At 46.0% G+C, this 144,179-nt stretch overlaps 1 protein-coding gene across 1 annotated transcript; it reads right to left on the bottom strand.

The window, feature by feature from the left end:
• Positions 1–13,460: 13,460 nt before the first annotated feature.
• On the bottom strand, positions 13,461–119,394 carry GPC4 (glypican 4). Its single transcript, XM_059157471.1, has 9 exons — positions 118,683–119,394; positions 47,136–47,294; positions 33,457–33,848; positions 22,347–22,512; positions 17,456–17,586; positions 17,168–17,314; positions 16,435–16,571; positions 15,634–15,809; positions 13,461–15,523 (listed from the first exon to the last, which is right to left on the bottom strand). Exons 1-9 carry the CDS (start codon positions 118,840–118,842, stop codon positions 15,321–15,323), a joined length of 1,671 nt encoding a protein of 556 aa, XP_059013454.1. The 5' UTR covers positions 118,843–119,394; the 3' UTR covers positions 13,461–15,320.
• Between the last annotated feature and the right edge of the window lie 24,785 nt (positions 119,395–144,179).

Here is a 144,179-nt window from a genome sequence, read left to right on the forward strand (position 1 = left end):
AGGCTGAGGCGTTGGAGCCAGAAAAGCCTGTGGGCCTCAGACAAACCATTTCAGAGCGTAGGCAAGAGCCCAAACACCACCTGTTTTCAATATGAGTGCCTCCATTACCGAACACGCATTTTTACTTAGGCCTCAAATTAGGTCGAATGCTAAACCGGCCTCCAATTCCCCACCAGCCCAGCCCGCCCCAGAGCAGGGATCCGCCTGTATAATCAGCTTGCCTGGGCCACGGTGGTCTGGCTGGCGTCCACTCACGGTGCCCTCAGCCCTGAGAGCTCACTCCACGAGCCACCCGACAAGTCTGGCCACGTCACCAGACAGGGCCCTGCCTGTTATTAAAACAGTGAACAGGGGCGAGCCGTGCCTTCCCTCAGCAGACAGCCGGAAGTAGAGACTGCATGGAAACCATTTTCCTTTTGGTCAGTCATGAACAGATTCTGGAGACCTTCTTGGCGGCACGATCTCTTGATGTGAAATGGTCCAGCGGCTGGGGTTTTTCGGAGCTAATGAGTGATTTGGGAAACTTGGAAGGAACCTCCCGAGTCCTGACCTTCCTGTCCACCCTTGCCTCAAATCCTTAAATGACAATGTCATGGCCTCAGCCAAATAGTTTGCTCCCAGTTGACATGCAGATGCTCCAGGAGAGAAAGCAGGCCATCAGAGCCCCTGGGGTTTGGGGGGTGGGCGCCTGGGATGAAACTTGCTTTTCCTCACATTTTTTTTCCTCAGAGTCTCAGAATCTGTCGGTGAGAGATCACACAGATGGCATCTCTGATGGGTCTGACCGGGCCAACGGTGCCTGCCAGGGCAGGATGTCACAGAGGACAAGAAGACAGAGCCCAGCATTGGAGGGGGCTGGATAAGACCTCGTGAGGAAGCTTGCCACCAAGCTGACAGGCCTTCCTGAGGCATCCTCCCAGCCGGCGCCAGACTGATGACTTGTCACGAAAGAGCAGAACGTGCACGTCCAAGGAGTGCTGGCTCCTTCCAAGGGCAGGGGTGCCTTGAGAGGTCATTGTCTAGTTCCAACCAGACTGTCACACTCCTGTGACCTGGGGCACTATTCATGTGACCTGCCTCCTGAACCGTTTCTGAGAAAACGGCTGAGGAAAACCCCTCTCCTTTCAGAACTACATCTCATTCCTGAGCAAAATTGTGTGTGTAAAGTTTTATTTATTTTTTATTTGAGAGAGAGAGAGAGCATGAGTAGGGGGAAAGGCAGCTGGAGAGGGGGAAAGAATCTCAAGCAGACCCCCCAACACCCCCCACACACATACACCTCACGCTGAGCTCGGAGCCTGACGAGGGCCTGGATCCCCCGATCCTGAGATCACGACCTGAGCCAAAACTAAGAGTAGGACAAACAATGCACTGAGCCACCCAGTCACCCCTGAGCAAAATTATTGACCTTGAGGTTGAGGGAACATTCCATGAGAACTTGGCTTTCTTGGCACCTGTATTCCGCGCAAACGGATCTGGTTGGTGAGGGAGCCCTTTAGCCAGCGCTCTAGGCATGACCTTTACTAACTTCTGGCTATTAAAAAAAAACTATATCCCTCATCAGTGGCAGGAGATATGCCCCTAAGTGGGGACAACTCCAAGTATACTGCAAGCTGGGAAGGCATTCCCTATGGGGTAGCAGGAGCGCTGGCTAAGGTTCTGAGGCGTCAACCTAAAGAGACACCACTGGAAAAATGAAGGTCCACTTGTTAAAGAAGAAAGGTCAAGTGTAATTTTGGGAAAGTGGGAGCAGTTTTCACAAGGTTGATTCCACAAGCCGCGTCAGGCTCTCGGCCGCTGCTAGAGAAGTGTGAGTCTGCATTAACCAATTAACCCTATTTTGACAAAACCAAAACCAAAGCCAAAGCCAAAGCCAAAGCCTTATCTGCACTTGGGTCGGGTGGGCGCAAAGAAGGGAGGGGGAGGGGAGAGGCCGCTTCGCTCCGAGGATAGCGGCTTCCAGGTTGGAGGAGGAAAGGAACACGGATCAGGAAGGTGGCGAAAAGAGCAGATAGCATTAGAGATGGAAGCAACCTTGAAATTAAAAGTTTCTGCATTTTTGACAATGCAGGCGTACTTAAGGGCACTCTTCCCGGCTGGAAATAGGAAACCGTCTTTCTACAGCATCATACTGACGTTTGAAAACAACTGACCACAATCCAGGACCTGGTGAACCTGACAACTCCCTTTGGTCTGGCCAGCCAGTGGTGATCTATGCAGTCAGAGGAGAACAGGGTCCCCGGGACACAAACGTCCACTTGGCTCTCTCTGGGACCCTGCCCCTAAATGGCAGTCAATGCTGCCAACCAAGCCGCTGATCTGTCTTGGCCCATGTGAACACACCAAATACACCATTGTACTCTCGCTCTGAGGTGACACCAAGGGCAATGACCCCTCCTCCCATGGGGACAACCAGCAGTTCAGCTGGCCTTCTCCGGTCTGAGGAAGGAGCAATGTGAGTCCTCCGTACAATGAATTCTTTTTTAATAAAAGATTTTATCTATTCATTTGAGAGAGTGCATGCACGCGCACACAGGAGTGGAGGGGAGAGGCAGAGGGAGAGGGAGAAGCAGACTCCCCGCTGAGCAGGAATCCTGATGGGGGACTCAATCCCAGGACCTGGAGATCATGACCTAAGCCAAAGGCAGACACTTAACCCTCTGAGCCACCCAGGTGCCCCACAACAACTGCTTTTAAAGCTGATACCACAAGGCATTTCCTTAAAACATTTCCCCCGAAAATGTTAGTTATTAGGTTATGCTATGGTCTAATCTCTTGTTAAAATTTAAACCATTCAAACCAAAACCAGGTTTGAATTATGAAAAATATCTAAAGATCTTAAAGCAGACAAGCCAAAATTTTCCCAGAGTTATTTGATTGTTTATTTTTTAAAGTATCTCTTGGCAACATGTACAAATCTGCAAGGAAATTTTAGTCAGGAACATCTGAAAAGTTCCATTTACGGTGGAAACACTGACAGCAACTTCAAAGACTCTGCCACTTAGTCCCTGAGCAAACAGTACATGTGTGTACATTTTGGAGTCAGAAGAAAACACTTTTTAACATTAAGAGCTGCCTAGAGATAGAATGGTGTGATAGGTAGTGAGATCCCCATCCCTGGAAGTGTTCAAGCAGGGGCCGGACAACCACGTGGCAGGACTATTATAGAGGACGATCAATCATCAAGGATTCAAGATTGACCTGGCCGACCTTTAAGGGACTGGGGGACCTGAGTTGAGTTGATGTATGTCTAAAAGATGATAACTTGATCTCCGTGTAGCTCTGCATACATTCCAGAACCCCTGAATCAACATGAAGTTTCCTATCCTAGCCAAAGCTGCTGCTGGCTAAGGCACTGATGTAATGTTCCGCTTCTCCGACCGGCATGCAGCAAGAGCATCCTATGCTCCAACTAGTGTTACCCTCCAGCAGTGCGCAGGTCTAGCCAAGCCGGTTGTTGGCCTACCCTATAACCTTCCTGCTTGTCAGTCAGCCCCTGATTTGTTCAGTGCCTCTCCTCCCCGCTGAAGCCATGACTTTCGGAGAGGACTGGCCTCAGCCCAGGGCATGAATCTTGGTTAGCCTTTCTACTCAGCAACTTAGGGCAGGTGAGCCAATTCGAGACAACGAGAGCTGAGGAGATGCTTGCAGGAAGAGGGGACCTTCGAGGACAGATTTCTTAGCTCTTCAAAAGAGACCTGAGGAAAAACAAAATAAGTAAGTCTCTTATTGCTACCAGCAGAAAGTGGTGTGCCAAGATGTATTCTTACTTTAACCGTGACAGCCATGTTTTCTGCCAACTCTTAACCATGAGGGAAGCTATCCAACGTGCTAAGGTTGGCAAAGTTGAAATATGGAAAGAATCTGGATCCTTGATAATAACATCAAGAAATAACCATCCCTGGAGATCCTTACATGGCAGCTCCTTGTTATAGGAGATGATAAACCCCTTATTGTTTAACTCATTTTGAGTTGGATTTATCCTTGCTTGTAGCCAAGAACATCTTAGCTAGTACCACAAGCTTTGATAAGATCTTGTCCTCTCAACGGGGTATAGAGATGTGGTGAAGCCAGTCTTCTCATCCATGTGTTCTGGGATTGATCTCCAGGAAGACAGACAAGGCAAGTGCTTGAATCATCCTTGCCCTCTACTACCGCTCTGGAAGCATCCCCATACCTTACTCAAGCTTCCCTTGTGGTGGGAAGTCCTTAATCCCTAATGAAACCAGACCTCCCTCCCCGCTCCCTCCCCGCCCCACCTCCGCACCCCACTTGCCTGGCCTTTTCCAGAGTCTGACGTGTGGTGGACAGAACTTGGGCTCAAAAAAAAAAAAAAAAAAAAAAAGAACTTGGGCTCCCTTGGGGAATATTAAAGCCTACCTATCCTGTCAGTGGGGCAAGACGATTACAGTCTTGGGCATTGGGCAATTTACCTGATTCTTTTCTTCCAGGTGTTTCTTTGGAGTTGCCCCTGACTGACTGCCCACAGGGCTGTGTGCCCTGTATCAAAGGCCAAGCTCAAAAGTGCTTTGCTTGGGGCGCCGGGGTGCCTCAGTCGGTTAAGCATCCACCTTCAGCTCAGGTCCTGATCCTGGGGTCCTGGGACCAAGCCCCACATGGTGCTCCCTGCTCAGTCGGGAGCCTGCATCTCCCTCTCCTTCTTCCCCCTGCCCACTGCTTGTACTCTCTCTTGCTATCCCTCTCATAAATAAACAAACAAATAAATAATCTTAAAAAAAAAAAACTGCTTTGCTTGGGCCAATAATCTTCAAGGCATAGCCTCCAGCCAGCAACAGCACCTGGGAACTTGGTAGGACTGCAAACTCTTGGGCTTCGAAGAAACTCTGGGCATAACCCCGGCCACTTGCATTTTATCCATCCCTCCAGGACTTCCTGATGCGCGCTCAAGTTGGAGAACCGCTGCCCTAGACCTTGGCTGGTACCGTGACCGGAACTGAGGGTGTGGCCATTCCGTGGGGGCTCTACCTTGATTCTTCCCCACTGCAAGGTTCCCCTTTCCCTCTGTAATTAGATCTTCTTCGCTGTGACTGATTGTCTCTCTCCCTCTCTCGTGGCGAGCTCTACCAGAATGGTCACCGAGTCTACTTTGCTTCGTAACAGTATCCCCAGTGCCTAGAACAACGCCTGGCCCATAGCATGTTCTCTGTCAACATTTGTGGACTAGGTCAAGAAGGGTCCCCATGGGCCACATAAGCTACCGGGAGAAGTATTTTGCTCCCTACTGAATTCAGCCAATTCTCACAGTAATATCTAGCCTAGCTGTTCCAACTTTTCACTGTTTTCTCTCTAAGCCAGGTACAAATGGTCCACTGGCTTTCACGTTTGCCCAGCTTGAAGCAATGAAGACACCTTCCAATTCCTCTAGAAGGTGACTTCCACTCAGCAGGCTGTCATGCTAAAGAACCATGGATATTGGCTACTGTTCGCTACATTCCTCCCCCCCCCCCACACCCCCAAAACCTTAGCCCTCAGAACACCAAAGATCTCAGGGCCAGCATAAGAGGAAACGTGCAAAACACCCAGAAGGCCCGAGAGGGCTTTTCGTTGGTAGCAGCCCAACCCTACTCACTCCTGGCCCTTCCGAGACCACCTAGGATTTTTCTGGTTAAAGTATGGATGGAAATTGGATGCTGGGAAACACTTCTGCACAGCTTTCTCCCTCCTCCTTATCAACCCCAGAATCAGGGCAGCTGGTGTAGCTTCACTAGGCAACCAGGAGAGAAGAGCCTGGATTCACAAAGGAGAGGCAAGTCCCCTGGGGACTCAGAGTCTGGCGGGAAGTTGGGGACAGAGGTGGAGTGACGTGGGGCAGGGGTGCCCCCTTGAGCGTCCTGGCTGCCGGCCTCCTAGGAGGGAGGCTCAGGGTGTGGGACCCCTCTCCCCTAGCTGCCCAGGTGGAGAGGAGTGGAAAGGGGTGTGTTTCAGGGACAGAGGACAGTGCCTGGGCCATAGAAAGGGACCGTTTGAAGCCGATCCTGTTTTGAACTCTCAAATCAATAACAAGTTGTTATTAGAGACTCAGAATTTTCTCTTGTGGGGAAGAACGAGGCTTCACACTTCCATCTGCTTATTTTGTAGAAAACCCATAAGGCTTTGATCTAAACGCAGCCTTCCTGCTATCACTTGGCAAGGCGGGTAGACGGGGCAGCCCCCTTCCAAATGCATGTGGTGTGTAGCCCCCAGAGGGAGCGCCGAGAGTGCCGATGGAGCCACGGTCCATCTCCGAGTCCTCAGCAGGAGCTCCTTCCTGCCCAGGCTCCAACCTGTGCCCATGGCCTGAGGTGGGGTTCAGCAGCCCGTCCTCAGAAATACAGTCATCCCTCATGTAGGGACCTGAGTGGTCATGGAGCCTCGTGTGCCCAACCCGGTCATGGAGCTGCTCCCGGCACCCTAGGCCCTCAGAAAGGCACTTTCCTCCTTGGAACTCCATGGTATTTTCCAGCCCCCAAAGCCCCGTCACGTGCATCTTTCTAATGGTTCCTCGTGACCATCCTGTGCCATAGCCAGAGCATGGAGAGACCTCATTTCAGAGAAAAACCCAAAAAAAGAAGTCAAGCAGCTCCTTTGTAGTTTTCCAGCTGTGATCCAGGCCACCCCAGGGGGAACGTGACATAAGCCGTCGAGGACTTGCCCCTTTGACCCCCTCATCAGAGGAGCCCCTCTTTAATCTGGTACATATTTGATCCATTCATCCTGTGGGCTAGCTGTCTGATGCTGAAGGAAGTTTCCCTTCTTCCCTGAAATCCCAAGTCTCTGCAGGATGGTGTCTGGGGAACCAGAGTCCAGAGATGCTTCTCTCTGTTTCTCTCCAGAACCAAGAGGCCAGAGCCGAAGAGAGTGGCCTAAGATGCCTGGCAAGTGTGGGATGCCTGTGGGGTTGGGGCTCTGCGGGTGAGCTGGAAGCGGTGCTTGAAGAAATGGAGATAACACAGCCAAGTGGCTGGCTGCAGTCCAAGGGTGTGATGGGGCGGGAGGCCAGGGGGACCACTTGTAATATGTCTGATTGCATTGTGAGCCTGGACGTCCAGAAAGTACCCACCGTGTGGAACCGGATTGTTTTTACCATAAAGCTCCTAATCGGGATGATCGGGGGGCAGAGCTTATGGGGTGTGAGGGGAGCTGAGCCCCTTCAGGACAGTAGAGTGCTGAGCACTGTCAAGCCCAAGGTCAACGCCATGGGATCCATGCCACAGGTGTCTTAGTTTATCTTTATACACCCTGGGCAGCATGTCAAGACCTAAGCAAGAATTTCCATTAGATGGTGCCCACTTGAATTTTAAATTACCTTGCCTGGCTTTTGAGGACTTCAGACTCTGACCCTATTCTTCTTCTCTGGACCTGCACTAACAAACCTTTACCTCCATTCTTTAAAAAAAAAGATTTTATTTCTTTATCTGAGATAAAGAGGACATGCCCTAGCAGGAGGGAGGGGGAGCGCAGAGGGAGAGGGAGAAGACTTGAGCAGGGAGTTGAGCTGGGCTCAATCCCAGGACCATGACCTGGGCTGAAGGTGGACGCATCATCCACTGAGCCATGCAGTCACCCCTCCATTCTTTATTTTTACTTTTTTTTTTTTTTTTTTTAAGTCATCTCTACACCCATTGTGGGGCTCGAACTCACAACTCTGAGTCAAGAGTCGCATTCTCTACTGACTGAGCCAGACGGGTACCCTTTTACCTTCATTCTTTAGACACCTCATTTTCCCACCCCTTGTCAAGCCACATCTAGCCCACCACCGTCCTCAGACCACCTGTCTGCCCTTGGCCCTTCAATTCCAGAGCAACCTGTAGCATCCAAAGTGTACTAAGAACCAATGATGGACCCTGCGCACAAGGAACTCCCAGGATCATTCCCTCTCCCCGCTTCAAGTCCAGCTAGAGCCCTGCCCCCCCAAAGTCACCTTGTCCCCCACACTGTATGCTGTTCTCCCTTGATCAGCAGGGCAGCCAAGAACTTCTGTATTCACTGGCATGTTTCCTGGGTGACCCTCATGTCCCTGGTGGAATGACGGGCTTCCTGAGAGTGAGGACCCCTCTTAGATCCTCACTTGTCCTCCCACACAGAGACCAAAGCCAGATGTGTCATAAATGACATTACTGCCAAGGGGACACTTATCGTGATGAGCACTGAGTGGTATATAGAGCCACTGAATCTCTCTATCTCATGCCTGAAATTCCTATGACACTGGACATGACCGATACCGGAATTTTAAAAAATGTTTTAATAATTGTACATTTCTAAATAAATGAATAAATCCTATTACTGCCTCAGATCCCATGTGGTTTCGGCAACCCCCACACACACCCAGAGCCAGAGGGACTGCCATTAGTGATCTCTGCTAACCAAGGGCTGGCCTCTTCTGATAATTTCTTCTGTGGAGCGTGTTTCAACAGATTAGGGACCTTCGAATTCTTTGGACATAAATTATAGTTCTCCAAGTTCCTTTTTAGGAACTTGGACAATGTGCGGCACATAAGGGCCCATCCAGCCCTGAACATGTGGGTCAATGGCCCAAGGGGCAGGTTGGAGAAGAGTAACACCATCTCTGATGGCCACCTCAGGGGCTGCCTGCTTCACCCACAACCACCCAGACCCACCTCTGGAATCCAGGGACTTTGTTTGCCATCAGTTCATCACCACCAGCCTTCAGCACCTGTGTTGAACTGATTTCGTAAGTCACTACTCGATTCCCTAGGTACACATAACATGGTTGCAGACGAGTGAGACGTCCCTTGGCTTTCATCCGGAGGCTGAGTCCACGGTCCCTCCTTGGCTTCCAGGTTTCTTTCTGGACCTTGGATCAAGGTTGAGGTCAAACGCTAGAGTGTGAGCACCTCTAGGTCAGCACCTGTCCAGTTGTTTTCAGCACATACTCCCTGATGGGAACGCCAGTACAGGCGTTCAAAGGACAACCAACAAAAGCCTCCAGCTTCCCTCTCTGGGTGGGAAATGGCGAGTCGAATTCTCTTGTCCCTCCAGCACAGGTTTTGGCTTTGGACATGGTCTTTTCTAATATGTGCTGAGACCAGTCCTGAAGAAACACACGTATTGCGACACTGCCTGCGATCTTGGTTCTCTGTGTCCACTTTCTGACTGACACATAACTTTTTTTTTTTTTTTAAGATTTTATTTATTTATTTGACAGAGAGAGAAATCACAAGTAGGCGGAGAGTCAGGCAGAGAGAGAGAGAGAAGCAGGCTCCCCACTGAGCAAAGAGCCCGATGCGGGGCTCGATCCCAGGACACTGAGATCATGACCTGAGCCGAAGGCAGCGGCTTAATCCACTGAGCCACCCAGGCGCCCCTGACTGACACATAACTTTTAAAGTGAAATCCTGTTGAGGGTTCTTTAAGAAACCCAGATTATACTCACCGGGGGCCATTCATCTCAAAGATGTATTTACCCCCTCGCTAAGCTCCAGCTGATTAAGCAGGTATGAATTTACCATATGTAAACCGTTGTATTTTTCTGAACAGATAGTGTTTGCTTAAGTGTTCAGTGAAGGGCCCCTTCCCAACAATGCAGCTGCCGGGGCAGCTGCAGAGCCCTGCCACACAAGGTCACGGGAGGCTTTCCTGCAGAGGATGAACAGGGTCACTTCAGGCCTGTTCTTTCAGAACTAGCATAAAGGCCACGTGGTCCCTATGCACTATCAACGGAGCTCTTCTTGCTTTCACGTTCACCAAGCAAAGAGTCACCATGTGCAATTAGAAAACCTTTTGGACCAGGTTTGTCTCTAAAAATTAAAAAAATAACAAATTTTCAAAATTAAAAAATCAAATAAAGAAGACAAAAGAAAAGGAAGCTTCGTCTCCAGGTAGCACTTGACTCCTTCACCTGGACTCAGGTCAACTGGTTAGCCAGAGTTTGCCATGACCTTTAACTTGGCCTTCTGCACGTCCAGGACAGTGCTTACTACAGCATGCCCAACAGGCCTGTCCCTTCCTGAGGACTGTGACAGCAGAGTAAGGGGAAGAGGGTAATGGAAGAAAAAGTGGTATTTGGGAAAAAAAGAAAAGAAAAGAAAAGAGTCTCTGGTGGCCAGCCAACCTTGGTTTCAAATCTGATTCTCACATTTCTTACCTGTAGGTCACCCTTGGGAAAGTTACGTAATGTCTTTGAGTCCTTATACTCGGGGGCAAAATGGAGCGACTTCTACTGGTGACCATGGACGTGGCCTGGCCTTAGTGGCCTTCACCCGGGTTCATCCTGCTTCACCGTGAATAAACAAGAACTTTTTTTTTTTTTTTTTTACCAGTAAATACATTTAAATAACTTTCTGTTGCTGCGGCTAGAGCTTGTTGCAAATTATTCAGAACTGAAACAAGTTTTTCATTACATTTTAAAAGCGAAATGAGGGCAGGGGCCCTCAAGACCTAGAAAGGCAAGTGCAGCGAACGGGTTGAGCCCAAAGCCACTGTCCAGAAGATTACCCACCAACCGGCATTCTTCCTTTGTGGTCGACCCGGCCCCAACTGCCCTGTGTGGGGAGTCCCCGAGAACAGTGGGTTACATTGAGCTTCGGGTTATCAATCTTGGTACAAAAAAGCAAGGCCCAGCCTGTAGTAAACCGAAGCAATTCTATCTGGAATGCATTTTATATGTGCGTGTGTGTAGTTTGTTCTTGGCAGGAGGCTTACCTTCCTAATTATGTTTCCCTTAGGCTATTATTAAAATTAGTCTGCATTCCCCAAGCACACACCACTGACAGCAGGGGGAAGGCAGCCCTTAAGTGAAAGGGTAAGGTTTGCCTGGGATTAAGTGTTTGAAAAGACACAAACCTGGATATAGCTATGTAGGGGTATGCACGCGCGTGCGCACGTGCGCACACACACACACACACACACACACTCCCAGCTCTGCCTCGTGTAAGAAACACAGTAACACAGTTCCTGCAAAAACTTCCCCAAACACCTGAAAACAATACCTTAAAACCCCTTTGAAAAGCACCGTGGGCATCAAATACGCGTTCTCTTTATTCTTTAACCAGATCGGTCAACTCCCATCAGCTTTTACCTGGCAGGACCGACGCATGAAAACCTTTTTGCTTTTCAACAGCCCTGTGCCTTTGCCCAGGATTCCAGGGAAAGTCAAAAGTAAAATGTGCATCTAACGCCACATGTAGACACTCGTGCTGAGAAGTGGATTCCCCTAGATTTTACTGACTAAAGTGTCTCCAAACACTGATGAATAAAGATTCAATCTAATGTGATGACAGAACTTTGACAATCATTTGCATATTCTAATGGCTCCTTGGCCATCAGACAGCTCCTTTATAGATCTACATATGCATTTCCTTAATATTCTCATCTCCAGCCTGCATGACGAGGCTGTGGCTTCAAGGCCTCTGGGCTTGAGGAAACATTAAGAGAACATTACCCTGGGGGCACCTGGGTGGTATAGTGGGTTAAGCATCTGACTCTCGGTTTCGCCTCACATCATGATCAAGGTCCTGATATCCAGCCTGGCACCAGGCTCCACGCTGGGTGTGGAGTCTGCTTGAAATTCTCTCCCTCTCCCTCTGCCCCTCCCACCATGTGCTCTCACTCTCTAAAATAAACCTTTAAAAAAAACAAAAGGACTACATTATTCTCCCATCCAAGTACTAACCAGGCACAACCCTGCTTAGCTTCCGAAATCAGAGATCAGGCACGTTCAGGGTGGTAGGGCCATAGACTGGACTATGTTTTTCTAAAGGGAGTCCTTCAGTTCAAGGTTTGTTCTTGAAAACAAATCACCTCGATTCCTGGGCCAAAATAAAGAAAAATCCCAAATGGGGTACCACTGAGCAGCCAGGTCTTTAAAATGGGACTCCGCATCTTTAGGAATCCCTCAATAATGTAACTGACCTAGAAAACAGGGGAAAATCTCCATATTTGCTTGTGTATGTTTAAGGAAACTTTGGAAGATATATATAGGCATATACATATACATACATATATGCTTTCTTCCAAATTTTCCATATATATATACATACACACACATCAACTAGTAAGCTCAGAGTGTGGGGTAACTGGACAGGTTGGATGTGGGAACAGGAGGAAAACTTTCCCTCTATATCTTTATGTAGATTTTGGTTTTTAAACCCTGTCATAACATTACCTAATGGAAAGCAAAATTAGACAAGTAAATACTACGTGGATTGGCCTTACTGATGGGCTGGAATTCCTAGATTACCACAGGTTATCTTTCAGGGATTTTGCACTTCTGTAAAGACTTCCAGAAGAAAATAACTAGGAGATTAAAAGTAGAAATTGAACTTGTGCAATAAAGTGTATCCCAGAATGCACAGGTGTATTTTCCCCACTAGGTTTGAAGTTGAAAAAAATAGTTTTCGGCCCTTGTTCCTTTATTTCAGTGAAGAAAGTTGTATTTGGTAGTTGCGCATGTGCACAGGTCCGGTCACTGACTTCCCACACTTTAGCTCTGCAAGTGGGTGCATTCTGCAGACACCAAGGGGCAAGCAGAATTTTGCACATCATCATCCACATCTATTTTTATGTCCGTTCTAGAATCACAAACGACAAAATCTTCACGTAAACTGTTAGGTTTCGAACATGCAGGGACGAAAGTTTTTAACTGCACGTCAATTCTTTGTACTTTTGTCTTTTATCAAATAATAGGTGCTAATTACGGACTGTTTTTGAAATAAAATGTAAATCTGAGAGTCGTTAAAAATGTTTTTTTCTTGAGGTACAGGGTGGTAAAGTGTTGGAAAGAAAAAATAATTTCCAAATGACTTTGTAAAACACAAAGTCACATGCTATTAACAGAGACTTTGGAAAAGGCAGGTCTACCAACAAAGCTTTTATTCTACCTCATACTCTGAACTCTTAAGATTTTAGAATATTCAGCTTGCGTTTATTCTTTCTTACGGGGCAGGGGTGGGACAGGGTGCAAGGGTGAGCCTGCCAGCTGGTTAGGAGCCAAGAGTTATCCAGTCAGATCTGAATGGAAAAATCTATGATTTGTTTATTTCATAGTTCAAGTTCAAAAGCAAGAGACAATTTAAATAATAAAAGGGTAACAGGAAAAAATGCAAAGAAAGAAAACAAATCAGTGAGAGTCCAGAAGAACCTTCAAGAATATTTAATTCGGAAAATGTTATTGGTGTAGAGAAGTTGACTGAAAGCAAACAGCTGGGCAGAGTTCAAGGTTTTAAATTAAAAACAACTCACAAGGTCTACGGGGATAACTCTTTGAGCCACATTTTGGAGACCAGATTCATTTCTACCAAGTCAAAGTAATAGCAGTCTAAGCTAAAAAGGAAATTCCTCACAACTGAGGTAGTTACTAAGTATCAGCACATTTTCCAAGTTCTCACAAGGCAGCTTAGCTATTTACAATTCATTTTTCCTCATACATAAATGGAGCACCTTTTCAATTTTAGGTCTTCCGTGATTTAAAAAAAAAAAAAAAAACACTTATACACACCAGCCAGAATATGCCTATTTTATTAACATCATGCTTTAATAAATAACTGCATACTTCTAATAAAATTAAGCCTCTGTTTACAACAGCCCCCAATATTCCATGTTGACCATTCTTGAAGAATTTGGTGTGAAAAGCTGAATGAAATGTAGACCCTGAGCTATCAAGTAATTATGTTTCAATATAAAAATAGAGAATTAGTCTAACAACCGAAGATTCAACAGGAACACAAACCACCCCTCCGTGGGTGTTAGCTTCTGTGGCGTCAGAGATCTGGCTGCCTAACACAGGAAGAGACTCGCAGGATCTTCCCTCTTTGAAGACTTTCTGGGAACTCCTTTTTCAAGGGAGCTGTTCCATTCTCATGGTTTTATAAGCTGTCATTTGGTAAGGATACAAGGAACGGGGTTGTCTTTGGCCTGGGCCAACAGCTCTGGCCTTTGCCTTTGCCAGATCCCCATGCCACCCCCAGAATCGTGGCTAAGGGTCACCACTAAGCTATTGTCTTCTGGGCTCGCTAGTCCCTCCCGTCCGCCTGCCAACAACGACAACACGTGAAAAAAGCCTGGACCCCCAGACGGCCCCAAGCGGACTTCTTGGCTGACAGGGTAGTAGTACATGGCCGTGACCCACAGCAAGCCCTTTGCCGTTCTGATCAGATGGGCCAGGGGGAGCCAACTCAAGTAGGACACTTTAGAAACCTTGTTTTACAAAAACAGGGATCCAAAACCAGACGCAAATGCACAGACGAGAAGTTTGCTGGAGGAGTGCTGACAGCTGTTTGGGGCGCCCAGACTGTACCCCGGTTCTGGCTGGCCCTCAGAGAGTTCCCTATTCTACACGGTGGGTGAAACAAGGGGGACCAAATGAGTTTCTTGGTCACTTATTTCTGCCTTCGGGATAGGAAATCAAAGCAGGTCAGTGTGGACATGAAGACCAGCACACAGCGGCTTGCTAAGTTGCTTGGATAAGACACAAAAAGACAAAAACCCACCCCCTAAACTACGTGTGAACGTGTGAGAACTCAGACATCTGGAACGCCTTCTATATTCCTAGGGAGAGTGAACTGAAAAGGAATCTTCTTCTAAGTGGGTTCTGCTCTAAGTATAAGCGGGTTCGAGAAACGGACCTGTGATCTTAGTCTATGTAATTCAGTTCAACCAAGACGAGTATGGTCTGCAGTGTCTTCCAGTCCCCGACTATCGGGGAAGTAGAGCCTTCTTGCATTGAAGCCTGAATCCAACCTACCAAGCGGCTCCGAAGCCCCCTTGTGCCTTCACACTCTGTCCTAACGTAATAATAATAATAAAAAAAAAATCATATCCACTCCTCTCCAGAGAAGGCAACCCATCAACAGGGATAAATGGACATTTTACTGCTTGTTGGGCTTTTTCTTTTAATAAGATAACATGATAAATAAACCTGCTTCTGTACAGCTATTTAATATTTCAGAAATACGTACATGTTACATGCCAAGAAAGGACCCTGGTTTTCTTGTAAGAAACAAGGTGAGATCATAATTGAAGGAGGAAAAAAAAACCCCACAAACAAAAAGAAAACAAACAAACAAACAAACAAGAGTGATAAAATCACAAATGCACAACTCACTACAGTTCTGTACCTACACTGTTAGCCACGTTTAACATGATTCTGGGAGAGCAGGAACCGCCTTTATACATACAAGTCCCTTTTCCCCACAAAACTGAATGAAAACACAAAGTCGGCATTTTTTAAACCAGTGGCCACATAGTAAAAACTGTACATCGTTGTCCATTCATTTAAAAAGCAAAGTCACTAGGATGGTATAAAAGTGATAACCGGTGCCTTTTTAACTTTTTGAAGAGAACTTTTTCTCTACGATTCAGAATTATCTCCACTCTCTCTGCATGACCAGGAGCAAGCTGCAGAAGACAGCGAGAAGGTAGGGCTGGGCCCTGGCAAGGCCGCCAGTGCCGCTGGCCTTATCGATGGCGCTCTTCCCGGAGTGGTCGGTTGCGTTGTACTCAAACTCCGAAGGGCACTGCTGATACTCACAACCACTTCCACTTCCCTCTCCACTGCTCTCATCACCTAGTTAAAAAAAAAAAAAAAAAAAAAAAAGGAACATGCATTTCATTCCACTTGTTCTCATCACATGGTAGACGAGAACGAGGTGTAAGTTTCAAACCACAGGTGCTTACTGATATCAAAGAAGTCCACATCGTTCCCATTGTAAGCGTTCTTCATTTTACTGGTCATAACCCGAAGAGCCATGATCTGGCGAAGGATCAGTATGTCTGGTTTGCTGGTGTCCACCTGGACCTCCGGATTACTGCCCTGGTTGGCTAAGCCATTTCCCGTCACCGCGAACAAGTATCTGAAATGGAAAATGACCCCGTTAAGATGATCAGTAAAGCTCAAAGTCGCCGAAGATCAGACAATTCTGCCTTGATTCTAGTATCCCCACTGAGTGCAATTCAGGGGAAAGTTGTCCCATTTCTTGTTTCTCCACTTTGACGGGGACCTTTTGGAAAGCTACTCCTTTTAACAGACGTTGGTGGGTCAGAGTCAAGGGCCGATACAGTGGGGACTTAGGAGAGTTACTGGGTATGGAGGGGTGGCTACATAAGACATCACCCACGAAGAGAATGAGGCCTTTGGCGGAACTGGAGCTTTAAGAGGCCAGGCCGGGGGGCTGAGAATCATAGGCATTAAAACCCTGGAAAGATGATGCTACCAGAACCCTGAGTTGCAGTTCTCGTGCTGGACCAGAGCCACCATCTCAGACCTCTGGCCCAGGACTCTCCGCAAACAGCCGGGTGCCTTCCCAAGGCTTGCAGAGCAAAGCCTGTTCTTACAACATTTAGAAGCCAACCATGCTATTGCTACCCACTGTCACGTACTTCATGATGCCTCCCGCGAGTGACAACTGAGTGGCCCCCGTGCGAAAGGCCTGCGAGGCTACCATGCAGGGAGACCGCCACCCCACTGCCCGCGCTGACCTGCTCTTGCCTCGCCCGTTCCAGCAGTCGTCCTCGTCGCCGTGGCCGGCGGCCATCCTTTCATCGCTGCAAACGTTGCTGGGCAGAGAGGACCAGAACTTCTTGGCCTGTTTCAGCTTCTCCTTGACATCAGTAACCTCATGGGGGAGGGGGAGGGGGAGGGAAAGAGACCTCTGTAAAAACACGCAACAGCCTACACATGTGTCTTTTGATCATCTCTAAAGTAGCTCCAGAGTGCTAGGCAATTCCTTTTCAACTCGAGTCACAAGAGAAAAACGCAGATCAAATTTACACAGGAAGAACAAACCCACTCCAGTGAACTAATGGTTGGAATGCAGGCCCCGAGGGAGCGGCGCAGACCCACTGTCCACTCTCCCTCTTCCTCGCAGCTACCGTCTGAGGCCCGCCAGCCTCCAGGCCCCGCGGGATGAGGAGACTTTCTCAGGGGATGCCTGCTTCTCCCGCTGCGCCAGGGGCTTCTTGAGAACGAGGAGGCGTCCCATCGCTCTGTGCCTCCCTCTAACGGGCACAGTAGATGCGCCGCGTTTCCTAACAACGTACGGATTTTATGAGCCAGAAAATGAGAGGCAGATTTATGGACATCCACATGCAATCTGCTTGGAAAGTTTCACCTGAAAGACCCGCAGTTGACAGACGTCCAACTAAAACTGCATTTGGAGCAAATGCTTTTGGTTGTCATTAAACACGCCCATTCCTGTGCCAAAGTGCTCACCAGTCGGTCTAAACTCGTGCCAGCCGCCGTGGTCGGGCGTTCCTCGGGGTGATACGGTCTGAAGCGAGCGCTGAAAGCCCCCTCGGAGATGGAACGGGAGGTCCGGCCGGCCGGGAGGGGTTTGGGGGGCCCACATCCCTGGAAAACCTGCATCGAAGCAAACATGGTCACATTAGGGAAGGTGCGTCCCAAGCCTGGGGTGGGGTCGGGGGGGGTGAGGGGAGGCTGTGAAGAGGGGTTGGCGGGGAAGGCTCTGCCTCTCCTTGCCAGTTATCCTGCCTTCGTTACCTTCTGAGACACTTGCACACTGTTCTCCTGCATATTCATTATAGCGTCGGAAATCTTCACGTCGATGGGATCCATGACCGATTCGATGTTGAAAGGACCCTCGAGCCTCTCTGCCACCATCAGCATCGCATCTAACAGGACATTTGGGGAAAAACAATACAGCACAAAAAGTAAACCGTGAGTTCGGCTGTGGGTCATCAGTCTGCTTATCTCACCCCGTCTTTGTTTCGGGGGGGGGGGGGGTTAGGGGAGAACGCACGTGTCCTGATCAACTCGGGTTTTTACATCCGTTTCTATGAACACCAAGCTGCATTTAGTCACCGTGTATCACTAGTTCTCTAAAGGGTGAAATGGCCAGGTGGATGCTTTATTCCAGAGAGGAAACCCAATTGGGAACATTCTATTACACTGATTATTCATTCCCTGTGTGTGTCGCTGGCTGTAGCTGTGAGGCTCTGCACTAGCTCCCGCAGACAAACCTGCGGCCGGGGGCACAACAACATGCCACTTCTGCCAGTGACTTCCTGGGATCTTTTCATTTAGGTTCCATTTACAAGACTCAGAAACATAAATCCGTTAAAATCCTGGCATATCATTTGCTTTCTTTCATTTTTTAAATGAAACTCTTTCAGCTCCTTGAGCGCACAGTTGGAAAGTACAAATGACAGTGTTCCGAGAAATTCTAATGACTTTTCAAATAATGAAAATTTGAAAGATCCAATTTTGTATTAAGATAAACTTCCCATTTCAAACACAAGGGCCTCGATTTAAAGCAAAACTTGTGCCTCTTTTCATTTGGGTGAGGTGACAACAGAAGACACAGTCCGCAAAAAGCCCACTGTGAGTCTTCGTGGATGACCCTGCGAGTCACCTTGGCCTTCTGGAGGAGTCTAGAATGTTTTAGTACACGTTGAATCTCTTAAACAAAATATGTGGTACTTGTTTTTCTGCCGTACATGTTCGTGGGGATATTGAGGCTTAGTACTGTTGGCTGATATTTCCTGGTTCGAAACCCAATTCGAGGAAACTGGAAATGAGGAAAAGGGTGCTTCACTCTGGACAAGCACTGAACTTTTCCACTTGTCCGCTCTCCTTTTAACTCTGGTGCTTAAGGCCCGGGAGGGAAGGCTCTTTAGGCCCACGTTATCCACAGTCTTCAGGTAGGCCGAGGATAGCTCCCAGCAAGGAAGGCTAGTTTCCAGAAGCCTCTATGCCCTTCTCAGAGAAGACTGCAGGCCACCATCATCTTCTACCTCAGCTTTCTGGTGTAAAGGACTTTGGGCAGCAGCCTGTTCATGAAACCCAATTTGATCATCAACCTTTCACCTTCCACCTAAAACAGACCCAACACAACAGCCGAAGGCATAGGGGTCATTTCTCTAACAGATTTCCCTGAAATGCACTTTTTTTGAAAAGCAGTCACAAATGAAGTTTCAGACTGCATTGTGGTAAGTACCAATAAAGGAACGCTTCCTACCTCTTAGTAAAGGCTGCCGGCATGAACACAGCATCGTACCAGAGGGGAAATCGCTTCAACGTGTTCATCCTTGTCAAAGCGTCAAGGACTGCCACGTCCAGAAAGCACATTCTTTGTAGAGGAAGTCGCTTGCTCCAAATAAAAATATTATGAATAGACAGATAATCAACATCCAAAATGCAGAGGTTTAAGCAAGGGTGGGGGATCCACTGCATTTTGGAACTACTCATTCCCCTACTGGTGAGGAAAGGCGGATCACTAATGTGTTTGTGAAAGACTGAAAGGAAACATAAACCCGATTCTTCTGGCTGTTTGGCGTCTTTGTCAACTCTGGGAATGGAGGGAAGCCGGGCCTTTGTTGGGGCCGGTGCCATGGCGTCCTGCACAGGGCGGCTGAGGAATGCAGAGAGTGGCCCCTCCACGCCTGGGGGGGGGGGGGAGTCCCGCTTAGCTTTCAGTGCAGCCCTTCCCTACAAGTGGCCAGCCCCGATCAGAAGCCCTGAGGGAGAGCCGAAGATGGTGAGTCCAGGCTAAAGGTCTCTTATTTCCAGGATATCTGACCGGCCCCTGCCTCCTGCCAGCAGCCCTGACACCCCAACATCCCAGCATGGAAGTCCTGCAGGCCACAATGTGCGACACGAGTCAGGCTGGCTAGGCGTCAGGTGAAGGTTAAGGCAAACCACAGTACATGACGGAAAGCAAGGTGCAACGGAGCAGCATTTAAGCTCGTCTGGAAACTGACTTCATCCCGGTGGTGGCGGTAAGGAGTATTGCGTTGACCTTCTGAGCCAGCCTCTTACAAAACCGAGTCTGGGGTGTTCCAACTGTTTGGATCCATCTGGATCAAGGCTGGTAGCAACTCAAGAGAGGGAAAGGAGGACACAGCAGCAAGAAGGCAGAAAACTGAGCCTGTCTCTTCGGGGGCCTGGTCCAGCCACAGGCTTTTGGCGCTCAGGCTATGGGCAGGAGGTCATCCCCACCCGTCCACAGAGAATCCCCTTCACACCAGGCAAACTGAATCCTTTCGCGCTGTGCCGCCAGGACTCACAAACCCCCATCTTCAGGCTCACGACCCACTGGGAAAACAAAAGGCAGTTTCCCGACTTAACCCCAAGATCTGATTTTAAAGAAGTTGGGGAAAAAGCGCCCATCACCATTCGTTAACTGCAGTCGTTTAAAGGGGAAAGAAAAATTCTTTGCGAAGGGGGAAAAAAAAAAAAAAGAACTTAGAGCAGAGGCATGTAAATTGGGACTGAATTCTACAACCACAGAGCAAATTAAACCCTGGTGAAAATTCATAAAAAAGCACTGGGGATTAACAATGTCTGTTACCCCTGGCCTGTGAGATCAGCTTATGGGACAGAAAGAATAAAATACCCATTAAAAATTAAGTTTAGATACAATTATATACCCCATCCCTCCAAGGAGGATCATTTCAAAGAACTGAGGAAAATGGATTCAGAAATCCTATCAATTTCCACTCGGGTTTAATTCTGTTTCTTGAAAGAGAACAAACGTAGTTTTTTTTAAAACTCTCAACAAGAACAACCACCGCAACTCACTCCTCCTTGCTTGAAAACATTAATTAAGCGAGCCACAGTGCACTTTTGATTTGACGTGGATCTGCAAACTCTTTGGGAAAATGAGCATGAGAGAATTTATATTTTAATACAATGAGTTACAGTTTCTGCCAGACACGTTGGAACAAGAGAACAGTGCAAGGAACACGGCCCTCTGCCCCTCACTCGTGACCAGTCTCGTGACCAGTCCGTAGAAAGGTTGGCAAGACTCGGGGGCTGTCGCTCTGCACTGTTTGTATGGCGAATTCTCCTCCTTTTCCTGGAGAACGAGCACATTAGATGCTATAAAGTTAAAAGGCGAACCAATATTTACAAAAATGAATTTAGCAGAAGGGAACTTCAAATGTGGCATCTGGGTTGGGGGGGGGCGGTGAGGGTAGGATTGAAAAATTGAAAATTGAAACATCAACTTCCGATCTGGAAATGCCATGAGCTTTTATTTCCCGGGGTTGGGGGTGGGGGGAGGGAAGGAACAATTTTAAAGCCACAATTTCTCCCATGGCTTCCTTCTGGGCACGATGGGCCATCCATGCAAGAGCTTCTGCTGCCTCTGGCTACCTTTTTTTTTTTTTTTTTTTTTTAAAGATTTTATTTATTTGACAGACAGAGATCACAAGTAGGCAGAGAGGTAGGCAGAGAAAGAAGGAAGCAGGCTCCCTGCCAAGCAGAGAGCCTGATGTGGGGCTCAATCCCAGGACCCTGGGATCATGACCGGAGCCGAAGGCAGAGGCTTTAACCCACTGAGCCACCCAGGCGCCCCCTCTGGCTACCCTTTCACAGGTCTTCTCACTTAGAGCTATTTAGGCTACAATTGTGTTGAAGTGCTTAACAGTCATATGTCTCTCTCTCCGCCCCCCTCACACCCCACCCCGTCAGTGTTCTCAAGAATCTGTTGGAGCCAATTTATTGATGCATTTGCAAACAGAGTTAATATAGTAATTAGCTCTCATGTAGACTAAAAAGTAAGAAGCCTTCTCTCCCGAGTCCAATCCCGTGTCCGAAAGGTGACAACAAATTGCACACACGTTCCCATGACGTGAACAAGGAAGTGAAAAACAGGTGCTTCTAAAGCCACTTATGTTCTGCAATTACTCAAACGTGACTGGGCGCTGGAGGAAGAGCTGAGTCTGTTTCGTGAGCCGTTTAGGTGTGTGTGTGCGTGTGTGTGCACACGCGCGTGTACAGCGCCACTAGCACAGAGGACCAGGAGCCCCCATGCCCATCATGGAGCTTTCAGGACTAAGCTGTGCGTTAAGGGCACATCAACAAACTCGACGGCCAGACCCTGTAAACAATCCTTCAATTGTCCTTTCCCACTGGTGCTGATGAATCCTCTTGGATTACACTGCTGTCTGAGCTGCCTAGAGCGCTCGCGTTACTGTGAAATCCTCTGGAGAAAGAGAACCCCTAGATTCCCTCCCAGTCAGGTTTCACTTGGTTCAAACATCCAACGGGCATTGGGCCACTATATAGAAGGTTCGGTCCCAGGGTGACAGGTGATTTCAACGTTCAGTCAGTAACGACCATACTCTAGCATTTACAGTGACACAAACCTATGATGAGTAACTAAAACAGACCTTTCGGGGAGGAAATGCCAAAAAGTCACATTCTCTTTCTGATACCTTGGTATTTGATAGGTCTGAAATTTTCCATACCAGCACCATCAGTTCAAGGGAACACTTACCTGTAGAATGGTGCAAACTCCAAGTACACGTAGAACCCTGGCATCCCATAAATAAGGCACAGAAGAACTTTCATGGACGATAATTACAATATTCCCCGTGCCTGGAAGCTGAGCTCTCTCTGGCGACACAACTCCCTCCCCCTCACTCACCTATGAAATTGTTCCATTCAAAATCAAGATCGCCTTGGTTGGCCAGGCAGCCTCTCATGATGTTGGAGCAGTAGTTGTAACACGGCTTGACACTCACGAGCCCCTGGCAGTGGGAGCAGTAGGTCATCTTGAGCAAGGCCTGGGTACACTGGGCTGTGGGATTGACCTAGTTTGGGGGAAGACAAATACAGTGGTGAGGCAGCAGTAACAGATGACTTTGAAGGTTTGGCCATGAATTCGACTTAGAATGAGCTGGGATGGATAACACCGAGCAGGCCTGGCCTGTTACTTGTAAGAGGCAGATTAGAGAGAAGGAAAGGGTATGCTGGGAAGAAGGTGGGTGGGGAGAGAGGGAAGAACACCACTTGACCCTTAATAACCCAGGGACACTCACTTCACACCCCGGAGACGCCCATGCTCCCTCCATCCTCACGCTCACTCTCGCTCATTTTATGTGGCTCAATTGTTCTGAAGTCCTCAAGTCCTTGTACACACACGGTTCCAGGATCAGCCAGGAGACACAGGCGGAGAGACGACCTTCTCCTGCCCACTGTGCATGGCCTGCTGTGGCCCCTACCACCAGTGTCTTCCTTGGGCACTTAGCCCACCAGCATCGAGGTGTAGCAGGGTCCCTAGTGTATGATCCCTTCAACACCAGTAGCTGTGCTGAAGGCAAAACTCAAGGTCTTCTGCAGGCAAGAACGTGAATACAGGGCGCCTGGGTGGCTCAGTGGGTTAAGCCTCTGCCTTCAGCTCAGGTCATGATCTCAGGGTCCTGGGATTGAGCCCTGTGTCGGGCTCTCTGCTCAGTGGGGAGCCTGTTTGTCCCCCACCCCCGACTTCCTCTCTGCCTACTTATGATCTCTGTCAAATATATAAAATCTTTTTTTTTTTTTTTTAAAGAACATGAATACACTTAAACTTGGGCTGAGGTGAAGCCCTTCTGAGGCTTGGGAACAGTAAAGCAGAGTGCTCAGGCAAGGCTCAATGGAAGAGAGGAGACTTTGGTTACACTGGGGAGAAAGGGTTGGGTTTAACTGGTTAGCTGAAGGAAGACCACCACCACCAGGGAGAAGGCCAAGTGCCTGGGGCTGGCTGCCCAGGAAGGACTGTGTGCGTGGCCAGAACTGAAAGGCACACGAAGACCAGGCAGAAACAGATACTATTGGGCAGTTCATGAGGAAGGGAAGTCACAAGGGTAAAAGTGATACTGGCCACCCTCCACGGAGAAAAGAGGCTTCTTGTCCCCTTCCGCTTCTCTCCAGGGACACTGAGGCACACAGGAGCGCAGGCCACCTGCCCTGCATCTTCATCAGTGCGTAGGAAGGATGGTGGCCAGCCATCCCGCCCCGCACTGGCAGCTACCCTGGGGGTTCCCACCCTCCTGTTCTTTCCGCCCCACCCTCTGCTTTCCCAGTCGCTATCAAAGGATTAGTGCGTTCCCCTCTTATCAGTACCCACCAAGGTCCTGAGCAAACTTATGATAGCAGATACCAGGCAGGGAACAGATGCTGGGATGAACTTCACCTGCCGTGGAGTGTGACTTGAGACACTGCTTATCAACACTACCCTTCGGAACAGGAACAAGGGATGAGAACTGTCAGGAGGAAACCTGAACACCATTGGCTCCTATCTGATGGACACACACAGCCCGCCTCTTATCCCCACCAGAAGGCCAGCCTGAAGCGGGTGGGGCCGGAGCCTCCAACAGCAAGGCGCTAATTGTGTAGGTCAAAGTCAACACCCCCTCCCAAGAAGGAGGATTTTGCCGCTGCAGTTTGAACCCAGGCCCAAATGAGTCTTTTCATTGTGCTTTAATGGGCAGTGAAATCTTGGCTACCTGATACCCTGGGGTGGGGGGGGTGTGGCCAGTCTGGAGGGCTAGATTTTCTGGATAACCAAAAGTTCACTCTTTTATAGTCACCAATAGTTAGGACTTCAACACCTGCCCATCCTACCCCCTCAGTTTACAGAGGAACACACAAGCCTGGAGGCAGGAGGTGGTTGGAAAAGCCCAGGAGCGCAGAAGTCAGGGTTGGGAGGGGCCTTAGAGGTCACACCGTAGGACTCTCACATTTAAGAGATGAGAAAAGCGAGGCCACACATTTCCCAGACAGATCACGTTTCCCTGCCTTCTTCAGCACAGGCTGTGAAACTCTCATCTTGGGTACACTGGTTTGCCCCTCCATTGCTAAGGTTCAGTTCCACATTGACCATACCGCTAACTGGCTGGATTTCAGAGAGTTGAAGAGTTAGTGGGTAAATGCCTACGAGAGACTGGAGAAGAACCTGTGGCATTTGTTGGATACTCTGCTTCAGCAGAAACCATGCCCTACTACGGAAACATTCACAAAGCTCAAGTGTCAACAACTAGTCACTGAGCACCTATCTCGTGTTGGGGATTATTCTGGAATGTACTTGTGATTAGGTAGCAAGCAGGAATCTCTGTATTAGAGCGGGGAACCTGCTCCCGAAAGCACAAACACATTCCAAAATGGTATGGGCCTGTAGAAAATAAGCAAAAAATCTAAAATCATGGTAGTTTTATTCAACAAATGTGCCCCTCCCCCCTCCCCACCACCAGCTTTCTTTTCGTAACTCTTCATGGTCCGCTTTATTCTTTGTTCCACTCTAAGTCAAATCTGTGTTGCAGCAGGCCCGGTCTGCACAGGTTGGTGTCTGCTCAAGGTTTAAAGCCCCGGACCAAACAAAATGACACAGTAGAGTTTTATTAAAGGAAGATTATGAAACTGGGTTTGGCGGACAGTTTCCACTTCGTTCGCTGGCTAAGTACTGGCTCGTGCTCTGCATGTGACCAGTTGTCTAACTACTAAAAACGATCATGAAGAACTCAGCTATAACATGTTATGGAAATACTAAATGCTGGAACTGAGAAGAGAGATGGGCAAGTTTTAAGAAAACAGCGATGGGCAAGGACATGCACAATACCCAGCTGGAGAAAATCAGACTCAAGTCTTTGGCCTCAGGACCACTACCTACAGCACTATCCATGACTTCACATTATTCAGATTGGGAAACAAGATCCTTGTGTGGGAATGAGGCTCTGGCACAGAGGAGCATCGTGGTTTTTTTTTTTTTTTTAAATTTCATTAGAGAGAAAGAGAGAGCAAGCATAAGTGAGCGGGAGGGGCAGAGGGAAAGAGAGAAGCAGGCTCCCCGCTCAACTGACTGAGCCACCCAGGTACCCCTGAAGAATGATTTTAACACAGTCAGGAAATGGAAAGAAACAGGGGTCCCCTGTGATGTTCACCCCCAAGATGTACCAATAATGTGACCACCCCCCAGGCCTTAGGTCTAGGTCCCCAATCTCATGGACCCAGCCAAGCTCAGGATGGCAAACCCAGGATGCCAAGAACCACTTCTCCTTTTTGGCTCTGGAGTACCCACTGGAGAAACAAAATGGTTGCTTATCTTTGAATCCTCAAGGGCTTCATTCTGGGGCTTTATTTATTTTGAACAGAAACTCAAGTACAGGGGCACCTGGCTGGCTCAGTTCATGAGCCCAGGGTCCTGGGATGGAGCCCTACGTCAGGCTGCCTGCTCAGAGGGAACTCTGCTTCTCCCTCTGCCTCTGTCTCTCCTCCCACTCGTTTGCAAGCTCTCTCTCAAATAAATACAAACCCTTAAAAAATTAGAAATTAAAAAAAAAAAAAAGAAACTCAAGTTCATTCACATGTCACTCCCTCGTAAGCCTCAAAATCAATTGTTGGAGTCCCTAAATAACCTACTAAAGTACATTTATGTGGGGACCCAAGTCCAAGTGGTAGATCCTGCACGTGGGGATTAACACAAGGGGCAACTATACTCCAAGGTTGCCTTTTAATCGTCAGTTATATATTGATGCTCTGTGGCCCAACATGCCGCTTAAAATGTTCAACATAATTATTCCTTTGCGCCACAGCTCTTGACTAACATTTGAGGTTTTCCTTCTGTTTAGAAGCCTCTGTTGAGCCCCAATGCCAGTAGGATTGGGGGGGGGGGGGTTGTGCTTTGCTAAAAGGCACACGTTTCAGACCTCTCTTACAGAGTAGTTATTTCTCTAAATGACATTTAGAAACAAAGGAGGCAAAACTGTACTCCCTTCCCCCTCTGAACCACTAACACAAAGAATGAATCCATGGTCTCAGGAAAAAATGTTTATTTTGCTTCTATGGTTTCACGATCATGAAGAATCTTCATGTCAAAACCAAAGAGAAGGATATTCTACGTCAGAATTGCCTGTCTACTGAGAGCTTTTATTGATGTTATTGATATATAATAGTTAAAACAAACTTACTATGTGCCAGGCTCTCTTCTAAGTACTTTGCATGTATTAACTCATTTAAGTTTGCATGTATTAACTCGTGTATTAACTCATTTAAGCCTCCCGATAATCATATGAGAGGCATATTATCATTTCATTTTACACGAGAAAGCAGGGGTCAAAAGAGATTAAGGGACTCACAGGAGATCTTCAAGGGCAGGGCCAAGATTTGAATGTGGCCATTTTGGTTATAGAGCCCATGCCCTGGGCTTCCTTGATGTGCATCGGAATGGCTTCCTTGAGTAACTGCATTTCAGGAACAATGAAAAGAAACTCGAGGGCAGCACATGGAACGTGGTCCTTCTCCGTAGGGACCCGGACCTAGCACAGGGGAACCACACACAGCGAACGCTCAGCTAGGAGGCTGGATGGTTTTCTGGCAAGAATTTGCGGTTTTCAAATTTAGTGACCAAATGAAATCATTTTTACGTTGGAGGACAAGTTAGGATTCACCCACATGGCGGATGTGCTTGACTAGAGCCCTTGGATGAGATGACATACTGTTTAATGAACAACAAGGACTTACTCAGCCAATGCTCTATCTTCACAATGGGTCGAGATACCACAGGGATGGGGGATATATATATATATATATATATATATATATATATATATACATACATACATATACCACCCACCGGCTCCTGCTCACAGAGAATTCAAAAGCTCCAGTAAACACTGTTGCCCAGAGAGAGAAAAAAAGAGCTCACTTAAACAAAAATGCCAGCAAACAGTACATCTATCTCACCAAAGTTTTAATATTTTGAAAGACTTGGGGGGTTATGCAGTAGAGGTGATTAATTTCTACTAAAAAGTGGGATGTTATGTAAGAAAAGGGGTTTGACATTATTTATGTAAGAATGAGGTGGTCTGACTTGTTTAGTTTGGGGGGACAGTACAGTAGAAACGGGATATCCTCTGGACTCAATACTTCTTCTCTATGTCCCCAAATCAAAATCTATCTAAGTTACTGACCCATAATGACAAGATATTAACAGCCAATCTCCAAGTCTTCTAAAATCCTGCAAGACTGATCAAGGTCTTTCTAAGCATTGAAGTGCCTTGGGATTTTAGGAGGCTGTCTATGTTTCACAGTTTAAAAAAAAGTCAGTAGGAGTGTGGGGGGAGCGGGGGTTAGAATCCTCATTTCCCTTTTGTGAGACACTCGTTCCTGCCCCCCAGTAGACATCTGCACACCATTTTTGCTATAAAAAGACTCTACAGAAAAGTCTCCTTCCCTGCAAAGACTTTTAATAGAGATCGAGACTTTCTACTCAATAACCTGCGTTTTCTAACCACCACATTAAAAACTACCGCAAGCGGCCTGGGAAAGGAAAACTGCTGGAGAAGACCTCTCCGTGCAGCCTGGATTTCATTTTGGTAATTCCGAACGAGCCTTAAGCCACACTGCACAGTGATGGCAGTCAACACACTGCACTCAAGTTAAAAACACATTTCCTTTTAGTTTATTCCAATCCCTTACATACATTTGCTGCAACATTTTTTTGGTCTGCAAAGCCAATCGCCCCAAACAAAAAAGACCTAGATTTTCTCTGTTGCTTGGTAACATAAGCACCCAATCAAAATAAGGGGAAATATTTCCCCAAATTATGGGGGAAAAAAAGATAGGAGACCCAAACATGCTGTGAGATGTGATGAGTTTATTCAACAACTTCCTAGGGTCTTTTTTTTTTTTTAAGATTTTATTTATTTGAGAGAGAGACAGAGTGAGCAAGCGAGCAGGCAGAGGAAGAGGGAGAAGCAGGCTTCCCACTGAACAGGGAGCCCGAAGCAGGGCTCAATCTCAGGACCCTGGGATCCTGACCTGAGCCGAAGGCAGATGCTTAACCAGATGCTTAACTGACTGAGCCACCCTTGTGCCCCAACAACTTCCCAGTTTGAATTCACTGCACACACACAAAGAAAGAAGGATGAGTTGTTCCTAGTGCCCTGATAACAGAATTTTAAAGACATAACAAAATATGTGGAACAAACCAGGGCCCATTCAGGAGTATTTGTCCATGTGCTGTAGATAAAACAGAAGCATCCTTATATTAACCCTTAAAAATTTTTTTTTTAAAAAAGAGAGATTTTGGTCCTGAGAGTACGCTGTCTCAAGCCCTTAACCCTTTCCACGCGGTCCCGCCGAGCCCCACTTCCTCCCGCACTATCAGTTAGAGTCCCACCTTCCTCTTCTGGTTGTTTAAGGTTATGAGTGTAAACAAATACTCAGGGTTGAACAAGTGTCTACACCCAGCTTCTTAAAAGCTTTTTGGATAGAACTTTATTACAATGTACATTTATAATGATGCAGGAAATGGCAAAATAACTTGTGTAGTACTCTTATAGGTGTTGGGGCACTGTGAACAGACGGGATCAAAGGGCGGGTGGTGGGGGGGCATGGAAATTGTTCTCGAGGCAGGACAATCACTTAGACATCACAATGGTAAGGAACTGCTTTCTAATTATAGCCCCTGGAGTTTGGGGTGGGGGAGTAGACATAGTCCCATTATGTCAGTGTTAATTGAAACCATGAGAATGCAACTCTCTTTGGCACAGGAGCTATTCATTTTCATGGTGCATGGAACCACTCGTGCATTCTTCAAAGACCGCAACAGACTTCACCCTTCCAGGCAAAACTGCTGCTAGAGCAGGTAAATAAGCAATGCATCATGAACCATGACAAATAACGAAGGGCTAAGTCATACAGAGACGTATAGTGCCAGGGTGCTCTTGAACCATTTGTTGTTCATTAAAGGGACTTTTCTGCAGTTGCAATGGTAAAGCTCAGTGGAGTAAGCTGCAGTCACCCCATGTTTGGGCCCAAAATATCTGAAGCAAGGCAAGGATACTTGGACTGAGCCATGACTTTCCCTTGCAGTTAAGCTTAGCTTACTGGTGCCAATGGCCTTTAAAAGGCTTAGTGATAATCAAGTCATTGCTCAGCATTTACCTACAACCCTTGTGTGGCAAAAGTAATCTGGAAGAACAGGGCATCCACTTCCAAAGAAAAAGTGGGAACATGTTTTAAGTAGGCGGTAACTAAGCCAAGACCCCAGTGCTTCTCATACTTGACTTTCAGAGACATCTTTGTAGATGAGGCGGGTGAGGTCTTTAATGTTCTCCACTCTGAGTGGTCTTTTCCAAGCCCAAGTAATTCATTCTACTTGACACCAGAAGAAGGAATGTCTAGTTCTTCAGTTGCTCTAGTCCCGCCTGCAGATCACCCTTGGACAGCAACTGCAGACTTTGCTTCCAACATGTACAACTTGAAATAAGGCTTTGATAGTCGGATCATTTACTGTCTTCCCCATACTACGGTATTAAAATCTATTTGGTAGTCATACTCCAGAAATTAACGTTAATAAGTATTTCCTCAAATATCCAAGTGCTCCTTACATAATTCTAGCCAGAAACATTGCATAGATGAGAAATTTTTCAATAATTTGTGTTTTAACTCCTGTAGAAATTGACCTGATGCCTGAGTATCTTATCCTTGTGTCATTTAGATAGCATGACCCAACTTAGTCGGACGGTTTGATTTCAAATCAGTCCTTAAGTCTAGAAGAAGCTCAGTAGGGAAGCAAAACAGTACTAAAAAGTTTCCAGTTACAAATTCAACTTTTCAAGTAGACACAAAAGAGTATTTTTAACTAAACAATTGGCAAGCAATGTTTACTCAAAGTAAATTAAGCCTTATACCTTGTATTCATTGTATTCTCATATAACTACACAAACATCTCTTACGCCGATATTAGAAAATACAATGAACATAGACTACAGATCAATTCTGAAGCAAATTTAGGGTTATATTTAGAAAGGAACTTTTTCAAACAACTTAACAATACTAAGGTGCACAGGAAATCTCTTGCTTAAAAAAAAAAAAAATTCATACCAGAAAAAAACACCAGAAATTGTGACTCTTTTGTTCTGAGTCACATACTCTTTATTGTATAGTTAAGCGGGTTTGAATTTTATATACAAAAGCCAATCTTATGGATTTCCCACCATGAATTCTGAGAACCATGTCAAGAAGAATGGGACACGGGGAAGCCACAACTGCTCCCTTCTCCCTACCCTGGGGGGTGGGGTAGGATGGACAACAGCAAGCCTTCTAAGCCCTTGACTTTCTAAATCTGCAGTGAGGGGACCTGAGTGGCTCAGTGGGTTGAGTGACTGCCTTGGGCTCAGGTCATGATCCTGGAGTCCCGGGACCAAGTCCCACATCAGGCTCCCTGCTCAGCAGGGGGTCTGCTTCTCCCTCTGACCTTCCACCTCTCATGCTCGCTCTCTCATTCTCTCTCTCCCAAATTAATAAAATCCCTAAAAAATAAAATAAAAATAAATAAATCTGCAATGAAGGGTCTCTAAATCACTTCCTTATTTCATCTACTGCCTTCCACCATGAGCTGGAGTTTCTGGAACCTCAGCTCTCTGAAGCGGGACTCCCACCTAGCAAAGTGAAGTGAACCAGACTTCTGTTGGTTTGGTCTCCTCTTCACAAGAACTGAAAGAGGGATGGCTAATGGAAAGCAACCATTTTTTAGATGCTCGCAAAGGACATTCTACTTCATGCCTTTCTCTTTGGCTTAAGTGTCTGCGCGCGTGTGCGCGCTCTCTCTCTCTCATTCAAAGCACACGGCCCTGCCTCCCTGCCTGTTCAGCTGAGGATGAACACAAGGACTTGTTGGTGTGTTAGGTGAGCTACCATGTAAACAACTGTGCCTTGTTTTCAGGGATCTGAGATGAGCATCTGGAGGATTCCTAATGATTGCTGAGGTTGGCCAAAGTTCAGGAATCAGATTATTCCTTTAATTATAACCATCACCCCCCCCCCAACTTGCTCTCACCCACCTAAGGAGAGTATCAGGAAAAAAAGGAGTCAACAAGAACATGTTGGAAAGAACTGGCATTCCCTGAGAGTTCAGGTGCCTGGAGATGAGAGGGAATACACAGACCTGACAGAATAAAGGCGACCAATCAGCTAAGCCTCCTTTCTCACCCAGTCCTGGGATGGAACATCCTAGAAACACCTACTTCTGATGGTACACAATTCTTTAGAATCTCACCTTCACTGGACTAACCTCAAAGTTTCTTCTCTAACTAGGGTAACGCGGAAGCCTGGTCTGCTCAAGGCAGCCCTGATTGCCTCAAACGAGGCGGCACATGCCGTCTGGGTGGGACAGCTAATAAGAACCTCGCGGTTTAGACAGCAAGCATCCTGGTTTGGACCATACATTCCTTGGTCACCCGAACTCTCACGAACTCTCTCATAGGCCATCAGATTGATATTCCAGTTGTCTGACCACTCCCTTCAGGCCTCAAAACAAGGAGCTGCTTATCCTTCTGTCTGCAAGTTTTTGAGCGAACAGATTATAATCTGGCTTTTCCTTTGAGAGCTGAAATGTAACAGCACCAAGATCAGTCTTCCTAAGGTAACGTGCCCCAGATTACTGTTTCTTTGCTGATATCAAGTCATGGAAGGGTAAGAGGAAGAAAGGCCTTCAGGAAGTTTTCAAATTTCATTTTTTTTTTCTGGGGGAGCAGGGACTGAAGGAGCCAGAGAACTTTTTCCTCCCTTGAAATCTTGCTCAAAACTCTGCTTTGAGGGGCACCTGGGTGGGTCGGGCAGTTAACTGTACAATTCTTGGTTTGGGCTCAGGTCATGATCTCAGGGTCGGGAGATGGAGCCCTGTGCCAGGCTCCACACTAGCAGGTAGTCTGCTCTAGATTCTCTCTCCCTCCCCCTGCTTGCTTTCTCTCTCTCTCAAAATAGATAAATAGCATCTTAAAAACAAAACAAAATAAAACAACCCTCTACTTTGAAAAGCGAGAATAGCAAAGCTTCTCTGGTGCGGCCAGGAGGGAAAGGCACATCTCCCTTGCCTCTCCTCTCTGGAAGGAGGCCCCTGAACGACCTCCTTAGCTGGCTTCAGAGAACACTGTTCAGTTCTTTTACTTTACAAATGACGGAAATGTGCCCCACTGCACCTGCCCTTGCCTACCCAGTACGATTTTCATTCTGTCCATAATAACAAAGCTGCAAGTCAAGAGCACGGGGCACCCACTAACTGTCATAAAAAGCTCTGCCTTCTAAAGAGCGCTAAGTACACCTTAAAACAAGGAAACCCATACTAACGCATGTTCAATACGGCTCTAGACTGTAAGGCGGGGGCCCCAAACCCAGTCACTCAAAGCAAACAAACACGGAGCCCGCCTGCTTCTTTCTCTGGAGGGGAAGGAGAACAGGAGCTGAAGAGCATGGCCATGGTAGACCCACTTTGGAAAATTAAGATTCCAAAGTGAACATGCATTCTGCTTCCAATAATCGCTACCAGAGAAAGCACTGGAAAGAATGACATTTATGGGATGGTGTTCATCACAGCACGGTCCCTAACTCCAGGATGTACCTGTATCAGAACAAAGTGTGTGAGGGAAAGGCCAAGAGAAAGAAGAGAGCAGAACAGGAGAAAATGGAAAAATTCCAGCCCATGGAATTCTATTGATTTTCCAACCTCCCAAACTTTCTCCTTTTAAACTTATTTATTTGAGAGAGAGACAAAGAGAGAGCACAAGCAAGACGGACAAAGGAGGGAGAGAACCCCATGCAGACTCCCCACTGTGCTTGGAGCCCGACCCAGGGCTTCAACCTGCGGCCCAGAGAGCATGACCTGAGCCAAAATCAAAAGTCTGACGCCCAATCGAATGCACCCCCTTAGCACCCCCCAAACTTTCTTTTGAAATGAAACAAAAGAAACAAAGGCGTGGGATGCAGAGAGCACTTACCACAGAGACTTTGCTCACTACGTCTCTCGCGACTGCTAAGCCTTGAGCAAAAGTGCGGGCAGCGACAAACGCACGCGTAACCTGCAGCTTCAGTTTCCGAGGGACATCTCCGAAGGGCTTCAGCTGCTCCGTGTACTTGCTCACGCACTCCAGATACTCGTCTGTGAAGTGGTACTGGGAGTTAACCAGGCGGAACATCCGCTCCAGAAGGCGAGCCCAGAAGTCACTTAGCATTTCTTCCAGGTTCACGCTTCCCGCCACGTAGTAGCGCTTCAGCTCCCCAAAGAGATCTTTAAATAGCTCAGAATTTTGCATGTATAAGCGGCCATAGGTCTTCACGAACATGTCATTCAGGGATTTCTCTGCATTTTCCAGTAGTTCTTTGAAGAATTCTAAAGACAAAAGAAAAAAGGGAAGAAAACATTTTCAGTTATTAAGTAACAAAGTGTCTCTCAGGTCAGTTTGAAAGTTGGGGGAAAAAATGTCAAAATGAAATTGGAAAACACACTCATATATAAGGTGGGATTTCTTTTAATGTCAGTGAAAGGAAAGCCAGGTCACAAGCCACAAAGTCATGGACACGTGTTTACACCTAAGAGAGAGGGAAAATAATTATTTTAGACCAGCAACTTCTCAGGAGTCAATATAAAATACACACACATGAATGTAAGTACACACACACACACATCTCTCGTTCAGTCACAAGGTAAATAAAGAGCTGGATAAAAATGGGTACATGAGATCTAAAACACGAGGCCTGCCAGTACTTTCTACAGCAAGAATCAAAACCAAAGCTAACGATGCCTCCTAACTGAAACCTGACACCTGGACAGGTATTTTCAAAACATGTTATTTTACTCGGACCCATTTTTTTTTCCTTTTCTCCTTACATCTACGTGACACGCAAGAACACTGCCTAGTACATGCTGGAGGCCAAGAAACATAATGAAATACCACAAAAGCTAGCGCTGAGGTTTTCTGAAAAGAAGTTCTCAGGTGTTCCCTGTGACATTAGCACAAATTGGGGTATCCAAGTTGAATGTGGGTTCTTAAAGGATTCATATGGGAACATCATGAGATTCTTTGTTGGGGGAAGAGGGGGGGAAAGGGTGGGGAAAAGGGAGAGGAGGGATTCTGTGTATTTACAGGCCAACAGGAAAATAACTGAGAAAAATACGTAAGAATACCTAGTTATTCCACATTTACTTTCTGGCCTGAATGCTGAAAGATTTTAATCTCTTAAGTACAAAGAGCAAATTAGTTTTTCCTGAAGCTTTTGGGAGGCAATTCAAAGAAGGAAAGAGTTGATGGTGTATCTGTAACAATTATTCTTAATGAATCTATGGCTGGTATAAAAATAAACACTTCAAGATATTAAGTTTACAAGCAGAGAATGTAATAAATACTAAAGCGAACTAAAAGGACCACATTAAGAAAGTGCCTCCAAGAGAACATGGAGTAGAAGAAAAAATCTGGTGCCTCCTTTGAAGCCAGAAGAACATTAGCAATCTTCTCGAAATGCAATAGCGTGGCAGAGCCATTACCCATTATCTTCTTACGTCCGGCAGGCAAATGAGAGGCTGAAAACTACTTTCCAGTAGTCTCTCAAAACCTGCACTGAAAACACTGTAAGCCTTTTGGAAGGGGTGTGGGTGTCTCTGCATACTTCCAAGAGCTTCCATACTCGTGCCCCCAGCTCATTACCACATGGTGCCTTGAGCCCGGCTTCCCAAACTATGTGTGTTTTGTCTGTGGGGTATTTCTGTGGGGAGAAGGGCTCTTTCCTTTCCCTTTGGTTGAAGTTTCTCTTGTTTTGTATTTCCTGGGCGCTCTTCAAGGAGGAGAGGAGAAATGGAGTCCCTCTGAAGAGCTAAAAAGGGCGGGCGGGCGGGCGGTGGGGGGGAACCTGAGGAGAAGCATGCAAGTCAACTCGTGTCCTCCATTACAAGCACGGCCTGGTGTTTTTACCCAAGGTCACTCCCTGGAAGAAGACCAGAAAGTACGCAAGGAGCTAGGGGAACCATATGAAAAGCATTACTCAAATCAGGTACCTGAGAGGCCTCTAATTCTCTCCAGAATCCAAACTGATTCTCAAGTGCGGTCCCACGACAGGCCATCAGCAATACCACATCAGCAAGGCCCTTGTTAGAAATGCAAGTTCTTGGGCCCCACCCTAAACCCACCAGATCAGAGACCCCAGGCGTGGAGCCCAGCCATCTGGGATGCCGGTTCCCCTAATGTTAGAGAACCATTGTTCTAGCCAAGGAAGCGGGTCCCATTTTACCCCTCAACAGCTATCAGCACCAGCTCGGGGCGGTGCTAAACATGAAGCATACGGGTTAAGCGTTTTAATTAGAGGAAAACGTCTTTCCAATGACTTGGGTTTTTTCCATGTTTTTCTTGCATTCTTGGGTGTCATTTCTAATTTTGGGGGTTGGGGGGATAAATTTTCTTGTACGGAAGTCTCTCAACTAAGTGTCCAGAAGACAGGTAGCACTTTCCTAGAATTCAAAGCTGGGGGGTGTTGGGGTAAGAAGCAACGTGAAAGTGTCATCTGGTCCACTTCCCATACCTTGCTCGATTCCCTAGCAGCCCTGCCCTAGCTGCTGGTTCATTGGGGACACGATAAAGAAGGAACGCTGAGCCACGTCAGTACGCGCCTGGTAGGCTGCACACGTAGCTTGTACGCGCTGGAAAACTAAAGGCTGGTCACTGAGATCTATCCGCGAGCCTTGTGTCAATCCCCTGCTATTAGTATTTTGCAATCCAGAAGAGAGGATTCTAAAGGCAACCACAGGTCCTTCCCTAATATTGGATTTTTATTATATTGTTCATAAAATAGGCACACATCATTTAGGGTAGAAGTAGGATGTTGGAAATTATTTGCCTTGTGCTTTGATGACTCATGTAATAAGGAACTCTGAATACACACTTGCATGAACTAGGGAATGGCACCCACAGTTGTATAGCTTTTAAGGATGGGGGCAGGGAGGCATTTCAGAGGTGTTTTAATTTAAAACAGCTGTACAGTGTCAAAGTTCATTGTTCAGGCTCCAAAGGGCTCCAGGTCAAAGAAATGCCAAGACACCGAGCATTTGATGGGGGGAAAAAAATAAAAGTCTTAGAGTTCCTCATTGAGATCAAGAACCCATGGGTTAGTTGTTACTCTGTGTAACGTAGCTGCTTTGGAGTGTAAGAGACGTGATCTAATTGAGAGAATGGATTTCAAACCAGCATGCCCTCTGTCCAGTACCACCAGGGAACGTGTTCTGTTTCCCATGATTCAAATTCTGTCTAGGAAGGGTTGTGTGCAAGCACATAGGATTGCGTGTGTGCTGTGCGTGATGTTAATTTAAACAGGAGTTAATTTGGTGCTACATACATGTTCTAATTCTTTTGATTGTTCAGAACATTGATTTCCTTTCTGATCCACTTTAAGACTTTTTAGTATAGCCATATAAATTGCAAATACAAAGATTGTTTGAGTGGGCCATATGCAAAAAGTCTATAAAATTGACCTAACAAGTTAAAATCTGATCCATGAATCCCTCCTAATGGCCACACAATTTGGCAAGTACGTACTGAGTGGCTATTACGGGCTCAAATCGAAGCACACAGTTGTATCATGCATCTTAACCTTCTTGTCCAATCAGACTGTAATCAACATTCCCGAGATGACTTACTTCCTTCACCCAGCTCACCTTTACTACACCGCCAACACTCCACACGTGCTTTTACGTGCAGAGACTTTTAAAGCACCTATAAAATCCTTAATCCTTCATTTCATACAGCGAGTTTTAAAGTATCTCTTTTGCCTACGGAAGTTAACAGAACAAAAGCCAAGGGACCTGAAGGACCCAAACTCCCTTACTTTTACTGACCCTGTTAAATGAGACTATTCGATCTATGCCTTTTGCCCCAGAGACCATGTAAGGATGGCAGACATAATTTAAATTCCAAAATCCATACCCGGTTACGTCCAGTATCACCCAAAGCACAATAATTTGCTGTAAGGAGGAAAAAGGAGAAAAGGGGGTTAGGGGATCTCCTCCTATCAAACTACCAGCTTCCACAGGTTCGTGTATAACTCCACCTTTCCTACTAGGATACTTCCTTCTCAATGAGGAATAGAGCAGAATTAGACATTCGGGTCCTGGCCCCAGTCCCCGGCCATCAGTAGCAAATTCACTAATCACTGTAACATTCATCTTCACCTTTCTCCCCCATTATTCAGAATTTAGGATTAGGGTCTGGTCTTAACTGAACAACTTTCCAGGCCCCAGATACCTAGCAATGACTCCTTCTTAATCATTATGCCTGAAGCCAGTTATAAGACACTTGGTGGCTAATAGAGGACTGGCCAGAGCAGTGTACCCAGGACTCCACAACCATCAGAAGCTTAGATCATCGGGAATTAGATCTCCCTTGTGACAACTGCTTATATTCATGGAAAATGCTTGTATTCACAGAAAATGTCTGTTTCAAGGGATGCTACAGGTATCTGAAAGACGGAGTCAAAGTTGATCAGGGTGTATTTCTCCCTTAGCTTTCAGCTTAAGTGTTTACATTCTAAGGATCAAGCAACTGCTACTCCCAGGACTTATGGGTGAGCACTAAACACAAACACTGTAACATGCTGCATATCGAAACGGGGTGAAACATGGGCGAAGTGTGGGATCCCTCACCTATGAGCTGTGTGGCCTTGAATGGACAGAAGATCTAACGTCACTGATTTTCTTGGGCCTCACCCATAACATAAGGCTGTTACTGCTCACCTCATGAATAGTGGCCAGCACGCCAGAGATCTCAATAAATGCTAATTCTTATAATCAGCGAAGGGTTCTTATTGTCACCTTTAGGGTTTCTTCCTATCTACAGTCACTTTAAAAATCTCTTAAGGCTGGTTTTTATCCTTCTTGGCAGAGTCGAATAGTATGCAGCTCGGGGAACATAAATTAAGCCAAAGCTGCTGGAGGTCAGTTAAGAAGACCCAAGGCCTTATAAAACTGGGAGCAATTTAGGCAAAGGAAATGCTTAATGGCTCCAGCTTCCAGCGCGGTGAAATGTCCCTGACATCTGCAAGGGTGGCAGCGACCACCAAGTGAAAGACACCGAAGGGAGAAACCTCAGCCCGTGGGAGAGGCTTTATATTAAAAGAGAGTATCACAGACATCACACACATATAAACACCGATCAGGGTTAAAGATTAAGCAAAGAATCGGGGAAAGGAAAATTAAGAATGAAGCGGCAGGTCAACCCCCAACCCTCCCCATGCATTTCATCTGCCAGAAGTCCGCTCAGTACAAGGGCTGAGCTATGGGACTGCAAGTATTTTCCAGCTCTCAAATGGATTATTCTGAATGTCAGTAGTATCAGTTTAACATGGGAAAAACTAGAACGAGAGGTCGCCTTTTCCATATAAAAGTTTTCTACGCAATATCCTGTCTTTTAAAACAACGAAGAGGAACATCGCGTTCTTCTCTATCCCCAGCCACTCGTCTTGCATCAAATAAACATTCAAAATTCTTGACAGAGGTCAAAAGGCCCCAGTTCTGCTATTAAACACCATTAGTTACTCCATTATAAACAATCGACTGGCTATTGATTAATGAGCTAGAAAACGTTCTAGAACTAACCCACGACCTTAAGAGACTGGAAGCCCTTTCTACTCAATCCACTTGGCTGCGTGTTATAAATTGCCACCTTGTATTTATATTATTAGGAAACCTCCTTTTCCGTCGAAGGATTAATTTCCCCTTTACTGTAAAGACTGTGCTTCACAGCCCTGGCACGGCGTGCGAACAGTAAGTTACCACCTCGACAAAATTCCTGAGAAAAGCAGGCTCCTTGTAAGTGCTACAAATCATACTTTTCTCCCTGTTAAGAAAACTCGAGTTCTAGTCACCCCTTCATTGGAGATCTCGCATTTAAGCAAGAATGGCTAACGTTAAGCATCTACAAATGAAAGAGAAAAAGGAAATGAAACAAGCATCTTACCCACTGAAATGAAACGCAAAGAAACGCAAACTTCGGTCTCTTGATAATCTTCCCCCACTGCCTTGCTTTTTCGGTAATGTCTGCTGAAGTTTCCCGCAGGCACTTTCCTCTGTCTTGGCATGATCTTACTCCCTCCAAAGTGCCTGCTAGGGTGCGATGTACTAAAAGGACACGTACTTGACTAATGCTCGTCAACTGATCGCACATACACAGACCTAGGATGAAGCGCCACAGCCAACTGCAGTCCTCACGAGGGGCTATGAACGTCCACAACGCTCATTTTCTTGGGTAATCCATTCTGAATGCTAAAGGTCCTTATGGTATCTCCCGTGGCACCCGTCCCACGCTACTGTAGCCGGAGACATGGGGTCATAGCTCTTAAGCCTTCTCCTGGACCCCATGTCATCCGTACCAAGGGTACACCAGCACCAGCTAGCCAGTTCCCTTTGACGCACGTACTCCTTCTCACTCAGGTGCCCAGAGGAGGCGGACTTAAGAAGTTAAGGAAGCCAGGAGGTTGGAGCGGCCAGCCCAGAGGTTCCCTATACTAACCTTTATGTGGATCTATTCTACAAACTCCCACAGAAGCCTCCTCATATGGTCTAGGTGCTCATGACCTACTATCAAGAGAAAACTGGGACACACGGGAACTGTAATCTGTTAGGATTCCAATTTGCATCTACCTGCACAAAAAAGACGAGGCAAAAATGTTGACATAAATATAACAGGTGTTACGGACCTGGGGTAATTTTTTTCAACAGATGTTTCTCAAATTTGTTCACCCAAATTTTTCAGTGACATTTTATAACCAGAAAACTACTGTACCCTCATATATGCACAAAGTGCTTTACTTCCCTCATTCCATTCATTTAACTTAATTGCTGGAGGTTTCCATGCATTTTTTTGTCTACATAGGGTCTATAGTGACCAGTGTGATATGTTAGGGGGCAAAAAACCAAACAAACAAACAAAAACCCCACCCAGATATTTTCTTAAAATGCCACCAAAGCATTTCTTACATTTTTTCATTTAAAAAGATACAATTTTAAGTGTCCCATTCAAATTGCAGCCATTTAAAAAGTCTGGTAAGATACAAAGAAAATATAAACATACTGCCAATAACCCCACTACTAAAGCACAACAATGATGCTTTATTGAATTCTCTTCTTCCTCTGAAGATATGTACTGTTACCGGCTTGAGATCATATTGTATCTGTACCCCGTTCTCGGGTGACACCGTGAGCTTAGCGTTTCCTGTGGGATTAGAGATCCTTCAGAAACTTCACCGGTAACAACTGCATGTGGATGGGCCAGAGCCATCATGGGACATTTAGACAGATTTCCTGTTTGTCATTATTGGAAGTAATGCTGTGATGAACACGCTTGCACAGAAATCTTTCTTTCCTTGAGATAAATACGGAAAAGTAGAATGACTAACTCAAAGGGTATGAATGTTTTCAAGACTTCTGACACACTGACCTCTGAAAAAGGTGTGCAAATGTAACACTCTGAGCCATATTTATTTTGAGAGTTTCGATGGCTTTGCTGATTCTTTCCAGGGGAGGGGTACGGAGCTGGGCCGGGGCAATAAACAAGGAAGGACCAACTGGCTGGAGAATTCCCCCAGTCAATCAGTTGGGAGGCAGTGCTAGATCAAATACGCCCTTTTCTTCGCCTCGCCAGACAGACACAGAGAAGGAGGTGGGCAGAGAGGAACAACAGCATTCTCCACTCCCAGGCTCAAAGTGCAGTGAACCAACAAAGGAGATAAAAGGCTTTCAGCTGACGCTCTTCCATTTTATTTACTTGCCTCCAAACAGATGAGCTGCCTCTTGCTGATGCTGTGACTCCTTAAGAAGTCAAAGCTAACAGCAGAGGCCCACAGCGCTGGGGCTAGGGCTCCCCTCGAGCCTCACTAGCCTTCCCAACCCGGTGAGATAGCCAACGCTAGCGCCACAATTGGTCACACTTCAGATAACAACTCACAGGGCAGAAAACCTTTGACAATACGGAAATGTGAGTGTTGTCTGAGCTCTTGATTTGATTACAGTAAGCTGCCAATGTCTCTTTTTTATTGAGTTTCACAGAGAGATTATCAAAAGAGTTAGCCAAAATGCCTGGCATTTTAGTCCCCTTCACCGGGAAGGAAAAGAAAATAGAATGGTAAAGAAAAGAGGAGTAGTGCCGTCCAACGAAATCAAAGACTCCCGACATTAGGATCTGGAAAGAGCGCAACATTTGCAGGATGGCCAGAAGGCCTAGCATGTGTCTCTGTCTCTCTCTCCAACTCCGAAGATACATGTCCCGTGAAATGCTGTCCACTGCACTACAGAAGAGGTTTAAAAAAGCAACACATTTTTTTTAAACATCTGAATGGATCCAATCTGAGGTGAGGATTAAAGTCACCCCACACCAAAGATACAGATGTCATGAAAAGGGCCATCTGTACCCCAATGTTCATAGCAGCAATGGCCATAGTCGCCAAACTGTGGAAAGAACCAAGATGCCCTTCAACGAACGAATGGATAAAGAAGATGTGGTCCATATACACAATGAAATATTATTGAGTCATCAGAAAGGATGAATACCCAACTTTTGTATCAACATGGACAGGACTGGAAGAGATTATGCTGAGTGAAATAAGTCAAGCAGAGAGAGTCAACTATCATATGGTTTCACTTATTTGTGGAGCATAAGGAATAACACGGAGGACATGGGGAGATGGAGAGAAGGGAGTGGGGCGAAATCGGAGGGGGAGACGAACCATGAGAGACTGTGGACTCTGAGAAACAAACTGAGGGTTTGGAGGGGCGGGAGTTGGGGGGCTGGGTGAGCCCGGTGGTGGGTACTAAGGAGGGCACGTACTGCAGGGAGCACTGGGTGTGATGCATAAATGATGAATTTTGGAACACTGAAAAAACAAAGTCAAAAAAAATTTTTTGATTTTAAAAAATTAAAAGTCACCCCTAGGATGGATGTATGTACTACATTCCTACTACATGTTTATTTTAGAGGATATTTAAGACTTGCCTTTTAATATACATAAAGACCTTCCCCAGGGGTCTTCAGTCAGTCGACATGGAGGGGCAGAGCACAAGAATAAAAGGACGTAGCTGAAGAAATAGTGGTGGTCAGAGGTCAGGAAAATTCCAGAAATTTCAGCTTAGCTAATGGCCATGAAGCTTAGTCGGACACATTTGCCTTTTAAGGTGAGTGGCCAGCTTCCTCCCACTGAGGTCACTGCTTTCATGGGCCTGTGAATGCTAATGCCGTCAGCTCCCTGCGCCTCAGCACTGGTCGCTGGTTTCCCGACCGGCCTAATGAAGGGCTGGCCGCTGTGAACTCTGGGAAATTTCCAGTCAGTGATTAAAACACAGATTTGGCTAAATCTGCAGAGTGCAACGCGTCCTGCCTTTGTGAAGTGATAGAAAACAAGGGGGCTTGAGGGCTTAAGGGAAGGGTGGCCACTTTGATTTACACTTGGCCCATGCAGATAGATGGGACAGACAATTATTTCTTTTATGTGCGTTTTAAGCTAATTCAGAAAATTTCTACTATTATTCGAGTTAACAAGCTTCAGGCTCATGGGAGGGTTTTCAAAGACCTGGGGAAAGTAGTGGAGTTAAGAAATGATAGCAGGAAAATAGAGGGTACCAGACAGGCGGCTAATTAACATCTTGTGAGACCTTTCACTAAAGCAGCTGGTCCAGTCACATGTTTAGAAGATTCACAGAATTTTTAGAACTGAAAGGGTCTTTATAGAGACCATCGAGCTCAACCCCCTCATTTTATGGATGGGAAAACTGAGACCCAGTTAATTGCCGTGGGTCACAGTGGGTTCACAACGGAACCAGGCTGACAATTCAGTGTGCTCTGCTTCCTGAAGTTACTGCATTTCTTCCCTAAAATGAGGAATTAACACTTTTTGCAATGGGCTGGACTCAGATATCTCCATTTCCTTAAGATTTCCTCAGCATACAAACCATTTGATTCGGGAAGTGAAGCAAAAATGTATTTTCATACTTGTTACTTCATTTTTACTATGTGATTCAGAGATATATTTAACGTGGCAGCTCTAATCTTTTTAACCATCTATTTGGGTTGTTTGATTGAACTATGCTTCTTTTAAAAACAACTAGTCTCTCACAAAACGCGACATTTTGGGGTGGGCCTTTATGTTGTGGTCCTAAAACAAGGATTATGCCCCACTTCTATTATTTCTACTCCTTTGCCCGGCAATTCTTTCAAAGCCCCCTGAACTGAGCATCTGATTAGCATATTCATGAGACAACCCATTCAGCTATGTTAATTAGCAGTTCTACTTCAAAAAAAAAAAAGAAAAAAATTTTTTTTTTCCCAGAACCCACCAAGAGGGGGAGCAGCTAGCTCTGCCGCTTCCCTTTCTGGCTCTAGGTCTCTAGCCTAGGATAGTACACTTCTGGTATGGAACTTCCTCAGTTCAAGAGTACATAAAGGAGATTACAGTGTAGAAAAATAAAGAGGTGAGACCTTAAACTCAGATCTACAAGTTTAAAATAGGAGAATCCTGAGAATTCTGGTGGGGAGGGATGCGACCTAAGGAAGCATGCTTCTGTACTTTAGCTGGGTCTGAAAACACATGCATGCACACAGTTTAGAACTTAAAAACAGATTTACAGACTGTATAATCTCTTTAGATGGGCAAACAATAAAAAATTAAACATGTAAAAAAAATTAAAAATGTAGAACAAAAGAAAGCCTTTAGAGATAAGGGAACTGGCTCCAAAACGCCAAGACTGGCACTAGAACTCCGGAGCTCCTTGAGGAAGAATGATAGAAATTTGAGGTCATGGAATGGTTTCTAGTTAAAGAAGGCTGACCTGCTAAAAGCCTATGAACCTTATTTTTGTTGAAAAGTTTCTAACAGGGGCGCCTGGGTGGCTCAGTCGGTTAAGTGTCTGCCTTCAGCTCAGGTCATGATCTCGGGCTCCTGGGATCCACCTGCTTCTCCCTCTCCCTCTGCCCCTGCCCCCACCCACCGCTTGATGTGTGCACTCTCTCTAGTGGTATCTCATCAACAGGACTTGGAATTTTGATGGTAGAGGAAGTTGCCTGGGCTCAGGGTCACCACTTCAAATTTATACCATAGCTTAGAGATGGCAAAAGATGCTCCTTTGAAGTTGCCTGACCTTGTAGGTTCCCATGTGACCCTCTCCTATTTCCTCAAGACTTGTCAGCCTTCTTCGTGCCACCTAGCCACCCCAGCTTGGTTCTCCAGTGGCCATCTTGTTGCTCGGCCCAAACTCCTCATTCACATCAATAACCTCGGGCTTGTCCTTTATAATGGCCTGGACCATTCTTGGACCAAGCACCCTGCCCTTGGATTTCTGAGCATCAAGACAGCCCCTGTACAATTTCACTCAACCTCCTCTTTAGGCATGAAATAGGCAATGCATCCCAGCTCTGTTCTGACCTCCAGGCCAAACACATTTCAACTACTACTCCTTCAAAAGAAATTTACTCTGTGCTCACTACCTTTATTGTCTACGCCATGTTTTAATTTGAAGTCAGAAGAAACAAACTAAGGTTTCACAATCAATTTTCATGACCAGTTTTGAAACTGAGAAAGAAACAGTGTTAACACATTTACTGAATGTGAAACCTGGTAGGGAAAGGCCAGAGAAACTGTTTTTCCATCCGTTTTAAAAAAAACATATGTTAACACTTACTGACAGTGTTTCTCTGAATGGCTTTTTAAAAACTACACACTGGAGTCATAGGAGTAATGCTAGAAAACCATGGGGAGTGGGAAGGGGAAAGAACAGCTTGAACAGCAGGCCCTTGGGTGAGAGAGGTCACAATGTCCATGGGCTCCACAATTGGAGGAGACATGTCTAACAGGAAATGGGGCCACTCGGAGGTGGCAGAACTTGAAAACAGCTTGATCTTCACTCCATCATGCTACCAACGGGCCTGCCATTTGTGAAGAGCAGGACTTTTCCCCATCTAAATGCCCTTATTAAACCCAAGGGGTCATTTTTGTATTTCAGCATCTCAAGTTTTCAGAGATGGCCATCTGATTATCTTTCTAAGTATTCTCCTCAAAGAAAATGCTACAGTTACTGTCTTGAATGAAAAATGCCAGAGTCAAGTAAATTACCAGTCTTTTCAATAATTACACTAACAGTTTAGGGACCAAGAGAGACTCAATAATTACACTAACAGTTTAGGGACCAAGAGAGACAGAGGTGGCCTAATGATGTCTTTTGACAATAACACCCACCTTTGCATGGTGTTAACATGTTGTTAAGTACATTTAATGGTTACAGCACATGTGTGTGTGTCGGGGGGGTATGGACTGATAAACAGGATATATAGATACATAGAACATTTTCACCCATCCAGGAAAAAAAGGACATAAAATCAAGACTGAATACAATTTTGCACGGTAACTGGTGGCAAAATGGCATAGATAAATGACATGCTACATAGAGAAAACTTTAGTCCAACTACGTTACAAATTCAATATGTTCTCCTGGCCTAGCCTGGGAACCTAACACCTATTAAATCGGTTATAAGTTTCAAATAACGAATCTCAAAAGCCAACATTTGAAATACAACCTGTTCTTTAGCTGGGGACTGCCTTATCAGCTATATAAATCTAATTTAGTCCAACTTCTCACCATGGTAACAAGCCCTTTGCAGAAATACTCAAAGACATTTCACATCTCGAAAATTTGCCTTGTACTTCTTCAACACACATAATGTCAAGAAAAGCATGCTTCAAAGGTACTATGTAATTAGAATGGCCTTTAAAACAGGCACAAAGGAAATCATTCCTATTAAAATTAAATCTACTTCATAACAATCTTCAAACTGAGTGAAGAGCACCAGAGAAGAGAATCCTGAGGTGTTTTGGACCCCATACTCCAGAGTTTTTCAAGTCTATCATCTGTAACATTGCTTTAGATATGATTGACGTGCCGCTCATTTGGCTCAGATGGGTGATTTCTTCACTATTAGAAGACAGCGTGTGTATGAGAATTCACATTTGGCACAGGGGACTGAAATGGGTTTGGTCGTGGTTTTACATGGATAGACTAAGCCAAAGTGCCAGCTAAGGGATGAAGCCCAGCTTAACAACAATTATAAATATAGTAGCTACTCCTGGGCCACTGCTGCGTGCCAACTCAAGAGCCGAGTTTTAACCCTATCTATGTTCTATGGGGCTGCTAGGAATTCTAGTTATCTCTGGGAAATCCAGTTTGCAACTTAATTTGAAGTCGAGCATCTGCAGAATCTCTATGCTTATTCTAAGTCTTCTGATGCCCGCCTGCTTTTTATTAGGGAGATTTTTTTTTTTTTAAGTGACTTGCGTCAACAGCACTATTTTGTGTTCACCCAAGAAAATAAATGAAAGCCCTTAAATTAAACTACTTCAATCTCTTTTTTGGCTCCTTGCAACCATATTTCCATAATGCCTACCATACAGATTCTAGTGCATCCAGACGGATCCCAGCAGTGAAGCTGGAAGGCTAACTGGCCCTTAGGATCCAACAAGGAGAAAGTCTTGGGAGTTCCGAAAAAGCAGTCGTGGAAACTGAACTGTCACCTCTGAACCATGACTTGCAGAAAAGGTGTCAAATGGATTCAAGGACAAAGCACATACTGCTGCTTACTTGGGCCAAAGTTCCCGTACCTACCGTCAAACTTCTTGTAACGGGAAGCAAAGACGGCTTGCAACTGATTGCACTGTTCGCTGACCACACTTTTGAAATCATCTTTACTTTGCAGGCTGTATCTCTCCTCCATCTCCTGAGAGCAGCAGGTATAGCCCTGGGGACAGATCTTCAAATGATCACCTGGAAGATAAAATTGTAGGACAATCAATCCCATCATCCTTCATCAAGTCCAAAAGGGAAGAGTTTGGCTTTAGTAAACACACGCCTTTCCCGCAAAAGCCTAGGCATCCTGTGTATCTGAAAAGTTTTACAAAAACTAAATATCGAGACATCTAGCAGGCTCAGTCGGGTAAAGCATGCAACTCCTGTTCTCAGGGTCATGGGTTCAAGCCCCATGTTGGGGGATAAATGAACTATAAGCACCCCATTCCCTTATGGGAAAGCTAAAATAACAAAGCCACCTACAATAGACAAAAGAACATGTGAATCAAGAAGACTGCTACATTACAGGAAAATCGGTGTGGCCAATAAACACTATCATTCAAGATCAACCCATACTTTTTCTTTCTTTTTTTATTAAAGAAATCATTCAAGATTCTATGCTAAATACTGTATGAGTCAAACAAATGACCGTAAGTTTTTCTAGCTTTTGGGAGTTTACATTCCAAGAGAGGGTACCCTAATGAAGAATGATCTATAAAGTACATGTCAGGGGTGCCTGGGTGGCTCAGTGGGTTAAGTATCTGCCTTTGGGCGCCTGGGTGGCTCAGTGGGTTAAAGCCTCTGCCTTCAGCTCAGGTCATGATCCCAGGGTCCTAGGATTGAGCCCCACATGGGGCTCTCTGCTCAGCAGGGAGGCTGCGTTTCTTCCTCTCTCTCTGCCAGCCTCTCTGCCTACTTGTGATCTCTGTCAAATAAATAAATAATATCTTTTTTAAAAAAAAGTGTCTGCCTTTGGTTCAGGCCATGATCCCAGGTCCTGGGATTGAGTCCTACACTGGGCTCCTTGCTCAGCAGGGGAGCCAGCTTCTCACTCTCTCTCCCCCTGTGCTTCCCCCCCTCTAATAAATAAAATAAAAAAATAAAATACAAGACAGCCAAATACATGATGAGCGAACACACCAGTGGTAGTTATACTGTGGGGAAGCAAAGGGGTAAGTAGATCTCAAGGGGTTGTTGGCCAAAAGAAAACAATGGGAGTTCACACTGGGTAATTTCAGGCTATGATAAGTCACAAAGGCTAAGGGCAAATGATCCTTAAATTTCAGATTTTCTCATTCAGCACATCATGTGCAGTTGTCAGACACCATCTGACCTTATAATACCGGGATAAGTGCCCACTCATCCCAGTATAGACTAATGGCTTCCAATAAATGTCATCTTCACGCAGTGATATAGTCCTAGGAGTCAAGAGAAATGCCATAAGATGCATCACTCCGCAGCAGCTCAACCCACAAGGTATCTCCCTCCCTCTAAACTGACTACATTCTGCTTGTGGTTAGGACAGGAAGGTTTGGAGGGCTTTCTCTCTCTCTTTTTTTTTTTTTTAAGATCCCAAAGTTCACCCACACCTTGTTCCTCCTGCCATAGAACACAACTGTGCTTTGCGGAGACCATACTTCTCCCTCATAATGCCCAAGAGATGGGATGCCACTGAAACCTGCACCCCAATAGTTCTTACCCCTCGAGCCACACTGCCATGAACTGGTGTGATCTAATTTTACAGACGTTTACAAGGACTTACTGCCATTGCCAACCACGGTCCATGCAAGACAAAGGGTCTGAAAACAAATCGAGACCTTGGGAACTCAGGAACGGAGTATGCTGAAGATACATGCACCTGTCTCCCATAAGTGGATGCAATAAATAAAGGATTGGAGAATGAAGGGTGACTCAACCACCACCAGCCAAGGAATTGAACTGGCCCATGAGCTGGCCATTGCTGCTTCCTGGCTGACTGTGTTTTGAAGAATAACCTTGACCTAAGATACATACCGCAGTGGCTTTGGAGAGGTGGGGCACTGCAGATGAAACAGACTTAAGCAACTTAATCTGGCTAAACCAGGACTGTCTACAGCACGTATGCAAATAATCACATAATCATACGTGTGCCTGATCATCTTTCCTTCTCGACAATTAAAAAGTAGGGAGAATATTGCTGCAACACAAAAAGGGGGTGGTTATAGTAATCAAGGACTATTTAGGAAAAGGTGGCGGGAAACAATCTTCAAACAACTTCTTCATCCAGAAACTGCTGAAAGTCTCTTTTGGCATTCTTGAAACTCTTGGTCAACAGATCAATCTAACTAAAAAAGGGAAGGGGGCGGGGGGGGGGGTAAGATTGGGTATAAGAGTTTAGGAGTTGTGAAGCTGCAGTGTCTCAGATCTCATTAGCCAAAGAAGCAGGTTGCTATGGCTCAGTTTTCTGCAAACACCTTTGTTACAACCAAAAACAAAACTCCCTCTTCCCTGGCTTAACAAGTTCACAGCAGGCCCTTGGTACCAAGGCACATAATTAACAGAGAGCTATCCAGTCGTCTCCAGGTTTCAGGGTTGAGGATTTCCCCCAACACGGTCTTGACATGTGAAATAACATGAAGGAACCCAACTTGCTATAGTTGGGTTAAATAATCCATCACACTCACACCCCACACAGAAAACTAATTGGAATGCTCAGAGTGAGAGCTTAAGACACCGCAGGGCTATTTAAATGAATTATAGTTAAGGGAGCAGCTACTTCTTAAGTTTGTCACAGGCTAAAATTCATCACATGCTGGTTTTCAAACGCCTGCAAAGATTCCATTGGGATATAAACTGAATTTCCAAGGCAAAACAATTCATGAGTTTGGAAAAAAAAATCTACGTTCACCGAATCTTAATAGGGTTCACACATATAATAAACCAAGGGGCCACTTCATGGATGCTATCAAAGGTTTCTAAACCCAAGGAAAAGTACACCTTCTTCCCACCCCTAATGCATAACACACTCAGCGACACACGGATACACACACACACTCACACAACCTGAAACCAGAAAATTCAGAGCCAGCAGGAAAGAATAATTTTCTATACTTAAGAAGGTGCTAGACATTGATGGGTATAAACTGACCCATAGATATTTTACACTGAGAAGACACCTTTCAAAAATGTCTAATAACAATAAAAGTTACCAGTAACCTGCTATTTCCACAGACACATGTATTCAACAGAGCATCTAAAAGGTCTGGCCTATCTGGGCGACTGGGTGGCTCAGTCGGTTGGGTGGCTGACTCTTGATTTCCAACCACCGGATCTTGGGGCTGGAGGACGGAGTCCCACGTCAGTCTCTGCACTCTGGATGGGGTCTGCTTGTCCCTCTCCCACTCCATGCTTGTGTGCATGTTCTCTCACACAAATAAATAAATAAAATCTTTAAATAAAGAAATAAATAGATAGCCCAGCACAGCCGGGGTACTCGGCCTGTTTCATAGCCATCAGGGGCCCTTAGCAGGACCTTCTGGATTATACCAGAACAAAAGAGAGTCCGCTTTCATTTCAGAGAGAAGGTCTTTCCAGGAAGACTTTGTCTAATGGTAAAAGGCTCAGCTTGTGTAAAGGATGACAACAGGGTAGACACTCGGCTAATGCTGCCTCTGGCAAAGTCGTCTTCCTCTTGGTTTCAAGAAGCCCACTCCAACAGGCCACTTTTGCCCATGTAGGCTGGAACACACCACTGATTCGGTCTGTATTTCTAAAAAGTATTACTTGAAAATGTAATCTGACATCCCTGTCCAAAGCCCTGCCTGAGACAAATGCAGTCTGAGACACACTTGTGAATTAAATCCCTAGACATACGTAGGCTACTGGGGGACTGGTGCCGCAACCCCTTTCGGTTGATGGAAAGTTCAAGGAGGAAGTGATGGGTGGGTCAGTCTTGGTGCACTTGAAAATGGAATCCGAGCTCCACATTCTGGTTAGAACTAAAACCACTCAATTGGTTTTTAAAACATCGAGGTGTCTGGGTGGCACAGTCGGTCAAGTGTCCCACTCTTGGTTTCAGCTCGGGTTGCGATCTCGGCGTCATAGGATCAAGCCCTGCCTGAAGCTCCGTGCTCAATGCAGAGTCTGCTTGGGATCCCCGCTCTTTCTGCCCCTAGCCACCCCAAGCTCCACGTAGTAGCTCACGCTTAAAGAAATAAATAAATCTTTAAAAATAAATTAATAAAGCTTGACTACTTCTGGGGCACCTGGCTGGCTCTGTTGGAAGAGCACTCTCGATCTTGAACTTGAATATTTCTATTTTAAGTGCCCCAAATGGTTTATATTAAAAAGGCACAAGTAGGGGCGCCTGGGTGGCTCAGTTGGTTAAGCAGCTGCCTTCGGCTCAGGTCATGATCCCAGCGTCCTGGGATCGAGTCCCACATCGGGCTCCTTGCTCGGCAGGGAGCCTGCTTCTCCCTCTGCCTCTACCTGCCATTCTGTCTGCCTGTGCTCGCTCTCTCTCCCTCTCTCTCTCTCTCTGATGAATAAATAAAATCTTTAAAAAAAAAAAAAAGGCACAAGTATTATTTTAAAGACATTCTCTTTGTCTGTGACTGCTCCTAAAATGGTGTGTCTGAAGGACAAATGCCTATTCTTTCTAGAGATCATCTTTCTAAAGCTGGTGATCCTTTCTCACGAAACATGGAGCGATGCTTGCTTTGGGCTGAGAGAGTGAGCACAGGGACAAGAGGACCTGATGTGGCACAGGTGGGCAGACAGTATGGGGGTAAGTACTAGGCATGTGCTGTTTTTTTTTTTTTAAGGGCCCTAAGTAATTCTGCTACAGACACAGCCATAAGAATTAGTACCTGAAAGGCTTGAGTAGCAGAGTCACAGAAGAGCTCTGCTCTGAGAATGGCTCAGGTGAACAGCGGGTCATGACCCATAGCTATTCTTGTTTCCTCGGTTTCCCTAGCTCAAACTCCTCCTTCCATGACCCCTGCTGTGTGCAGGCTTCTGTCCATGTATCGCTTCCTGGCTGCTTTCACTCCTTCCCTCTGCCTGGACTGTTCTCCGTCACCCTCCTGTGGAGCTTCGGACAGCCCTGAATATGAACCCAGAGGCTTTTTCCCTTTTCCTTTATTTTTTTTTTTTTTTTGTAAATTTGTTGATTTAGAGTTCCCTGATCTTCATTTAAAAAGCAGGTAAGTTCAATGCTTTATGGTTTTCTAAGGAAGCACCTAAATTAAGTTGCTTTTTGTACATGGCCCTTGATTAGATTTTTCTTTGTGGGTCAGTGGCCTTCTAAAGAAAAAAGGTCCCCTAGCCCTGTCCTCAGAGGCTTGGATGAGAGTCAATGAAGCGTGCTTTTAAAGCTTAACTCTATGTCATTGAAAACCAAAAAATAAATAAATAAATAAAATCCCTTGGAAGAGGCAAACTTTTTTCAATCACACCAGTTCTATGTAATTTCTCTTTAGTCTTGTTATCAATGCCTTGGTTTTCAAAGCTGAACGAAGACAATCACCATCAATTACTACTCGATCCTGTATTGGTTCCTTTTGGAAGCTCTTCAGATCAGTGCTTAAATAGGCAGACCCTGAGGATAAGCAATCTAGTCCATCCTTTACCAAGACTCGGGGGCAAACAATCTGGACACGTGCTTTCTCGCTTTACCTCGCTCACTTCCTCTCACAGAAGGCTGGCTCCGAGGTACAAATGGGGAGCAGCTGACGTCTGTGGATTTTCGGCTGCTTGTACCCACTTCCCTCTAGAAAGTGCTACAAGTGGTGAGCAGTTCTCACCACTTGTAAATAAGCAGCTTTACTATATTTACTACCAATTCGGCTATTTTGCACTATATCTTACAATTACATTCTAGGTCTTTCTCAGAAAATTCATTTAGAAGTCCGACCAGATGCCAAGAACATGTCTCTCCGATTCTCACATATTTGGGGGGAATGGTGATAGGAGGAAGCTTGTAGTCACCACTCAGGCGCTGGCTTCCTGCATCTGTAGGAGATACGGGGAGATTCTAGTCTTCAGGTCCCCCCAGAGCCGTGAATGGAGGGAACCTCTTCAGGACATGGTGGCAGAGAACCCAGGCTCGTCTGCACCAGCATGATTTGTAGGGCATTCTCAGCACCCCAACTGGTTTTCACCAATGAAACAACCAGATGCCATTGGTAAAAGAGACACAAATTGCACCCTAAGGGGAAGGGCTGCCATGGGGAATATCTGAGAAGAACAGACCGGAAAGCACTCCGTCAATTGCAAACGTAAGAAGACTATAATTTGACATTGCTCCTTCTTGCCGAAACGGAGTGTCTGCCTCACTTGGGCTTTGAAGAAAACTTAGCTCTTTACAAGGGGTTTTTAGGAAGTTGAGTTTCAAAAGGTTCCAAATACTTAACGCAATTTGGATCTTTCATTCTGCAAGGCTGGTGGTAATGGTAGTCTTGGGATAAGAAGACTGACGTGGCAAGCCAGGCCCCGGGTTGGAGTCTCAGCTGGACGTGGTTCACTGCAGGCAAGTCCACTGCAAGAAAAGCCGCTCACCCACCAGAGCCTTGCAAAGCCCTTTGTAAACAAGGAAGCATTCCATAAATGTAAAAAGTGCAATGAGGAAACGCAGAAAGAGAGAACATCTATTCTACCCTGATGAGCTACTGAAGTCATCCAGGAAGAGACTTGTACCAGCCGAGGGAAGAAGGGCCCGGAGGGCAGCACCTTCTGTCCTCTGGCTAGTTCAGGAAAGTTTCTTGTTCAAGGGTGGATCTGAGGGGAGTCAAGACAGCCAGATGAGAGGCATTGAACGGTGCGCATAAGTGAGAGAGAACGGATGAAAAAGAAACACAAGACATCTCAAGGGCCACCAAAAGCAAAGCCCTGGGAGCTTAAGGGGACATGATGATGGACTAAGATAAGGTATTCTGGGTGGGTCCCTGGACCAGAAAAAGACACTGGGGGAAAGCCAAGGAAATCACACAAAGACTTGTATGTGAATGTTTACAGCAGTATCAACCTAATGGCGAAATGTCCATCTATGGGGACAAGCAAAACGGTACCTATCTGTATGATGGATCATTCCACCAGGAGGAAGAACAAAGTCTTGGTACATCTGAAAACGCGGCTGGATCTTAAAAACAAACAAAACAAAAACTCAAAACTATGCTAAGTGAGAGAGCCAGCCACCAAAAAGTCCACACATATGATTCCATTTACAGGAAATGTTCAGCATAGGTCAATTCACAGAGACAGAAAGGAGGTTAGTGGGTTGCCTAGAGGAACGGGAAGTAAGGAGAGACTGCAGCTAAAAGGTAGGTGATTTCTTTCTGGATGATGAAAATTTTCTAAAATTGCTTTTGGTGGTGAATCCATAATTCTGCAGGTATATTAAAAGTCCCTATATATATTTGATGGGCAAATCATTTAGGATCTGAATTATATCTCAGTAAAATTAAAAAGAAACTAAGAATACCAGAATATCAGAATTAAATGGGGACTTCAAAGAATAATAATGCAGCCGTGCTGGTTTTTCGATTATGACAATGCACCACACTAAGGTAAGATGCTAGTGATAAGAAAACTGCCTGTGCTAGCCTCCCAGCTTCTGTAAATCTGAAACTATTCTAGAATAAAAAAAAAGTTTATTATTATTTCTTAAAAGCAAACTTCAGTTTCCAAAGGAAAAAGGGGTAAATGTGGGGAGAGGGGGCCTTAATCAGGCTTTTAAAAAATATGAATACTTGGTGTAATTTTATTAGCCAGAGCTACATTAAGCTATGATTTGCTGGGGGTGATTTTCCTAATCCCTCAATTGCTACTTTACTCTTTTTCTAATTTTTATTTGTTCCAAAAGTAAAACAATTCCTTGCCGTCGGTCTCAAGAGTTACCAAAATGGTTTCTGCTCACTTTCAGATCTAAATCCATGAAGCCACAAAGTGAGCCTAAAAGCAGGTTGCTGTGTAACTCCACTGCCTCCAAGCTACCTACGAACCCCAGGAGGAATATACAATGTTCTGCTTCACAGGAACAAAGAAAGAAAATCTCTAAAGGGTTTTAATATTCCCAGGGGGGCGGGGGCAGCATATACATTAATCCACCCGCCCCTTTTGCAAAAAGGAGTGGAAGTACCACATGGGATGTGTGAGGCACATCGAAAGCCTTCAGTCATTTGACCCAAGCCTTCATAAGAAAGCACATAAATTATAGTTATTATGCAGATGTAGCATTTGAGATCACCTACCAATCAGTAGGAGAAATGCAGCTAGTTAGTATTTTGCAAAACCTTGCCAAAATACAGCTCTGGAGGGCTTGCTTAAGACTGCCAATTACTGTGGGGTCCACTAATGCTGCAAGGTGGGCTAAAGAAGGCCAATCAGAAACACATATATTTTGAAAATCAGTTGTATTATATTTTTCCAAGAATACCTTCCTATAAGTATAGTTGGAAGAGTCGGGGTTGCTACTTTCCAACTCCATGCATCACCCAACGAGCATTCAGATCCACTTTCAAGTCCACTCCAGATAGAAATCAGCAGGGTTTTTAGCGCTTTTTAAATGATAAGCAAATTATGAACCAAAGTTTCTATCGGGCCATCTTGGAAGCCCCTTTTAGTAGTAGTAAACCGAAGCTTTGCTAAAGTAATGCAGTCACCCAAGCGAGCGGGCGGCGAGAAATGCAAACTCTGACCTAGGTTACAGTCACGTAAGAGCAGAGAGAGCATCGGCATGGATTTTGCCCATTTACAACCCCTTTGTTCAAGGCCCAGGAATCGCAAAAGAAACAGCACTACTGGGGATTAACCTAAAACTCAAGGACTCGGAGGCTCTGATGCCCACTACCTAAGCAGTCGGTGCTAATGAAGGCTCACAGAACTGTGGTGGGAACGGCTGGGGGGCTGGCTAGGGGCAGGCAGGAAAAGTCGGAGTTCTCTCGCTTTACCACGAACAGAAGACGGCTTTCCAGTCCGGAGTTTCTCTCCAACACCAATTTGTAATCTTCACCGGACTCACAATTTAACAGAATGCTTGGAGGTAAAGGGTTGTGAACGCCTCAGTTACATATTCAGCGACCCACAAAAAAGTAGCCTAGAGACAAAATCCCATTCATTGGCTCGAACACCCTGTTCTCTGACACCCAACAGTGCTTCTGGATCACAATCCCTGGCAGACCGAGGCTTTGGTGGGGTCATCTCTAAGACAGCTTGTCAGGCCAGGCTTGGAGGGCCACAGGGACTTCCAGGGTGTGGGGAATGCTGGCCACCAGCAGTCTCCTGCAGGCAATCACTTAAGACTACAGGCAAAGTGGATGGGGCAAAGTGTCCTTGGAAAAACAGGGAGTGATTTTCCTTATTATTCCTAAATCATCTCTCCGGGAACCCCCCCCCCCACCCGCCACCCAGGAGCCCCGTTCTCAGATAACCTGCCAAAGCCATTTAGGTTAAGTAGCAAGATCAGAAAGAGTCAGCAGCTGAGTCCCAAGTTTATCACAGATGTGGAAGAAAATGCAGCTGGTGGATGGGCGAGTTCACAGACAGACACTTCCCCTAATGCAAATATCAATATGTCCCATCTCATATATGCTACATGGGTCATGTGGGTCATGAACATTTTTTAAAGTAGCTTCTCTTTTTTTCCATAATTGCTTTCAGCTTGGGTGCCTAGGAAAATAAAAACCCTCCACTTTTTTTTTTTACTCTCTTTCATGACACACCTAAAATTCCTCCCTCCAAAAGTATGACAACAAGTTTTCAGTAAATCTACTTCCTACAAAAAACAAATCTGCAGAATAACATACTCCTTAAGCAGGAATCCTCCCAAAGATATTTCTCCAAATGGCTATCTAGACAGCTTTTACACTAAGTGAGAGCAAAGTCTGCTGCCTCACATAAAGAGAAATGCTGCCTCACATAAAGAGAAATGATTCCCAACATCAGATTTCATGCCACACGAATTGTGGCATGGACCATTCTTTAGGCAGGAACCATTCTTTAAAATTCTAGCCAGGACAGTGGGTTAAGCCTCTGCCTTCGGCTCAGGTCATGATCTCAGGGTCCTGGGACGGAGCCCCACATCGGGCTCTCTGCTCGGCAGGGAGCCTCCTTCCCCCTCTCTCTCTGCCTGCCTCTCTGCCTACTTGTGCTCTCTCTGTCAAATAAATAAATAAAATCTTTTAAAAACATAAAAATAAAAAAAAATAAAAATTCCAGGCAGGCATCAATAAAACGGTGAAGAGGAAAGAAACATTTACATTTACGGTGTTTGTACTTCGTGGCATCGCTTAAAATCCACTTTCACAAAATTCTTGCTCAAGGCCACAGTGAGCTACAGCTTACTCTAACACAGCTCTGCACCAAGGGACTCTTCACTAGTCTCCATTCCACACATACGGACATGAGCCACAGCTGAACAGGGGTCAACTTCTATAACACGGGAGGAAAAATTCGGCATCTTGCTTAAGCACAGGCAGATGGAGGAGGTGCAGGGTCCTCCTTTTGCCAGGCTGTCTCTCTCCAACCCTCAAAAAAGCTCCTCTTCTCGCCATTATCAAATACCCTAACCCCTGGGGGCCTACTGCCTTTGGGGACATACACCCTAGAATTTATTCCTTTTTAGTGGGCTCTTTGCTCCTGAGAAAACGTCTGTTGACAGAGCTTGCAGAGTATACTTCCTCTTCTAGGTCATTTTTTGGAGCTCTAAGTAAAACGGCTTGGTCCTAATTTTGTGGAGCAGGCACCACGAATATAGCTATCCAGAGAATTCTCTACCCATACCCTTGGCTTCCTTCCTCGGAGTCAGCTGCTGCATAATGCTTGATCGAACAGTCCCACATTCCTGTGGTGATGCCCATTACTTCCAGTTTCCTTGGCTTGGTGTGCAACAGCGTTTTGAAGGCCCAAGGAGACCATGGGCCCTGGTTTCCCTTTGTCCACATATGCTTTAGTCCCTTGAAAACCACAAGGTCATTCATTAGCCAAGCATAGATTCCGCCTTGGAGAAATGATGTTGCCTTTCCCAGAAGACTGACTTTGCTTAAGTTCTCGGTGTCCCACTCTTTACGGAGACTCTCCCAGCTTACCTGGCTAGGCAAGGAAGCCCTGTCTGACCGGGATTTATCCTAATGGCAATCTACTAGCTCCTTGGCACCACTCAATCCCCCATTTCAGAATCTTTCCTTTAGGATCAGATCTGTCGATTTGATTACACTTGATCTGTTCCTTAGGATTAAAAACATGCAGTATCTTTATCACTTCCGGAACTAGTTACTTCCACAGTCCATGGCAAGAGATTATCTGGGAAGAGAAAGCTGCCTTAAAACTTTCCCTAGGCCTAAATCAACAACGGTTCACTTTACCCAGACTAAACTTTGACCCAGTTTGGCAACACAGAAACTGTGCCATCCACCAGTGCAGAAAATGCAAAAGGCGTGGTCTCTACTCTTGAAAGTTACACGGATTTTAATTGTTGCTCTGCAGGCGTTTTCTTTCTCCCTCTTACTCCATAATCGGAATTCCTGCAGCTCCTATCCCTCAGAATCTCCAAGGTCCTCTGATCTTCTCTTAGAACAACTCAAGTTCAAAAGATAGGAGAGTTGACACTATCCCGGGGAAATCCACCCAACCCATGCTTCTCACTCTGGGGCTTCAACAGATGGGCTCTTTGGAGGTGCCTCTGGACAAACTGGGAGGAAGAGTTTGCACTTACACACACTCAAATACAACCCGTGCATTGCCAGATGCGCTGTGTTCATTTTCTGAGTCGTCCAAAACAGGAGATGTTCGTCTGGGCTCAAAAGCAGGATCCCGTAACAAAAGGAATAAGCAGACTCCTTGGGGATCGGGTTTGGCTACCTTTCTTGGTCAACAAAGCAAAATCAGCAAAGCGAAAACTGCTCACACAAATGCTTTTTTTTTTAAGCTATTTGGCTTGACATGTCAGGTCACTAGTCATTCAAATGTATTTTAAAACACCCCACCTCTCAGACGGTGTTAATGCTTTAATTTTTATAAGTATCAGACTCTGGTCATTTAAGGCTGAGCTTCCCTAAACTTATATTCCAACAGGCAATAAATCACTGACATGCCCCATTCAATTTTTGCAAGCGAGGTCTCAAGAGAGAGCTTTTATGCCTTCAAGTGACCGACACACCAAACAGCAAAGGAGCTGAGATACTACACAATTCCTCTGTGCCACACTGGGATTAATCCCTGTTTGTTCTGGGCTCTGAAACTCTGATAAAAAGGTGCTTGAAGCAAAATGTAAGGTATCAATTAGGGAATTCTTCAGCTGGGCCGCTGCCATGCCAACCACCTACTGTTTGGCTCTTATTTCTTAAGTATCACAGAGAGGAAAAAGTAAAGGCAGATCTTGAGCACTAAATTGAAGTATTAATGTGATTACTTATTGATGACATGAAAAAATTTACTTCCTTACAGAAGACGATGGAACAGCGATTGCTGCTTTGCCAGCAAGTGACAAGGAAAAGAAAGAAACCAGGCATTTGCTCTGCACTCAAGTCCCTACAGGCCTGTTCAATTCCCGGCCATCCTCAGACGCAGGCCTCCAGATAAGAGACCTCACAGTTACCCCCAGGGCCACAGAGATGCGAATGTTCCGAAAAACACCAGTGCAACAGAGGTGACCGGTCCACATGAGTGCAGAACTGTCAGATAATAAAAAATGAAGGGCTGCCTGTTACCATTTCTGCTTTGGGTGGGGATGAAAGGAAAGAGGCCATTCTAGTTTGAGCCTCTAAGAGGAAATGAAAGTCGCTGTCATAGGGCTGACACTGGAGTCACTGTAGAACGGTGCCATCGTAGGACTTAAGGCAGGCGGCAGAGCTTCAGAAACCTGGGCAAGAGTCCAGCTTGAGACGGATGCTCATTGTCCCACATCAGACAGCTTGCCTGGGCTGGGTAAGTGGATGCTCCTTTCACTTCGTCAGTATCCAAGTTGCCTTCCGTATATTTTGGGGGTCATGGGTCAACTGTTCACTTGTAAAGCAATTAATGCAGTTGAATATCTGGTCCCCAAGGGAAGCTCCAGTCACTCCCCCCAAGTCCCAGAACGTGACCCATCATGAAGGCCACAGGAGAGAGAGAAAGAACGGATGAGAACCGGGTGAGGGAGAAGGACAAGAAGATGCTGTCGGACCCGGGGCCGAGGGGTGGCAATCTGGCACGGGGGCCTCAGGTTCCTCGGTGAGTCTCAGTAGGCAGAGGGACATGTTTTCCTCTCTAGTTTCCATTACACAGAGCCTGCAGATGGCACACCATTACTCCTGCAATTAGTGGCTATAATTATGAAAAGTCTTTGATGTGAGAGCAAAAATTATTAAAATGGCCCTTCTTAGAAAAAGGAAGGCTGCAAATATAGCCTCCTTTGCAAAATTCAAGGACCAATTTCATACCAGGACCTTCTGCCAGAAAAAAAGGTCGTTCAGTTTAATATACTTGTTTTCAGCTTCTCCCCTTCAAGATGTTTTATCCCATGTGGGAAACAAAGAATGGTATGTGGTCCATGATGTATTTTAAGAGTATACTTAGGGGTACTTCAAAGGAAAATAAAAGAGTAAACTTCTCTTTGCAGACACATGTGTGACTTGCACAAGATCCTGGTTTGTCTGCTCCCACAGTAAGCAACAAGAGGTCATTTTTAAAACGGTCATGGGGCACCTGTCCGGCTCAGTCGGTGGAACGTGCGACTCTTGATCTCGGGGTTGCGGGTTCAAGCCCCGTGTTAGGGGTAGAGACTACTTTCAAAGAACCAAATAAAAATAATAAAAATAAAAGTCTATAAGGATGAGAACAATCGGCAACAGACAAACAGTCAGTCTTGGTTTAAAGGCAACACTGGGTGGTGCTGTGCCTATCTGCTGGAATTCAGTACATATTTTCATGTACTTAGATGGATACCAGTAACTAGAAATATGAAAGAGAAGAGCTCGCTTTGTTTTCTTTGTCTTTTACAGGATCACAAGCCATGCAAGATCCCATCTTAATTCTTTTCTTAATCTTCCTAATCTTAAATTGAAACTACATCATAATCCCTAGTCTAGCCAAGGTTAAAGGAACCCATATATTACCTGAGTGCAAGATTTTAAATCATATTCTGGAAATCAATTTCAATGTGGGGGAAAGGGGCCATTTCAAAGGCTGAAGTGAAAGCAAATGTCCAGCATTATGAGCCCTGCTTTTTGCAAATGAGTGGCCTAAATTAGAATGAGTCTGACCAGGCTACGGAGAAAAATACTTAGGTTTCTGTCCATAGATATCTCTATTTTTAATATATCATCCTGGCCCAATATAAAAACATCAATGAACCTAACTCAAGAGTAACTCTACTGTGATAAACTCAATCATACAGAATGATAATACTACCATAAGCTTAGGGAAGAAGGACAGTTCGATCTCGAGTTTCACAAACATTTGGGGAGATGCTTGGTAGCACAAGTCTGAGCTTTCACTTTGCCTAAATGACCAGATGGGTAAGGGTTAGTGTAGGGCATACTTATAAAAAGGCATGGTTTGGGGGCACCTGGGTGGCTCAGTCGGTTAAGTGTCCGCCTCTTGGTTTTGGCTCAGGTCATGATCTCATGGATGGGGAGATCAAGCCCTGCTTTGGGCTCCGCACTCGGAGGGAGTGGTGGGAATCGGCTTCAGATTCTCTCCCTCTCCCTACCCCTTTACCCCTTCCCCCTCCCCCACTCACACTCTTGTGTGTGCCAGAACACTCTCTCTCCAACAAATAAAACTTGTTTTTAAAAGGGCATGGTTTCATCCTTGTGAGATGATTTTTTCAGGATTTTCATGATTTCAGGATTTGTGGGAGCAAAAAGAAACACAAATTATGCCAGGGATTATTACGAAATAAGCCTGGCACTTTTTTTTTCTTGAAAAAAAAAAAAAAAAAAAAAAGGTCATGACGCATTTTGCTTATTGGTTAAAACTCTTATAATAGCACTGACAAATTTGGTGGCCCTGGGAGAGCAGACAGAAGCCCAGCTGCTTTTTCAGTAAAAAAACAAATGAAGACAGTCGCAAGCAGGAGAGGACACTCACCAAATAAAGGGACTAGAAAAGCTTTCTACACACAGTACCTGCTCTGAGTCTGGGGTAGGCAGGCTCCATGGGATACGGAGAGCATAAGGACTTTAGAGTTAAAAAGGACAGAATTTGAACTCAATTCTGTGTTAATTCTGGGTCAGTCTCTTCACTTGGAAACTATTTAGTCTTCCAGAACCTACCTCAGAGAATCACGAAAAGCAGTAAATGTATATGGTGCCTCAATACTAGCTACTGCCAGTATAAATACTGCCCTCAGAAGAGAACTCTGTATTCTCCAGAAGGGGGATCCTTTCTGTGCTTCAGGTTTGGCTACACTTAAAGAAAGAGTTGTTCGGGGCGCCTGGGTGGCTCAGTGGGTTAGAGCCTCTGCCTTAGGCTCGGGTCATAGTCTCAGGGTCCTGGGTTCAAGCCTTGCATTGGGCTCTCTGCTCAGCAGGGAGCCTGCTTCCCCCTCTCTCTCTGCCTGCCTCTCTGCCTACTTGTAATCTCTCTCTGTCAAATAAATAAAATCTTAAAAAAAAAAAAAGAAAATTAAGTTGTTTTCTTATTACTGTTACTACTACTAGCAGTCGTCATCATCTTCGGAAGCATTTATTTTTAAAATTTACCCACCAAAGAGCAATTTAACTTTATTTAGCCAAATATAAACTGTCTGTTGGTAAAAATCCAGACTACTGCAATACCACTCTGGGATTACATGCTAGGCAATCTCTTCTTTAGTTCTGAAATGCCTGTTCTAACCTTGAGATTAATGAAAAATAAAGGTTGCTTCATATGAAACTGCCATTGTTTTAGGTCAAAAAGGTTAGGTAAGCAAGCAATTTTATATAGCCTGGCCCAAGGATTTTGAGGACTCAACTTGGTATCAACATCCAAGTATCTCTACCTATCAACAATGAACAGTTTGCATTCTAGAATTGCTGCACTCACGATTCGCAAGAGTGAAAGACAGGAATATTTACCTTCCTTAAACATGCATCTTGCTTTTTCGAAAATGTGTGTGTGGGGGGTGAGCATTCAGTCCCCCTGCACTGTCCTGACAAAAAAAAAATTGGCTCCTCCCTCATGGCAGTGGCTTGGCCAAAAGCTCTATCCAATAAAGGTAGATGATTCAGAAATTTGGAATATCTGAGGATAAACGTATGTTAGAGAAAAAAAAAAAAAAAGGAAAAGGAAAAGGGGGGGAAAAACCACAATGAACCCAGTCCGAGATGAAGGGAGTTTGTTCCCTGTCACATCAAAGGAAGGAAGAACAAAGATGGAAATGACAGCTCCCCGCACAATTGTGATGCATTTAAGTGCCTATTTTTTTGATGTTTCTGATGAGAGTGTATCGACCTCAGATCGTCTGTCAGTTTAGCACCTGATCACCTCTTCATGCTCTATCTCTTAAATATTTCTGTCAAATACATCTTCCTCTGCTAGGTTTTAGGGTTTTAGACGGGTACCATAGATTTCCCTCCATTTACCCCCTTACAATTATACAGAAGATCCACAGACATGAATAAGAAAAAGAAAACTCATCAACATAACGCTTAACCTGCCAAGATGAAAAACGAGGGCTTCCTGAACAAGTGTTTCTAGAAGAATGTGTGGGCGGAGCGTGCGGGGAGGGGGGGAGGAACAGGTGCTCCGGGAGATACCCTGGCCTTGGTCCTGAGTAGTATATAGGATGGAGGGGCACCAGGCCCGTGAGGGCGATCGCGGAGCTATTAAATTCAACAGCGTGATGAGGAAGAGAAAAGTTCCAAACTGATTCAATGTGTTTTTCCTATTTTAGGCTAAGAAGCTCTGGCAAAACCAGGCATTATTGAGGGAGAAAGGGTTCCAAGAGTAAACAACGCGCAAGATGCCTGGAGACTGGTTTAAAAATAGACAGAAAAACAAGCCTCACCTATTGTTACCTCAGAGGAAGTGCTCCCCAAGTCCTTAAGATTTCGAGAGGGCTGCAGAGAGAAAAGAAAGGGAAGCTTTCGCGTGGCTAAAAGGCAGAGTGAAAAGCAGTGAAGGTATCTTTGATGAGATAACAGGCTAGTCCAGACGGAGGAGAGAGAAAAGCCCACAGAACTAAAAACCAGGCAGGAGCAACTTGCAAGAGAGTGGCGAGCCAAGAGCGTAAGAGGCTGCACTCTGTCAAAAGGCGGAAGCCATTCAGAGCATCGGCGGACCCACTCAATCACAGTCACCGGACTAAAGAGGAGATGGTCGATGGACTGAATGAATTCTTTGTCTTCTAAGGAGATCCGCATTCCCAAACCAGAACACTGAACTCGGCAGGTCAGAGGTACTAGATCAAATAGTGGTAAACACATCTAATCAACAAACCAGGAGTAGATAAATCACGGTGACCAGATGGTATCCACCAGCCAGTTCTGAAGTAAGTCAAGGGTGAAATTGTTTTGGCCAACATGTGTAGGCCGTCTTTACAAACAGCCACTGTGCCCGAGGGACTGGTGCTTGTCACTTCGATTCCTATTCATGAGGAGGGTTCCAGAAGGGACCCTGGGAAGTAGAAACCAGTAAGGCTCATTTCCATATCAAGCAGGCTGGCAAACTTGACAATAAAGGTGCAATCACTGCACATTTACAAAAATAAAGCCTATGGGGGAAGAGAAATATTTTGGCGAAGGAGACCGATCAATTTTATCTAATAAACCCAAGCTCCTGGGGTGCACAGCCCAAGAAAAATGTGCGGCTGGATAAAGGGGACCCTGAAGACAAAATGTACAAAATGTACAAGCATATGGAGAAGCTTTAAAAGTGTTCTTTTTATAGCCTCCTGATACACTGACCTTCTTCAATCAGCAACCCTAGAAGTAGAACGATGGCTCACTCACACATTGCTTCAACTTTTGAAACCACCCAATAAGCAAGGGAAATCTTGGTCTACAACCCCCCCCCAAAAAGGACAAGAAAAAAACATTCAAAATCTGTGAAATTTACTGTAGAATACTGGAGCCACCTTCTGAGACACAGCCTTTATTTTGCACACAAATATTCTAGTTGCATATTTAACGAACTCTGCTGATTTCTGGACATTCAGTTCTGCCCTGAATTAAACAGAGCCCGGAGGACATCACTGCTTTAGTGCACCATTTCTTACATGATTTTCATGATGATGACCGTAGGTCTTCCTTAACTGATTACAGTTTGTAATCCTTCTGTTTAAATGCCAGGGGAATAAATATTCCAGAAATATTTTCATTGAAATGTTTAGAACATTTTTTAAAACAGTTTGATATGTGAAAGGGTAATTATCTGGCAAAATCTCTTACTCAAAATATTTCCTTTTCAGATGAAGCAAGATAACGAAGATGTTATTTTAAAGCCACAAGCATTAAGGTCAACAGTTGGAAGGAACAGGATGCAACTCAAAAGCTTCACAAAAGTTCTAGATGTATTCAGAGAGCAGGTCAACAGGGTGATTTATTAAGGAAAATTCACTTGTGTTGTATATATTTAGATGCTTTGAATTTGTGTTCCAAAAAAGAACATTCATTTTCCTTCCACCTGACCATGGTGTCCTTGCCAGAGACACAAGTGACCAGAGAACGGACCCAGGCGGCAAGGCGGTTTTTTCCTTTCAAAAGACATCAAACAGCCGATTCATATTACCAAAAACATTAATCCCATAAGACTTCTTAGGAGCAAAGAGTTAAGTAAACATGCAAATAACATTTATTTCTCAGGATGGGCTTCTTTATTTCTTCAAACACATATTTTCCCCTTTGGGAAGAGAGACTCTACTAACTGCACTTTACACCATTCTTTCTTTCTCTCAAGACAACTTGGGTTTGATGAAGGAAAAAGATCCAACGTATCTGAGAAGAAAACAAAAATCAGATACTCAAGGAAAGCCAGCTCTCAATCCACATGCCTCAGGACAAGCCGCTGTGCGCACCAGAAAAGCACCATTTCTGGTCTTCGTTGTAACGTGTATTAACTGCTCCTGGGCAATGAAATGGAACAAACACTGGGTAACAGCATGGAAGGCCAAAATAGCAACGTTTTCTGGAAAACTAAACTGCAGAAATTCTACCGTTCCTTCTCCTTTCTATCGGAGTACCCAAATGCAAAAGCTAGTCATCTCTCACAGAAAAGAGAAAGTGACAAGGCAGGGTTCTTTCTGAGTAAGGAAAAGACTCCCCGACACATCAAATACAATAATGGAAACAAAGACACTGCAAAAAGAAACTGAACAGAGAAGGGGCAGGGGGAACCGGCGGCTCACTCGTTTCCATCCCAAAAATGCCAGTGTACAAAATGCCACAAGCCATATCCGTACCCTGCGTATAACATCGTACAGAACGCAGTAAGGACGGTTTTACAATTTTAAATAGCCCTGGTCTGGAGACTGAACTTTGATGGAAACCCCTCATTGCTCCCGGTCTCTCACGGGGCATTTCATAAATGAACGCGTGTGTGGCCACAGATGACACTTAGCACTGATATTCGGAGATCATTTCTTTGGAACAATGGCCTCTTAACATTTCCTACTTCTTAGCAGGATCAGACACTAAAAGCGCCAAGAGGAATGCCTTGCTAAAGAAGGGATGAAAAGCTTACCATATTGCAAGCGGCTCGGAGAGAAATAAACATCCTCTGTGAGGGCTGTCCCGAAAACAACCCTCTGTAGTGGCTCTCACACAATCTTTATTTCATAACAACCTCCACAATGGTGACTTTTCAATGAAAGCTTGTCAACTCCTGGTTTCCTCTTGCATAGCTCCGTGGGTGCTGCTGTGGGCCTGGCCCACCTCGAGCTCCATCCAACCGTACTGCTGTCTCCCACCCCAAGAAACAGGTAAGTCGAGTCTGGAGAGCCTGGCTAAGGGTAGGAAGGGGGAGGGGGAAGGGGCCTTTTAGTAAAACAAATGCTGGTCGTGGTTCGCCCTTCGGACAGCAAGCCGGGCCAGGACAGCCAGCTGGGAAGGCCACGGCAGAGATGTCAAGAGGCGCCTGGGTAAGGGTCATCAGCATTAATGATTTTGTCACAGGAATGAACCACACGTGCACGCCCTCAGCCAGTGATCTGACAAATAATGTTTGTTTTCAAACACATAGCTTTGTATCAGCTGAATATGCCTGTGTCACCCCCGATTTCACATGTTGACACCGAACATGTGTAGGTAGTTGGAGGGGGGACTTGGGAAGTAGTTAGGTCATGAGGTTGGAGCCCCCTCAATGGGATTACCGCCCTTATAAAAGGGCCCCCAGGGACCCTCACAGCAGATACCGAATCTCTGGGGTACCCTGACCTTGGGACTTCCCAGTCACTGGAACCCTGAGAAATACACTTCTGTTGTTTACGCCACAGAGTCTCGGGGATTTTGTTATGGGAACCAAAACAGACAAAGACAAGCTAGTTTTTTCTCTCACACTTCTCCAAATACCCTCAGGCCTTTATTCTGAAAATATGCCATATACCCACTCCTCACCTGCCAACACTGCCCGCTTTCTCTGGAGGATGGAAAACAGTGAACCAAGGTTCCATGTAAAGTAAAGGCTATCAAAGTTTCCGACCACTAAGAACTGGAAGGAGCCCATGACCCTGAGATCAGAGTCCTTCAGTCTATGTAAGAAAAGCTTAAGTTCCCTGTAAATATGGTGAAACTGTCCAAGGCGGCAGGCATGGCTTACTAAGTTACCTGGGGTCTCCTGCCATCCAGTTTGGTATTTTTGTATCCCTTATCAATCCAGTGAACCCTGACATTAGCCATTAGGAAAAAGCAAATGGGAAATTCAGGAGTGCAACATGGAGCTAGTAGACCTGTTGCTTATCCCCCAGCCCCAGATATTTTTTAATGTCTTCCCAACTACTCTTTAATCAAAACAGAATTCACATGCCATCCAATTTATGCACCTAACGTGTACAGTTCATTGGGTTTTAGTTTAGTCACGGAGTTGTGCAATCACTAGTATCTAATTCTGGAACGTATGCATCACCCCAACAAGAAATTTCATACCTATTAGCAGTCACTGCCACTCCATCCCCTCCACCCACCCACATCCATCAGGTCTAGGCAACCACTAATGTCTCTTCTGTCTCTGTGGGCTTGCCTATTCTGGACATCTTATATAAAAGGAAATATAAAACATGGAGTCCTTCTGTACTGGCTTTTTTCGTGAAGCCTCAAGTTGTTAAGGTTCATCTGTTGTAGCGTCTCAGTGCTTCCTTTCCCTTTATGGCTGAATGTTATTCCTCTGTGTGGACTATACCATGTTTTGTTTATCTGTTTATCATTCGATGATATTTCGACTGTTTCTACCTTTTCACAACCCTGAATAATGCAGCCACAATCATTGTTAAATTATTTATTAAACTAGTTGATTTTTATTTTGATGTTGGATACAGACATTGACCAGAAACTCTCTTGGCAACACTAAAATCTTAATTATATCCAACCTTAATTTTGTTTCTTTTCTTTTCTTTTTTTGCCCAAAGGGTTACAAATTCTTTTAGGTATATACCTAGCAGTGGAAGCCCTGGGTCACACAGACCACTCTATGCTGAACTTTGAGAATCTGTCGCTCATTGACCTTTTGGAGTTAAGAATTCCATCCGGACTGGCCTCAGATGAGCTTAACACAAGTTATTAGTCTCCACAAGCTAGCTGTTCTGGCCACCAGAAACAACAATGACTTTTAAATTGGGAGTGATGACCAAAACAAAACAAACTCCAAAACATGGGTTTAAATCTCTCAAATAAGAAAACACACTTAAATTTAGTCACTACTTCCTGTTTTCATCCTAAAATTTAGACAAGACATTCTAAACTTCAATACACACGCATCATAATTGTAAAAGTGGAATGAAATGGTAAATAAGAATCAGATATGAACCTTTCTTTAATAACTCCCATATGAATTACATCTTTCAGGAATGGTAATAGGAACACATAGGTTTCTGGATTGGAACACAATGAATTATCTCAAAGAGATCTAGATATGAATGCTGTTGAAAATCTAAGAATATCCACTGTTTCTGACACAGCTAAAAACTATGCTTCCTAGGGTAACTAAGACATTTAAGACCGTCCTATTCTCTATGAAGAGACCCTACAAATGCAAACAGTATCAATTCATTTTAGAAGGACAGCCTGGATGGGTAAAAGGTCATTCTTGTCAAAGATGGGGAGGTGGGCAGCAATGGGCCTTTCTATGGAAAGTCACGGAGCTTGCTGATTTCTTTTCATTCTGAAAATTCTTTTTATTCATTACTCAGGCTGTTAAGCAGAGCATTTTCCCTGATCACAGCTGCAGAATTTTAGCCCCAAAGCCAAATAAGTGATTCTTTACAACCTCCCCAGTTTCTTATTTCTTAACGTTTTATTCCATTTCAACTATAGTTTAGGTGGCTGCCTGGAAGGCACACCCCTACGGTTTCCACCTAATTTTTACAACTTCACCTTTTCATCCCAATTTCATTAACCTTTCACCACTCCCATGCTTGCTCTGTCTATATTCCCATGAGATATCCTTTCTTTCTCTAGTCAATGAGCAGTTATTGGCTACCTCACATAGGACAGGCATGGCGCCAAATTCCGAGGACAAGATATGAGCCACTTCTGCCCTGAAGGAGCTCAGAGTCTAGTACAGATCATGCCAGCCCTGCACTCTCCTTCCCATTTCCATGCCAAGTTACAACAACATCCTACCAAGTGTCCATATCAAAACTATCTTGAAAGCCTACGGAGTTTGAAACCTGGCTACCTAGAGGTTCCCTGTTCCCAGGAGACCCTCTGCGACGGGATATGAACATTGACAGGGAAATCGCTTCAGAATATGAGAATATTAAGCATTTCCACTCTTATTTAATAAGCTCAAGTTAGAATGATTTTATTTTCATTTTTTTTTAAAGATTTTATTTATTTATCAGAGAGAGAGAGGAGGAGAGAGCGAGCACAGACAGACAGAATGGCAGGCAGAGGCAGAGGGAGAAGCAGGCTCCCTGCTGAGCAAGGAGCCTGATGTGGGACTCGATCCCAGGACGCTGGGATCATGACCTGAGCCGAAGGCAGCTGCTTAACCAACTGAGCCACCCAGGCGTCCCGAATGATTTTATTTTCAAAGGTTTTTTTTTTTTTTTTTCCTAAATCACAGCCTGTAGGTTTTTCTTTACTTTTTGGTAGAAAAAGGAAACAAGCCTGTTAAAACCTGCAAATATGCACTATTTTCTGCATTACTCATCTCTCCTAAATAGTTGCAGCTGTTTCGCAAGCTTTTCTCTGCAGAAAGATGGAGCCACGTCCTACCCTAGATGTTAGGTCAGAGGCCATACATTTTCAACAATAAGATCAGACATGGCAAATGGCTGGGTAGTGAGATGCGCAAGCAATCCCTCAGGAGCTGTGCAGAAAGGACAAAATACTGTAGCAGGTCCTTCATCAGCTCCGAGTGTTCACGTGCTATCAGAGCGGCCTTCTCAAGTTCTTATCAGCTCCATGGATTTCAGGTCAAATGCAGTGAAGGCACGAATCAGGTATGCATGGAGATGATTCAAGTTTAAAAGCATTTCAGTTCATCATATCAAGTTCCAATACCCAAGCTCCAAATGTTATCATTACATAAAAGCATACACATATGTTTTCAATGGTTCTGTTCAGTGGTTCCCACCCTGTGGGTCTTAGAGGTATTTTCCAAAGTCTGTGGATTTACAGGTCCGCCAAGGACTTGGCACACTGAAGACTGTCTCACTTACAGAACACACCATGCGGGGCAATCATTGGTAAAATAGACCATAGCCCGTTCCTGAGACCGTGTGGGCAGATAAAGTTGCCAGTAAAAATTCAATGAGCCAGGGGCGCCTGGGTGGCTCAGTGGGTTAAGCCGTTGCCTTCTGCTCGGGTTGTGATCCCAGGGTCCTGGGATCGAGTCCCACATCGGGCTCTCTGCTCAGCAGGAAGCCTGCTTCCTCCTCTCTCTCTCTCTTTCTCTGCCTGCCTCTCTGCATACTTGTGATCTCTGTCAAATAAATACTTTAAAAAAATCTTAAAAAAAAAATTCAATGAGCCAGGCGTACTGAAGACAAATTATCAAAATGGTTTAGAAAAGGATGGCAATCCCTTCTCGCTTTTGTACTCCGCAAATGGTCATCACAGAGGACACCAAACCACATTCTGTTGGATCCCAAAAGAACAAGTATAATCCCACACAGTATCATTTAAGGAGCCGTGAGGAAGGGATGAGAAACTGTGGTCCTCGAACCAGCGGCCACAGAGTGGCTGTGTACATTGGGAGCAAGAGTCCCCCCACCTCTGGCTCTCAAAGACTTCATTCTTATAACATGACTTCTGACCTTCTGTCTGGCTCCAACATTCACAGGAGCTCTAAGATCTTACGTTCCCATGCTTCTGTGGCTCAAGGGCACCCAGGGGCCTCCCGTGGAGGGCAGAGTGGTTAACATCAGCCGCCAAATGAGCTCCAGACTGAGTGCTTCTCCAGCAGCCAAGGCTTTCTGTTACTCACCTGAGCACCCCAAGAGCCACAGGAGCTGACCGAGTTGCCCTCGATAAATACTTGTTTGGGATGAAGGGGAGGGCTGGAAAGGGTTTCAGAACCACAGACATAGACCCAAGCTTTCATTTCTTAGTTGACTGAGGTACTTAGAGATACATAGAGAAATCTGAGTATTTCTGATTCCTTCCGCAGTGAGCGTACTTCCTCTTCCTTAACCCTGCCTCTCTAAGTTCAATGGCAACTTCTACATTCTACATTTAGTAGCAGGCTAAATAGGGTAGCTGTATTTTAATAGATTATAAGACTAAAGCTATGTCTACCTCCGCAGGGTGGTTCAGTTTATACATTCCAATCTCTGAATGCCAAAAGCTGGGAACGGCAGAGGTTTCAGTCCATTACGTCTGCAGGGCTGGAAGCCTGCCAAAGCGAATGGGGGGACATTTGTAGAGATAATAAACGGGCCCCTTTGCAGACTTTTGCCTTAGAAGCCAATTTAAACTTACACAACTGACAAACAGAATATGATTCCCATTCTATCAAAGGGTGAAGGACTGAAAAGCAGTAATGAATTAAAGCAAAACATTCTTCCCATGGCCACTGACAGACTAACTTACCCTCAGTGCAAGTCTGTCAGGATGGAGGTTAAGGCCATAAGACCAATTTCATAAACTGTATCCAAGCAAAGCACTTAGCTTTTAGGGTCTCAGTTTGCCCTTTCACACTGGATGCCCTATAGGCTACTTCCAGTTCTAGTGTACTCTGGGTCTTTCTCTATGCAATTTTTCAATTAAAAGAATCCAGGGGAAAATAAAAGATTGGGATTACATCAAGAGAGTGAGCTTTGGCACAGCCAAGGAAACCATCAACAAAAGGAAACCCCAACCTACTGAATGGAAGAAGACATTTGAAAATGATACATCCGATGGGAGGTTAATATACAAAATATATAAGACCTCATAAAACTCAGCACCCAAAGAAAACACAATAATCTGATTAAAATATGCAAGGGACATGAACAGACTCCCCCTCCCCCTGCAAAGAAGATATGCAGCATGCCAACAGGACATGAAAAGATGCAAAACATCACTCATCATCAGGGAAATGCAAATCAAGACCACAATGAAATATCACCTCACACTTGTCAGAATGGCTAGTATCAAAAAGACAAGAAATAACGGGTGTTGGCAAGGATATAAGGAACTACAACTGTCGGGGTGACGCAGTGGCTCAGTCGACTGAGTGTCTGGCTCAGGTCATGATCTTGGGGTCCTAAGATCGAGCCCCATGTCAGGCTCCACACTCAGTCCAGAGGCTGCTTAAGATTCTCTCTCCCTTTCTCTCTGCCCCTCCCCCTGCTCACCTGCTCATTCTCTGAATAAACAAATAAAATCTTTAAAGAACAAAGAAAGAATAGGGAACCCTCTTGCCCTGTTGGTGGGAATGTGAATCGATGCAGTGACTGTGGATAAAGTATGGAGGCTCCTTTAAAAATTACGAACAGACATACCATAGACTCCAGTAATTCTAATACTGCGTATTTGCCCAAAGAAATGAAAACACTAAATGGAAAAGACAGATGCGCCCTGTTTGCTGCAGCATTATTTATAAGAGCCAAGATATCAGAGCAACCTAAGTGCCCATCCACAGATGAACGGATAAAGAAGGTGTGTAGGATGGGCCAGACAGGTGGACTACAGCTGTCGTGATGAGCACCACTTAACGTACACAACAGGCACATCACTAGGTTGTACACCTGAAATCAACCGAACACAGTGTGTCAACTAGACTTCAATACAAAGGAATCCAGGGAAATCACTTGCAATCAATTGAAATAATAAAATCCTAATAAGTGTTCTAATAGCCCCTGAAACCGGAAGTCAGCAGATCTAAATCAGCCTGTTCACACCACCATAACGGTCCACACTTGAAGCCCTCGACCGTGAACCACAGGGGCACGCGGCTCCCTGGAGAGCATGCTGAGAGGGTTTCCAAAACTTCTACGTAATGAACCTGGACATTATGAGCTCAGGCACTTTTCAAAACCTGGAGATATGTGGCTCCATCCTTCCTCCTTGCGCTGACTCCCCTCTGAACCGCACTGCTTCGGGGGCACTTACCAGCTGCTACCTGGGAATCGAGTGATCTTCAGGAGATATTTGCTGGCAAGTAGCTTAACTGTCTTCACCCACCGCTGCCCAAATAACGAAGTTTTCCTGTCCTCAGCAAGGGCTCGACTGGGATCCCACCTTGCCCGGGCTTACGGCTTCAGTGGGGGTCCTGACACTCAAGGCTCCAGTTTGCTGGAAAGGGAGCTGACCCACCCCAGTGCCCCAAGAACTAGACCTAATCATGCAAGCCTTTCCAGCCGCTACACTCGGGGGAGCACAGTCTTGTCCAGGGGCCCTCCACATCCTGAAGCGCATTATGCTTGCTCAGGGCCTCCCCTATGTTGGCAAGTGAGACACGAAGCTGAGCAAGTGCATCCATCTTCTAGAAGCAAGCAATTCCCTTCTTTAACCCCAGAAGAGGATTTCCATATCCTCTTTAAGCTTCAGAAAGTAGAAAAGGGACCGAAGGCACAGAAGGATTAAGTGACTTATCCACGGTCATCTAATACCGTGCAGGAATCAGTCTCCTAGCTCCAAGGCCACTAAACCACATGCCATACCAATAAACACATAAATCTGATTCCAAAACACCTATTCTACACTATTTGGACATTTCTGCATGGCTCGGGGTCTTACGGTGTTCCCGAGGCTGATGATATGTGATCGCTGGGCACAAAACCATAATTCACACTTTAGCCTACAGCACTGTAACCAGCTTTAAAAAACAAAGTGCACAAATAAAACAGGAAAGAATGCTTCATTGCTACTCCTCCTTGTGCCCTGGGAGGAGGTGCATAGAGCAGATTCGCCTTACCGCTCGTTTCAAAAACAAAATGTTGGCAGGCCCTGGAGGGACACGGCTGCATACCATGCATTCAACTTGCACACACAGGCTCCGTGGAGGGAGCCAAAACCATCTATACTGATGTCTGAAAAGGAATCCTACAGAACAGAACAGAGTCAGAGTTGGGACTCTATCCGCACGCGTGCCGAGGGCCAGGAGAAGGGATGTTCACAACTATGGCCCCGGCACGCTGTCAGAATCAGACTCAACTCTATTCAGTAGGGCTCCTTGTCAGACAGCAGTATATACAGCTTTCTGGCCTCTTTGAGAAGCATTCTCCCAACATTCGCGTAACCTGCCCGGCCAGGAGGTCAACCTGCTGGTGCTTCATTCCACCTTAGGCTAATTTAAAGTTCACTTAGCCTTTTTTCTTGAAGCAAAACTATCTCAATTCATTTTTAACTCAAGTTCTTTTCGCAAACATCCCATTTCCTGACCTCAGGGTGACCTTAAGTGACAGTCCACACCAGGACACATCCGAGAGTGAAAGGGGGCCCTACTAACCATCACGCTAGGACAACAGGTGTGAGCCTGAACTGTACCGGGCCAACCGGAACAAAGAGCCCTCTCTTACCTATAATCATCTTCTGTTGAGATTCTTTCAAAGAAAAAGAAGGAAATAAAAAAAAAAACACCTAACTCCTTGCCATCTCTTCCAGCTGTGAATCATCTTGAAATGGAGAAGAACTGGCGTGCTGGGTACTTTTCCTGACAGCATACAAAGTCTTAATCTCATCTCAGTTACCAGGAAGGCCAATGTAGGCCCATGTAGGCCCTTCAACGAGAATGCAGGTCTCCCTGAACAAGGCACTCCAGAGACAACAATATGGCACAATTCTCAGTGCTCCCAACATCCACACTGACTGTGGCCCTCATTCCTTCCAACCTCCACAACGAAGTCTAAGAGGATATTTTCGATTCACAAAAGGGCTGTTCATAAAATCAGCCATCTTTCAGGGGCGCCTGGGTAGTGCGGTTCACTAAATATCTGCCTTCAGCTCAGGTCCTCATCTCCAAGGTCCAACTCCCTGCTCAGCGGGGAGTCTGCTTCTGCCTCTCCCTTTCCCTCACCCACTCACCCCTGCTCCTGCTCCAATAGGTAAATAAAACCTTTAAAAAACATCAGCTATGTGTCGACATGTTTTCTACTCCTTATCATCTAAGAAGGTTTTTTTTTTTTTAATTCATTTACAGCTTCCCTCTTAAGATTTTTAAGAGCACGGTGATCTTATCATCTAAGAAACCATTGAGAACATCACTTTAAAAAAAAAAGAACATTACTTCAATATAAAGTAATATAATACTGGTAACACTTTTTTTGAAGATTTTTATTTCCAGAGAGAGAGAGAGAGAACAATATAAAGTAATATAATATTAGGTAACATTTTTTTTTTAAATTTTCATTTGCGAGAGAAAGAGAGAGAGAGAGAGAGAGAGAGAAAGCACACAAGCAGGGGAAGTGGCAGGCAAAGGGAGAAGAAGTAGACTGATCATGACCTGAGCCAAAGGCAGATGCTTCACCAACCGACCCACCCAGGCATCCCAGGTAATGTCTTTCTATGCTTGGATGCTTCTTGATTTTGTTCACACATCTAAGAGAAGATCTTACCTTATACATGGGTCTATACATGGAAGGTGTCATAAATTACAATACTTTATGACAAAAACCAGGGAATTCATTTATTCCACTTGCAATTAAATAATTTCATAGAAAACCACAGCCTTAATCCCCCCAAGAAGTAGGATGTACAGTTAATTTAATCCTTATTAGTGTTTTATGTTTGCTTTCAATCCTGTTACCGTATTCCTTCACACGATCGAGCGCTCTTACATCAGTTAAGTTCGCCTGCTCAGAGAAAGGTTATGACCCTTTTATACCCTGTGGGGCTTTTGCCCCTAGTTCCTATTTTTCTTATATTTCTGTTAAGTTACAGTTCTCACAGAACCATCATTTACATGAGATAATTCAAGTCTGTCTTAAATGATGCTGAACTTGTAACCTTTAGACAGTGTGAGCTAAGCAAAGAAACCTAATATTATGATGCAGTTGGTTAAAAAAATGGCAAGAAAACCTAGTCAAGACTGTCAAAATATTTTTCAAGTGCTTCGCTTGCATAGTGACTTATAATGCAGTCACAATGAAATTCCTTGGTTTTGCATACCTTAAAGTACTGTAATTTAGGACCCCTTCCGCCTGCACACCTATGTGTAAGGTAAGATTCTGCACTTGGAAATATGAACAAAATCAAAAAGCCACGTCAAAGTGGGGGCGCCTGGGCAGCTCAGTGAGTTGAGCATCTGACTCTTGGTTTTGTTTTGGCTCAGGTCAGGAGCTCGGGGTCATGGGTCCTGAGTCAGGCTCCACACTTAGCACAGAGTCTGCCTGGAGCACACTCTCTCCCTCCCTCCCTCTACCCGCCTTCCCATACATGCACATGCACATGCACACTTTGTCTCAAATATTTAAATACATTCTTCAAAAGAATAAAGAAGCCGGGACACCTGGGTGGCTCAGTGGGTTAAGCCGCTGCCTTCGGCTCGGGTCACGATCTCAGGGTCCTGGGATAGAGCCCCACATCAGGCTCTCTGCTCATGGGGGAGCCTGCTTCCCACCCCCCTCTGTCTGCCTCTTCTGCTTACTTGTGATCTCTGTCAAATAAATAAATAAAATCTTAAAAAAATAAAAATAAAGAATAAAAAAGAAGCCATGTCAAAGTAATAAAAAGTGTCAGCCACCCAATATTATATTACTCTATATTGAAGAAATTTTCTCAATATTTTCTTAGATGATAAAAGTACTATACTCAATCCATGGAGCTATTCTCTTCAAAATTTATTTAAATTGAATTAAAAAACCCAGTATTTACAAAGCTTTCTTCCCAGGATAAATCATTCTCTGTGCATATGATATGAACATTTAAATGAGAATTCATGAACAGCAAGTAACCAGTTAGACATACAGGACTGGCTATTTAATTAACCTTAGGGATGGGGGAAGACAGGTTGAGAACTGGGGTTTAAATAAATCATTTCAACAGAAAATTGTTTAGTGACCTATGAAACATTCAACCAAGGAATGTTGGGGCGAGCACTCACAGCCCAGCTGCGACTAATATTACTATGAACAACCCACCATTCAAGAGGCAGATCAAAATAATTAACACTCAACTTGATAAAAAAAAAAAGACCAAATTACTCCCATATGATTGCTTTTAAAATACGCAAGTTATGTCAACTAGCTGATTACTTAGTTAAAAATGAAAGTTGACAAGGTAGATTGAGTGGAGGTGGGAGGTCAGGTCTCTCAAGCCAGTACACATGAAAATAAAATTTCAAAGTCAAGTGTCTTCTTACCAAATGCTTTAAAACAAAAACAGAAGAGCTCCTCAAAACCCACCCACATCGCTCCAAAAATAAGCTTTTGCCTGGAGAAGAGAGGATATGCAATCTGAGGTTTTTGTCCACCTCGGCAGCCACAGCAGCAAAATCTGTCCTGAAAATTTTCTGGTAAAGTCAACAATCTGTTTTGTCTTTTACTGTTAACCCAGAACAAAACATGGGTGGAAGGAAGGAAGGAGGGAGCTGTTTTGCAAGAGTCGGTTAAGAGTTCTAGCATTGTTTTTATTTGTTGGAAAAGGCAATTTTCTAGAGAACCACTTGAAATAAAGCAGCAAACAGCTAGACATGGAGCACAAGAAGTTGGTCATTTTACTCATCTTCAGTTTGGCTGCCAGTTGGAGCTCAGTTTTTCCTAACTTCTTTGTTCCAGAGGGACAGTTCCATCATCTCTACTTTTCATCTGGGATCACATTTCCAGGCTTACTCAAGAGATGCTTTCAGTGCTCGAGTTGTAATAAGCCCTTTTGCTCCTTAGATGTTCTTTGGCCTCCAGAAGCCACTTGCAGATTTAACTCATTTCCCTTCCAAGGATTGAATGACCACTAGCTCAATAACGATTTGAGGACCTAGTTCTACATTCAGAAAAATTCCACCGAATTGCTAACCAACAGAGATGTTCTTTTTAAGACTGTAGCTCTGGGTGGAGGGGGGGTTTGCTTGAAGCAAAAAGGAAGTTTCAATTACTTTGTGAAGTGAAGCAGAAAAATTAAGTGAGATCCAAGCAAACTTTATTAACTATGACAAGCAATCCTTAATGCTTTTGTTCCATGAGTGCTCTGAAACCTTTGCTAAAATATTTGAAAAATTCATCAAGCTATGCCATCTCAGCGTAGCTGCCCTGCGTCTGGACGGGCGTGCATGTGTGCACTTACACACATCTGAAATTAGCCTTTAGAAGCGAGTTCCCATTCAGCATTTCAGGAGCGCATTAGGGAATGAAGTCAAGTCCTAAGCCGCCTTCCTGTTCAAATATAAATGTAATTGGAAACTATGGTAAATTTAAAAACTGTTAATTAAAAGCCTACTTTAATTCTTGACTTTTAGGACTAGACTGGCCTCACTATCTCTTCTTCTCAGGGTCTATCAAGACCACGGGAACAAACAAGATAGGGCATAACCACCAAGTGCTAAGAAGCAGCTCTGACTCGGTTTTCTTAGGGTGAATTTTAGAAATTTAGAATTTTAGAATGCCCCAAAGCTATAACAAGCTCACACTTTGTCATCTCAAGCACATCAAATAAAAGCCTGCAACCATCACTTCTAACTATAAATAAAGCCATCTTTATACACGAGGCTTGTCCTTAATGGGTGCATCAATTCTATTTCAAACGGGTGTATCAATTCTTGGATAAGGGAAAAAAAAGTATGCTTGAGTGGATTTCTCTTCTTCCAAATTGGTTATACAAGGAACCTTAGGCCACTCAACCAGTCACCATGTTTCTCATAGGAAAAGGCAATTAACTCACCCAACAGAAACCGAGGCCCCAAGATAAGAAATTTACTTCCCGGGACATTCTAAAAAAGTCATTCTAAAATTGAGCTGGGGGGCTGCAGGTGATTTCACAGAAATGACTGCTGTTCCTAGTCTAAAGGAGTACATTCATTCCTTCATCACTGTGCCCAAACACCAAGCTGCTGCACCCAGACCCGGACTCCACAGCCTGGAAGAGGTTACATGAAACCCAAATTTTGCTTTTAAATTTCAGAAAGTCTTTTTGTTTTGTAATATACACCCCAAGGGTATATATTAAGGGTAATCATAACATCCTGGGGTTCATTTTCTAGAAAGAAATCTCCTGACCACTCCAAAGTTCACCACTTAGAACCCGCTCTCCAACCACCTACACCTACTAGTGACCAGCCCCCGCCCCCGCCTCAGTCAGCTTCAGGGTTGCTTCTGGGAACCACAAGTCTGAGATGTTCGCAGAGAAAACACCAGAAAATGCAGTTTCTGGTTCAATACTAACATCTACTTACTAGCTCACTCAGAATTTTCCCAGTTGCTAAAATTTTCTGGAAATGATTAAAAATCAAGACACAGGACATAAAGGGAACGTGTTTCCCTCCCTCACCCTCTCCCTCTCCCAGACACAAACACACACCCCAAAAGTAAATTATAAGTTTTCCTAAATGTCACAGAAAAACAGCTATGGTCTCCATTCACCCATAAAGAAACCACTATCCCTTTATCTTTCCCAAGGAAGATTGCAATACTTAAAAATCTGGTTGCTGACAGCTGTCTTTACAAAGATACCTTGCATCTCCTAAAATACTTCTCTGACCCTCTGTTTTATAATCTACTTAAAAGCTTCTCCTGAAGAAACACAGATCCTAATTCTGGGACAACAAGTTATTACATAAAGGCCACAGACACCAAGATGCATGTCACTTACTTTCCTAACACGCAGTTTTGTCTCCTGGACTGTTAAACATTCTTTCCTAAGAATTGCCAGTGGAAGCCATTTTTCAAAAAGGCTCGTTTCCTAGTTGGATCAGAGCTAAAATGGGGCCTGAGGGTGGGAGCAGTGAAAATCCAAAGCTTAACACGAGGTGGTTTGCACTGCTGGGGTTTGAACATTTTTGTTCGGAGCGCGCGCGCGTGTCTTCAGCGCACAGTTGGAACAGTGCTCTTGTAAGAGAGCCGTGCCAACTTCTAAAAGAGAATCCTCTCAAATTCCCTTCCTTTTCTTATCAAATCCTTTCCCACTAGGCCACTGTCTACTCTTAGAAAGGTTCACCTGCCTCCGTAGCTGAAAGTAGAACAAAATGATAATTCCCTCCACCCCGCCCCATGACTCAAGAGGTTTAGCTCAACTAATACGGGTAATTGCCGAAATGAAGTTTTGCAAAGCCCTTTGATAAGGTCTCTGGTACAAATTAGGAACATTTTAGGCATTTGCTTAAGAGCAAGCACATGTCTTAGGAACCGTTGCACTGGCTGCTTGTCACTTTTTGAAAGTTGCCGGGATATTTTAGATAGCTTTAAAAGTTCAAAGCACTTTTCAATATTCTCCTGAGTGTGCGGCTTTTAATATCCTATTGTTGGGCAACATTGAAACCGAATGACCTGATGGGCTTCACTTTTGAATTTCTGTGGCTGCTGGAGGGCGGGGAGGGTGTGCTGTGGCTCAGAGCACCCTGAGCTCTTGGGGGAGCCCCGTTCACAGTTACTGGGACTTTCTTGACTTCTATGCCAGGCCTTCCGGGACAGCAATCCAAGGAACGTGGGATAGAAACTGTTCACTCCCACTTATTTTCTGACTGCAACAGGCATGTTGTCGATTGCAAGTACAAGCATTCCTTACCAGATGCTCATCTGCAGATAAAGAGCTGCAAAGAATCAAAGCGGTTACCTGCCACACATATTACTATAGCATTAGTAGGAAAGGAAAAACACAACTAACTGGTCCTTTAAACCTTCTACTATTCTCCCCGCCCCCCCTTGGACACTTCACAGAGCCTCATGTTGTTGGCTCCTGGACAGGAAACAAAAGGTATTGAGAAAAGAGTACATTTCTGATCAGTATTCCAAATGGGATATAACAAGAATTTATTCTGATTATCTGCTTTACGTGTGTTTTTTTTTTTTAATGAATTCTACATGGGGTGCCTGGGTGGCTCGGTGGGTAAAGGCTCAGGTCATGATCTCAGGGTCCTGAAATTGAGTCCTGCATCGGTCTCTGCTCCGCAGGGAGCCTGCTTCCCTCTCTCTCTCTCTGCCTGCCTCTCTGCCTACTTGTGATCTCTGTCAAGTAAATAAATAAAATCTTTAAAAAAATGAATTCTACAGTCAGGTTAATAAAAGAAAAGCACCCCAAAAAAGCACAATGACAAAAAAAAAAAAAAGAAAGAAAGAAAAGAAAGGACAACAGCACAAATGAGCTCGATTAGCTAACAGGGACAGGTATGTGTCAAAAGGCTAGGGTAATTCTGGGGTGTCTGGCTCTTGGTTGCAGCTCAGGTCATGATTTCGGGGTCCTGGGATCGAGCCTCATGTTGGGCTCTGCACTCAACGAAGTCTGCTTTAGACTCTCCCTCTCCCTGTGCTGCCACCCCTATGCTCGTTCTCTAAAATAAATAAAATCTAAAACAAACAAACAAACCAGGGGCACCCCTGGGTAGCTCAGTCATTGGCCGTCTGCCTTTGGCTCAGGTCATAATTCCAGGGTCCTGGGATCAAGGCTCGCATCTGGCTCCCTGCTCAGCGGGAAGCCTGTTTCTCCCTCTCCCACTCCCCCTGCTTGTGTTCCCTTGCTCTCCCTCTGTCAAATAATAAATAAAATCTTTAAAAAAAAGAAAACTAGAGTAATTCAATCGTCGTTACTATCACTATGGAAGTTCACTCACTCAGTACACCCTGAGAGTTTATTAATGTCTCAGGCAGGCCAAAATCATGACCTGAGCTGAAACCAAGAGCCGAACACCCCAGAATTACCCTAGCTTTTTGACACAAACCTGTCCCTCTTAACTAATCAAGCTTATTTGTGCTGTTGTCCTTTTCTTTGTTCTTGTTGTGCTTTTTTGGGTGCTTTTCTTTCATTAACCTGACTGTAGAATTCATTTTAAAAAACTGCATGTAAAGCGGATATCAGAATAAATTCTTGTTGTATCCCATTTTGGGCACTGATCAGAAATGTACTAATAGCTTGGAGCTTGGGTTACAAAGTCCCTGCCTTGACAAAGCTTCCAGTCCGGGGCTTCTCATGACCAGAGCTTAGGGGCAAAGAGTAAGCAGTCCTCTGACAAAAATGAGGTCGCAGGAAGTCAGACGTGAGAGAGAAAGTTCACCAAGGTTCTCCAAGGCCCTATTTTGGCACCTCTAGCAGAGGAACGGCAGGGCAGAATACACTCGTCTTCATTCAAGTTGACTTGCCTCTACAGCAGTCAGCAGCAGGCCCAGCTAATGAGGAAGAATGGGCAAAAATCAGGAAGGCCACCACCAAGGTGAGCAAGTGGGCGGGCCAAGTGACTCCTCTCGTCAAAGGGAAGGACTGCTACTGGGCTCCCAAGACGTCAGTCTCCACTCAGAAAGCAGATTGGTGGCTGCCTAGGCCAGAGAGAAGGAGAATAGAGACTGATTGCTAAAAGGTACAAAGTTTCTTCTTAGGGTGACAAAAAAGTTCTAAACAGACTGTGGTGATGGCCACACAACTCTGGAAACATCCTAAAACCACCGAATTATACACTTGGAGTGAGTGTTATAGCATATGCTTTATACTTCAATAAAACTATGGAAGAAAAAGCTGCCGATCTATCATACCGTTGTGGTTGCAAGTGCCTGGCATGACGAGGAGGGGTTAAGAAAGACCAAAACCTCCCCCCCGCCACAGCCCTACTCTTTCTACAGAAGGGTAATGCGATTGTGTCCAGAGTACCATGTTATTCTACAACTCAGGAACACTATGGAAGAGACTTTCTAGAGAAGGGCTGGGGCGGTGGGGAGAAAGAAAAGAAAAAAGAAAAAAAAAGTCACAGGAAGGTAGAAGCCCAGTGGGAGAGACAGGGAAAGAAGAGAGAAATAAAATGTGCAAAGTCACAAAGAGTACGGCCAGGGTGAACCCAGCTTCTTTGATCATGGAAACCTTTAAAAGCTTGGAAGTACCCAAAATGGAGAGGGGGGTGCCGAGATGGGGGGGAGGAGCGCGGAGAAGGGAAAACAAAAGCAACCTACAGTTGGTTACACATGTTGGGAGGAAACAAGTCAATCTGCCTCTAGGACCTTGAGAACAAATCAGTGACCCTTCTTGGGCTTCCACTTCCAGTCTTCAAACGCATTGTGATTCCTAATTATGCTCAAATCCTTTCCCATTAATCAAGCAGAGCCCTTAAAGAACCAGGAGCTCTTCCCGGCAGGGCTATCAGATTCCACTCTAAGTTCCCAATACAGAAATTTACTAAGAAAGTCACTCAACAAGCATATGGATGGCATATAAAATGGGCTAGCATTTCACAGGAGATACCAAAAGCCTCCAAGTATCCACAGGGTTTTAAGACCTTGGCAAAACCTTTGACAAACTTTGTTGGTTTAGGCTGTAAAAACTCCCCAGGAACCTGCAGGTTTGTTATGAAACTGTTGCAGCCTATTAGGAGACTGTATATTTTTTGCTGCCTGGTTGGCCAATATCATCTAAAACAAGTAATATAAACACTTCCACATACTGCATAATAAAGTGTCTTCAAAGCTTCTGACCATTTCGGACCTCAATTTGTAAATATCATCTATCATGCATGACAAAGAATCTCACAGGATTAATACGATCATTGAAATCCTGCCAACATTTGTATATTGTGGGATTACAAAAACCCAACTACCCACCCCTGGTATGTGTATATGTAGTAGTCCACAGCTTTCTGCTTTGTTAATGTGTCCTCAAGGAAATAATTTTAATGGAAGCAGTTCACAGCAAAGTTCTCCCCGAGAACCAAAAGAAACGTGGTAACAAGATGGATAGAGGCATTTTTTGTAGATTTATACCAAAGGGCAGTTTAAGGAAAATGCAAAAATCTGCCCATCTATTGTGGTGACCAGATTCTCAAAAACAATTTCTTCATAATCATAGACTAAATAGCATTTTTTAAAGGTAAAAAACCACTGCCACTAAAAAAAGAAAGCTTACTAGGAAACCACTTTACAGCTGAGGCAATTTCCATTTCTGAAGAATATTAACTGGAGAAAACTACAAGTAGTTACACATTCTTGAAAATGGCCCACTTGTACTTAGGAATACCACTGCCCTTGGCCCTTTAGCAATCCAATTCCCAAGTTCTCTTCAGGAGAGCAAAGCCTCCCTTCTTTCTTATGCTTTCCAGCCACTGAAAAGCAGAACTTTTTCCCCCCGAAGAATGAGAAATGCTAACCCAGGAAAGCAAGCAGTGGCTCTAACTGGTGCGACTATTTAAAAAAACGAGTGCCTAGATTTGAACTTTCCTTCATATTGTCCATTATAACGGTCCTTAAAACATTTTATTAGTCCAGTTACTGATCTAATCCCCTCCGTAGCTGCAGGGGATTGCGCCGTAGCATTTGCAACAGTAAAAACTCGTTTAGGAAGGGAGAGAAGAATGTAACTTGAAATCAGACGGAGAGAAATGGCCCCTCTTCAAATTTCCCAGCGCAGCTCGGAGAGCTGTCCTATAGCCAAGTCTCCCCGGGGTTCTCCTAATCCTCGGCAGCCACTGAAGAGAGCCAGGATGAAACTTTTTTCCGAACAAAGAGAACTGAAAAGGGCCAAGTCTCAAAGTCACAGGCTCCCAGCTCGCCACTGGCTCAAAGCCAAGGAACAGCCCGCATGCTCCGGACGACAGCCCTGCAGCTGATGGACAGACAGCAGGCCGGGAATGGGGGATGGGGGGAGGGCAGGGAGAAGCCACACATCTGACCCTGGGGTCCTCTCCCACCGCCCAGAGACAGCTCCCCAGGGAGACAGGGCTGCCCGCTCCTTGCCAGTGGCATTTCCCACTCCCCGGCCATCAGGCCCTGAGCTACCCACGAGGGCCCCCACCGCCCAAGTGTGCATCCAGGCCAACCCAGCCTTCCCACCTTGGTGATGGAATCCTTCCCACCTGGATGACGGATCGGACCTGAGGATGCTCGCGGGGGCCCCGACCACCCGGGCCCTGTCCGCTTGCGCTCACTGCTGGCCATCTGGAAGGGTTCTCCAGCCCTTCCATGCGTGCCGCGAGCCTGCCACCTCGAGGAGCTGGGGTGGGGGTGGGAGGCTGACCGACACTGCCTGGGGAGGCCTGGAGCCTGTGAGGACAAGCGCAGACAGCGGTGGCATGCCCTTTCTGGAGGGGAGGGCCTTCGACCTGAGAGCCCCTGGACAGACTGCTTTGTTCTGTTTTCCTGGCACTCACAAGATCCCTGTCGCCCGTCCTGGACTTTTCCTCCATTTCCCTTGAAAAGCTGCTGGTTTCTTTACTAGTATGGGCACCTACTTCCAAGGTCCTCAAAAGCCTGGGGAGGGAGGCATTCAAGAGAGAGAGAGGAAAAGATGCCCAAGGAAGCTAATCTACACCAGGACTCCTCCAAGTGTGGGATCATGACCTCCAAAGGAACTGGAGAGAATTTCAAGGGGGTCAGAGGCCCTGGAGCCCAGAGCCCAAGACCTCCCAACATCTGTTGTCAGTGAGAGCAGAGAAGCGTTTTTAATACAATTTCCTCTCCCACATCACCACCGATATGCTTTTTCTAGCCCCCAGGTCTACCCAGCACCCCCTGCCACATGACCTCATCTCTCATTACTATCTGAATCATTGCCTCATTACATTGTCCTGTATTGTGCATGTCCCTTGGCAGCAGGGCTGAACTAAGAACTTAAGTTTTAAGAGGAATTGTCCCCATTTCCTGCTTTTGTTGCACTATCATGGATGCCATCTATCAGCTGGACCTTCAGAACTATTTTATGATGCTAATATTAATAGTTAGCAACATGCTTCAAGCCCTTGTTGTGTCAGGCACCAAGTCAAGCACCGTATTATCTGTCTTAGCTCTTCTGATCATCACAATTCTATGAGGTAGGTACCTAACGATTATTTTACCTCCTTCCACCAATGTGAAGCCTGGAACAGTCACTAAGGAACTTGCCTAAGATCGGAGCTAGTAAGTGGCAGGAAGGTTCCAGAGCCTATGCTGTTCTGTAACATTTCAGTGAGATAGAATTCACATGCCTTAGAATTCACCCATTTAAAGTGTGCGACCCAATGGCTATTAGTGCATTTAGAGTTGTGTGGCCATCACCACAATCAAGAGTGCCCCAAAAAAGAAACCCCGTACCACAGTCATCACATCACTTCCTAGGTCCTAAGAAGCTAGACAGCAGTCACTGCTCCTACACACTCTAGATTTGCCCGTTGTGGACCTTTTCTTAGAACTGGAATCATACAGTGTGTGGTTCAGAACCTATACTCTCAACCACCATGGGACATTGAGGAAGAGGAGGATGTCCACTGACAAATCTCCAACCCTCAAAATGGGGGGTTGGAGATATTTCATATAATATAGATATGGGTTGGCCTTCCCCAAGCCAAATCTATATTATAACCAACAATTTCTCCCCAAAACACGAGACCTGTGCACGTGCTTCTGTTGTTGGCTGGAGGGGAGATCTGCCAGGGGGAGGGGGTGCTGGAGCCCTGGGGAAGTTAGTAGTGAGAGAGCATGGCCCAAGAAAAATGGGCCCAGCCTCTAGAGTCAGGAAAACCTGTGTTCACCTCACACGCCACTGACGGTAACATAAAATGGTGCACAGCCACCGTGGGAAAGAGTTGGGCAGCTCCCCAAAAAGTTATACGTAGAATTACCATATGACCAGGCAACTCCACTCCTAGTTACATGTACATGGTTGACCCCTGAACAACGTAGGGGTTAGGAACACTGACCCCCACCCCCCACCAACGCAGTCAAAAATCTGCTGAATACCAGATACCCTGAAAACTTAACTACTAATAGCCTACTCTTGACCAGAAACCTCACTGATAACACAAACGGCCAGGGGCACCTGGGTAGCTCAGGTGATTAAGTGTCTGCCTTCAGCTCGGGGTCATGATCCCCAGGTCCCGGGTCCAGTGAATGTTCACAGCAGCACTAGCCGCAACAGGTGTCTGCCAAATGACACGTGGATGAAAAATATGGTATGCCCACACAATGGAATCTTATTCAGCCATAAAAAGAAATCAAGTGCCAAAAGATCCAACAATTGGGGATAAACCTTGAAAACATGCTAAGTGACAGAAGCCAGGCAGAAAAGGTCAGATGTTGTAGGATTCCATTAACACAGGATATTCGGGACAGGCAAAATCCATAGGGACAGAACGAAGATTAATAATTGCCAGTGGTGGGACACCTGGGTGGCTCAGTGGGTTAAGCCACTGCCTTCAGCTCAGGTCTTGATCTCAGGGTCCTGGGATCGAGCCCCACATCAGGCTCTCTGCTTGGCAGGGAGCCTGCTTCCCTACTCTCTCTCTCTCTCTGCCTGCCTCTCTGCCCATTTGTGGTCTCTCTTTGTCAAATAAATAAATAAAATCTTTAAAAATAAATAAATAAAATAATTGCCAGTGGCTGTGCGGTGGGAGATGAAGAATCGTTGCTTAATAGGTGCAGAATTTTACTTCTGAGAGGACGAAAAAGTTCTACAATTAGAGAGTGTTGACTGTTGACAGTTGCACAATTTTGTAAACACACGAAACACCACAGGACTGTACCCTTTAAAATGGCTGAAATGGTAAATTTTCTGTTATGTGAAATTTACCTCAAGAAAAAAATAAATAAAAGAGTTAAAAAACAGGACCCTGGGTGGCACAGCTGGTTAAGCGTCTGACTCCTGGTTTCAGCTCAGGTCATAATCTCAGGTTCATGAGATCGAGCCCTGTGCCAGGCTCCAAGATCGGCCAGGCGTCTGCTCAAGTTTCTCTCTCCCTCTCCTCCATCCTTCTCCATGTTCACTCACATTCTTTCTCTCTAAAATCAATTAAGTAAATCTTAACAAAAACAACAAAAAAAAAGATGCTAATGCTTTAAAAAAAAAAAGTTACAAAAGAAAATCCTGGGGGGCCTGGGTGGCTGGGTCAGTCAGTTAAGTGTCAGCCTTCAGCTCAGGTCATGATCTCAGGGTCCTGGGATAAAGCCCCATGTCCTGCTCCCCACCCAGCAAGCCGTCTGCTTCCCCCTCTCCCTCTGCCCACCCCACCAGTCTTGCAATCACGTGCGCACTTGTGCTCTAATAAATATAAAATCTTTAAGAAGAAAAAGGAAAAATCCTGGGGCAGCTGGCTGGCTCAGTTGGTGGTGTGTGTGACTCCTGGTCTCACAGCTATGAGTCTGATTGAGCCCCACACTGGGGGTAGAGATTTCATTTAAAAAAAAAATTTTAAATCCTAGGTTTGAAGTTCATGTTGCTTAATCCCACACAAGTGGCAGACGTTGCAGTTCCATTAAGTGCAAAATAGATTTAACCATGTTTTTGTGAGAATTAAGGAGGGAACACATGGAAATTAACACTGACACATAGAAAGTTCTCAAGTAAGAGAAGCCATTGGTAAGCCAAGGATCAAAACCACTGCTCTCACGCTGAGCAAAGATACCAGCTCCTATTCTCTACCTAGAACAGTGACATTTCTGTCAACATTTCTGCTACTTAGCAGCGTGGTCCTACTTATAGCAAATCCTTTCATGGAGGGAGGCTCCATGAAAACAGGACGGCTCTGACCTGGAGACTGGAGAATCTAGAATTTTCTCTACAAAACCTTTTAAAACAACATCAGACCCCACCTCCGAGGACCCCTTCCCAATCAAGCACGGCAGCCTCATAAATTTGATGTAGCTTCTGGATGGCAAAAAGTTTTAAAGCTAAGAATCTATCTCAGCCAAGGCTTCCAGAGAATAGCAGAGTCACTCCGAGTCCAAAGCATTTTTGGGGAGGGGGTGACAGGGATGGATACACAGAGAACGGAGCGTTTGCAGTTTGTGAGAAACCCTTCCCTCCATACAGAAAATAAGGTATTTCTTTCCCAGAACAGAAGGGCAGCATGTTGTTGTCGTCGTCACAGTGCTTGTCTATATATTTATATGCAATGGGAATGTCTATTTTTGAAAACAAATTCCTCTCTAAGGCGTTGTTTTCCCTTTGAAAATGAGTCTTTAACATGATCGAAAGTTTCCCTGGGAAGAAAAAGGTTTCTATAATCCATCAGGGGGAAAATGCACAGAAGAGAGATGCAGACACCACTGAATCCAGGCCTGCAAAAATCCATGCCAAGCTCTGGAGAGACTGCGGCTAATACGGTTCCAATGACTCTGTGAAGACGGTGCATCAGAGGGCGCAAGCAGGCAGCCGGCCCTAGTCCTCCTGCCTCCAAGGAAGCCTTCTCACCCTTCAGCACCGGCCAATGCTTCATCACACCAGCAGTTGTGAGTAAACAAATATAAAACTCCCTGGCATGCTACCTGCCCCCCTGCAAGCTGCCCAAGAGGCCCCTGGGGAGTGGACAGTCTGGTGAGAAGAGCTGTGGTCAGGGACCCGTGGATGGCAGCACTTCGGGAAGCACCGACAAAGGAGGTCATTTGTGAGAAGCTATTATTAGAATGAAAGGGACCTACTATGCTCAAGAATGCATCAAGGAGAGGCTCTGGGGCGGCTCAGTTGGTTAAGCACCTGACTCTTGGTTTGGTTTCAGCTCAGGTCGTCATCTCTAGTGTCCGGGGATTGAGCCCCAAGTCGGGCTCCAAGCTCCGCAGAGTCCACTTGCCCCTCGCCCTCCCTCTCTGCTCCTGCCCATTCCAGCCCCCTCCTTGCCCCAACACTCCCCCGGCATGCTCTCTCTCTCAGAAAATAAAATCTTTGGAAAAAAAAAAAAAACACGTCAAAGGGTAGTCATGAGTCTGCTAGGCTCTAATGCTCATTTTGAAAATGTGAATTCATTCCAATATGATTAATCTCTTAGGAAGCCATGAGCATGTGAATTTCACATTTGCTTCCTTGCACCGTATTTGTAGTATTCATGGATTTCCTAATCACCTAGCATGTGCAAAACTACACTATTGTTTTTAATTAGGTTCCTTAGTTTTCAAATATGCCCCCAGTCAAGTTTTTTAGTGCCGTACCCTAACCCCAATCTTCCCACACTTGTGGTTTTACTGCCCGATTTTGCAGAGCACAGTGATCTTTAGGAATGAGTATGTTGTGTTACAACAAGCCTGACTGTACTTTCCTGCAATGTCTGTGCAGTCCACAGGGTAAGTGCTGGCTGCACACTTAGTCAATCACTAACTTTTTACCTGACCTTCCACCAGAACTTCAGGTTAATAAAGTGAACCCTTTGGGGGCGCCTGGGTGGCTCAGTGGTTTGGGCTGCTGCCTTCGGCTCGGGTCATGATCTCAGGGTCCTGGGATCGAGCTCCGCATCGGGCTCTCTGCTCCGCAGGAAGCCTGCTTCTCTCTCTCTCTCTCTCTCTGCCTACTTGTGATCTCTGTCTGTCAAATAAATAAATAAAATCTTAAAAAAGAAAATAAAAAAAATAAAGTGAACCCTTTGGCAAAACCAGGGGAACACATACGAGGCATGGTCTACCCAAGACCCTATGTATCTAAGTGGGAGAAGCAACCAAAATCACACTTTCCAGCTGCCAATCAGAAGGGGCCAAGTCCACATCTGTCATAGGAAGAAACAGTATTAAGAATAATAAGAAAACAACCTAATTTTTAAAATGGGGCAAAGACCTGAGCAGGTATCTCAAAGAAGACCTACAGCGGGGGGCACCTGGGTGGCTCAGTTGGTTAAGCATCTGCCTTTGGTTCAGGTCATGATCTCGGGGTCCTAGGATCCAGCCTCATATAATGCTTCCTGCTCAGCGGGGAGTCTGTTTCAGTCTCTCCCTCTTCCCCTCCCCACTGCTTATGTTCTCTCAGAAGCTGTGCTGTCAAATAAATAAATAATCTTTAAAGAAAGAAAAGATCTACAGATGGCATATGAGAAAATGCTCCACATCATAGGTTACTGGGAATCGCCAGTGAAAACAATGCTATACCATGCCCACCTATGACAATGGCCAGAATCCAAAGCATTGACACCATCGAAGGTGCTGGGGATGTGAAGCAACAGGAACTCTCATTAGTCAATGGGGGGGAATGCAAAATGGCACAACCACTTTGAAAGACAGCTTGGAAGTTTCTTACAAAACCAAATGTGCTGAAAATTTATTCTGCACAAAAACCTGCACACAGATGTTTATAGCTTTGTATGGAATTGCCAAAACCTGGAAGCAGCCAACAGAGCCTTCAGCAGGTAAATGGGAGAAACAAACTGTGGCAATCCAGACAAGGAAATATTACCCGGGGCTCAAATGAAGTGAGCTATCCAGCCTTGAAAAGACACGGAGGAAGCTTAAATCTGTCTTACTCAGTGACACAGGCCAAACTGAAAAAGTTACATACTGCATGATTCTTACTATAGGATGGTCCGGGAAAGGCAAAACTGTGGAGCCAGTAAAATGATCAAGTGGTTGCCAGTGGTTGTACGGAGGGAGGAATGAACAGCAGAGCACACGTGATTTTCAGGGCAGTGAAACTCCTCCGTGTGATAATATAGTGATGGATACAAATCATTGCACATTTGTCCCAGCCCACAGAAAGTACGTCATCAGGAGTGATCCCTAATATAAGGAATGGGCTTTGGGTGACGAGGCTACATCACTGTAGACCCGTCCACTGTAACAGATGTCCTACTCTGGTGCAGGATGTTGACGAAAGAGGAGGCTATGTGGGAGGTCCGCGGGAACTCTTTGTACTTTCTGCTCAAGTTTGTTAGGAGCCTAAAATTTCTCTAAAAACTAATGCCTGTTAAAAATATTAAGACCTCTTAAATCAAAGTTAAAATCAAAGTTAAAAGTTGAAAACCGTTTCAGAAACATGTACACTCATCACTGTGACAATGCAACATGAGAATTCTCTCCAGAGAACTCAAAATACACAAAGAATTGCACTTTAATGCGTCCAAATGAACACACTATCTGGGTCAAATGGCCATGCACAAGATAAAATGTAAAAGGCCTAACTCATTGTGATAATTTGGACTCCTGTGTAAAAGGGAGCCACACAATCTTTCTGTTTCTCTTTCTTTTCCATGGCGAGAATAGCACTATCCAATTTTTAAAAGTTAAGCCTGTCTCAGGGATCCTTGTCACACAGTCTTGTCCTTCAGTGGAAGACCAGAGTGGGGCCATACCCTGTTGTTAAATCTCTAGTGACTTAAAGTTATTTCTTTTAAAAGAAAGGCTTTTTTTTTTTTTTTTTTTTTTGAGGATCTCAAAGTTCAAACTTTGAAAGAGGAAAGAGAGAGGAGAGGAACTTTAGGGTTGCTATAAATGTGTCTGTCTTCAGTTTGAAAAGTTACATAAGGCGGCACAATTACCTGAGTAGGAGGGAGAGCCCAAGCCAAAAGCAGACTCTGGGCATGGTCTTTGGCACACGTAAAGCATTTCCGGAAGGCTTCAGACCTTGGGCTGGTGAACTGTGTGTACAAGCAGGGACCTTGAAAGGTCCCAGGTCAGGAATCACTCCCCAAGGGTGTCATTCCCGAAGGGTGTCATCAAAGAACTTAACAGGAACCAAGGGCCCTAAGGAGCTACGGGCCCCAATGTCCGCTCTCGCGTACACCCATCCGCACCCGCCCCCTCCTGAAATCTCTCCCCGGCCAGCACCAGCTCTCCACCGGCTCTCCCCTTTCTTGCTCTGTTCCCAACAAAACAGAGTATCTGGACTGGCTTAAAAACGAAGGCTTTCTCAGCACAGTCTCTAGCCCTGCCGGGAAGCACAGCCCTTCAGCCTCCCCTCAAAACCCTCTCGAACTCAGAGCCCCCTCCCAGGGCCTGGAACCCTATGCCCAGACTCATACCGAACGCACCTCTGCTTGCACAAAAATATTAAGATGTATCTTGATACGGGTAACTGATGCCTCGGAGAGCCTAGTATTCCTTCCTTACCAATTTCTGGCACTTTCTCGTGGGAATGTGGTCTTTTGGACTTGGTGGTAGAGCATTTAGTTGGAAGACTCAGTACTGCTTGCAACCTGGGGGACCTAGCAACGCTTGCGCATCAATTTTTATGGGGTGGCAGGGGAAAGGGAGCATAAAATTGTTCATAATCGCCATGGTCTTAGGGAACACTAAGGAATTCAGTTGTTAAACATCAGGAACAGTCAAAAGAATTAGTTCTTTGGTTCAGAATTCAACTTAAAAGTACTTATAAACAAAACAGAAGTAACTAGTTTTTGGGTTTTTCTTCCCCCTAAGATAGGCTCTATGGGCAATGTGGGGCTCAAACTCACAATTCTGAGGATCGAAGTGTCTCAGGCTCTACAGACTGAGCCAGCCAGGCGCGCCCAGAAGGAACTGTGTTAACAACGGCAAGGTCCCCCATTCACAGGGCACTGAGTCTCTTCGCATCTATGATCCTGGCCTCCCCAGAAGCTCTGGAGGTATGATCCTGTTTTACAGTCATGGAAACTGAAGCTCGGTTTCCAATCAGAAAAATGAAGATGACAATCGTCTTCCAAGGGGTTTGTGAAGCTGGGAGAAGATGCTTAGGAGGTAAATACTGCAATACCCCCGCCCCCGCCACTCCCCGCTCCCACGCCCCACCTTCCCCGGCCTCAACCCAGGGTGGGCACTGCGGCACTAGCTGAAACGTAAGCCCTCACTCTGCCAAGCTGCCCCACTGTCCACCTCCCCGCCAAAGCTAATGTTTGATTTGTGGATGGACTATAGATGCATCAGTATAATTAAGCTAATGCTAAAATTAAAGGACATTTCTAAAATAATACCAGCTTGGCAGAGGGCTAGGACTGGGATTTCGGCTGCACTGAGGGCACTGATGCTGGTCCTTTGTGCCGCCGCTTTTCCTACGCGAGGGCCTTGCGGGGGGAGGGGAAGCTGTTCCACAACAGCGAGGACACTGGAGTCCATTTTACTTGGGGTTTTTTTTTTGTTGTTTTCTTTCTTTCTTTTTTTAATCTAAGCAGTTCTTTCAGGGGACTCTAGCAGGGACACAAATGGAATTGAAAAATGGTTAAACAAAGAATACATATTTGCTTGTTCAAATTAAAATTACTTCGAGGCGCATTATCGAGAAACTTTATCTGGAAAGTAATTGGGCAAAGCACAAGGGCTCTTAATTTTAACACGTAATGTTTCAGAGAGAATGAAAGGGACATGATTTTATTCCCTTTCAAAGAGCGGCAATAAAGACCCTGATGATCCTGTATTACACGCGATATGCAGCTCTTAATGCCATTAATGGAAATGGGAGGCAGGTGCATATACTCAGAGACTAAAGAACAACCTGAGAAGTGGCTATTAAGTCAGAGATCTGTCTATTCAGACCCCCCTTGCCTCCCTTGTTTTAAGGACCAGCTCAATAACCGGCAGAGCTGTTAAGGCATTAATAGTCCTAATTCGCTCTGACACACTTGAAGGAAAAGTACCTATTCTGTGAGTACAAAGGACTCCCCCCTTGTCCAGTTTCTGGTCTGCTTAGTTTGTTTTTGAGACTAGAGCTAATTTGATGCAGAATTAGATTTCAGAGAAAAAAAAAATAAATGACTCACATGTTAATCTACCCGGTGCTTCAGGACCCCAAGCTCGTTCTCATGGCGATTAGAGACCCGATTCTATCTTAATACTCGGGCGGGGGGCGGGGCGGGCAGCAGCCAGGAGCCCCCAGTCCCCTTACCCAGGGACTCCTTGTGCAATGTGGCACAGTGGTTGCGGCTGAAGTTGGAATGTGCAGCACATAAAGAAGGGGTCCCTGCACCCCTAGTGAACAGGCCGCTTAAATCCACACTGACTTATGATCAGCCAGATCCTGACAGGCCCCTGTTTTCACAAGGCCATCAGCCTCCATTCACAAGAGCAAAGTGGCTTCATGGTCGGAAGCCTACAGTTATCCCGGGGGTGGGCTGAAAGGTTCTCCTTTGGTCTCCCAGTATTTCCTGTTATTGTAGTATTGCTGCATGAAAGACAGCAGTAGGTTTCAATTATATACTGCAAATAATTCTCCTGAAGCATTTTGGGTTTGTTTTTTTTTTTAAGATTTTATTTATTTATTTGACAGAGACACACCGAGAGAGGGAACACAAGCAGGCGGACTGGGAGAAGGAGAAGCAGGCTTCCCACTGAGCAGGGAGCCCAATGCGGGACTCGGATCCCAGGAACCTGTGATCGTGATCTGAGCCAAAGGCAGACGCTTAACAACTAAGACACCCAGGGGCCCCTCCTAAAGCATTTTGCAGTGATATTAATTCCTTGTTGTTTATCACCACCAGAGTGGAAACAGCAGCAAATGGGAAGGGAGTCTGGTGAGTAAAGGTTAATATCTGAATATCAACTAAATAAATAAGAGTCCAAGAATACTAAATGAGATTTCCACCTTGTTAGTGAATTAGGGCTTATGGGTTTAAAATGTTATTCTCAAATTCTTTCCTGAAAGGTTTAGGAATAATTATACACCACTTAAAGGACAGGCACGGCCAGATAAACCTAATAAGTCTATAATTTGTACTAGAGGCAGGGTTTCCTGTAAATGAGAGCTGGATTTAATTTTATCATTTGTACTCTGAAATGTTTGTTGATTATTAATCACACGGTACGCCAGACTTCTGAGGTTGCAGCCCTGCATTTTCCAGATACAGGAAAGCTCAAATGCGTTAACAGAGTTCCCCCAGTAAGCTCGTCCGTTTCTAACTCTGAATATCCACTTACACTCAGTGTGAATGATCCCCAGCTCTATCGCCTTCATGGTAGACTCAAGCTCAAGAGCTAGGTGATCAGGGGCGCCTGGGTGGCTCAGTGGGTTAAAGCCTCTGCCTTTGGCTCGGGTCATGATTCCAGGGTCCTGGGATCGAGCCCTGCATCAGGCTCTCTGCTCAGAGGGAGCCTACTTCCCTTCCTCTCCCTGCCTGTCTGCCTACTTGCAATCTATCTGTCAAATAAATAAAATCTTTAAAAAAAAAAAAAAAAAAAAAGAGCTACGTGATCAGAAGCTGGCTTCCAACACGCACATGTGGTCTAAAAGCCACTGTCTTCCTGGGAAGATTCTATGGCTGGGCTCTCCTGTATGTAGATGACATCAGATCCTTTCAAGGGATAAATAAAGGTTTGCAGCTAAAGGCACTTTAGCAACTCTGGGTGCAACAAGGTAGGTGGCAGGCTGGAATGGCACTTATCCAGGAACACAAATGGGCAGAAGTCCTTGCTTCTGAGGCTTCACACTGGGAAGAGGACCCTGCCCTCTACCTGGCAGTGAGCAGTCTTAATCTTCAGTTTTCAGTCCGCTCGATATGGAGGGAAGAACGTGCTTCGAAGTCTAACATCCCCACCATTAGATCAAAGCACTCCGCCAAGGATGTCGCCTTGGAAAGGGCTTCTGGGAATGTATGCCCTTTGTTGTCATGGGAAAAAAGATGGGTACTTTTCAGATCAAGCTAATACACACTTATTGAGTCCCTGCACTGTACGCAAGGCACAACAGGATTATAAAGCGAAGCAAGACGCGATACCGAACTTCAGGGAGCTTACGATCCTGTAGAGGCAATAAAACCAACAGTCAATTTTAATATAATGGATTATTTCCTTGAGAACCAAGACCGTGCCTGTCTTATTCTTTTTTTTTTTTTAATTTAAATTTTGGCAGCTAACATACAGCACATATCTTATTTGTTTTTATATACCAAGTACTGGACACTTAGCAGGGCACACAGAAGATGTTTAATAAAATCTTTGCGGAATCAACGAACAATTCACTATCCTGATGTCCATTCATTTCTCCACTTACTCATTCACAGCAGAATGTTCTGGGGGAGAAGGGGAGATGTCCACCCAGGGGTATCAGAGAAAATGGGAGGCCAAGGTCTACGGGAGACGAGAAGAGGCCACAGTCCTAGCTAGTCCTTGGAAATGAGCAGTCTGACTTGGCTACGTGTAAACAGAGTACGAGGTGTGAGAAGAGGGAACATAAAACTGGAAAGGTAGGAAGATCAGGGGTGGGGGAGGGGTGGTAAAGGGCGACTGACGACCACAAAATACACACGTGGCCAGCACCACAGCGTGGGTCCATCCCGCGATGGGTCCGTCGGCTGGAGAGACTATTCTGAACACGGTGGCTGATCATCTGAGTTTGGTTTCGTGCAGGGGCAATTTAAAGAAACTCTGGAATGAGGGTATGTATCTGAATGTTGATGCTTTGTGGTTTATAACTTTTGGAAGAAAGAAGACTTTGGCTCCAATTCCCACTCGGGCCTACGACCCGAGACAAGGGGAATGGGGTCTCCGTGGCCTCTGGGAAGTCTGCGTGAGAAGGGCCAGGCACCGGCCAGATAAGCAAACCATGAACACACACACTGGCTGCGCAGCTTGCAGGGCCCAGTGCCCGGCTTTAGGCAGAGCCACACCCCCAGCCAGCTTTCTCTTTAGAATCCAAGCTTCAAAAGTGTGCCTCCAGATTTCTCAAAGAGCAACTTGGCCCAGCTCTTCACTGCAAACTTCTTTGTTTTTTCTTTTTACTCTTTTATGAGACGAGGTGTCTTCTGATGCAGGTCTAGCTGGAGGGCTGGCCCCAAGGACAGGCTCCGTCCCTGCTCCCCCCACCAAGCCCCCTCTCCTAGGTCTGTTCCCCTGCCTCCTCTTATCCACCTGCTCTCCTTCTTAATTAATTAGCACAGAGGAGAAATGTGCTTATTAACTACACTAATGTTAGCCTAAGACAGATGAAGATATAGTGACCCATTGCCTATCTGGAGCCTAAACATAAACCCCCAAAGGCTCTGATCAGCCCAAGTCCAAGGGCTGGAGTCCTAGGAGAGTCCCTTCCTCACAACCTATGTGCGCTTACTTGGCATAGAGTTCTGCAAAGCTTAATGCTAAGGTTTCTAGGACCACAAGGGAAGCAGCCAAGAAGGAGGGACAGAAGTGGCTAAAAGCAGGCACGCTGACAGCAGTGCAGAATGACAGCTGACGGCAAGGAGGGAGACAAAAACCATTCAGAAAGCTCAGTTACCCAGAACTGCTCATTTCAAGGTTTTATTGTATTCAAGAATACATATGCAATGAGGAAAGGGCTTTCCTTCCATTCCTCTTATCTTTCCAGATCATCTCATCAGCTCTCAACGCCTTTTCAGTGAAACCCAGAATATCAGAGCTGGCCAGGATCTTAGTGACCAGCTAAGTTCAAAGCCCTCATTTTCTGAACACCAGGAACAGGGCCCTAACACGCTGACTTCCTGAAAGCCCATCACCCAGCCGGTCGGTGGCAGGGCAGGGAACAGCAAGCACCCAGGTCTCCTGGCTCTGGGCCCAAAGCTTCCTGGCAGGGATATGCTTATGTTCTTGTGTTATAGCTTGTGTCCACTTAAAGAACAGTGAAACAAAACAAGACAAAAATCAGCCTGCTCGGAGTGTAACAATTCTGAAATTCTTTTGTTTGTTTGTTTGTTTGTTTGTTTCTCTACTACTTTTTTTTAATTTATTTTTTAATTTTTTTTTTATAAACATATTTTTATCCCCAGGGGTACAGGTCTGTGAATCACCAGGTTTACACATTTCACAGCACTCACCAAAGCACATACCCTCATCAAACTGGAAAGACAGTAGCTTAGACCTTCTGCAAAGGTCAGTACAAGGAATTAAAAGCTCTATATATGTTGTCAAGTTCCTAGAAACCCCCCCACCCGCAATCACCTTTTTATTATTATTGCTATCAATTGCCCTCACTTACAAGACGGAGACATCTTTAGTATTAGGGCTCTAGAAGTTTCAGTGAATTCAAAAACACCATGCAACAAGCCTCCCTTCAAGGACAGAGAGCTTTCTCGGCCTCACCAGACGGCCCCCTTTCCAATAATTGTTGCAACCAAGTTCTAGCACAAAAAAGGCAAATGTGGACAGCTTTCACTCCCTGTATTCACCCCCACTGATCATTCCATTTCTTCCCCAAGAGGCCGCCGGTAAGCCAGGGTTGGGAGAGCACAAGAAAAGGGGTTCTGGAAAAGAACTGCCTGGATCCCAGATCCTTTTAGTTACCATGCACTAGTGTAGCTGCCGTGGTTCCTCCTGGTTACCTCTTTAACTCCACTCACACCCTACGTCCTGCTCTTAATTATTAACAGGCTTTAATCTGTTAAATGTACTGTAGTCCATGGTACCAAAAAAAAAAATTGATTGCATACAGAGGAAGGACACAGGAATCAGAAAAATTTTACCTTTCTTCAAGCCACCTGGATTATTATTGTAGAATTCTGTGCTATGCACATAAAACAAGACGTAAATTGAACATAAATGGCGCAGGAGAGGCGCAGGGGTGGGGGGGGGGGAGTCTGGCACAGGAGGGAAGATTTAAAGGGATACCTACATAGCTGCAATTCTTAGAACATCATTAAGTCCCATGAAAAATTATGACAATCGGGGCACCTGGGTGGCTCAGTGGGTTAAAGCCTCTGCCTTCGGCTCAGGTCATGATCCCTGCCTCTCTGTCTACTTATGATCTCTGTCAAATAAATAAATAAAATCTCTAAAAACAAATTATGACCACCTCAGGAGGCTACCAACAACCAAAGGTTCTAAGAGGTGGGGAGTGCTTTCGCATTTAACAAAGAAGTGGTCACTCATCCAGGAGCCACTCGTTGGCCAGTCTGCTATCCCTGGTAGGTAGTCTCAACTGAAAAGAGCACAGCTAAAGCCCAGTCAGGGCTACTGGGAGACGACCCTGAACACCAGGGTCTATGGGACCAAGTGGGATACCATGCTGGCCTGGACTCCCAAGGGGACAGCTCCTCCTGCTAAGGATACCGAGGTTGTGGAGGACTTAGCACTCCTGTGCATTACAGGAGATTCATTTACCCAGTCGCCTTTCCTGGGTCCTCATGGTTTCCGTACAGGGTCCCCCGGTATAAGGCAGAAAAGCCAGAAATGGTCCTAAAAAGGGTCCAGCTGTCTTCCAACTGCAGGCCTTATTGGCAAACTCCTCTTTCAAGGCCGCATTGAGGGAAAGGAGCATACTAATCACCCGCTGTTTGTCAGACAGCCCCAAAAGCGGCAGCTACCCCAGCTCCCCTCCCCCTCCCCACCCCCCTTCCCGCTTGCCCCTCCTCCCCCACCCTGCCCTTTAAAAGCACCTCTTTCACCAGCCACCTGTCAAAATAAAGCAAGCCACGGATCTTTCAAAAACTGACACTGGAAAGAAGCCGTTGGACGATTTCTTTCCAGGACCTGTTGAAAGATAAAAGACGAAGCAGACAATTTAAAAGGCGAGACTGTACCCTACCCATCACAAAGCTGCGAGCAGACAAACCGTGGAAGCCGATGACACAGGAAACGCCCTTTGACCAGAGGCAGACATTAGGCATAGCAAAGTTATTTTCCATAAAGAATAAGAAGCTGAATTAAGCCATTTCACAACTAATAGTCATAAAATCTTTTCATTGTAAAAAAGTGGGAGAGGAGGGTGAATGGAGAGTTATTATGAGCTCCTCCTTTTAGAAACAATGACACTGCTTTCTAGGAAGTTCTGTTTAGATAACAAATGTTTTAGGAAGGGTTTTGTTTGGGTTTTTTTTCCCCCTTTGTTGTGTTTTGTTTTTTAAAGGGAGACACACAGACATGTGGGAAATTCTGCTGTAAAGGGAAGAAGAACCACAGAATAAAGGCGCTGCCTTTCAGGCAACGAATGTGTGTTCACCTTCGGGTTGAATCCTCTCCCACTGGCCAACATTTCATCTGTTTCTGGGAAGATTGCTGAATGAAAGTTTTAGGAACCAAAGTAGGTGCAGGTTCCTGGCAAGAGCTCAGAGAGTGCATCTGGGAAACGCTGGGGGAAAAGCGAACTCTTAGAGCTGACCAACAACCTGAGTGAAACCTCAGATGCCCCCCCCCCACCCCCGCTTTCTCTCCCCCTGCAAGACCTGGAGCACAATGACCTGGCTTGGGCTGCGCTAGGCTTTGGGCTCAAGAGGAAGCTGCATGCTTTTACGCCTTCTGGAAGTTCAAAAACAAAAAGCAAACAAGAAACTCATCATAAAATTGAACTTCAAGAAGTTATGCAACAGAAGCCAACCACGGAGGAATAAAGATCTTCGCTGTTGTGATCGGTATGAAACCACACACACACAAACATGAACACCTACAAACCACCAGAAATAATCTCAGTGTCCATATGGGGAGCCCAAAATAGAGGATTGTAGACAGTGGATTTACTTTGGGGAATATTATGCAGCCATTCGAACTGTAACTGTACAGAACTATCGAGGCATTTTTCATATCATGTTAAAAAGAACAAATCTATGGGGCGCCTGGGTAGCTCAGCCGTTAAGCGTCTGCCTTCAGCTCAGGTCATGATCCTGGGGTCCTGGGATCGAGCCGGCATCCTGCTCCCTGCTCAGCAGGAAGCCTGCTTCTCCCTCTCCCACTCCCCCTGCTTGTGTTCCCTCTCTCACTATCTCTGTCAAATAAATAAAATCTTTTAAAAAAATAATAATAAAAAAAAAGAACAGATCCACCCAATCATATGTTCTACACTTTAAACCAAGTGCAAACGGATACACGTGTGAGGGAACGGACTGCGATAAGCAAAGGATCTAGAATTTACTCCCTTGTCATTGGTTATCTCACCATCTTCTCAACTGGAAAAAAACATAACCTACCATAAACCATAATCTCTGGAGGCCAAATGACACTACAGCAACTCAGTGCCAGGTTCAAAGTCCAGAGAACAGAGCTGGGGCAAGGAAAAGAAAAACGGCCGAAGGAACAGAGGAAGTACTATCCACATCCCCCAGACGGTTTGAATTCCTAGATCTCAAGTGGCTTCACCTTTCCCCTGCTGTGCGACTCTGGTTTTCTGGTCATTCCAGATGGCTGTGTTTGCGGTTATCATGGGGTTCTTAGCTACTTAGCAGGAGAGCTTGGACTCAGAGACCAAGAGATATGAATTCATACACAAAAAGAAAGCAGTTACCAATAAAGATAAGAAGAGTTTGATTCTTTAGACCAAAGACAGTGACGTGGGCTGGAAAGCCTGACCGGACTTCTCAAGGGTTGTTTCTTGGGGTTTTTACAGGACAAGAAATGAAATCACTGATGACACTGATTATTACACTGTTTATTGCTGGACCTAAGAATCTCTGTAACAAATACTTTCTAGATTTAGCAAGAAGAAGGAAATGTCTCGCCTAAGGAGCTGTTAAGGTTTCTTTTGATCAGATAAACAGAGAATGCAGAACTGGCTTAATGTCTTACCTCCGCTAACTGCAAAACCTTCTGGTCAAGTGTGGATGGTTCATTCCCTGTAATGATGTTCATTCCCTGTAATAATGTTTTTCAAGTTCTTTATTCCATCTTCCCCCCATGGGTCTTTTTCTTTTCTGTTTATATGAAATAGGTTCATCTACATAATGAATTCAAAAAAGACCCATAGCGAGGGTTCGGTACATGAGGTCTATGGTTACTAAGATCATAATTAACAACCCTTATCAACAACCCTCATCGCCAGGATTGTAGGAATCTTGTTGAATATAGATCAAATAATTTCAAGTAGGTAGGGTTTATATCACAATTAAAAATTCAAAAACCTTGGAAGAAAATGACACGACTTCTTAAAGTGTCAGGCCGTGCCAGATTTTTAAAAATTAAAGACATGTGGTGGACGGATGGGTCACTAGCTCCTTGTAAAACGGCACCGTTGATGTTTAAGGACCAACATATTTCCATTAGTAAAGCAATTAGAAGTCTGATGAAATCATGCCAGTCTCTTCTTGGTTGTTTTTGTTAAATGGGGAAAAATGATCAATATTGACTGATTAAACGAAACAAATATGAGGAGAGAAAGAGAGATGTGAAAGGCCCGGTCAGGGTTACGATAAATTGTTTAAAAAGGAACACCAGCACCAAACCGAATGCTTCAGTGGACAAAATTCAATACAACTAAAAAAAAACCACTTAATGTTACATGGCATCTGAAGAAATTTCCAACATTTTACATTTATCTGGAGTAAAATGCCCTGCTATTCCTCCTTATTTAAATTGACCAAAATTTCCCTTCATTTCAAAGAATGATAATCACAATCGAAATACTTAAAGTACATTTTAATGGTCCCTTGGAAACTGTCTGCAGTTGGGGGTTACACTTTCTTCCACAAGAGCACGACTAAATACACAACATTATACAAATTTAAGGTTTGACATAACTCTCTGATCACACATCAAATAACTGTTGCAAATGGTAAAAAATGCCTTTACAACCAATTTTTGTTAGGAAAAATACTTAATACTTGAGGCAATTTCTATTTGGTGAAATGTAGGTTCTAAATCTACAGTTCTTAAATGTCACCCCGGGAAGCCACAAAGCAGTGACATAACGCTCAAACATATAGCACAGATTCAAAGACATTTCTGAAATTAATAACTGTGCCAAATGCAATCATTTCCCTTTATTCTTAGTGATCAGCTTGCATTCCTCTCACATTAAAAACACATCTCAATTTGGGGGCTGTTTTCCCTTTCTGCTGTTGGAAGTTTAAGAAGGAAAGCAAATACTCGATCCTAACAGCAGATGCGCCACAAGTCTCTCGTGTTAATACGGTCAATTATAGAAATACCTTCTATACATTTGGCTAATTAAAGGGAATATGGGCTCAGCTATCTAATATTTTACAATATCTCTACAATTATACAATATCTCTACAAAGAAATGCACACTTGTCTGAGGCACCTGGGTGACTCAGTCGTTAAGCGGCTGCCTTGGGTTCAGGTCATGATCCCAGGGTCCTAGTATCGAACCCCGCATCCGGCTCCCTGCCCAGTGGGAAGCCTGCTTCTCTCTCTCCCACTCCCTGTGCTTGTGTTCCCTCTCTCGTGTTCCCTCTCTCACTGTATCTCTCTGTCAAATACATAAAATCTTCAAAAAAGAAAAGAAATGCACACTTATCACTTTCAAGCACTAAGTGATCCCTGCCCTGGAAGCAGCAGCAACCGAAGCAACTTAGAGATTTACTTTAATAAGCAGAGACATAGTGATAACACAACGGTTTCAATTAAAACAGTTGTTCCTAAATATTCGGAAATAATCTCTCCCCCTCTCTAGGTGTTAAACATCTCCTAATACTGTATCTAGGCCATTCATGTGCTTTTAGCAAAACTTTTTTTTTTTTTTAAGATTTTATTTATTTATTTGACAGACAGAGATCACAGGTAGGCAGAGGGAGGCAGAGAGAGAGAGGAGGGGAAGCAGGCTCCCTGCTGAGCAGAGAGCCCGATGCGGGGCTCGATCCTGGCACCTGAGCTGAAGGCAGAGGCTTAAACCCACTGAGCCACCCAGGTGCCCCTAGCAAAACCTTTTTATTAGAGACCTTTTTATTAGAGACCCAGCTGGCAGCCCAGCTCGGCTTCAGCCCCCACTATCCCAGAATCTCACGTGGGTTTACTTCATTCTTAAGCTTAGAAGCAATCAAGGAAATCTCAGGGCTCCAAGAGAAACATTAAAAGGTTATTGGTGAAAACAGCACATATTGTGTCTGCTTTAAAAATAAAAGCAGAGGGGCACCTGGGTGGCTCAGTGGGTTAAGCCTCTGCCTTTAGCTCAGGTCATGATCCCAGGGTCCTGGGATCAAGCCCCGCAACGGGCTCTCTGCTCAGCAGGGAGCCTGCTTCCCCCCCACACTCTCTCTCTGCCTACTTGTGATCTCTCTCTCTGTCAAATAAATAAATAAAATCATTTTTAAAAAATTAAAAAATAAAAGCAGAGACAATCACTCCTCCCCAAAGTTAAAGCTATGTTTAGACCGATAAGGACAGGCTTGCCCTATCACGAACTCATGCATCTTAGCCCGTACCAGGAGAACTTGACAGCACAGAGACCATTTGATCAATCACACAAGAAAAAAAAATGCTTATTTCTAGCCTTAATCAGGCAACTTTTCCTTATAATGAGAGCAAGCCAAAGTATTTTAAATAGGGCACAGGGCATAATCATTATATTTAAATTCATATTTAAAATAGGGCAATTTTATTTTTCAGACTTTTTTTTTTTTTTTTTAAGCAAGCTCTGTGCCCAACATGGGGCTTAAACTCACTACCTGGACATCGAGAGTCACATGCTCTACTAACTGAGCCAGCCAGATGTCCCATCCTCATTCTAAAAAAATCACTTTCTCTGCGGCATTTGGGTGGCTCAGTCAGTTAAAGCATCTGCCTTTGGCTCAGGTCATGATCCCAGAGTCCTGTGATCAAGTCCGATGTTGGGCTCCACGCTCAGCAAGCAAGAGCCTCTGCCTGCTGCTCCCTGACTTGTGCTGTCAAATGAATAAAAATATTTTTTTAAAAAAAAAGATTTATTTATTTGACAGAGATCACAAGTAGGCAGAGAGGTGGGGTGGGGGGCAGGCTCCCCGCTGAGCAGAGAGCCCAATGCAGGGCTCGATCCCAGGACCCTGAGATCATGACCTGAGCCGAGGGCAGAGGCTTAACCTACTGAGCCACCCAGGCATCCCATGAATAAATATAATCTTTAAAAAGTTTTTAAATATTTTCTCTTTGCTTCTCAACCTGTGTGCTTCCCATTAATTAACTAATATTAAAAATAAAAACTTCAGGGGTAGCTGGCTGGCTCAATTGGTAGAGCAAACTCTCAATCACAGCATCATGAGTTCAAGCCCCACATAGGGCATACAGCCTACTTGAAAAAATAAAAAAATAAAGTACAATAGGGCAACTTTAATCTCCGTGTCCAAGCAGGACTTGGCCCTTGCATATAAACATGTGCCCCCAATTTACTACAACGCCGTCAGTTCTGTGTCACTGCCATGCAGACTGCCCTTCACAACTGGATGGGTCTGACTTAGAAGACGACTAGAAACCCTGGCTTGTCACCAGGAAACACTGAAATACTGGGATTTCATGACTCCTCCCAGCCCTCTTGAGTAAACTCGCCAGGTCAAGCCCATATACACTCCAAGCCTCAGTTCCTTCCTTATCAGGCCTCTAAGCTCCTGAACCAACTAACAAAAACAGGGTCCTTTTTACCGTGTTAATCTAAACTTCTGAACAATATCACAGGACAACTGGCTGGCTCATGTGGCTCTTTTTTTTTCTCTTTGACCATGAGGCTCTTGATCTCAGGGTTCTGAGTTCGAGTCCCCTTTGGGGCACAGAGATTACTTTTTTTTTTTTTAAGATTTTATTTATTTATCGGGGGGGGGGGGAGCGAGCACAGGCAGACAGAATGGCAGGCAGAGGCAGAGGGAGAAGCAGGCTCCCTGCTGAGCAAGGAGCCCCATGTGGGGCTCGATCTCAGGACACTGGGATCATGACCTGAGCAGAAGGCAGCTGCTTAACCAACTGAGCCACCCAGGCGTCCCCAGAGATTACTTTTAAAAGTGAACTTCTGAAAAATATCAATCCTATTTCAATTTTAAAAACAAGTAATCTGAGGGGCACCTGGCTGGCTCAGTTGGGTTAAGCATCTGGCTCTTGATCCCAGCTCAGGTCTTGATCTCAGGGTTGTGAGTTCAAACCCTGAGTTGGGCTCCACGTTGAGCTTGGAACCTACTTAAAATAATAATAAGTCATCTGAAAACCCATCTTTCTTGAAATGAAGAAAGCCCTGTTCTCAGAGCTGAGGTGCACAGTAGGGATTCGCCTTCCCAAATTTACTGCTGGGGCTGTATTTGCTTATAATCCTATCTCCCTGGACACTCGCTCCCTGAGCTGGCTCCTTCCTTCCCTCTAGGCAACTTCTGCATGCTTGGTCACCACGGACACAGCCCTGGAGAGGGCAGGAATATTGCTAGCAATTGACAGGTGCATCTGGTCCACAATTTGCTGAACCAGAATCCTGTAGCAATCACAGCTGGCCCGAGGGCTTCATTTTGGGCCACTGGTCATTCAAAATATCATACTTCTGTGATCTCTATTGGCTTAAAAATGGACGCCAAACTTTCCCAGAAACCTGAAGGCTTCAGGACTCTCAGTACTGGCATGGTTCCTCTGCAGCCCACTCCAAGGATGGAAAAAGAAACGCACGAGAGTTCATCTGCTTTTTGGGGTGCCCATGCCACCCCAACCCCTAAAATGATGGCTGAGGTTTATTACCTGAGAAGAGTGTTCCATGTGAGCCTTACCAGCCTGGCCCATCTCCCCTGCTCTGCTTCACCAAGTACTCCAGAGTTCACCTGCGGACCCAATGACAGAAACAAGACCCTGGCCATTCGCGTGTCTAGCGGGGGCTCTCCTAATGGGGTCCAAAAGCACTACTCCTGGGCGACGAGAAGAGCCCTACAGGGATAAACGCTGAAGAAAACTACGCTCCACCCTGATCATCATTCCGAAGACCAAGGCCTTCTCCTCGGAAAAAGTTGTCACAACTGTAATTGCCAAGACTAAAGCAGAGAGGGACGAAGTGTGTGTGTTTGGGGTAGGGGGTCAACTTGACACAGGGGTCAGGAAAGGCTTCTTAGTTGAGGGAATAGGTAAGCAAAGCCCCAAAACATTTGAGGGAGTGAGCCATGCTGCTATCTGGGAGCAGAGTTCTAGGTGCCAAGGATAAGGGCAAAGAAACAGAGAGGCCGGCACGCGGGGGGCACTGGGGGAAATGACAGAAGAGAAGGCAGTGTGGACTGGCATGGGAGGGGGCCATGGGCAGACGCTATAAGGCCTCATAAGCTTTGGTTTTCCCTCTGGATGGCAAGGGGAGCCCCCCTGAGGCCCTCTGAAGAGAGGAATGATAGGGTCTAAGTCAGCGTTAACAGAGAAGGACGGTACTGGCTCATGTGCGGAGACAGACCGGACAGGGGCTGATGGCAGAGGAGGCCAGGCTCCGGGCACATCCTGAAAGCGGTGCCCAAAGGTAGAGCTTGTGCAAGAGCATCTCCACAGAATGCCCTTCCCGCCCAGTCTCCTGACTCCGTTCAGATCACAAGAAAATAGACCCAGTCCCTTATTTTGGAAGGCTGTGACTTCCTCATCTGCCCTCCATCTGGAGAGATACAAGGCCATCTACTGGGTCTGCCACAACCAGCAGAGCCTTCTTCCCAGAGTGTCTAGGCCCCGCGGACCTGAAGGGGCAGGAAAAAGAAAAAATTAGCCCCCAACTGAGGCTGACCAATAACCAAGCAGCCAACTGGGGGAGCCTTCGGTTCAAAGTCAGTCGAAAGCGAACCCCCTGCACGAACCCCATTGACACAAAACACTGTTCCTCCTCAGTGCCTCCAGCATCCCGGCCAGGGAGCGACTGTGCAGCACGGGTTCTCAGAGTACACCCGCGAAAAGTTGTCTTGTTTCGCAATTGAGAATCTTAGCATGGGGAAATATTCTATAATTAAGGCAATTTTAACAATAGCAGATAATAATTTGACTATAAATTGTAAGGAATGTAATGACTGCTTATTCTGGCACCAAAGCAGCAGGACTTTCTGTGAAGTGACTGCCAAGAAAAATGACACTCCCACTCAGACTGGACCGTGGCAAGTAGTAACTGTTAACCACACGCTTTACACTGCAGTCTGCAAAGACACGGAGCTTTGTTTTCATCTCTAACCAAACACAAGGCTGCAAACGCAAACAGGAGACAAACTGTGGTGGGATAGAAACAACTGAAGGAGGAAAAGAGAGGAGTCCTATGGCTTAAGGCTCGCTGGGATGCCCATGTCAAGGCTTTGGAGAATGAAGGAAAAGTTCTGTGGTCCAAAAGCCACCACTCTCCAGCCCGCGCTCCCTGCAGCCCAGAATCCCCGCACAGAAGAAAGAAGTCAGGCTTAAGGAGGCTGGCGAAAGCCAGGGGAGAGAGTAGCTGGGGGTAGAAAGGACTAGAATGGAAAGGATGGCTGGGATGAAGTGAGGACAGGTGACCTTGAGGTAGACTAGATGAAACCAAGCCTGCCCAGGGGCCCGCCGCCCCCCTCCTGAGGACATGGCAGGAAGTGAGCTCCCGGTAGAAAGCTGGAAGCAAGGACCAGGAGCAAAAGCAGCCTCCCTTTCCTAAAAGCACTGCTGCAGGTACAGCGGGGTTCCTCTTAACATTGGAAATGGACAGTAGAAGCAGCAACCATTTGTCCCCCAGGATTAAAACAAACCACATCAAGTAATCTACTCCCACCCCCAAGCAAGAAGTAACACTCAGTTTCCAGGTTTGAAAAGACGATTCTGTCTTTTGCCCTTTTTTGTTAGGTGTCTACGACTAAACGCAGAAATTTTAAAATAAACAGCTTCGCCTGAGTTCACTGAAAAGGGAGAAACAGAAAAATATTCAAAATATACCGAAGTCAAAAACCTCGCTCGAACTTATCTTCGAACCACAAATGTGGCTCGAACACCTGCCTGTGACAGAAACTGGAGATCCATGGCCTCAGATCAGGCATGATGGAGCAAAGAAGGGCTTTTTTTTTTTTCAAGTTCAAATGAGGCACATGGTCAAACACAAGGACCATGCAATGTGTGTACTCCTATCCATAACCTCTAGCGCTTCTCTAATTATCATTATCCATTTACTCACTTTGGTAGATGTTTAAAAGGGAAATCAATATTCAAATATTTAAACCTGTCCCCTCTAACCAAAAACCAGCTCTTGCCTCTTCTGACTTCAGGGTCCCAAGCAAAGCCCGGCAGGCAGTAGCAGGAGTTAGGAACCAAATGGAACCTGGATGTTCTAGAGGACTTAGGAGAGCACCAACCAAAAGCTCTGAAGTGAGTAAGCCACTAAATAATACACAGTCTTTAACGTTTTTTTTTTTTTAAAAAAGGACAAAATGACATAGAATGGACCCTATCGATCCAGTGCTGGGAAACGAGGTGCCCTACCATGGTGAATGTGTAAGTGAACTGAACCTTCCTCTCTTTCAAGGGCAAATTTGGATTTCAAATAGGTGTACTTTCCCTGGTCTACTCACTAACTAGGTAATGATACCAAGCACTCTGATTGAATACTGCCCCAAAACCCCCTAGTGCCCCAGGACTTAGGGAGCTCCTTCTGCCACTGGCCCCATCAAGATCAGCAAGTCCTGGGTCTGTCCCTGCCCTGTTTCACTCTCACTTCTCCCAGAAGTCTTGCCTGCCTCTAAAAATCATCGCCCCCCCCCCCAACCCCATGACCCTTCCACTCCCCAACCAGCACTACCGGCTACTTCTCAGGCTACTTCTCACCGGCCAGGGACTGGGAAGGCAGATAACTGTTCTATCTTCTCACCATTCCCCCCCAATTTGAACGCAAGCACCTCAAAAGCTTGGCTCCTTTTAAACCTCTTTGAATCCCGAGCACCTAGCATTTTACTCTTGATAGAAGAGCTACTCAATCATTGATTGCTGATGATAAATTCCCAAAGGCCTTGTCTCCAAGTAGAATGCACAGGCCTTATGACAGCTGTTTCCATCCTGTAGCTTTTCTGCTTACTTCCACATTCCCAGCTGTGTTCTGGATGGCTGTGCCGGCCAGAAGCCTAGGGATTTACTGTACTTCTATTTCTTGATAAGATACTTGAAGAGAATAAACACATGGCAAAGAGGACATTAAAGTAAGGGATAAAGAGATCTTTTTTATTTTACCAATAAAGAGAAAGGAAAGAAATATCACCTAGCACACTGACACTTAATAAATGACAAGCAAGACTGGATTCCTTTCTAATTCTCTCCAAAGTACTCTCAATGGCCTCGGCTTACTTCTCTGCCCGCAGCGAAGCATCCCAGGCTATGCGTCACTTGCATCTTGATTAAAAAATATTTTTTTTCCAAGTTCAGACCTTCCTCTTAAATCCAAGTTAGCCAAAATTAAAATGAGTGCGCACTGCATCTAAATTAAAGCTCTCCTCTGAGACAACACTTTATGATGAATTTCATTGGAAAATTTAGAATCGTAGAATCTGAGATGGAAGGGACTCAGGCATAATTCTAGGGCAGTGGTTCTCAACCAGGGCTGTATTGGGGAGCTTGGTCACTGGGACTACTGGGGAGCTTTTATTTTTTTTTTAACTTTTATTTATTTATTAATTGACAGATCACAAGTAGGCAGAGAGGCAGGCAGAGAGAGAGAGAGAGAGAAGGAAGCAGGCTCCCCGCTGAGCAGAGAGACCAACGCTTGGCTGGATCCCAGGACCCTAGGATCATGACCTGAGCCGAAGGCAGAGGCTTTAACCCCACTGAGCCACCCAGGCACCCCAACTGGGGGGCTTTTAAAAATGATCACGGCCTAGCCTCACTGCCAGAAAGTATGATTTAATTTGTCTGGGGGTGGTGCCCAGGCGTTAGATTTTCAAAGCTTTCCAGGTGATTCTAAGGTGTGGCCAGGGTCGACAATCTCTGCTCTAATACAGCATTCTCACATCCCTGCTCCCATTTTTCAGACAAAGGAGAGAGAACCCGAGCAAAGGTATCAGACATGGAATCTGTCAAGGCCAAACTAGGACTGCCCCTGCCAGGGAACCACATCCTCCTTGCGTAAAAAACTACTCCCACCTATCCCAAAGGAAATGCGTTTTCTGACTATTCTTTGCCTTGGAATCCCACTGCATAATTCGTGAAAACCTAAACTATGTCTGCCAGGCATGGCTTCCCCTTAAAGACGCCTTCCTGCTTTGCCTCTGATGGGCTGGACTTCCCAACCCACCCTTTCCCCCATGATCATCACCCGGCCTCCTTTCAAACCTCTTGCAAGGTGCACCTCCAATTCCTTCGGCTAGCTCACTTTCTAGTCTGTACCTGCCCCGCCGAACCTCGCGGCCTTCCCCCTATCCCCCTGGCCAAAGCTCTTTCCATTTTGTGGAAGATTCCTTCTCCCCTGAAGCAGCCTCTCTTACTCTGCCAGTTAGTCATGCCGCCTTCTTTTTTTCTTCCCCCAAGCAGCTGGTCTTTTTGATGTCTGGCACACATTTATCTGGGCTTCCAATAAGATGTTTTTACATAGTTTCCAGGCTTCCTGGAGGTTATGGACTTTTTTTTTTTTTTTGATAACTCTTCCATTCAATTTTTTCCCTAATTTCTAACATTTGTTAGAGTTTCTTTTTCAAAAGTTGAATACCTGCCTGATGGATCGCTTTGATTTTTCTCTCCCACTAGATTGCTGAATTAAATGCATCAGAACTTAAATATAACATTTCAAATTACCTCCAGGATGGAATCGCTTCATGAATTTTCTGCACTTTCATGTTTTCTGTAGTAAGCAACAGATGCTTAGCCAAGTGGAATTGAAATGCTAGTTCTTACCTGTGGGTGCTTTAGTGGGTCTGCTTATATAAAATATCCTGATATCCTTAAGCCTGCGTCCTTTTGCTTGGTAAAGACAATAAACTTCAGCTTTTATTTTGTAAAAGGTAACCAGTGTGCACTGAACAGCTCTACATGCCAAATCCAATGTGCTAAATCACTCTTCTAAATTCACTCCAAATTGCCTAACACGGAAGTCTCAGTTATCTATTCCTTAAAGGAGATCTCAGCGAGAAGAAAAACAATTCTGGATCTTGCCGAAAAATTCCTGTAGCACTTGGTTTTTAATGAAGTGGTTAAGAGGAACACTCCATCCTCCCCCCGCAAAAAAGGAATAAAAAACATTTATTATATGCTATACCGCTGTTCTCACTGAGATTTACTGTAAATTTATTTCACTTCGAATGTCTAGCTCCAAAAGATCCCCAAGACAGCAAGAGACCATGGGATGACAATCTATCATCAAGGCAGCCTAAACCCCATTATGGCCCTGGGATCCTGGCAGAGAAAGCGAAAGAACGGTCTCTGCTATCCCCCACCCCTCACCCCGCAGGCATTTACCGAATATTGCCTTGAGCTGCCCCACTTAGTACTCAGAACAGCAGGAGCTGCCCCCTCTGCCCTCCAGCTGCTCACAGCTGAGAAGGCACACAGGTGCCCACACGCCCCATTAACTAGAACACGAGGCAGTCCGGGCGAAGACCATCCATCTGATTCAAGCAAAGAGCTAGGAGGAAGGGGAGTTCAGAGGTGACTTAATGAAAGTATCATTTGTGATACTTGAAGCCACTGAAGCTCAAAGCAGAGGAAGGACTCCATTCAGAGCCGCGTGGCAAGGAAACGAAGCTGGTGCTGGTCAGCACGGAATGAGAGGGTAACAAGCCGAGAGGAAGGCAGGCCAGTTAAGAACTGCATCCTTCTGTTCAATCACTGTATCGTATACCTGAAACGCCGTATGTTCGCTCTACGGGAATTAGAACATTTTTTAAGGAGAACTGCGTACTTAAAACAGCTCTCACTGCCTTTATGCCCCCGGCCTCACTAACACTTGAAATGCAGGGACACCAATTCTCTTCCTGAAACAGTCTCACTAAGGACACTCTCCCCCTCAGAAACCATCGCCGGCTCCCCTAGGCCCAGGAAATACAATTTCTATTCCTTCTACTATTAACACTAGGTTGTCCGTGTCTGGGTATTAATACTTCGCTGCAAAGCACAGGGCTGGATCCACTCTCTACATCGGCATCAAAATACGGCTGGGATGGTCTTTTGCTGGTCGATGGTCCTCTCGTAGCTTCTATTTTTGAAGCCGGCCCTCCATGGGATTCGGGAAGGCACTCTGTCTTAGGACCTATACAACAATGCATAGACCGTTATTCTGGACCAAGTTAGACCTGGGTTCAGGTCCCACCTCTACCACCGACCAGCTGGGAGCCAGTGAATCTATTTCCAAAGCCCTTTGATTCCTCGTCTCATAAAATGGGGAAAGATGATGAAGAGAATAATACTTTTGACTTCGTATGGTTGTTGTGGATTTAAAAGAGAATATGTAAAGTCCTTAGCTTAGGACCAGGTCCAGAGAAAGCAACCAATAGCTACAAGCTCTTTTCCTTGAGGCCAAAATGTATTTTTTGTGAACATATGCAGGAAAAATCTCAGTGGTAAAACAGTTAACGTTCCTGGGGAGCCAGACACTCCCTTCCAACTGATTTAGATTAACGCCGATGTTGTTTCCCTTGTAGAGACAACAAGAAACTTCCTTTTCATTCCTCAGTATAGTCTCCAGCTAATCCTGAAATTGCATGCAACCCAATGTGAGTCAAATAAAAAAGGAAAATAGTAATTATGCTGAATCAAACATTTTATATTTGTATGTTCTAACTAGAGATTGAGCTGCATAAGCCAGAACTTTTTATTAAGGTCTTTTTTTGAGCATGTCCAGGAAGTAGTTCCTATACTACTTGAGGCGATCTCTACGCTGACAGGTCCTCTGGCTCAGTTAGACCCTCTTTCTTAAATAAAATGAAGGGAACCAAACTGAGGATTCCAACAGAATAGAAGATCACAAGTTCTCTGCAAAATCCAACCCACCTACTTCAAGTGGGAAAGAGGAAATGCAAATCTTGAGGACATATGTTGTGTCTTACATGCAGTAAGCAACTCTACATTAAAAAGGATGCCTACCTCTCCAGCACACGCAAACACTTTCTGCCACATAACCCTAACATAGCTTGTCACTCCCCGAACCCTCTGAGGCACATATATGTGCATGTGCGCATGTGTGCAAGTGCATTGCTCATGAACATGAATGGGAACAGGAAAAAAAAAAAAAACAGCATCACCACCATGGCACAAAGTTCTCCTTGGTATCCTTCAAAGTCCCTCTGAAAGAGACCTATGGCAGGCTTCAGAACACCCCTAACCAACTGTCTCACTCTTAAAGACAATTTTGGTAAAAATTAGATTAGTAATAAAATCCCAATGCCTGAGGAGGCTCCTGGCTGGCTCAGTCAGTAGTGCACGTGACCCTTGATCTCAGGGTCATGAGTTCGAGCCCCATGTTGGAGGTAAACATCACTTAAATAAAAACTTTCTTAAAAAATTACAAATAAAATTAAATGCCAACGGTTGCCTCTCTCTAACCCTGTCTTTATGGAAGGCACAATGAAAATGGTTAGATTTTTAAATTTACTAGTCAACTAGCACTACCGAGTTGGTAATCTGGCCCCAAATCCTTTCTCCGTTGGAAGTCTGTGGGTGCTCCTTACTCCTTATCTGTGCCACTCAGATGGTACTTCTCTCACTCCATGTCACATTTGGATTCTGCACGTGTGGCTTGTCCCCCTACTGCCTGGAAAGGTCCTAGCGCCGGAGGCTCCTCCGGCCCTTCTTGTTGCCTCCACATTGCCCAGCACAGAATGCTGCACATAGTAGGTGCTCCAAATAAATATGCCCATTGAAAGCTGAACAAATACCTATCCTCTGTGTTCAAGATCCCTTCTGAACTCCCCATTATTTGAGAAGTTCGGGGGTCAAGCGGATAGGCAATGTGGGACCTCGCCTGGGTCCCAGAGCCCTGTTGGCATGATGTGCTCCCTGACACCCTTGAGAGCACATCAAAATTGCCTTAATTATGATCTCAAAAGACTGAGCCTCCTTAAAAACACAGTATTCTTAAAGTCTGTTCAAAGCTCTAGAAGGCAAGTACAAGGCTGTCAGAAATAAAACCTTAAACTTGGGCTAAGGGTGGTGCTAGGCACCCAGGTGTTATGACACTTTGCCTGAAAAACCATCCTGAACTTTTTGCATAGGAAAAAAAAAATAGATCATCATTCCCACCCCACCCCCCCTCCACCAGCACCACCACCACATACAAAGACCCCTGGCCAGGGAAAGTGCCTGGCAATTCATTCAGACATGGGTCGTACACAAGTCACTGGATGGACTACGCTCCCCAAAATGACCAAAATTATCTGAGCGTAGCTCAGGGAAGACAAGGCTCATGTATATGCATCTGGACAGGCCAGGGTGATGGTAAAGATTACCCCCTGTTTCTATACTGGCCGTCTAAAGGTATTTACTTGGGTCTGTCTGTGTTGTGACAGTGTCCTAGACTCAAATGAATGCCTCTAACACTCCACATTTTTGAGCCATTCAGTCATGCATTTTTGTTATTGTTGAAAGTGGTGCGAAATTGCACTGCATGAGCTAAAGTCCTTGGTGGTCTTCCAAGGATTCCAGCTAAAAAGGCACTTCCTTTGTTCCTCAGGAGAATGCAGTCCAGTAGGTCATTCAAAAGGGGAAATAAAAGCAGCAGCCCTGGGAGGGAGATGAAGGACAAGACAAAAAGAATAAAATGTTTTGGGTGTGAGCACATTAGCTTCCATTTCCTGCTGCTGGTCTAATAACTCTCCCATCTTTGGGGGAAATATCCAGATAGACATATATGCAAAAATACCGCTCAGGTGTTTGCTGGCCACCAGGGCAATGGAAGGGAACACCTAGCAGAGTCCTTGAGCACCCTTCAAACTTCCTTTTTCCTGAGATACTGGCTAGGAAGGTGTCCTGCCATGAGGAGCCTGCCCAGAGCCAAGTTGGAGAAAGTGGGGAGGGCACTCTCACAACCCACTCCCTGAATGCCTCCAGTCCCTCTCAAAGGCACATATTGTTTGCAGGAGCAGAAGATGAAAACTTGTCACATTCCCATTAAGTGCATCGCTGGCTCTATCCCTTCAAAATGTGGGAATGACAACTGTAACCTTCACGCCAATCATCTCTGCTGGGACCAGGCCCAAACCGTGCAGGGCACAAAGACCCCAGGTCTGACCTGTGGAGCCCCCAAGCTTCAGTGGCTGCTGGTTCACTTCACTTCTTCTGGCGGGGCAGGAGGGAGAGGGGAAAGAAAGAGGGCTTTTCAGGGCTCCACAACCAATAAAATCGTGCCGCTGTGAGGACATACTTGAGTTCGCAAAAAGACAAGCAGCTCAAGGGCAAACAGTCTCTAATCAGTCGTGTGCGAGTCATTTGATAACTGCCAAGGTGCAGCGGGCTCCTAAGGCTGCTCCGGCAATTTCTTGAGTGCTATTTCTAGACGGATGCTGAATACACTGGGAAAGTGCCCAGCGACTTCCCTCAATTACCTTTGTAATTTATATGTAATTGATGACTGCACTTAATCTCCAAGGTTATTAATAGCCTTTCCAAAAAATGACCCCCACGTCTTCCTGAGCCTCTGGAAGCGCCTGGTTAAAATTACAGTATTTCCTTTGCTGGCTGCCGCCCCCCTGCCCGCCCCACCCGGGTGACCAGCACCGCGAGGCAAAGGCTCACTCTCCTCATTTCCATGAAAGGTTCGGAATGGAGGCTTGCCCCCCCCGGGGGGGCTCGAACCGCTCTCTCCTCCGTTAGGTTACGCTGGCCAGCCGCCAGCTAGATCCGCGGTTCTTTCCGAACCCTCAGGGCGAACGGGCTACCTGCGCCGCCGCCCGCTCCAGTGCGGCCCGCGGGGATGCGCGCAACAGCTGCCCTCCGCGAATGAGACCGCGACCTGGAGGGGACCCGCGGCCGCCGCCTTGCAGAGAGGGGCGAAGGACGCCCGCCGAAAAGCCGCCTCCCCGGCCGGGAGCTCAGAGAATGGCTTTCACCAGTACCCCCACGCACCCCCCAGCGCCCAAATCCGGTGAACTTTTTCACAGGCTAAGGCTTCTCCATTTGCATAACCATCTCCAAACTGCGATTCAGGTTTCCTTAGTCCTTTCAAAGGTTTGTAATTGAATGTGCAATTAACCCTGAAAATGAGGTGAGAAAAAAGAAAGGGGGGGGGAGTGGAAGTACCCTTCCCGTCCAGCACCTTCCGGAAAGCAGGAGAGTTCCCAAAATTCAGGGTTTGGAGGGGTAGAGAGTCGTTTGCTTTTTAAACACGACTTCTAAAGCCGCTGTAGCTACTAAAACTCCTAATCCGCGTCAGCGGTAGAGGAGAGGCGGGGAGAGGGTTTTTAAAAGAACATCAATGAAACCTCCATTGGAGTTCCACGTTTGGCGTCCCCGGGAAGCTGGCACGCTGTAGGCTGCGCCACCCCCCCACACACACACACACAGACACACACAAACACCCCACCGGCGACCCTCACCCCCCCCCCCCGGCCTCTCATCACCCGCACAACAAAGCGGGGAGCCCAGTAAGGAGTTCAACCCGGAACAAGCGACGGAGCCAGTGACACGCACTTTGCGGGCCAGAGTCCTCGGGACTCCCCGGGTCCGGGAAGGCGCGGTGGGGCGGGAGCAGATGCGGGGTGGCACCAGGTCCGGCGGCGGGGCACCCCGCCTCGCAGTCCCGGGCGGCCGCGCTGCCTCGGGGCTCGCTCTCGCGCTCTCTGCCGCCTGCCCACGGCTTCCTCCCCCCCCCACCGCCGCCCCAGACTACCTGCGGCCGTGCGGGGGTTCCGCGGCCCCTTCCCCGGGGTGCCTGCCTCCGCGCATGCCTCCCGAGGACCCCCACCTACCGTTGATCTCGTGCGTGGGGGCATCGTTCTTGTTGAAGCCTTTGGACACGTAAAGCCGTCGCACTTCCGAGCAACTTTTCGACTTGGGCTCGGCAGCCCGCAGCGCGGTGCAGAGCACGGCCAGGGCGCAGAGAAGTGCGGGCAAGCCGAACCGGGCCATGGTGCGGGCCGGGGCTGACGCGCTCCCACCTCTGGGAACCGGGGGAGAGTGGCGAGCGCGGGCCGAGCGGCGCGGGGCCGGAGACTCGCGAGCGGACCGAGAGGGCGAGGGAGTTGGGGTAGGAGTTGGGAGAGCAGCGGGAGGAGACGCGGGGCGAAAAGTGGAGCTGGGCCTCGCGCGTCAGGCAACGGTCCCCGGTGCCAGGCGCCCGACCGGGGGGGGGAGGAGGCGGAGGGCGTGGAGGCGGTGCGCGGCCCACGGGAGCGGAGGCGCGGGCCGGTGGGCTCCGGACTCCGCGGGGCGGCGGACGGGGCACGCCGGCCGGCAGTGGGACAGGGGCGCGGGGAAGGAGGGGAAGGTGGCAGGCGCCGCCGGGGCCGCGGAGGGCGTGGGCGGCGGCGGGCGCTCGCTGCGCGCGGCTCTGGGTTGCCCGGCGCGGGTCCGCTCTCCAGGCTCGGCTCGGCTCCGCTCGGCTCACTCTGCCCTCGGCCGCGCGGCTGTGCCCTCCTCAGCTCCGCCGCTGATTGACTGGCCGGCGTGCGCGGCGACGCTCGGCAAACTTGGCCCAGCGGGCGGCACTCAGGGGGAGGGGGGCGGGCGGCGGGGGGGTGGGGACCCGGAGACGGGCGGGAGCACGCAGGGCCGGGACGGGAGAAAACCTGGAAGCGGGCTGGGATCCGGAGCGGCCAAATCCACTTCCTAGGGGGCCGCACCGGGCGCGCGGCGCTCCCTCGCGCGACACGCCCCGCGGGGCTCCTCCCTCCGCTCCTCCTCCCCTCCCCCGGGAAGCGGGAGATGCCCGCCGCCCCCTACCCGAAGAGGGAGGGCTAACTTCTCCCGGGTGAAGGGCCGAAGTCCTGGGGGTTCCGCGCGCCTGGGCACTTGTTCCGAAGCCCGCGGCCGAGTCACAGGCTATCTGCGCGCGGCCACCTGACTCGTTGACCGTGGGCCAAAGGCGGGGGAGCCCTCCCGCCTCGATACCTGCCCTCCCAGCCGCCCCGCAGCCCCGAGGACGCCCCTAACAGCTCCTGGGCCAGGAGCGGAAGGCGCTGACATGACTCGCATTGTTTCGCAGCAGGCACCAGGGGACTTCGGACTCCCAGCTGGCACTAGACCCTCACCTGGCCCTCTCAGACCTGCTTTCCATCCAACGATGCTCCATGAGCACCGACTTGTTCCGAACCCCGGCGGGCATTCTCCTCCCCCGCCTTCCCCCTGCCACGCCCGGTTCTGCTACAAGTCTAACCAAACCCTGAAGTGGGACAGCCCTCCCCCCTCACCCTTGGATAGAGGCGTTGGGACATTCAGGGATGACCTCCGAGACTTTGGAAACCTGGCCCAAATCCTCGTCGTAAACGTAGGGAAACTGAGGCGCAGAGAAAGGGAGCGACTTGCTAATAGCATGCAACTGGGGTGTGGGTCCAGAACCCTGATTTACTCTTCCAGGTCACGTGGAGTAAAGGTAGCCCAAGACCCCAAGCCCCTTCTGCCCTCAAGCCTCTTGAGAGAGACTCACAGGTCTCTGGGACCCAGTCTCTACTTAGCCACCAGAAAACTGGAAATGGGCGAGTCTTCCCACCTTCCCAGCTTTGTCAGATTCCATTAATGAGTGTTTTTGAAGCTCCCAGGGCTCCTTTAATGAAGGGAACTGTGCAGATTGGGAACTTGTCATTACCCTTGTTATTGTTACAATCTGCTTTAAGAGGTTAGGGTGAGAAGTGCCTCAGACACCTCGGGAGTGTGCTGGGAACTGGGCAGATAAAAGGGGCTGGAACTTATTATTTGGCTAGACTCTCAATTCCCATAAAATTACATAGGGTGAAGATATGAACCATCATTACAATTATCACCCTCATAGGGTTTGTTGAGACTTCGTCCACTGCTGTTTGTAAACCACGTTGACATGTTGGCTCTGTAGAGTTGTAGAAACTTAAGTCAGCTATTGTTTTGGATGCCCACTGCACACTCTTCTAGATTTTATTAACTCTTGGAGATCATCAAGGTAAACAGATCCCTGACCCATTAGTGAAACTTACAGTTTCTGTGGGTGGGCAGAACATTTAACCCTGCAACTAGCAGAGGAGTTTTTCTAAATATGCAAACTCCCCTCCAGTTGAATTTCCTGCCATTAGTCCGCCTTTTTCTCAAACTGATACCATTCAGATTATCGCTAGGGCTTAGCCCAGCACTTTTAACTTTCACTGATTGATGCATTTACTGAAAGATGTTCTTTACCAAAGATGATACAATCTGAGATGCAGCTGAGGGTAATAACAAAAGGAAATCCAGTGACGGTAAGTGAAAAAAGATCCTCCCCAAAACCATGGAGCCCAAATCTAAAAGCTGCTTTTCCCAAGTCCAGGGGGAACTCATTTCTTGCCCCCCACCCCCCGGTCTCCCGTCCCGCCCAATTTACTCCTGTTTTTCCTGCTCATGTATTATTAACCAAAACTTGAGTCTTTTCCACCAGAAACAGTAACCCCTGGCTAGAAACGGATCTGGACAAGTCTGAACTTTACCACACAAGACAGGAACCCCAAGCCCTGCTCAGAGGCGGCTCCCACTTCAAAGCCTCCTTCCATTTAAATACAAACAGGGTGAACAACTGGCAATCTACGAAACAAATACCATCCAGCTTCCCTTTTCAGATGGCCCCTTGCTCCTCCTTTCCTCCCCCCACCCCCACTCCAGCTTTTCTCTTAGGAAGAGGCTCCTTAGTGGAGATGCCTCCACTCTGTAAGTTATCTGAATGCCCAAAAAAAAAAAAAAAAAATGGATTGGATACTGCACTTAGAATATAAGAACCAACAGCTTCTCAAGGTGATTAACTCTCATATCACTTTTGGGGAACTTTAGAATATGCAAACGTGAATTTTACCATTTTTACCATTTTTAAGTATACAACTCAGTGGCATTTAGCACACTCACAAAGGTGTGCCATCATCACCACCATGTAGCTCCAGAATATTTTCATCATCCCAAGAGGAAACACCATACCCATTAAGGAAAGTCTATTCCCTCTCCCCACCCCCCAGCCCACGGAAACCACTAATCTGCTGTATGGATCTATGGATTTGCCTACTCTGACGTTTGGTATAAATGGAGTCTTGCTATATGTGACCTGTGTCTGGCTACTTTCCTTTAGCATCAGGTCTTCAAGACTCATCCATGTGAGAGCAGATATTAGGACTTCTTTCCTTTCTGTGGCTGGATGGTGTTCCATTTTATAGATAGGCTACATTGGATCATATAGTACTTTACCGTTTGCAGAATGCCTTCAGCTGCACTCCTCTATTAGAAAATTTCTCTGTGTATGTGTGTGTGTGTGTGTGTTTTAATAGATTAGCAAGTGTGCCTGGGTGGCTCAGTTAGTTAAGCATCTGGTCTGCCTTTGGCTCAGGCCATGATCTCAAGATCCTGGGATCAAGTCCCACATCGGGCTCCCTGCTCAGGCAGAAAGTCTGCTTCTCCCTCTCCCTCTGCCTCTCCCCCTGCTTGTGCTCTCTCTCACTTACAAATAATAAATAAAATCTTTTAAAAAAATAAAAATAGGGGTGCCTGGGTGGCTCAGTTGTTAAGCCTCTGCCTTCGGCTCAGTTCATGATTCCAAGGTCCTGGGATCAAGCATCGGGCTCCTTGCTCAGCTGGGAACCTGCTTCTCCCTCTCCCCTGCACTGCTCCTGTTCTCTTTCCCTCTCTCTCTCTCTCTCTCTCCCTCCCTCCCTCCCTCACAAATAAATAAATAAATAAATAAAACCTTTAAAATAAAATAAAATCCAAAGTAAAAATAAACAAAAATAGATGAGCAAACGTTCTCGGCAAGGTTATGTGGCTCATTCACAGCCACGGAAATCTTGAGTAGCTGAACCAAGACTGAAAATTTTAAGGCCTCTGACCAAATCCCATGGGTCTCATTTAGGGTCAGCTCTGAAAGTTTACCCAGATCCTGCAGGAGCGTCCCTATTTCAGACAATTAAATGTTCACTGAGCACCTACTATGTGCCAAATGCTGCCCATCCCTAGAAGGAGGGAAGACATACACACCACAAGGCGTTTACAGTCTAATGCACTGGGTCAGACCCACACGCAAAGGCTCTCTTAGGTAGAATACATTTACGGTATACCTGCTTCTCCCAGGCAAGGCATTTCTCCTGGTAAGGCACTGGGGTAGGCTCACTGGCGTGCAGAGAACAACGAATGCACTGCCCGCTGCGCTCCTCCAAGCCAAGAACGAGCTCAGTCAGGTCCACTCTCTCGGCTCTGGGGGTACATCTCCTGGCCTGCTGGGGAGCTAGATTGGTTGCCAAACACAGGGATGGCGAGTAGAATGTGACTTCCTTTCCTAGGACTGGTGCTGTCCCAGAGCCCTCTAGCCTCTCCCTTTACCCAATCCCTCTTCCCCCCAGCCATCAGAGGGAGCCTCTGACACCAATCCCCCAACCCTCCGCTGCTGAGCCCTGCCCCTCCCCCCATGGTACCCCATCACTTTCCAGATCAATTCCCAGACAGTTCAGCACCAGCACGACCATGCGTTGTCCATGTTTTCTCAGGTTTTCTTTTTTAATTGCCTGCAGAGTACAGGTTCACCTGTGGGCCAGTCTCCCACGGGAATAATAAAAGACCTAGAAATGTATTTGAAATCTCCTGATTTTTAAATGTTAGCGACCACTTAAGAAGTGATGAAAATTTGCCAAATAAACTATGCCCTTCTTCAGCCTAGATTTCACCAAGTAACCTTCTCTCCACCCCACCCCACCCCGCAACGCTGTGACTTTCCTTTTTAAGCAGCCAAGAGAGTAATACCTGCTGACCACTTGCTATGTACCAAGCTGGGTTCCGAGAAGGCCCTGGAAAGCTGGAAGACCGGAGGCATTTCAAGAGCTGACTGTCGGGACGCCTGGGTGGCTCAGTTGGTTAAGCAGCTGCCTTTGGCTCAGGTCATGATCCCAGCGTCCTGGGATCGAGTCCCACAACGGGCTCCTTGCTCATCAGGGATTCTGCTTCTCCCTCTGCCTCTGCCTGCCATTCTGTCTGCCTGTGCTCGCTCTCTCCCCTCTCTCTCTGATAAATAAATAAAATTAAAAAAAAAAAAAGAGCTGACTGTCTGCTTGGAGAGGTGGGATCTATGTGCGCGTGCAGAAAGACAATGGTGAGGGTAACACAGGGCAATGCCTGTCCCCTGGGACGGGCATCCCAAATCACTCCTTGTTCTATGGTTGTCAGCCTCCTCTTGGTCCCTTTGGAAATTTACAGAAGTACCAGTAATTGAAGGATCAGTCACTTGGCAAGAGTTGATGTGTGTAGTCTATTCCTGGCTCCTAATTTCATACTTCCCTTCAGTTTCTCTAATACTTGAAGTCTGCCTTATCTTTCCTTCTCCCTCAGAGAGCTCATCTGTGTTTACAACTTTAAACATAGGCAGCGGGTACCTAGCCACTTTACTTCCTGTTTGTGCCTATGGTCCCCACTGTGCTCTCTTTTTCTCCTGTAATCACCTGGACATTTCAAGTCTTCCTTTTCACTCCATGGCCATCAGGGTCTGTCCAGGTTCCATTATCTCTTAAGTGGACTGTAGAGCCAACCTCCTAACAGGTGGCCTCTGGCCTCTGGCCTCTAACCTCTCTCTTTCTCTCCATCCACCTACCCAGGGGCTGTCACAAAATCAGCCTGATAGCATCATTTATAAGCTTCCCACTCCTTGCCTAAAAACTCTTCCGTGGGAAGCCAATCTCCTAATAATAACTGATATTTGCTTAGTACTACAGAGTTTAGGAATTGCTTCCACATGTATTATCTGTGAAATATGTATTATTTTCCATAATTTATGGGTGAGGAAAATGGTTCAGAGCCTTAAATTGAGGCCCTCGGAGTCCAAGTTCAATTACAGTCACTTCTCACTGTGCCCCAAGCCCGAAACAGACCCAGGAAAACTTGGAAGACGGTGCAAGGCTAATGGGTAAAAGATTGGAGAGAGTAGGACTGCCTTTGGACCCTGAAGAACAGGGAGAAATTACCAGGCAGAAGAGTGGGGATGTAGGGGGCCAGTGGGGGCCAGTGAAAACCTGATTTTAGCTGAGTCCAGGTTCATCTGGAAGACTAGCACGTCAGAAGGTGCCAGATAAGAGGGACACGTTACCCTGGGATGACAGTGCTATCTTGATCCCATCAGCACTGATGATGTATAAACAGAGACTGAAAAGACAGAAGTGGTGCCTTAGAAACAATGATCTGGGGAGGCGGCGAGGGGGCACAGAATGGACTGAAAGCAGCCACAGCCGTGGTGAGGGCCCAGCATTTCTTCACCCAGGGATTCCAGATGAAGACCAGAAAACAAATGCATACAAGACACAAAGGGAAAGGCAGTGAAAGAGGTGAGGCAGTGGGGCTACCCCCCACCCACCTCGAGAGTTAAGCCCTGGTTCTGCCATTTACTGACCATGTGTCCTTAGGTAAGTAACTTACCCTTCCTGAGCCTCGTTTTTTTCCTCACACCTACCCCTCCTCGAGGATTACAAGAGAAAACGTATGAAAAGCATTCCTCTTGGCCTCTAGCGCTTTCTATGCCCTCAGCACAAGGCATGGCGTAGAAACTACAGGGACTTAATCAGAAAGCACTGAGCATCCTGCCCGATACACAGCCCTCTTTTGCTATCCGTCCGATCATTCCTTCACTCAACAAGTATTTATTGGGATCGACACTCTTTAAGGCTTTGGGAGCACAGTTACGAATAAAACAGTATCCCTTCTCTCATGGGGCCTGAAAGTTGGGGCTCAATAGAGTAAATATTAGCTAATACCCTCCTTATGGTTATTAGACATTCCATCCTATTCACAATTTGCTCAGACCCAGCCCTGCCAGCACTGAAATGCTATTTAGTATGATAGCATATTTATCTAATAATTTTTTAGATGTATGTATTTATTTAAAAGAAAGAGCACTTGTGAGCACATAGAGGGAGATGGAGAAGCAGACTCCCCTGCTGAGCAGGGAGCCTGACATGGGGCTCCGTCTCAGGACTCCGGCATCATGACCTGATCTGAAGGCAGATGCTTGGGGCACCTGGGTGACGAAGGCGTTAAGCATCTGCCTTCTGCTCAGGTCATGATCCCAGGGTCCTAGGATTGAGGCCCGCATCGGGCTCCTTGCTCAGCAGGAAGCCCTCACCCTCACCCTCTCCCTGCTTCTCCCTCACCCTCTCCCCCTGCTTGTGTCCCCTCTCTCGCTGTCTCTCTCTCTCTGTCAAATAAATAAATATAATCTTTAAAAAAAATCAAGGCAGATGCTTAACCGACTGAGCCCATCCTGGCACCCCCTAGTCTAATAATTTTGAAGATTTATTTATTTGACAGAGAGAGAAAACGGGGGGGGGGGGGGTTGTGGGGAGGGGCAGAGGGAGAAACTTAAGCAGACTCGCCGCTTAGCGTGAAGCCCGATGCGGGGCTCAATCTCATGTCCCTGAGATCACAACCTGAGCCGAAACCAAGAACCAGACACTCAATGGGCTGTACCACCCAGGCGCCCTTTGGTCTAATAATTTTGTATCAGAACACATGAATTATATCCGTATTGGTCTCCACAGTTAGCGTTGTATGATACGAGTTGTTGAACACAAAGGGATTGAGTTATTTTTATCTGCTAGGATCCTTTCACTATAGGAAAGATGTTTCTTGTGCCCATTTTCCTGGTGAGATGCCAGAGGCCCAAAGAGTAAAATGGACATTCTCATGTCACTGGTACTGATATGTTCTCATACTTTACTACTGGGGCAAAGGTTTCAGGAAGTTTATAACTTCTGTAAAAAAACGACGACTCATATCTCACGGTCATGGGAGAACAAAGACCAAACTCTGCATGGAAAGCCGGTTAGTCTTCTCCATCCCTAAGCTGTTATCTATAGTCTATTTATAAAGGGCATTTCTAAGTACTGAAAAAAAGGACTCACTTTGCACTGGGTGCATTTCCTGATGACGGCAAAAACAATTGCCGTAGATATTCATTACTCTAGCTTGTGGCCTACGATTTGACGTACGGCTTTAGAGGTAAAACATGCATTTCAAGTAATTGGGAGAGTTTCTTCTCTAATTTGCCCATCCGACATAAATGGAACATTGATGGAAAGAAAATTAATTCTTCATATCCTTTTGATTCAATAAAACTACCAGTACACGCGAATGTACTTCTGAAACATTCATTTTTCAAAATTGTTTGTACAGCTTGTTCATGTCGCAAGCAGCCAATGAGAAAATTGCGTGAGCAAAAGGACAGAGGAGAGGCTGGCAGCCAAGCACTGTCCAAGCAGAGGCTACTCAAATGTGAGATCTGGAAGGGACCTTGACATTTGTCTGGTCCATCCACCTCAACCTTGACCTTTCCTTTTGCATTTGAAATTTCAAGCCGAGGAAAGACGGTCAGAGGCAAAACATAGGTTCTGACTAGAAGGGGAGCAATAGTGATGGTGTTTTCTATCCTTGTTCCTTTTAGTCAGGATTTCAGAGGGAACAAGGGTTTCTAGGTTTCAAGCACGTTGCGCCTCGAGATTGCAAAGGACACGTAGTTACATGTGGTAGCATGAGCTGCATTTTATGTTCATTTTCTACTTTGTTTGGAAAGACAAACAAGCGATCTGGTGGCAGCACCCCTGCCCCCCCTTACAGGACTCCAAGGATCTGAAGGGTGTCCTCCCCAACTCCGGCCCTGAACATCATGAAACCTTGTCTCTGCCCGCCACCCCACCCCCTTGCCCTGCTGTGAGGATCAAAAAACCCAGCCACAAAACCCAGGCTCCGTTAGAAAGCCACAGAACGTTTTAAGCGACGTAAGAAAGTCCTTAATGAAATGCCAATCGAGCCCTACAGGTAGTGAGACTTGCAGTTTAAACCTGCAAAGTCAGATGGCATTCCTTTTCTTTTTTCTTCTCCTCCTCCTCTTCTTCTTTTTCCATAGCACCACCATCCCTGCCTTTATGTGAAGAGACAATGTGCATTTTTAAGAAGACCCAGCAGGGAGTAGGCATTTTTATTCCAAAGAGAGACCACAGATAAAAAGAGCTGAAGAGAGTCAGGGTCAGACATAGTTTGACATTTGTCATTTTCTAACCACTGATGGGTGATGTCTACAGCACTGTTGCTATAACAATAATGAATTCAAATGAGCGAGGAAACTAGGAACCTGCACAGACTTCCTGAGCATCTAGCTGAATCCAGGCTGCACACACAGCATGGGGGTGGGGGTTGGGTTTTCCCATGTCCCTCCCTGCTCATGCTCATGTATATACACTTCTGCTACCCAGCCTGACTTTGGATAATTCAAACCGTCATGGTCTTAATTCTCAGAGTACCCAGTGCCGTATTCCAGCATACAGGGTTCCGTGGGCCAGGGGCGGGGGGGTGGGGAATGGCAAAAGCGGGCAGAACCCAGGAAGGGGCTTATGCCTGCTCACTTCCACCACCTCTAAGAGAACCCTGACTTTCTTCCCCTTGACTTCTCAGGGTCAAGGGAAGGAGGCAGCTTAAAAAGAAAAATTTATCAAGAGAAACTTGTAGCAGTGCCTGGCTGGCTCAGTTGGTGGAACATGTGACTCTTGATCTCAGGGTCATGAGTTCAAGCCCCATATTGGGTGCAGACCTTACATTAAAAAAGAAAAGTTCCGGCACCTGGAGGGTTCAGTCAGTCAAACCTCCAACTCTTGACTTCAGCTCAAGTCTTGATCTCAGGGTGGGGAGTTCAAACCCCCCACTGGGAAGGTCTGTGCTAAATGTGGAGCCTACTTTAAAAAAAGTCAGGGGCGCCTGGGTGGCTCAGTGGGTTAAAGCCTCTGCCTTTGGCTCAGGTCATGATCCCAGAGTCCTGGGATCAAGCCCCGTATCGGACTGTCTGCTCAGCGGGGAGCCTGCCTGCTTCTCTGCCTACTTGTGATCTCTGTCTGTCAAATAAATAAATAAATAAAATCTTTTAAAAAGAAAAAAAAAAGTAAAGAAAACTAATTTTCAGAAGTTCCATTTCTGATTTTAAATAATCAAATCTAATTTCTATACTCCTGACTTTATTTCCTTTAGAGTTTGGATTCATTTTAATTTATCTTTAATAAATGTATACAAATGGTATGATCTTGAAAAATTGCTGGTTTTAGTTGATATTTTAGGTACTATGAATAAAAGCATTCAAGGTTTTAAAACTACCACCTATATTAACGTGCAAAAATATGTATCACCACAAGGAGAAACTCCATCCTCATTAGGCAGTCACTCCCCCCTACCCCCTCACCCTGCCCCACAGCAGCCCCTTACAACCTCTAACCTACTTCAGGTCTCTATAAATTTGTCTGTTCTGGACATTTCATGCAGTGGAATCCTACAGTATTGGTCCCTGTGTGGCTCATTTTACTTTACACAATGCCTTTAGGGTTCATTCCTGTTGTAGCAGGCATCAATACTTCATTCCTTTTTATGGATACACACATTTTATTTATCCATTTATTGCTTGGTGGATATTTGTGTTTCCATTTTTTGCATACCCAGGAATTTATCCTAAGGAAATAACCAAGGAGATGCATAAATCATTAGCTACAAGGCTATTCAGTGTGTGTTTATATACTATAATCTGTTAATCCATTCATCCTCTGATTTCCGATTCTTCTGGGTATTAACCCACTATTTTTTTTAAAGATTTTTATTTATTTACTTATTTGACAGAAAGATCACAAGTAGGCAGAGAGGCAGGCGGAGAGAGAGAGGAGGAAGCAGGCTCCCTGCTGAGCAGAGAGCCCGATGTGGGGCTTGATCCCAGGACCCTGAGATCATGACCTGAGCCGAAGGCAGAGGCTTTAACCCACTGAGCCACCCAGGTGCCCTAACCTACTATTTTTTAAGAGATTTATTTACTTATTTTAGAGAGAGACAGCTTGTGCTCACACAAGCAGGAGGGGCAGAGGGAGAGGGGAAGGGAGAGAGAATCTCAAGCAGACTCCATGTTGAGTGTGGAGCCTGATGCAAGGATCAGTCTCATGACCCTGAGATCATCACCGAAGCCGAATCCAAGAATCGGACACTTAACCAACTGAGCCACCCAGGTGCCCCATGGCTGGGTATTGTTAAGAGAAGGTTCTATCCTGTTGCCTTTGGTATGGCAGTGGTGGAGTAGGCTGTCTTTGGCAGAACTTGGAGAATGGCACAGTAAGAAGTCATTGGGCTGTGAATCGGAGTCCTCCGACTGAGTCCTAACTTTGCTACTATTCTTGACTCCAATTTTCTCACCTGTGCGACTGGGGTTCTGGAGTTCCTTCCAGCTCTGATACTTGATTTTGCCCTAGACAAGATCCTGGCCCTCAAGAAACTTACAATTTTATCTAAAAAAAATTTTTTTTATCAAGTAAACAGTACCCCCCCAATGTGGGACTTGAACTCATGACCCCAGGATCAAGTGCTGTGTGCTCTACTGACTGAGCCAGCTGGGCACCCTGCAACTTACAATTTTAGTGGGCAGACAAGACATAGCCCCCGAGAGAGAACTCATGACCCACAACAGCACCTGTGAAACACTAGTGATTTGCCTCACAGTTGTTTGGAGAGAGTTTCCCTTTGAGCCTACTTTCTCCATTCGACATGAGGAAGCCTTTTCAATGATGTTCCAATTTTTTGCTGCAACAGCTGCAGCCACTGCCAGTCATTTAGGCGTCTTGGGTTCTGCTCGGTTGAGGTATTAGCCACAAGGACCAAGGGCAACAGTGAAAACAGCGATGTCATTAAAGGTGGGGGCACTGAATTGCCAGTAATGCCCAAAGCCGGCTGCACAAAGCTAGAACTTCACTAGGAAATGAGGAGCAGCTGGCCATAGTGTCCTGCCCCACTTCCCTCCCCACCCCCCCCACCGCCCCCCCCGCCCAACCTGGGGAAGGGCCGCTTCCCCAAGCAGGAGGAAAAGCAGCAAAAACTCCAACCCGGCCCCTTGACTCAGGAAGAAACCCTGTTCCCCCACCTGCCTTGCAGCCTCTCGGCTCCTCTGTGCAGAAACACAGCTACAACCCGCACCACACCCTCTCCATTCACTGCCACATCCCTTCTTTGAATTCCATTTTCAATGTTACTTGACAATTGGGTAAAATCATGTTTCAAAGAATGCACTGGACAGCATGCAGCAGGGACCCATTAAAATCCTGCTTTGGTATATACAAAAATATACTCATTTTCACAGATTTAAATACTTCTCAGCTCTCTGCAAAGGACTGCATGACAGATGGTTTCAAAGCGAGTCACATTTACAAACAGCAGACAAAAATATTATTTAGCAGATTCTCTAAGAGTTCTTCTGAGCTGTTCAGAACCAATCTTTTCTCTAGGGCTCTTTTATTTCTAATTTGTGGAGGCCAATGCAAAAGCCTTTTTCCTTCCTAGCAACCTCTGTGTGTGCGTCTCTTGAGTTTGTAGAAGAATCGAAAGCAATTCTAGAACTATGAATATTATTCTGTAGAATACTCCTTGGCCCCCAAAATATGAATTATTAACCCATCACAAACACTAAACCAAAAATGGGGGGGGACCAAGAGGAGAATGAGCTGATGGAGAAAGGTCACAGGAGTTATGAACCATCTACACAGCCATCTAGTGAATTACGCTTCTCCAATTAAAGTCATCAAAACAAGGACTGCCTCCTGGACAACTCTGCTTTTTAAAGTTCTGGAAAAGGTCACGTGTCAAGTACATAATTATGAACAGGGAATAAGCCACAGGGCTGGACTGTAATCCAGAAGCATCCACTGTCGGCAGGGACCACACCACTAATTCACAAGGCAGGCAGGGCGTGTTGGCTCCAGATAGCTGGGGGTCCTCATGATCGGCGGAGGGGTGAGGTCACTGAGCCTTCTGGGGGTGGGTCCAGGCGAGGGGAGATAGCCACACCGAAGTTCTCAAAGGGCTAGGTGGGCCTGTTAGATAGATAAACAGCATGCCTTGCACAAAGGTCTAGAGGATGAGAATTGGGAGATGGGCGGGGGGGGGGAGTGGGGGACAGTCAGCTTGGGGAAGAGTAGAAAGAGGGAAGAGCATAGAGCCACACCTGTGTGGTTGGCAGCTCAGATCCCTGTCCAGTTGGGCCAAAAGAATGCTTGGCAACGTAAGTGTGAGCCATGGCAGTACACTGTCCCCATAAAGGCCGTCTTTCTCTTCCTGCTAGCCTTACCCTGAGAACCAACAGGGTTTACGTGGTCTCTAGCACATACTGACAAGGAAAGGAAAGAACCGGAGCAGAGCAACAGCATGCACAGCCTGGGTTCCCTTTTTTTTTTTTTTTTTTTTTTTTTTTAAGATTTCATTTATCTATTTGACACACAGACAGAGGGAGACAACAAGCAGGGGGAGCGGCAGGCAGAGGGAGAAGTGGGCTCCCCGCAGGGTGTTGGATTTGGGCCTGGGATCATGACCTGAGCCACCCAGGCGCCCCCTGGGTTCTGGTTAATAGCACAGTTGTGGGTTGGCTGAGCAATGCCATCCCTCAAGAAGTTAGTGCATTTTCATCTTTTACAGTGAAATTTTCCTGTTTATTCCTCCCACTCATGTTCTAGAATTTTATTTATAACACTTTTTGGCCTGCTCTTTAAAGTGTGTGTGCGTGCCTCTGTGTGTGAGAGACTGACTGAGAAGCTCAAGTACTCTTATTGGGCTTGGAGCTTCTGGAAGGCAGGCCTCCCACCCATTCCAAGTATTATAATTACGATCCGTTCTGCATCAGGAGAAGCAAGCTAGACGGTGCCCCTCTGTTCTGGCGGCACCCTCTTGCCTAGCCGCCTCCTGGGCCCTGGCCCCACAGCCTCGGCTTCCCCTGGGGTCCCAGCAAGGCCGCCTGCCTGTCGCCCAGGGCTCGGGGGACCCTCGGGAAAATTGGGTCACAGTGCGAGAAGAGGCCTCAGAGAGTCGCCAGGGCCCGTGCCCTGCGGTCAGGCGGGTCCGGGATGCGACCACCCCCACCCAGGCGGGCGCTGAAGATGTCAAGGCAGAGACCAGCGGCCCCGCCCGGCACCAGGCACAGAGCTGAAGCGGCCCAAAAGGTGCCGCCCCGGATGCACCAGGGAGGGCCCCAGGGAGGAGGCGGCCTCCTTGCCCTTGTGTGTGGCCTGGTGGCCATGGCAGCCTGCTGCGGAGGGGCTGGAGAAGCCGGCCTGGTCCACGTGTGGGCCAAGGGGAGGCTGGGCGTCTCTGCTGGGACAGGGCTGCCTTTCCAGCCCCAACTCGAGCCTGGACGACCCCTTGCGCTTTCACTGAGATGAGGCTCTGAGAAGGGAGGCCCCTCCCTCTGCTGCTCAGGGTTGGGGGCTCTTCCTCTGGCCCGTGGGGAGACAAGAGCAGCTCAGCACTCCGCCTGGGGCTCAGAGACAGGATGGAGGTCTGGGTCTGGGTTAGTCCGTTTAACTCCATTTAGTGTTCGCTCCCCAACCCTCAAGCTAGCATTACCAGCATCACCTGGGAACTTCCTAGAAATGCAGACTCCCAGGAGCACCTGGCTGGCTCAGTCCCGTAGAACATGTGACCTTGATCTAGGGGTCTTGAGTTCAAGCCCCACATTGGGCATCGAGCTTACTTTAAAAATAAGTAAATAAAATTTTAAAAAGTCTTGCAGAAACAAAACAAAAAAGTCCTGCTATTTGAAAAAAAAAAAAAAAGGGAAAAAAGAAAGAAATGCAGGCTCCCAGCCCCCACCCCCACCCCGCCTCCTTCAGCATCTGCATTTTAATAAGATCCCCAGGTGATTGGTATGTGCATTCGGGCTGGAGAAGCCCCGCCTGTAGAGTTAATGGCAGACTGGAATAGAACCTCCATTTGCAATTGGATGATCTGGGACAGCCACGGTCAAAGCCTAAACACTTCCGAGGCCAGGCCGGGGTCAGGGAAAGCCGAATTCACCGCATCCCAGAGCAACCTCCCCAAACACTCACGAGGTGGACCTTCCCGCTGGGCTGCACAAGGACTTCGGTGCTGAGTGTCTGTAACCAGTGGCTGCTGGGTATTGTGTGTGTTTATCTCATCATCAACTAGAGCGTAAGGCCTAAAAGGCCAGGAATCATACTGTATGAGTGTATATACTATGGGAGAAAAACGGCATATAATTAGCACAAGCTTTGAACTAGGTGGGCCTGCTTTCCTGGCCCAGAATTTCCAGTAACTTACTGTCTAGTTTCAGCCATGGCACACGGTCTTTGGGACCCCAAGTGTGGTCATCTGTATCTAGCAGTAGTAAAAACCGATCTCCCAGGATTGTTGGAGGATGAAATGAGTAAGCATCAAAAATGTACCTTTTAGGGGCGCCCGGCTGGCTCAGTCGGTATGGCCTGTGACTCTTGATATTGGGGTGGTGGGTTCCAGCCCTATGTTGCGTGTAGAGATTACTGTGGAAAAAAAAAAATGTACCTTGTAGGGCACCTGGGTGGGTCAGTGAGTTAAGCATCTGCCTTTGGCGCAGGTCCTTATCTCGGGGTTCTGGGATCGAGCCCAGGGTTGGGCTCCCTGCTCAGTGAGAAATCTGCTTCTCCCTCTCCCTGTCCCTCCTCCAACTCACTCATGTGCTCTCTCTGTCAAATAAATAAATAAAATCTAAAAAGATAAAATAAATAAGTTAAAAGATGTACCAAAATAACAGGCACTCAATGAAACAGTTACACATTTCCCTATGAATCTCCCTACCCCCCTGTGCCTAGCTCCAGGCCAGCACATTTTAAATGCTAAATAAAAATAGACCAGGTAAAAAAAAATTAAAAATTTAAAAAAAAATAGACCAGGTAAATAAAAAGATGGTAGGTAACTAAAAATAGACTAGGTGATGGAGCCCCTAGATAGTGCTTAATAAACTGCATTTTAAATAAAAATTCCTACTGGTTAAAAAAAAATCTTTTGAGCAGAATTTTGGTGTAATGCAATTTAAATGAAAAAAACAAAAAACAAGAAAAGCGCCTTCAGGCACTGAGGAGATTAGGACTCAAGGGAGTTGAGCCAGTTTTAGCCGGAGATGCCTACAGGGTTATAAGAGTTTACAACTGCTTGGACTCAGGTCGTGACAGGAGGTGTAGCGAAGTGACTGATTTCAGAATATATTTTCAAGATAGCCATGATACGGCGTATTAACATTCTTGTGTACGTTAAATTAGAAAACGGATGTAAACGTTTTCTCATATTTTGGGTACCAGGATGCTGGACAACTATAAAAGACTAGAAAAAAAAAATCATGCAAATAAAAGGGTTATAGCCTAAGGTTAATCTAGAAAGTTCTTTAAATTTCTGCGCAAAATTAAAGACACAGTAGCTAGTAAGTTTATTTTTATTATTAATCTTTTTATTGATAAAATGAAACATGTTGAAACTCTGCAAATAATAATAATAATAATAATAACAACAACTTACGGGGCACCTGGGTGGCTCCGTAGGTGAAGCGTCTGCCTCAGGTCATGATCCCGGGGTCCTGGGTTCGAGCCCTATATCGGGCTCCCTGTTCGATGGGAAGCCTGCCTTTCCCCCCACATCATGCGCTCTCTCTTGCTTGCTCTCCCTCTCTCAAGTCAATGAATAAAGTCTTGAAAAATAATAACTTACCGTTTTCATAACTTTTTTTCCAAATATCAACGCTCATCGTCCTTGTTATGCACAGTTTGGGGAAACACAGGAAAGTATAATAAAGAGCTAGCTCTCTCCTTTGCAGATCCAAAGCCTGGACTCTGGTGCATTCAAGACTCCGCTCCAGCCCTGTCCTGGAGGAAGGCTCTGCAGCTGCAGGCATCTTGGACGTTAATACTGTTTTATAAGGGGGTGAGGAAGACTGCCCTGGTCCAGGATGGCCCTAGCCCCAGGAATTCACAAAAGCTGCCAGAGCCTTCCACAAGGCCAAGCCCACCTTTGTGCGCTTGCATCCAACTGTGACGGGCCTGTGTATGTCAAGTTGGGGGAGGCCCTTTGTGCTGAACACCAAATCAACCTAATTAAGGTTGATGACAACAAGAGACAGGGGAGAGAGGAGGCCTCGGTGGAAGGGACACAGGGGGAGAGCCCCCCGCAAAGAGCTGGCTTGCAGCTGTGTTATAGTGAAGGACGAGGGCAAAGAATCTCAGGCCAAGGATGCCATCAAGGGCTACTTCAAATGCAAGAAATGAACAAATGAAAATGTTGGCTCTTGTTCCTCAAAGGAAAAACAAAACAAAATCTACAATTTGCTATAATACCACCGGGCAGCCACAGACCATATTGATGCGAATGTTTTGGAATATTTCCTTCCATTATTTCTCTCTCTCTTATATTTATATAATATAAATATTATTATCTCTTTGATATTTATAGAATAGAAATAAAGAGAGATGCGGTGGAGGGGAACACCGGGCGGCTCAGTTGGTGGAGGGAGCGACTCTCAAGGGTGGTTAGTTCCAGTCCCACCTTGGGGGTAGAGATTACTAAAAAAACAAAAAACAAAAAAAAACTTTTTTAAAAAGAGAGAGAGAATCTGAATATGGAGATAAAAATAATTACCTGTTATTACTGTTATTTTATATAAAAGTTTGTTGGTCTCAGAAGACAATGGGGCCGGCTGGGTTTCCTTCCTCCGTGAGCACTGAGCCCTCTCCTCTGGAAACCCAGGCCTCGATACCAGCCACACTAAGATATTTCCCTGGTTCCTTGAGATCTCCGCGTGGTATGTGCTACATAACCGTGCTTTTGAAGACAATACGCCGGATAGAAAGCAGGGGGATAAGAACACATCTGAACTGGTGACCCGTCTGACACAATCCATGTTTCAAACCCAAAGGCATTTTCTAGTGAAATAACAAGAAGTTGAAATAAGGAGCTAGGAGACAAGTGCCTTTGAAAACTTAACTCTGGGGCCGCCTGGCTGGCTCATTCAGTGAAGCGTGTGACTTTTGATCTCAGGATCATGAGTTCAAGCCCCATGTTGGGTGGAGAACTTGCTTCAAAAAAATAATAAAATACAATTTCTAAAAAAAAAAAAAAAGAAAGAAAGAAAGAAAGAAAGAAAAGAAACTTAGCACTGGCTTTGTCTAGTACAGGCCCTCTAAGCCCACACAGTTTCTACTTTAATTGGGACAGAAAGCAGAGGCACTTGAAACGGAGCAAGAGACACATTCTTTCATTGATGTAGGGGAGAGGAAAGCATGTCTCTTGACCATTGGTCTTTCTCCACCTAGGCCTGACCCCAGGCTTTCATGGCCTGGGTAAATGCTGTTTCTCTTTTGTCCTTTGTCCAAAGGCCCTAGGTTTGAAGTAGGAAGGCATGGTTTCAAATCCTCCTTTCTGCCACTTGTAATATACATCTGTGGCCTTGGCTGCGACAGGGAACCCCTGGGACCCTCAGTTTATACATCTGTAAAATGAGGATAATGATATTACCTCGCTCCTTGGGTTCTTATTCATTGAGATAGCCTCTAAACCATGGGCACAGGGAAAGTATTCAAAAAATGAGAGAGTGCAGGATTCCCTCCCCATCGTACCTGACAGATTCTGTAATCCAAAATTCACGCCTCCTCCATCCATTCACCAGATCCTTGATGCTGATCTCATGCCTGGAGCCCAGGCTCTTTTTCTTTTAACTGGTCCAACCTTCTGCTTCTATATCCATGCCTCTTGCACCTGTGACTTGGGTCACATCGAGGAGGTTGGCACCGCCATTTTTCCCTCCCAAACTCCTCCCGCACTGCCTGGTCCCTTCGTCCCCACGAAGAATTTCCATCCATTTCTTCAACTCACCACGTCTCCCTGAATATGAGGACAGGACAACTTCCCAGGCTTTATTCACGAAGCCATCTTTCTTCATTCAAATCCCACTCACTTCAAAAGGCTTGCTTAAAACACAGACAAAACTAGTAATCAAACTCCAGGGGGATAAAGGTGTTCCTCTCGCTGTAAATCACAGCATAGTTACCCTGGAAGGAAAAAAATCAACCAACATTTTTACAGAGGTGGGAGCCCGCGCTGGGACCCAGGGGCTGAGAGGATGCTCACCTGCCATTAGGTAAGAGCCTACGTTGGTTCAACCCCTAGGAACACATCCAGGCAAGGGCGATGGAACCATGAACATGTTCATACTCATTAACCTTATATTTCAATTTCTATGACGCGACTTAAAGGAAATGTTAAGACATTTGAGTGAAGGGACGCCTCGGTGGCCCAGTGGGTTCAGTGTCTGCCTTCAGTTCAGGTCATGATGGGGGTGGGGGGTCCTAGGATCCAGTCCTGCAACTGGCTTCTTGCTCAGCAAGGTGCCTGCTTCTCCCTCTCCTTTTGCCACTCCTCCTGCTCTCTCTGACAAATACATAAATAAAATCTTTAAAAAAAAAAGAAATTTGGGTGAAAAGACAAGATGTTATGCTAATATGCATTCCTGGTTGTGTTAGTTACAATAGAAGTTTAGTCTGGAGTTACTAAAATAATAAGGACCATGATGCATCTAGGTAGAAAAGTTTACAGCGTGAAAAACAAGGTGCATAAAGTGTGTGTGTGTGTGTGTGTGTGTGTGTGTGTGTAAGAGAGAGAGAGAGAGAGAGAGAGAGAGAGAGAATATAGAGCTAAGAAAATGAAAGCTTTGAGAAAGGACTCAAAGCACACAACAGAACTAACACACAGCAAAATACTACCAGCCTCTGCGTTTGGGAGTTGTAATTATAAATGGGGAAGGGTTTTTCTTTTGCTCTGCTTTTCAAAGTTTCTCTAATGTGGTTACAATCCTGTTATAAATATATGTAAATTATATATGTTACTTTTATAAATATGTATCTGAAGCCTCCCTGGAATTAAGGAATTCCGAGCAAGGAGTTCCCGTCCCAAAGAAGGACCACCAGGCAGCGGCCCTCTCCCGGGGCCACGTCAGTCAAACCGCCAACAGACCAACCCCCCAAGGGACCCTATTTTGGGATCTGCTAATCCCAAGGCCCGTGCCCGGAAGATGGGCCGGGTCTGCGCCCTCCGGACGTGGGAAACACTCGCCCCATCCCAGGCCGGCCCCGAGACACCTGGAGGGGCGGAAATGGGTGGCCGAACTGGGTCCCCAGCCCGGTCCCGGGCGCCCTCCGCTGCGCTCCGCCTCTGCCTGGGGGAAGAGAAGTGAAAGCGGAGTCCGGGAAGCAAGAAAGTGTGGCGACGCACTTCAGGGGATGCCCAGTTGGGGCAAATACTTGGCGGGAAGCAAGTTTTAGTGGCAATTTGGAAAACTGAAAGCAGCAGTTCAGGTGTGTGTGCCCCTGCAGTGATTGCGAATGAGGGCTGTTGCTAAGCCACGGACCGGAGTTTGGAGACAGTGGAACTGGATGGGGGCCCGGGGTGTTCGAGCGCTGGAAGGGAATTCTAGAGGAAGCCAGAGTGCTGCCTACTGCGGGCTAGACGCTTTGAAAACATTATCCCGTTAATACCCAGCGTACCCCAGTCAGGAAAGTTTATTGTCCTTGATTTTACAGGGACGAGGAGGGAACTGAGGCTCAGAGACGTCTGTGTGTCCAGGGTTCCACTCTGGCCAGGGGCAGAACCAGGGGCAGGCCTGCAGCTGTGCTGGGCTCCGGGGGGCCCTTTCCTCTAGGTCCAGGCCAACCCCTTCCTTTTGGAGATGAGAAAACTGAAAGCCAGCTAGGGTAAGTGATTATACACGTTGTTGCAGAGCTCATCAGAAAGAGGCCAGGACCTGGAAGTCCTGTCCTGTGATCCGGGCCCAGCGCTCTTTCTGCCCCGCCCGGCCCCGCCCCTCAAGGCCTCTGACCTACCTGCTTCTAGCAGGTTCCCCTGATCGGGATGCCCAGGTCTCGGTGCCTCGCTGGGTTCTTTGCGATTTGGGACTCACTATTATTAACGGCACGATTATTTTTATTTCATTGGGTTGTTCACTTCTGTATCTCCTCCCAGGCTGGGAGTATTTGTGGAAAAACATTATCGGTAAAGTAAAGAACATGTAACTGAATACGTAAAAGCTGTTTGCCCTGGGGCTTTATGTTTGAAACTGAAGTCTGCACGACCATTGAGCGTATTATCTGAATGATATCTAATACCACCACTTTAGAGTGTGAGAATGAACTCTTTTCTTAAAAGAAAAAAATCCGAAAAGAATATTGACCTTCCTAATGTTTCCCAGCACAAAGAAATCCATCTACTGTAGATTCCAAGACAGACCAGACCAATATGTTGACATGCTGGGCTCGGATTTCATTCCTGAAAATCTGGAACCTTATGCTGTATAAATAACATGATCTTTTCCTTCATTCGAATCAAGAGAGAAAACAATTGCTGGCAGATCTCAGAGTTTGCCCTCCCCCTAACTGTCCCCACAAGTCCTAGCTTGCTACCCACAAGTCATGACTCGCATATTTTCATTTGAAGAGTTTTGAAATGTTCTGGAAATCATAGGGGGAAAGAGAACCAAATCCTCCTGAGAAATAGAGTAAGGGGAATTTTTTGGTTAAAGAGAAAAAGAACAGAAAGGCGAAATGTTTTGCATATATGAGTGTATATGGAAATAGTTAATGTGACTCGATACTAAACTTTCTAGCATAGCCTTGTCAGATATAGAAGTGCTATTAGATCTGTCCTCATTTCTCAGAGGAAGGAGTACATCCAAGGCCAGAGAAGGAACTGGCTAACTTGGATTTCTGGTTATGGGCTCACTTCTCTGGGCAAATCAGAAAATCTAAATACCTAAAGGTGTTTGTATTACCAAAGTTCTTGTTAGAAGTCATTATAATTCTGAACATGTTTAGAGGTCTTAGAGCAGTGTCACACTCACTGCTGTTGAAATTACAGTCAAACCCTCTGATATATTTCTCCATTATTTAAGTCATGTTTTGGGTGTTTTTTGTTTTTTGTTTTTGTTGTTGTTTGTTTGTTTGTTTTTTAAGAGAAAGAGTGTGCGACTGTGCATGTGGAGAGGGGACGGGCAGAGGGGAAGAGAGAGAATCAAAAGCAGGCTCCATGCCCAATGCCCACTCCATCTCACAGGCCAGAGATCATGACCAGAGCTGAAATCAAGAGGTGCTTAAGCAGCTGAGCCACCCAGGTGCCCCTCTGGGTTTTGTTTTCGTTTTTGCTTTTAAATTTAAAAAGCAGGAGAGTTAAGGGCAGTGGCCATGCCTTATTCTTCTTTTATAGTTCTGTGCCTGGCACCTTGTGCCAATTTTATAAACCAGTTAAATAAATGGAAATGAGCCTATTGGCTAATTCTGAGGCTATTTCCTGCTGTACATGCTCAGAGACAATGGAATGGGCTATAGAGACAGTTGGAAGCTGAGAGACCTTGAGTGAGTGATTCCAGTGAGTATCTTGGGAGGAGAAGCAGAGCCTGACACTCCACTAGCATTTTCTGTCCAGACTTACTCCCCTCTGGTCCATTCTGGCCAGTATGACTTTCAGTAGGTTTTCATTCTCATCAGTATCAAGTCCAAAGTCCACATAGGGTCCTCTGTGGCCTGTCATGCCTACTCCATCACCCAGGTGTCCCCCCACTCCTACCCACCTCTGCCCTGTGCTGAAGCCATGGGGGGCTTTCAGTCTTTGCTCTCCACTCCCCAAGGTCAGAAGTTAGATGGCTCCAGGCCTCTCCCTTGAATACCCACCTCTAACCCCTTCTTGGCTAGTTAACTTCTACTCATCTGGGTTATTTTTTTTTTTTTAAGATTTTATTTATTTATTTGACAGAGAGATCACAAGTAGACAGAGAGGCAGGCAGAGAGAGAGGGGGCAGCAGGTTCCCTGCTAAACAGAGAGCCTGATGCGAGGCTCCATCCCAGGACCCTGAACTCGTGACCTGAGCCGAGCTGAAGGCAGAGAGAGGCTTTAACCCACTGAGCCACCCAGGCACCCCTACTCATCTGTTTTTTAAAGGATTTATTTATCTATTTTAGAGGGAGAGGGAGAGAACGTGAGAGTGAGTGAGCACACACACATGGGAGGGGGGCGGATAGAGAGGGAGAGAGAGTCCCAAGCAGACTCCACACTGAGCTTTGAAGCCTGATTCAGTGCTCTGTCCCACGACCCAAAGATCATGACCAGAGCTGAAAACCCAGAGTCTGACACTTAACCAACTGCACCACCCAGGTGCCCCCTTCTACCCATCTTTTATGTAGTTCTCAAGGCATCTCCTCTAGGAACCTTTTCTCATTTTGGCATGCCGAATGCGGCATCCCCTCGTCTCTGCTCCCCTGCACTCCGTCGGTGTCTGTATGTAGCACCTAGCATACTGGATGCAGGAGGAGAAGTCTGTGCTCAAGAGGGATCTCCTTGGGGGTGACCACTGAGTTTTGATCATTTCTGAGTCGCTGGTGCCTGGCACAGCGCCTGGCCACAGTAGCCTAGCCCAGTTACTGACATTTAACCTACCCCGAGGAGGAGTTTTTAATGGGTGAGACCCCAGCATCTTATTTGCAGGAGGAGCCAGAGGGAAAGACTAAAATCTCTAGGGACTCCAGATCTCCATAGAAGGAAGATTTTTTTTTTCATTTTCTAGAAACATTTGGCTAATAGTCAAAATGTCACCGTTGTTAGGGCTTCTCCCCCTACCTTCCCATCCCTCCTGTCTACTCCATTCTGCCCCCCCCACCTCCACCCCCACAGTAAGGTCTAGTTTTCTGTGAGTAAGTTGTGGGGGCAACAGTTTGCTTTGGAATCCTATCAGGCATTACAGGATCTCTCAGGAGATCTCACCCATCCTGCAAAAGAGCAGCTTCTGGAACGGACTGATTGTCTTCTAGAATGAGAGCGAAAGCTGGGATCCAGAAGGATGTGCCAAGGCCAGCTACTATCTGAAAAGCAGTAAGAGCATGCTTTCAGCAATTAAAATGTTTTACCACTTTCGATCATACAGTGACAACTAACAAAGTGTTGCCCAAAGAGGTTGAGTTTGCCTCTTTGAATAAATACGAGAAAATCAAGTGGAACAATCCATTACTATAAGCAAAGCATTCCAAGTGCTTTATTTTGTTCAGAGTTTATTTTATTTTGTTTTGTTTTGTTTTGTTTTTTAAAGGTTTTATTTCTTTGACAGAGAGAGATACAGCAAGAGGGAACACAAGCAGGGGGAGTGGCAGCGGGAGAAGGAGAGGGAGAAGCAGGCTCCCAGGACCCTGGGACTTCGTGGACTGAGCCACACAGGCGCCCCTTAAGATTTTATTTTTAAGTAACCTCCACACCCAACATGGGGCTCAAACTCACCACCCCAAGATCTAGGAACACCTGCTCCAGGGGCTGATCCAGCCAGGTTCCCCTTAAGTAGATGCTTTAAGGACATTTGGTCTCTGGAGACGCCTGGGGGCTCAGTGGGTTAAGCCTCTGCCTTCAGCTCAGGTCATGATCCCAGGGTCCTGGGATCGAGCCTCACATAGGGCTCTCTGCTTGGCAGGGAGCCTCTCTTTCTCCTCTCTCTCTCTGCTTGCCTCTCTGCCTACTTGTGATCTCTCTCTCTCTGTCAAATAAATAAAATCTTAAAAAAATTTTTTTTTTTGTCTCCGTAGTTAGGTCGGACCCATTCCATTCAAACCCATTTCCATAGATGTTCCAAGGCAACACTATCCAGTAGAACTTTCTGAGATGCTGGAAATATTTTATATTTGTGCTGTCCAGTACAGGAGCCACTAGCACAGCTGGCTCCTAGGCCCCGCAGTGTGGCTAGTGCAACAGAGCAGCTGAATTTTAAATTTTGCTGCACTTCAATTAATTTACATTTAACTAGATATGCGCAGCTAGTGATTACTACAACTCCAAATTAAAGGTCAGCCCTGTCAAGGCCCCAGTCACCTTGCCACATAGATCATGGCCTCTGGCCAGCTTCCTTTGAGCAAAGCAGTTTTTAGAAAAACTGACATAGGCACTTTCCTGAAAAAGCTGGAAAGGTAAGGAAAAATGGAAAACTTCTTTATCCCCCATCCCAAGATTATTTTGACCACTGATGCATTTTGGTACATTTTTTTCCGCTCTGCCCAGCTTGCTCATGAGGATCTCAAACCCGCCCCCGCCCCGGCTTTTTTAAAAGTAACCTCTACACCCAACATGGGGCTCAAACCCATGACCCCAAGACCAAGAGTCCAACGCTCTACGGACTAAGCCAGCCAGGCGCCCCCAGAGTTAAGATTTCAAAGGCACTTGTCTCTTGTTAGTCAGAAGGTCCTTACAGGGCAACAATAATAGGCTTGTGTTCTTCAGCGGCCCCCAGGGACCCTCAGGAGCAGCCAGGGCTAGTCCTCTATGACCGGACACAAGCGTGTCCTCGGGGGTGAGGCCGCTCGCTCACCACCCAAGCCCAACCATCATGGCGCTCCTAGTTTTGAGGTGAGGCGGGGAGGATGGGGGTGGGGAGAGTCCTCTGTGTGCTCTAGTTGCATGTCCTG

This window comes from Mustela lutreola, chromosome X (assembly GCF_030435805.1).
Source record: "Mustela lutreola isolate mMusLut2 chromosome X, mMusLut2.pri, whole genome shotgun sequence".
Classification (NCBI taxonomy): Eukaryota; Metazoa; Chordata; class Mammalia; order Carnivora; family Mustelidae; genus Mustela; species Mustela lutreola.

Excerpts from the sequence above, each read along its gene's own strand:
- GPC4 (XM_059157471.1), bottom strand. The coding sequence starts at position 118,842 with ATGGCCCGGTTCGGCTTGCCCGCACTTCTCTGCGCCCTGGCCGTGCTC. Across the intron at positions 47,295-118,682 it reads CCCCACGCACGAGATCAACG|GTGATCATTTGAAGATCTGT; the intron begins GTAGGTGGGGGT and ends TTTATCTTCCAG. Across the intron at positions 16,572-17,167 it reads GCACGAGTTTAGACCGACTG|GTTACTGATGTCAAGGAGAA; the intron begins GTGAGCACTTTG and ends CTCCCCCATGAG.